Source organism: Orcinus orca, chromosome 10 (genome assembly GCF_937001465.1).
Source record: "Orcinus orca chromosome 10, mOrcOrc1.1, whole genome shotgun sequence".
In the NCBI taxonomy this organism is placed as follows: Eukaryota; Metazoa; Chordata; class Mammalia; order Artiodactyla; family Delphinidae; genus Orcinus; species Orcinus orca.
The window spans coordinates 65,729,857-65,831,254 of NC_064568.1; the positions used below are offsets into that span (position 1 = coordinate 65,729,857).

General features: G+C 50.3%; 5 protein-coding genes and 1 pseudogene across 33 annotated transcripts; 5 read left to right on the forward strand and 1 right to left on the reverse strand.

Annotated features, from left to right (window-relative positions):
* The first annotated feature begins 1,496 nt into the window (after window positions 1–1,496).
* Window positions 1,497–16,260, forward strand: KIFC1 (kinesin family member C1). 2 transcript variants are annotated; one of them, XM_033424251.2, is made up of 11 exons: window positions 1,497–1,674; window positions 7,842–7,982; window positions 8,199–8,292; window positions 8,819–8,872; window positions 8,985–9,035; window positions 9,244–9,644; window positions 10,326–11,105; window positions 11,907–12,197; window positions 12,299–12,372; window positions 12,500–12,575; window positions 16,020–16,260. In XM_033424251.2, exons 1-11 carry the CDS (start codon window positions 1,663–1,665, stop codon window positions 16,062–16,064), a joined length of 2,019 nt encoding a protein of 672 aa, XP_033280142.1. In that variant the 5' UTR covers window positions 1,497–1,662; the 3' UTR covers window positions 16,065–16,260. The 2 variants fall into 2 exon arrangements, with proteins under 2 accessions (XP_033280142.1, XP_004267780.1); XM_004267732.3 differs by having other exon boundaries at window positions 7,845–7,982.
* A 765-nt stretch (window positions 16,261–17,025) lies between these two features.
* PHF1 (PHD finger protein 1) lies at window positions 17,026–22,565 on the forward strand. 8 transcript variants are annotated; one of them, XM_012532221.3, is made up of 15 exons: window positions 17,469–17,603; window positions 18,332–18,510; window positions 18,602–18,683; window positions 18,784–18,879; window positions 19,318–19,418; window positions 19,514–19,662; window positions 19,846–19,941; window positions 20,142–20,210; window positions 20,355–20,478; window positions 20,589–20,656; window positions 20,824–20,928; window positions 21,036–21,225; window positions 21,310–21,404; window positions 21,677–21,757; window positions 21,926–22,565. In XM_012532221.3, the coding sequence occupies exons 2-15, from the start codon at window positions 18,352–18,354 to the stop codon at window positions 22,212–22,214; spliced, it is 1,704 nt and encodes a 567-aa protein (XP_012387675.1). In that variant the 5' UTR covers window positions 17,469–17,603; window positions 18,332–18,351; the 3' UTR covers window positions 22,215–22,565. The 8 variants fall into 8 exon arrangements, 6 of the variants coding, with proteins under 6 accessions (XP_033280144.1, XP_049572370.1, XP_012387675.1 ...); XM_033424253.2 differs by lacking the exons at window positions 17,469–17,603; window positions 19,514–19,662 and adding an exon at window positions 17,026–17,233 and having other exon boundaries at window positions 18,428–18,510; XM_049716413.1 differs by lacking the exon at window positions 19,514–19,662 and having other exon boundaries at window positions 17,463–17,603.
* Window positions 22,566–22,661: 96 nt separating this feature from the next.
* On the reverse strand, window positions 22,662–24,285 carry CUTA (cutA divalent cation tolerance homolog). 4 transcript variants are annotated; one of them, XM_033424255.2, is made up of 7 exons: window positions 24,158–24,255; window positions 23,938–24,074; window positions 23,548–23,756; window positions 23,329–23,388; window positions 23,174–23,219; window positions 23,001–23,050; window positions 22,662–22,883 (listed from the first exon to the last, which is right to left on the reverse strand). In XM_033424255.2, exons 3-7 carry the CDS (start codon window positions 23,727–23,729, stop codon window positions 22,757–22,759), a joined length of 465 nt encoding a protein of 154 aa, XP_033280146.1. In that variant the 5' UTR covers window positions 23,730–23,756; window positions 23,938–24,074; window positions 24,158–24,255; the 3' UTR covers window positions 22,662–22,756. The 4 variants fall into 4 exon arrangements, with proteins under 4 accessions (XP_033280146.1, XP_033280145.1, XP_012387721.1 ...); XM_033424254.2 differs by having other exon boundaries at window positions 24,023–24,074; window positions 24,158–24,185; XM_012532267.3 differs by lacking the exon at window positions 23,938–24,074 and having other exon boundaries at window positions 24,158–24,285.
* A 60-nt stretch (window positions 24,286–24,345) lies between these two features.
* SYNGAP1 (synaptic Ras GTPase activating protein 1) lies at window positions 24,346–57,978 on the forward strand. 18 transcript variants are annotated; one of them, XR_007479934.1, is made up of 20 exons: window positions 26,382–26,485; window positions 29,785–29,906; window positions 32,018–32,123; window positions 38,395–38,486; window positions 38,947–39,068; window positions 41,391–41,544; window positions 41,770–41,868; window positions 43,256–43,882; window positions 44,010–44,154; window positions 44,372–44,516; window positions 46,057–46,293; window positions 46,424–46,625; window positions 46,841–47,019; window positions 47,672–47,713; window positions 48,113–49,187; window positions 49,621–49,794; window positions 50,920–51,131; window positions 52,252–52,355; window positions 53,219–53,298; window positions 56,049–56,145. XR_007479934.1 is itself a non-coding variant. In XM_004267727.3 (19 exons), the coding sequence occupies exons 1-19, from the start codon at window positions 26,419–26,421 to the stop codon at window positions 56,193–56,195; spliced, it is 4,038 nt and encodes a 1,345-aa protein (XP_004267775.1). In that variant the 5' UTR covers window positions 26,155–26,418; the 3' UTR covers window positions 56,196–57,978. The 18 variants fall into 18 exon arrangements, 13 of the variants coding, with proteins under 13 accessions (XP_033280129.1, XP_033280133.1, XP_004267775.1 ...); XR_004482245.2 differs by having other exon boundaries at window positions 52,265–52,355; XR_007479933.1 differs by lacking the exon at window positions 56,049–56,145 and adding an exon at window positions 54,188–55,534 and having other exon boundaries at window positions 52,265–52,355.
* Window positions 57,174–59,207, forward strand: LOC101286354 (GTP-binding nuclear protein Ran-like; annotated as a pseudogene).
* Window positions 59,208–59,773: 566 nt separating this feature from the next.
* On the forward strand, window positions 59,774–62,777 carry ZBTB9 (zinc finger and BTB domain containing 9). Its single transcript, XM_004267726.4, has 2 exons — window positions 59,774–60,049; window positions 60,288–62,777. Exon 2 carries the CDS (start codon window positions 60,294–60,296, stop codon window positions 61,701–61,703), a length of 1,410 nt encoding a protein of 469 aa, XP_004267774.1. The 5' UTR covers window positions 59,774–60,049; window positions 60,288–60,293; the 3' UTR covers window positions 61,704–62,777.
* Window positions 62,778–101,398: the final 38,621 nt, after the last annotated feature.

Consider the following 101,398-nt stretch of genomic DNA (forward strand, 5'->3'; position numbering starts at 1 on the left):
CCATCACTACTCACTCTTCAAGCTCCTGCTCCGTGTACTTTCCTAGGATTTCAAAGGTTGGGGGATGATGGCAGGGTTTTTAGACGCTGTGCCTCCCCACAGTCTGCTCCCCACCACAAGCACGTTTGAATTCAAGTCAAAGCACTGGATTAGAAGATATGTGGCTTGAGTTCCAATCTCGGTCAATCTCCAATTATGCACCAAGACAAATCCCTTAAGTCTCCTGCCTTTCAGTCTCATAAATAAAATCCCTGCCCTGCCTACCTCCAGGATGTTTGGTAACTAAGAGTAGCAGAACAACTCTGCAAATTATTCACAGGTAAGAGGTTGTTGTTTTTGTTACTAAGGTTATTAGAAGTAGTGTGAGATAACCGATATAGCTTGGTGTGGTCTTTTGTTTTGTTTTGTTTTGTTTGGCCACGCCTTGCAGCATGTAGGATCTTTGTTCCCCAACTAGGAATCGAACCCGTTCCCCCTACGGTGGAAGCGCAGAGTCCTAACCACTGGGCCGCCAGGGAAGGCCCATAGCTTGTATTTCGAAACTAGTGGAATCTAGATCCACTCCCAATCAGCAGTGTGACTTTGTACTTGTTAACTTCACCTTTCTGAACCTGGCTCCTTCACCTAGCTTGCAAATAAGAAATGCAAAGCACTTGACACATAGTAAGAGCCCAGTGAATCGAGGGATCATTAAAAGGGATAACGCACGGGTACAGTTAGTCTGAAAAGCATAAAAAATATTCCATAAACGTAAGCAGTAAGGCCTCCATGGGCTCTAGGCTCGGAAAGACTCAAGCCAGTTCTCTAGCACCAGTAGCAGCGCCCAGGTACGTAGGAGGTAAGGCGAGGAGGCTGACTGGAGAGAAAAATCCTCCTCTCCTGGGCCTCGAATTCCCACCGTCGGGCTTCCATGGAGCGCCAAGCTGTACTCAAGGTCATTAAGTTTGGTGATAAATGCCAAAGAGACCGGGGAATGGGCAGCCTCAGCCACTCTGACATCCGCATAAGGGATCGAGCATCAACTTCCGGGATCAGTTCTAAGCATCTGGGAGACGTCGCGCACCATCCGCAAACACATCGATCCAGTCGGGGCTAACGAGTGCGCTTCCTACTGCCGCCGCTAGGGAGCACTGGTCGCGCCCCGCAAGGGTTCTGTTTGCGCACGCGTGATTCCTTTCCTCCAGCGTCCCCGCCCCTACACGAGTTACGTTAGGGCGACGTGTTCCCTGCAATTTCTGACGCAGCGAGCGGCGGCCGGGAGCCGAGCGGAAGTCCAGCGCGACTCCCGCTGGAGGAGGGGTGGGGTGAGAAAAGAAATAGTGAGGCCGGAAGTGTGACTAACCCGCCAGCCTCCCAGGGCATGGGAAGCAGGAACGGGAAGGCGGTGGCCTAGTGGGGTGTGGCCTCGGGAGGTGGACGACGCTGCGATTGGCCCTCGGCTGTGGCGGCGGCGACGATTGGCCCCTGAGTGCGGAGCGAGGTGAGCAGGGTGGCGGCCGTTGAAATTCAAAAGTGGCGGGTGTGGCGCCGGGCTGGCAGCGCCGGAGTCCGGGACGTGCGTGTTCTGTGTCGCGAGCGCGCGAGAGAACGCGGGTTCCGGGAGCCCCGGCGCCCTGTCCTCTTCCATTGCGCTTCCCTGCCGTGTGTGGCACGGAGCTGGACATGGAGCCGCAGGTGAGTAGGGGTCGGCGCGGGGACGACAGCTGGTCGCCCCACCCCGCTGTGCTGACGTGCCGGCGGCCTCAGTTCTGCCTGCCTGCAGGGCCAAGGTCGTGCGCCCCCGCGCAGTGGAAGGGGATGAGGGGTGGAGAGTGGAGAAGGCAGGGAGCAGCCCCAGGAGTGGGGGTGGGGGGAGTCTGCCTGCCTTCCCGCAGCTTCAGGGAGTCCCCCACGCCCTTGCTCACTTTCATGTTTCCAGGATTTCCCATTTCGAATTCTCAGGCTTGTCTGAACACGTTCCCACCTGTCCATTCCTACTCACTATTGCAGTGTGTGTTCTGAGATGACCACTAGCTCTAGGGAAGTGGTGTCTGAGGCCAAATCCCTGCTGATGTCCTTTCGTGTCCTCTCTCCTCTTTGCGGCCTCTTCGGGGTGTAGGAAGGGGAGAAGGGGAATGGAGTACTGTGAACTGAAGGACTCCTCATTATCTCTCCTTCCCCAGGTTTTGCAGAGATCTCTGCTCAGTGGGACTGGTTAACTTAATTTCTTCTCTCATCAGTGCCCTGCTGCACCTCACAACCACCTGCAACCTCCCCTCTCCAGTGGAGAGAGGTGTGTTTGTGACAGTGAGAGTGGGTTGACTTCTGGTGCCAGAAAAGGCCTCCTGCCTGAATCCTCTGTTTACTAGTATTTCACATTCAGATTTACCCAAAGTCAGGTTTCAACTTGAAGAGATACTCTTTGTATCCTGCCAGCCAGAGAGCAGAGCAGTGTGATGTGACAGTGAAAAAAAATAGAAGGCTTCTCATATTTATTCATCACATATTTACTGAGCACCTATTATGTGCTTGGGATGCGGCAGTGAGCAAGCAGAGATCCCTGTCATCATGGAGCTGCCATTCCATGGGAGACAGGCAATATGTGATAAGTAAATTATATAATGCTGTTAAGAAGGTGATAAGGGCTATGGAGAAAAGGAAAATTTTGAGCAGATTTAGAGAGGGAGGGGAGGCCAGCTGACAAGATAGACTGTTAAATTGGGTTGTCTTAGTAAGCTCCGTTAAGAAGGTGAGAGTTGAATAAAGACTTGAAAGAGGTGAGGGAAACAGGCAAGTAGTTATTAAGATCATTCCAGGCAGAGGGAATCCGCTAGAGCAAAGCCACTAGAGTTGTGTAGCAAACCCGAAATGGAATGAGCAACGGGGAAGTTTGTGGGAAGGGATGTCAGGTAGCAGAGGGGGCTGTTGAATGCATTGCTCCTCGCAGGGGCCGTTTTGAAGACTTTGATTTTTTTTCTCTGAGTGAGATGGGGAATCACTGGATGGTTTTAAGCAAAGAGAGACAAGATCTGTCCTACAATTTAAGAGGACCACTCTAGGGGCTTCCCTGGTGGCGCAGTCGTTGAGAGTCCACCTGCCGATGCAGGGGACACAGGTTCGTGCCCCGGTCCGGGAAGATCCCACATGCCGCGGCTGGGCCTGTGAGCCATGGCCGCTGAGCCTGCGCGTCCGGAGCCTGTGCTCCGCAATGGGAGAGGCCACACAGTGAGAGGCGCGCGTACCGCAAAAAAAAAAAAAAAGATGACCACTCTAGCAGCTGCATTGAGATTAGACTGTAAGGAAGAAAGGATAGAAACAAGGAGAGCTTTTAGGAATGGGGCAGGTTTTCTCAGCTTTCACATATTGACTTCTTATGGGGGGCGGGGGGGATTGTCCTATAAGTTGTCTGTTGTTTAGCAGCATTCCTGGCTTCTACCCACTAGATGACAGTAGCAACCTCCACCTAATCATGACAAAGTGTCTCCAGACATTGTCAAACGTCCCCTGGGGAGTAAAGTCATCCCTAGTTGAGAACCATCCCTAGTTGAGAACCAGTAGAGTGTGATAATCCAGGTGACAGATGATGGTAACTTGGATCATGGTAGTAGCAGGGGAGGTGGTTACAAGTGGTCCGATTCTGGATCTATTTGGAAGATAGAGTTGGCCACGTTTGCTGATGTTAGACTTTGTGGTACGTAAGAGAATGAGAGGACTTTGGGTGTATTTGCTTGAGCAGCTGAAAGATGGATTTATATCAACTGAAATGGAGGAAGCTGCAAGAGAGCAAGGTTGAAGGAGGGTTAGACGTCAGGAGGTTAAGATTTCAAAGTCTGGGCTGGAGACAATAGTTTGGGAGTTGTCAGCATATGAATGGTGTTTAAAGCCATAGGAGTGGCCTAGAGTGTAGATAGAGAATAGAAAGACCACTGTTAAAGTTTGGGTATATGAAGAGGATCTACCAGCGAGGTAGGAAAACCAGGAGAGGATGGTCTCCCAGGAGCTAAATGAAGCGAGTGTATTAAGGAAGAGAGAGTGATCAGTTGTATTACACGCAGCTGATGGGTCAAGAAACAAAAAGATGAAGAATTGGTTTAGCAACACAAGCAGACTTGTGACCTTGAGGGCAGTTTTGGTGGAATGGTGGGAGTGAAAGCCTGACTGGGACAGGGTTAGGAGAGAAAAACTCTTTTTGGTTGGAAGTAATAATAACATGTATTATATACTGATTGGAATGATCCAGGAGAGAGTGAAAATGATGGTGCAGAGGAGAGAAGGAAGGCTTGCTGGAGCACTATTCCTGTGTGGGTGAGGGTGGGAGCAGATGCTCACGTGCAGGAGATTCCTTAGCAGCAGGGCATCCATCTCTGATCCTGGGAAGTGGGTATAGGAGGGGTTCCATGAAAATCTGTTTTTATAGAAGGTTAAGTGCATATGCTTATTGTGGAAAGTTGGGAGTCATCTTGTCTAGCTTTATAGATGGGAGAAAAATAAATACTGTACTCTTAGGAGTTGTCCTGTATAAACAAACCTTTGAACACATTTTCTGAACCCACACAAATTCCTGGGAGGTAGGCCTTTAGTTGATCCACTATCATAGTGTAGGGAGAACGAAGGCACAGGTAATTAAAAAAATTCAGTGTTTGACCTTGAAATACTTAAAAGAAAAATTTAGTTTTCATACTACATTTGATTAAAGTGAATTAAAATCAGCATTCTTTGTGCACATTTTCTGCAGGTGGCAGGAAAAGAGAACACCACCTCCTTTTTTTTCCCTTTTTATTTGTATAGGAGCCAATGGTTTGGATGCATTGCAGTTTATTTGAGCATTTCCCTGCTGGTGGACATCTAATTTCATTCCTTGAAAAATGTATTGAGGGAATTCCCTGGCAGTCCGATGGTTAGGACTCCGTGCTTTCATTGCCAAGGGTGCAGGTTTGATCCCTGGTCGGGGAACTAAGATCCCACAGACTGTTCGACGCTGCCAAAAATTAAAAAAAAAAACTATTGAGTCCTACCATGTAGCAGACATTGTACTGGGCACTCTGGTTCTATAGTTGTGAACAAAACAGGCATGTTTTTGTGATGCTCACAGTCTAATGTTAGGAAAGACAATAAACCAATAATTTAAAAACCAGGATATCAAATTGTTTCAGAGTTTTCTCTTTAGTGATGTTCTATGAACATCCTTAACCTCACTTTCCCAAAGTTGAACTTAGCATCTCTTAAAAATTAGCCCTTCAGGCACTCTCAGATCTCTCCATGTTATTTCTTACAACTGCCTGTGAATCTACAGTGGTTTTAAAATGAGAAGTTTAATTAAAAAACAAACAAACCCAGATTTTCCTTCTGTGATCTTGGGAACCAGGGCAGGCTTCTTGGAGTCAGCCTGGACTCCATCTCCTTCACTGCCTGACCTCTAGCTACTCCCCCCCACCCCCACGCCAGCTCTGCTTAGCCATCAAACTCTTAGAACATCCCCTCTCAACTGAGTTCCATGAGAATTAAGATCTAATGCCCTAAGGCATCCTTTGTGTCTAATGCATTAACTTCTCTCTGAGGCACCTAGAATGGTAAGAGCTGTTTTTTATATTCTTGGGAGAATTGAGAAAACACATCATTTTCTGTAGAGCTTAATTCTCTTGTACCCCAGTTTGGAAAGGCTGCCCTAGAAAGTAAGCTCTGGGCAGGCAGGGACTTTACATTCATTACTCTCACACCAGAGCCTAGAAGAGCAGTCATTCAACAAATCTAGTGCAACAAATCCTTGTTGAATGGATGAATGAAGGAATGACGCCATCCCTCTGCTGTGATAACCCTCATCTTCTATTTCCGTTCATTCTTTGCATTGCGCACAGTTCACTTTTGCAGTAAAGATCGAGTCATACTATTCTCATGTTTAAAAATCATCAGTGTCCCTCTTGTCTTCAGTAGACCCCGGATTCCTTATCACGGCATACCACGGTCTTTCCCTTCTACCTCTCTTTTCCTCTCCCCACTTTCTATGTACATCCCTGTGTTCACTTGAATAGAATGATTTGTCATTCCTTAACAAGTCCCTCTCCTTGCTTTCTGCTTGGAATGCTCCTCCTTGGCCCAAGCCCATCAAGCCAACTCTTCCTCATCTTCAAGGCTTGGCCTGAAAATACTTTGTAGAATTGTGTCTGACACTCTCCCCATCTAAACTGGATGCCCACCCCCTCCTTTGGGATCCTTTTATGATAGCACTTGGTAAAGATTTAATCATCTCTTTAAATGCTTCGCTTGCCTACTGTCCTGTCACAATCTTGAGGGCAGGGACCACGTCTGTTACTCCAGAATCCAGATCATTTCCTGGCATGTAATAGGCACTTTGTAAATATTGAATGAATGAAGTAAACTGAAGGGCAGAGAGAGATTGGCCTTGGAATTAATAGTTACCTATAGTGAAAATCAGAAGTTGATCTATACATGGTACTTTCCTGATGGTGGGATAGGAGTAGGGTGACCACTTGTCCTGGTTTGCATAGGAATTACCTGGTTTTAGCACTGAAATGCTGTGTCCCAAGAAACCTCTCAGTTCTTGGCAAACCAGAATAGTTGGTCATCCTACGTAGGAGTAACCATAGGGTGGGCATGATCCCCAGGTACTGAACTGGGCTGCTTAGAGGAGAGGATCTTTCTCTCCCACGCCCCTACCTCATACCTGTACTTCGGTGGTCTCCAGACTGGTCATGCCCCTGCTTCCTCGTCTTCCTCATGCAAGTCAGCCTACTTACACCTCATTATTATTTATTTGTTTGTTTGTTTGTTTGTTTATTTATTTTTGGCTGCATTGGGTCTTCTTTGCAGCACATGGGCTTTCTCTAGTTGTAGTGACCGGGGGCTACTCTTTGTTGCTGTGCGCGGGCTTCTCATTGCGGTGGTTTCTCTTGTTGCAGAGCACAGTCTCTAGGTGCGCAGGCTTCAGTAGTTGTGACTCGTGGGCTCTAGAGCACAGGCTCAGTAGTTGTGGCTCATGGACTTAGTTGTTCCGCTGCATGTGGGGTCTTCCTGGACCAGGGCTCGAACCCGTGTCCCCTGCATTGGCAGATGGATTCTTAACCGGTGTGCCACCAGGGAAGTCCCTATTATTATTTATAATAGGCTCTTTTGTATGTTTTTCACATGCCTGATCAGAAACTGTATCTGGCTCTCCATATATGCAGGGCTAAAGCCTAAATTCCTTAGCTTAGCATCAATGCCCTATGAGACAGTGTGATCAAGTGGTTACAAACATGGCCTCCAGAACCAGACTGTCTAGATTCTAACCCTGGCTTTGCTTTTTATTCACTGATGACTTTAGACCAGCTAGTTTACCTCTCAGCCTTCCTTCCCTCATCTGCAAAATGAGGCTAATAATAGCTCCTCCTCAGTGGGCTGGGAGGTTTAAGTCAGTTGATACAGATAAAGCATTTGAAACAGTTCCCAATAAATGTTACCTGCTCCTCCTACCCAGTCTTCAAACTTATTCTCCCAACTCTCTCCCTTGTTTATAATGGCAGCTTTCCCTAAAAGGGTGTAGTGGTTTCCCAGCTGTACCATGTGCAAGCTTAAGGTTTTGCCTTCCGAAAGGAGTGTTCCTTTTCCCTGCTTTTTTAAGTACTGCCCTTAAACTTAGCTGAAATTCAGCATCTGTCCAGCTATTCCCTTAGGGTTTGTGTTACGTCCCACCTCTCTCCATGGTTTTTAGACGGCACATCATCTGTGAGCTGCAGTTTGTGGCACAAGGGGTACTCATATAATGCTTGTTGGTGGTGATGAGAATTAGGCTGGGGGGCCATAAACGGGAGTTCTTGGGACATTTGGGCCACAGGGTATTGTCTGAAGGGTCTCTCTCTTCCCAGCAGAGGTCCCCCTTGTTGGAAGTGAAGGGGAACATAGAGCTGAAGAGAGCCCTGGCCAAGGCCCCTTCCCGGCTCCCCCTCCCGGGAAGCAGGCTGAAGAGGGGTCCCGACCAGATGGAGGAGGACTTGGAGCCTGAGAAGGTGAGCTGGGTTTGGAAATCCATGTACGTGTGTGTGTGTGTGTGTGTGTGTGTGTGTGTGTGTGTGTGTGTGTGTGTGTGTGAGCTGGGTTTGGAAATCCATGTACGTGTGTGTGTGTGTGTGTGTGTGTGTGTGTGTGTGTGTGTGTGTGTGTGTGTGTGTAAAACCATCAGAGGGTAATCATGGACTCCACCCCCCATCCTTGTCTTTCCCCAGAAAAGGAAACGAGGCCTGGGCACCAAAGTGGCCACGTCCCGCCCCAGAGCAACGGCCCTCACCACTGTGCCACAGACACAAGGCCAGACCGCAGGTGGGCTCCAGGGCACAAAGTCCAGTTCTCTTCAACTCACTTCTTTCTTTTTCTTTTTCTTTTCTTTCAATCTTAGCTTATTTTGAATAGGTAATATGTTTTACTTGTTTCAAAATTCCGAAGGCACGAAAGTTGTTATACAGTGAAAAATCTCCCTCCTGCCCATGTTCCCCAGGCACCCAGTCCCCCAACCAGGGGCAACTGTGAGTCCTTCCAGGGATGTTCTGTGGGTTTGCAAGCAAATATGGGCATGTTCCCCAACATGTTTTACACACATGCTAGCGTACTTTACATACACCTGGTTCTGCCCCCTTGCTCTTTTTGCTTGTCTTGGTCCAACTTGTTTCTTGGCTTGTTGGTCCTAGGAAGGATATCTCTAGGAGTTGGTCAGATTTAAGGGAAGAAGGAAGTTATCTTATTTCTTCTAATCCTCTGAAAAAGCAGCTCCTCTGCCTTCGGCCCAGTCAGAGTACATGCCACCCTGAGAATCATGACTCTGCTTTTCTTCTGTCCAATTTCCCGACAGTGCCGAAAGTTCCCAGGAAGACAGGACCCCCATGTTCCACAGCTATCGCCACAGGTAACAGTGCTTAAGACCTGGGGCTGAGAAGGGATTGGGGGTAAAGGGAGAAGGATGGAGGTGGAGGGACCCTGATGCTGTAATTCCTTATGTCACCTCCCCAATTCTCTAGTGCTGAAGAATCAGAAGCCAGGCCCTGCTGTTCCTGCCCAGAAGCCTGGCAGTAGGTGACCAAATATAATCCTTGGGTGAGAGGCTGGGATAGGGAAGAGGAGGTGGTGAGTACCTAGAAAAATCCTTTTGGTCTCTTCCCTGTCTGAAGAAGAAGGAGTTGGAGGGTCAGGTGTGGAGGCGCTAAAGGCTAGGAGGGAGGAGAGAGCGAGACAGAGCCAAGAGTTCCCTGACCTTTGTCTTTTCTGTGCCCATCTTAGCAACAGCTGCTCCTCCTGTGGTGGGAAGGAAGAAACCCAGCAAACGTCCAGCCTGGGACTTAAAGGGTCAGTTATGTGACCTAAACGCAGAGCTGAAATGCTGCCGTGAGAGGACCCAGATGTTGGACCAGGAGAACCAACAGCTGCGGAACCAGCTCAGGGAGGCCCAGCAACAGGCCACGGCCCTGGGGACAGAGCGCAGGACACTGGAAGAGGAGTTGGCCAGGGTGCGGGCCCAGGCTGAGCAGGGCCAACAGGAGCTGGGGAACCTGAGCACTCTGGTCCTAGAGCTGGAAGAGCGGCTGGGCACGCAGGAGGGCTTAGTGCAAGAGCTCCAGAAAGAACAGCTGGAACTGCAGGAGGAGCGGAGGGGGCTGGCTGCCCAGCTGGAGGAGCAGGAGGTAAGGGCCAGCTTCTCGCCAAATGCTGACCCTTCTTTCTAGGTTGCCCGGAAGTCACTTTGGGCTTTGAATCCCTGACCACCTCTCTCTGGCAGTACACCTCCGTCCCCTACCCTGCTCCCCCGTCGCCCCCACCCCCGCCCACTCCTGACTCTGTCTTGCTTTCTGCCCCACTTCACCCTATCCTGACTCTGTTTCCGTATCTTCCTCGGGTCTGTATCGCCTCTACTTCTCTGCCCCCTTTCTTCTTTCTCTGTTTTCCTGATAAAAATTCCCACGCATTCTCTCTCCTTCTCATCCATTTGACTCCTTGGCGAGCACCAACTAGATTGCATTACTTGTAGTCTCTCAAATGACTCGATTCTCAATTCAGGGCATTTTGCATATACACGTCCCTCTTTGTGGAATATTCTTTCTGCACTCCATCCTTCCCTTGGTCCACTCCCATACTTTTTGGGTGTCAGCCTAGATATCATTCCCCTTGTGCCCCTTCTGGATGCTCCCATAGCACTCCCCATTCTAGTACTATGATTCCTATTTCCTTATCTCTTTCTTTACCAGTCTGTGAAGTCCTTGGGGGCAGGGCCCAGCCCACCTCCCACCCCCACATCCCATCATGACTTGTTCTTGTTCTTGTTCTTGGTTGCATCTCACCCTCTGTGTCTGCTCTGTTCTGGACAGAGGAGGCTACAGGCATCAGAAACTGCTCTGTCGGGCAGCCAAGCAGAGGTGGCATCCCTGCGCCAGGAGGCTGCAGCCCAGGCGGACTTACTGGCTAACCGGGAAGAACGTCTCCATGGGCTTGAGATGGAACGCCGGCGGCTACACAACCAGCTGCAGGAACTCAAAGGCAATGTCCGTGTCTTCTGCCGGGTCCGCCCCGTCCTTCCAGGGGAGTCCACCCCACCCCCTGGCTTTCTGCTATTTCCCTCCGGCCCCAGCGGGCCCTCCGACCCTCCAACCCGACTCAGCCTCTCCCGGTCTGACGAGCGGCGTGGGACCCTGAGTGGGGCGCCAGCTGCCCCCACCCGCCATGACTTCTCCTTTGACCGGGTATTCCCACCAGGGAGTGGACAGGACGAAGTGTTTGAAGAGATTTCCATGCTTGTCCAGTCAGCCCTGGATGGCTACCCAGTATGCATCTTTGCCTACGGCCAGACAGGCAGTGGCAAGACCTTCACCATGGAGGGTGGGCCTGGGGGAGACCCCCAGGTGGAGGGGCTGATCCCTCGGGCCCTGCGGCACCTCTTTTCTGTGGCCCAGGAGCTACGTGGCCAGGGCTGGACCTACAGCTTTGTGGCAAGTTACGTAGAGATCTACAACGAGACTGTCCGAGACCTGCTGGCCACTGGGACCCGGAAGGGCCATGGGGGTGAGTGTGAGATTCGCCGGGCAGGGCCGGGGAGCGAGGAGCTTACTGTCACCAACGCCCGATATGTTCCTGTCTCCTGTGAGAGAGAGGTAAGTGCTGAGGGCCACTAGCCTGGACACTGGGGAGGCATGGGCAGGGTGACAAGGATGGAGGTGGATGAGCAGGGGGAGGAGAACGCTGAGGATGAGGAAGGGTGAGTGGTGAGGGGTAGGTTGCATATTCAGTTTTGGCTGGTGGGCTATGAGGTGCATCCGCCTTTGTGGAACCAAGGAGTGGAGAGAAGTGATGGGCCTGCTGAAGCGGGTGCCACTGGGCCCTGCCCGTCAATCTCAGGTCTCACCTCTGCCCACTCTTCTTGCTCAGTTCATGACATCCATGCTGGCCTCCCACCTGTTCCTCAGCCTGCTCGTCACACCCTCAGATCAGGGCCTTTGCACGTGCTGTCTCCTTTGCCTGAACATTCCTGCTCCTCTCCTGGAAGAGCTTGCTCCCTCGCTTAAGATTTTAAGGCATTGAGGCCATCCCTGACCATTCTTTTTTTTTTTTTTCCCTAACTTGGCCGCACTGCACAGCTTGTGAGATCTTAGTTCCCCAACCAGGGATTGAACCCGGACCCCGGCAGTGAAAGCACAGAGTCCTAAGCACTAGACCACCAGGGAATTCCCGCTGGCCATCCTTTCTAAAATTGCAACCCTCACCCTCACACACTACTTTTCTGTTTTATTTTACTCCTTAGTACTCTCAGACGCACTGTGTATTTTACTTATTCTTTTGCTGGCTAGAAAGAAAGCATCAGGAGGGCAGGTGCTGAGTCTTACTCATCGCCTTACCTGACCTAGCTATGTACTGACTTCTACCTGCCTTTGCCTCTTGCTGCTGTCCATCCCCAGGTGGAGGCCCTGCTCCATCTGGCCCGCCAGAACCGGGCTGTGGCCCGCACAGCCCAGAATGAGCGATCGTCACGAAGTCACAGTGTGTTCCAGCTGCAGATCTCTGGGGAGCATGCTGGCCGAGGCCTGCAGTGTGCGGCCCCCCTCAGCCTTGTGGACCTGGCTGGGAGTGAGCGGCTAGACCCCGGCTTGGCCCTCGGTCCTGGAGAGCGGGAACGCCTTCGGGAAACGCAGGCCATTAACAGCAGCCTGTCCACGCTGGGGCTGGTCATCATGGCCTTGAGCAACAAGGTAGTAATGGGGGTGGGGGCAGGCGGACCCCAGGGAGAGGTTGGGGCTGACCATGCTGAACCCAGCCCTGTCCTAACCACCTGTCCCCCCCAACCCTCTAGGAGTCCCACGTGCCTTACCGGAACAGCAAGCTGACCTACCTGCTGCAGAACTCTCTGGGCGGCAGCGCTAAGATGTGAGGGGAAGGGGTGGGCTGGGAACCACAACATTGGGGTCAGGGTTGGGGAGGCAACACCGTGAAGACCTGGTCCAGGCTCTGCCCAGCCACTGATGCTGGGGCTTGGCCCCCTCTCTCTCCACAGGCTCATGTTTGTGAACATTTCTCCCCTAGAAGAGAATGTCTCCGAGTCCCTCAACTCCCTACGTTTTGCCTCCAAGGTGCGGTCACTACCAGTCCCATCCCTGTCAGACCTCCTGGGGATTATAGCCTTCTCCACCCCTACCCTACTGTCCTTCAGGCCAGGGGGCATGGTTCATCCAGAATGGATGTACATTTGCCAGGCATCTGGGGCACTACCTACCTGGATCCTTTTTTTTTTTTTTTAACTATTGACGTTTGGGGGTTTTTAATTAAGTTTTTAAAAATAGGTAGTTGAAAGGTCAAAACTATATCAATAGAAAGCTATATACAACAAGTGAGATTTAACCACTGCCCCTGTCCCCATTCTCTCCACTTGCCCTAGTAATCATTTTCATCATTTATCATTTTACTTATCCTTCCAATGTTTCTTTTTGCAAATACAAGCAACATGCATGGGATTTCCCTCCTTATATAAGACGTCTCTTCTCCCTCTCTCATATATTATGTTGTCCCGTGCTTTTTTTTTTTTTTTTTTTTTGCGGTACGCGGGCCTCTCACTGCTGTGGCCTTTCCTGCTGTGGAGCACAGGCTCTGGACGCGCAGGCCCAGCAGCCATGGCTCACGGGCCCAGCCGCTCCACGGCACGTGGGATCCTCCCGGTCCGGGTCACGAACCTGCGCCCCCTGCAATGGCAGGCGGACTCTCAACCACTGCGCCACCAGGGGAGCCCCGGGGAGCGCCCCCATTATTTTTACATCTGCCTAGGACTCCACTGTGTAGATGCACCAAAGTTTATCCACCAGTTCCCTCTACTGGACACTTGGATTATTTCCACCCTTTTACTATTACATACAAAGCCATGTTGGCTAACCTTGTACATTATCATTTTATATTTGTTTAGTTACATCTAACTATCTAGGGAGAGATTCCTTGAAATGGAATTACTGGATCAAAGACGTACAGGTTTTTCAGACTGTTCCAAATAGTGTGAATTCAGGCTCCAATCCCCACGAAGATCAGCTGTGTCCATGGCCATGAATTCTGTAGGAGACTTAAGCTCCCTCTACTAGAGTTAAATCAGGATGTTTCTTTACTGTCTGCCTCCAGAGGGCAATTTTTCCCTCTGGTTACTTGTTTTCCTGAGGGTATAGTCCTACGATGTGTTCTGGCTTTATTCAGGGTCTCTGATCTTGTGTGCCCTTCTGTACTCTTGCTGCCATGGTAGTAGTCAGCCACCTTAGCACCCTGCCCTGGTCTACTTTAATCAGGATTTCCCTTGCAATCTTGCAAGTTCAGGTAAAGTTCTTTTTTTTTTTTTTTTTAGTTTATTTATTTTTGGCTGCTTTGGGTCTTCATTGCTGCACGTGGGCTTTTTCTGGTTGCGGCGAGCGGGGGCTGCTCAGGTTTCTTATTGCGGCGGCTTCTCGTTGTGGGAGCATGGGCTCTAGGCGCACGGGCTTCAGTAGTTGTGGCTCGCAGGCTCTAGGCACACAGGCTTCAGTAGTTGTGGTGCAGGGGCTTAGTTGCTTTGCGGCAAGTGGGATCTGCCTGGACCAGGCCTCAAACCCGTGTCCCCTGCGTTGGCAGGCAGATTCTTAATCTCTGCGCCACCAGGGAAGTCCCCAAGTAAAGTTCTAGCAACATCATTAACACCCAACAACATGAACTCTTTAATATCCTCTAATACCCAGTAGATGTTGAATTTCCCTATTGTCTCAGAAATGCTTTTTATACATTAGGTTTGCTCTGTTCAGGATCAAAGCAAGGGCCGCCCATTTCATATGGTTGAAATTGTCTCGAGTTTCTTTTTAAATTTTTATTTATTTATTTATGGCTGCATTGGGTCTTCATTGCTGTGTGCAGGCTTTCTCTAGCTGTGGCGAGCCGGGGCTACTCTTCATTCTGGTGTGTGGGCTTCTCACTGTGGTGGCTTCTCTTGTTGCGGAGCATGGGATCTAGGTGTGCGGACTTCAGTAGTTGTGGCACATGGGCTTAGTTGCTCCACAGCACGTGGGATCTTCCCGGGGAGTAGGGCTTGAACCCGTGTGCCCTGCGTTGGTAGGCGGATTCTTAACCACTGCACCACCAAGGAAGTCCGAGTTTCTTTTAATCTATAATAATCTCATCCCCTTTTATAGCATTTATTTGTTGAAGAAGTAGGGTCACTTGTCCTATAGAATATACCACATTCTAGATTTTGGCTGGTTGCTTCCTCTTTCCTTCACAATTTTTGTAGATTTAGAGGCTTGATTTGAATCAGGTTTAAATTTCTTGGGGAAAAAAACTTCGATGGTGTGATACACTTTCTATTGCATCATATCAGGAGGCACCTAGTATCTAGTTGTTCCACTTTTTTTCCCCCTCCCCCTAATTGTTCCACTTTTAATGATATAAAAATTGATCATTGGGGGCTTCCCTGGTGGCACAGTGGTTGAGAGTCCGCCTGCCGATGCAGGGGACGCGGGTTCGTGCCCCGGTCCGGGAGGATCCAACATGCCGCGGAGCGGCTGGGCCCGTGAGCCATGGCCGCTGAGCCTGCGCCTCCGGAGCCTGTGCTCTGCAGCGGGAGAGGCCACAACAGTGAGCGGCCCGTGTAACGCAAAAAAAAAAAAAAAAAAAATTGATCATTGGATTAGGGTATTGTCAGCCTGATCTATCCATTTAAAAACTCCCTATCAGCTTTTTCCCCTAGTGATTTTATCAGTAATGCTATCTAGATCTATTATTAGGGAGTTTTTAAATGGTGATTTTTTTTAAATGGTGATTTTCTAATTTTCTCAGTTCTACATTTATTAATCACAATTCTTCTATAAATAACTCCCCTTTGCCATCTATTTGGTTATTCTGAAATTCAGTCCATATAGGTAAGATGGGATAAATGCTAGATTCTTTATCAATTTTCAGTATTATAAGTTGGTATCCTGGCAACTTTCAAAGGTGAACACTGAGTTTTTATCCAGGAGGTAACATCTTACAGATACTTACTTGTACTTTTGGTATATATCCTTTGCGGTCATTATTCATTCTGATGCTCAAATCGCCCATCTTTGGCCAGTAGAAGCTCCAGCTTGGCTCCTGTGTCCTTTAGATAGGTCCCCAGTAGTCTTTACTCCAGATCCATCTTGTACATTTCCTCCCCTAGGCTTGGAATCATTAATTTTCCAAATAACCTTGGTTCCTAAATTTGTGTCGTTCTTGTTTTATCTAGCTTATTAAGCATTAGTGTTGGGAGGGTTTTGGGGGTGTCTAGTCCGAGGTACTGCTAGAAACAGAAGCTCCTCTCCCTGCTCCTTTGTGGGGCTTTTGTTCCTTCTCAGGCCTTTCCTTCTCTTCCAGACCTAGAATACCTAGTGGGCATGGGAGAACTGAGACCAGCCTGAACTTCCTTTCAGAGCCCTTATTTTAGGATTCTCTGAGGGCAGCCCTAATATTGGGGGTTGGGAGGTGATTTGGAGAAAACTGTTCTTTTGGTTACTCTGAAAACGTTTTTTATTTTGTTTGTCTAAACCCCCTGCCCGCAGGTGAACCAGTGTGTTATTGGTACTGCCCAGGCCAATAGGAAATGAAGACGGATCTAGATTGTGTGTGTGTGTGTGTGTGTGTGTGTGTGTGTGTGTGTGTGTGTGTGTGAGACCGACGGGGAAGGGGGGGCGGTGGGGGGTGCTTTATTGGGGGGGGCACTGTGATACCTGGGCCTATCAAATAAAGAAGAGGGTTTTTGTGTTTTTTTTTTAAATAAAGGTTTTATTAGCTGTTGCCCAATAAGGGAGATATTTTTCATGCCTGTAAAGATGGGAACTGTGGATCTTCCATTCTGCCAAGCATTTGTGTGTGTTTCACGGGGTTAGGGGCTTCAGCTTTTCTCCCTAACAGACCATCCCCGGAGTCGGGTGGCCTCTAGCTCCCATACCCTGCCCCCGTCGTCCGCGTCTAGGAGTTGCCCACTAGGTGGGCACTAGGTGTCCACAGTCACTAGTTCTGTTTCCCCTTTGCCACAGGCCACCCCAGCCCGGGGCAGGAACTCCTCTGGCGAGTGTGGGAAGGTAGGAACCCGAGCCCAGGGGCGCGGCTGGCGCTCCCTCCCACAAACTGCTGGCTCTTTCCTCCCGCTCTTTCCCTGCCTTCCCGTTCGAACCGCTGGGGCTGGCCCCGCCCGCTGCCCATTGGCTGGCTCTCGGCGGCGTCACCGCCTCGGTACTAGCCCTCCCGGTCCGTGGACCCGCCTTAGAAGTGCGGGGCGGGACGCAAGCCCCGACTCCCTCGCGCCAACTGCCGAGGGCCACCGCCCCGTAAAGGAGGGGCTGGGTCCTCCCAGGTGCCGCGCGCGCGGGAGGGGTCACGCGTGCGCAGAAGCACGGCGACGGTGGGCGGGGGGGCAGCTAGGCACAGCGAGGGCGGGGCCGGGGCAAAGGCGGGGGAGGGCGGGGCACTCGAGGGAGGAGGGCGTGGCGGGGGCAGTGAGAGGGTGGGTGGAGGGCGGGGTCGTGAACTGGGGCTGGGGGGTGGGACTTGGAATGACACTGAAGGTTGGGGGGGCAGTTAACGGATGTGGCATGGGGCGAGGGCCCGGCCGCAGGCCGGCGGCCGGGAGGGGGTATTTCCTCCTGCCCCGAGGGCAGGTCTCCCTTTGGAGGATGGGGCTGCGGGGATTCCCTCTCTCGCCGGGTCCGACAGTCCGCACGCCCCATCCGCGGAGAAGGCGCCGCTTGCTCTGCACCCTCCAGGCCTGTTGGAGGTGAGGGAGGTGGGGTGAGGTGGGGCCCGCCCCCCTACCCCCGGCTCCTCCTTCCCCCCAGTCCTCCCCTCCCACCATCCTCCCCCCGAGCCGGTTTGTCCCTCCCCTCCCCTTCCCTTCCCTTTCCTCCCCTCTCCTCCCCTCCCCTCCCCTCCTTCCCCCCGCCGCCTCCTCCTCCTGCCGCTGCCGCTGCTTTGGCTGCTGCGTCATACGCCCCAGAGCCGCCGGGACGGAGGGGCTGGGCCTGGGGACCCCCCGGTCTCTGCCTGCACGCCCCCCGACGCCCAGACGTGCCCTCCCCGCGCGGGGGGTTCGCCTCGGTCTCCCACGTCTGCCTCTGCCCGGCTCCCGGCGGCCCCAGCTGTCACTGGTAAGGAGGCGGCGGGAGGCGCCCGTGGGGGGGCAGGGAGCCGGGGGTCGGCGCGCAGGGCGCGGGCGGGAGAGCCGCGTCGCCCGGGCATCGGGTCGGGTCGGGCCGACTCAAGTCCCCTCTCGGACTCGCCGTCATGGGGAGTAGAGACCGAGACTGGGACACGCCCCCCTCCCGGGGCACTCAGGGAAGTTATCTAACCCGGGGGCGGGAGCCCCGAATTTAAGGGTAACCTGACATAACCTGGCATCAAGATGATTGTTCTGAATGAGACACGCGGGCCCGGGAGGCAACCGTTTCCACTCTGGAAAACGTCTCCAGAAAAAGCTCCTAAAACACATCTCTGGGAAACAGTACCCCAATTATGATCCCTCTAAACAGCAATAGAAGGTGGTAGTAGAAACTGAGTGGTAACCTTTGCCTCTGCAACCATCGTTTCTGCTAAAATCTCAAGGCCAGCATATAACATCCCAGGGGAGCTCTGGAAGCTGGGAAACTAGAGAACTAGGTTGGTAGGGGGGGTAGGGAGAAGAGAGCCAGTGGTGACTGTGTTGGGAGAGTTGGAGTCAAGAAGCTCGGGAGGGGGGCCCAGTGGTTTCCCATCCAGGTGTCTCAGGGAAATGGAGACTGGGGGCACACCTGCTTGAGTTCTTGACAGAAAAATAGGCAAAGAAAATGGGGACCAGTTCCTCAATATTCATAACTTTCTCCTCCCATCCCACTTCTAGCTAGGCCCCCCCAGGATGCAATGGCACAGCCCCCCCGGCTGAGCCGCTCTGGTGCCCCCCCACTTTGGGACCCAGCTTCCCCTGCTCCCACCTCAGGCTCCAGGCCTCGACTTTGGGAGGGTCAAGATGTGCTGGCCAGATGGACAGATGGGCTGCTATACTTGGGGACCATCAAAAAGGTAAGACCTTTGATCTCTGACTTGTCACCTTTTCTCATTTCCCTTATCTAGTTCTGACTTCCATTTGATCTTCTGTGCCCACCCATTCCAGGTGGACAGTGCTCGGGAGGTGTGTCTGGTCCAGTTTGAGGATGATTCCCAGTTTCTGGTTCTATGGAAAGACATCAGCCCTGGTGAGAGGCCTGAGGGTGTGCATCCCGTGGAAAACAGAAACCTGGTGTGGGGGGCAGAAGGGGCTTAAGGACAGGCCTTCTGACACTGTATTCTTCACAGCTGCCCTCCCTGGGGAGGAACTCCTCTGCTGTGTATGTCGCTCTGAGACTGTGGTCCCTGGGAACCGGCTGGTCAGCTGTGAGAAGTGTCGCCACGGTGAGAGAGCGGGACACCTGAATGGTCCAGCTTGCCCTGGGCCTTCCAGGCTGCCTCTCACCCTTCCCTCTAGCACTGGTCTTTATACCACCTGTCCTGGCCTGAGTCCCCAAGTCACTGCTCTGGCCCATCTCCTCAACCCTGTAACCTCACTCCCTTCCAGCACAGGGAGCGGCAAACATGGGATGGGACATGTGAGCTCTGCAGGCAGAAAGTAGTTCAAATACACCCTTTTCTACCCATGTGACCTTGGGCAAGTCCCTAAACTTTTAAGAGCCACAGCTGCCTCACCTGCTATTAAAATAAAGGTAACACGCCCACCCCAGCAGGACCATGGTCAAGAATGAAGTGAGATGGGTAAGACTCCTCCTGTTCCAACACCTAGTGCAGACAGGTATGCAACGCAATGAGTGGTCTATCAATATTATCGTTATTCAGCTTATCATCAGGACTGCCACGTTCCAAGGGCCCCAGCCCCCGGAGAGGGAGAGGGCACATCCTGGGTCTGCCGCCAGTGTGTCTTTGCCATCGCTACCAAGGTAAAGGCACCTTCCTGTGGGAGCCTCCCACCCCCAGCCTCTCCCGAGTCCTTTCTTCCCCCACCCCTGAGGCCACTTGCCTGTTCCACCTGCAGAGGGGAGGTGCGCTGAAGAAGGGCCCCTATGCCCGGGCCATGCTGGGCATGAAGCTGTCCCTGCCGTACGGACTAAAGGGGTTGGACTGGGACGCCGGGCATCTGAGCAACCGGCAGCAGAGCTACTGTTACTGTGGTGGCCCTGGGGAGTGAGTAGTGAGGGGCGGGGGTTAGGGAATAAGTTGTGGGGGGCGGTGGTGGATGCAAGGAACGAGGGAGAAAGAACAGGGTGGCTGGCTGGAGTGTTGAAGGTGTGGGAGAAGGTGGTGAGCTGGGTTTGGGGCAGTTAAGGAGGGGTATTTGGGGGTCACTGGTCCTGTGTTTCCCCTCAGGTGGAACCTGAAGATGCTGCAGTGCAGGAGCTGCCTACAGTGGTTCCATGAGGCCTGCACCCAGTGTCTGAGCAAGCCCCTCCTCTACGGGGACAGGTGAGCCTGGCTGGGCTCTCCAAGAGCTCTGCTCCATCACCTCCATCCCCCACCCTCCCATCCCAGACCTGGTCTCTTCCCAACCTCTGCAGCTTTGCTTACCTGTTGGCCCGGTCCTTGCTTGGGAGTCCCCCCCCCCCGCCACAGCATGGTGTAGTTTTCCTGTAAAAAGTATTTTTCTCCCTCTTGCCCATGTCCAGGTTCTATGAGTTTGAATGCTGTGTGTGTCGGGGGGGCCCTGAGAAGGTCCGGAGGCTACAGCTTCGCTGGTGAGCTGGATGGGGCACGACCTCAGTGTAACTCCTCCCTCAACACCCCCAGTTTTTCACCTTACAGGCCCCAGCCCCCCGCCTTGTGACACCCCCTGGGTTTTGTAACCCTTCTACCACCTTGACAAGTTAATGTTTCTCCAGGGTGGACGTGGCTCATCTTGTCCTCTACCACCTCAGCGTTTGCTGTAAGAAAAAATACTTTGATTTTGACCGTGAGATCCTCCCCTTCACCTCTGAGAATTGGGACAGTTTGCTCCTTGGGGAGGTAAGGGGTAGTACAGCTCTGGGGGTCAGGGTGGACCAAGGAGATGTGGAGAAAAGGGGGAGGGAGGGAATCACTGCTCCCCTGACCCCATTTTCCTTCCCCTCCCCCAGCTCTCAGACACCCCCAAGGGAGAACGTTCTTCCAGGCTCCTCTCTGCTCTTAATAGCCACAAGGACCGGTGAGTTGGAGGGAGGCTCAGAAAGGGATGGAGATATGGTATGGCAGCCTGGGAGGGGAGGGGCTGCAGCCCACCTGGAAGATCACCTCTCTAAAGGACTGAGTAATGGCATAGGAGGGTCCCTTTTCTGCGGCACTGACCTTATATTATTTCTCCCCTTACCCCAGTTTCATTTCAGGGAGGGAGATTAAGAAGAGAAAATGCTTGTTTGGTCTCCATGCTCGGATCCCTCCCCCTGTGGAGGCCCCTACTGGAGATGGAGCCCCCACCAGGTCACTGGTCCAGGGGGGATGGGGAAGTTCTCAGGGTGTATGTATGGAGTCGGGGAGGTCTTGGGGTGTCCGGGAGGGGGCTGGGGGGATAAGGAGGCCTCTTACAGCTTCCCTTCAGGGCAGGGCCCTGGGGGAGGGGTCTCACGTCCCCTGGGGAAGCGCCGGAGGCCGGAGCCAGAGCCCCTGAGGAGGAGGCAGAAGGGGAAAATGGAGGAGCTGGGGCCACCCTCAGCAGTGCGCAACCAGCCCGAGCCCCAGGAGCAGAGGGAGCGGGCTCGTCTGCAGAGGGCACTGCAGGTACAAGGGCAGGGGCACCCTGTGGGGCAAATGGTGGTGTGGGAAGAAATCAAGGATTATCTCTCAGTCCTTTGCTCCTTCTAGGCCTCAGTGTCTCCACCACCCTCCAGCCCTAACCAGAGTTACCAGGGCAGCAGCGGCTACAACTTCCGGCCCACAGATGCCCGCTGCCTGCCCAGGTCAGTGCACCTCCTGCCTCCAGCCAGGTGTACTCCCTTGGAACCTCTCTTCCAGTTGTCTACATCTTCTGGACTTTCTCACCCAGAATTCTTTCCCCTCTCTCCCTTGGCTGCCCACTTCTTTTCCTAGAGACACTTAGAGCCAATGTCTGCTTCCCAGTATTCTGGGGACAGGGGTTCCTTGAGGGTAGTGTTTGAGCTCTGCCCTTCTCAGGGGAGAGGGTCCTGTTCCCCTGCTTCGGGTCCTGACTTTCCCCCTCCCCCAACCCCAGCAGTCCCATCCGGATGTTCGCTTCCTTCCACCCCTCTGCCAGCACCGCAGGGACCTCTGGGGATGGTGAACCCCCAGACAGGTGAGATTCTACTCCTTTACCTGTGATACCTCTGTCCTCTTCACCTCTGTGCTCTTAAGTTCCTTGGTCTCTAACCGTTTTTTTTTGTTTCTCTAATCCACACATGGCGTCCATTTCTGGTCAGTCCTTAATCTCCATCTGGACTGACAATTGCCCTTCTCTCCCTAGGTCACCCCTGGAACTTCACATTGGTTTCCCCACAGACCTCCCTAAAAGTGCCCCCCACTCGATGACTGCCTCATCTTCCTCAGTCCCAGCCCCCTCCCCAGGTCTTCCTAGACGCTCAGCACCCCCTTCTCCCCTGTGCCGTAGTTTGTCTCCTGGAACTGGGGGAGGAGTCCGAGGTGGGGTCGGCTACCTGTCCCGAGGGGACCCCGTCCGGGTCCTTGCTCGGAGAGTACGGCCTGATGGCTCTGTGCAGTACCTGGTTGAGTGGGGAGGAGGGGGCATCTTCTGAACAGCCTGCCTCTGCCCACTTACTTCCCCATTCACATACACCGGCACTTTCATACCCTGACCTCTGACCTCACCTACAGCTGGGATGTACCTGCGGCGGTAGGGGGTACTTCGCCCTACTGCCCAGGCTGGAATCCAGGTGGGGGGTTGGGGAAGAGGCTCTCTCTTCTCTACTCCCTTCATGATTCCTGACCCTTCCCCCATTCCTCTTCCCATTTCCTTTGATGTTATTTTGTTACAGCTTTTTAAATATTTTTAAAAATTATTTAACCCCTGGGGACGGAGACTGAGGAGGGGAGGATGATAAAGGATCCTGGGCTCTGTATCGTTGAAATAAAGATAAATAAACTTAGCAGCTCTGAGTCATTCTGAAAGATGAGAACAAAGGGACTAGAAGCACTTCTGATCTTCCCAACCAAATTCACTTTTTGACAAGGAAAAAGGAAAATGACAGAACTAAAGCTTTATTAAGAGTCCAGTCATCACCTGGAAGGCAGGGGGCATTGAAGTATATGAAGGGAACGTGGCAAAAACAAAGGCTCATCACGGTGGGGCTGTGCCGGACTCAGGAACTGACCCTGTAACCTGGCGCACCCAATGCAGGTACGGGGAGTTCCCCTGTTCCACAGGCAATGCAATCACCTCGGCCACTTCGTAAGGGTGCACAGACCTGGGAAAAAGATGGGGGATCACTCAGAGATTTACCCGAAGGAGCCCACCCCCTTAGACTGCCCAGCAAGTCTCACCCCACAGGACACACCCTCACCTCTACCCATAAAGTTCTCACCGAACAAAATCTGTCAAAGCTGGAACCAAGGAACTTTGGGTTTTAATCATCTAAGGGGGGGAAGACAGTTGAATCAAAAGGTGAAATTGATTTCAGGATCTCAGACGAGGGACAGGGATCAAAGTAAGTGGTCAGGGAATTAAGTTTTTGTTGGGTGAGGGAACATTTCTCACCATCAGCACTTCACTGTCCTCCTCAATCTTTCCTTTCCACTCATAGCTGAAAAGGTCAGAAAGAGAGCGTTGTGGCAGCAAAGATTTCCCCCAAGGAAAAAAGACTGCCAGTCAGACCCGAGAGGTAGGTTAACCCCCCAACTTCTATGACTCACATGGATGTAATCTGAGGAATGAGGTTGACGCAGGCTGCCAGGTGCTTCTCCACCACAGCCCTGAAGGTGACAAGACAGCCCCATTTAGAGACCCCGTGACCCGGATTTTTGCACTGGCAGCCCGGAGACAGGCAGGAAGCAGCGGGAGGGCACTCTTCTCCCCCGCCTCCAACTCTCCCTTCCTAAGCATCCTTCCTCGCTCCACAATGAGGTCCCCACCTGGCGATCTCCTTGGCGACCTTCTCGTTGGGGCAGGTGACAAAGGCTGCAGAGACCGAGCCGGCAGCGTAGGCGGAGCCCGAGGCCGGCGAGGGCTGGGACGGGGGGCTTCCTGAAGCCATGGACAGCAGGGCTCGGGGTAGCAACAGAAGGCGAGAGACTACAGGCAGCAGGGCCGGCATCCAAAGAAGCGACAGGAACAGAGCGGCCTGAGAGCAGGAAGTGAATTCTGTGTCTCCCCATAAATACCCCAGGAAATTGCACCCCGGGAACCCTTTGCTTGGATAGACACTCAGGCTCTGCCTTCCCTCTTCTGCACCCCAAAGGAAGAGGTCCCTGAAGCTGAGAGAGAAACTTGGAAAATTAAGACAAAGACTCGGTTTTCACTACCTCCTCCCGGGCCAACCTCTGGGATTTGGGATGCGGGTGGTGGTCGAAGCTTCGAGGACCGGAAGAGGCGGGGCCGGTCACTCACCCCTCCGCCGAGCAGGAATGCGGGAGCCCGCCCCCCCCTCATGCAGCCTCTGCTGGTAGAGGAGAGTTGAACATCAAAGGCCACACGTTACGCCGAGGAAGGGCCCCAAAGCTAGGAAGAGCGGCCTCTTCTTACCTGGGCAGCAGCCACGTGATAAGAAAACAGCGCTGACCACGTGACAGTAGAAGCCGGACCACCCTAACCCCCAGAGCCAGCCAATCCTTGCCCTCACGTGGCCCAGTTTGTCCCGCCTCCCAGTGAGGGAGGGGCGAAGAGGGATCCAACCAATCAACAGCCGGGTCTGCAGCCGTGCACGGAAATGGGACACCCGTTTCCGTGTAAACCGGAAACGGCCTATTGCAGGCTGAGGAGAGCCGCAGCGGCGTTCCACTGTCACGTGAGGGGGCCGGTCCCCTCAGGCGGCGGTACCTCAATGAGCTACGCGAAGAGACCAATCGCGGGACAGCCTCGCAGGCCACGTGATGAGAGACCTGGCGCAAGGAAAGGGGGTTTGGAGACCCCGCAGAGTCGATGCGTCAGGTTGTGGAGTGGGGAGTCATCCTTAAACCCCAGAATGTGCTTAGTAACAGCCCCTACACTGTTCCCGAGGCCTCAAGGAGTGGGAGGGTCTTAGGAGATTGAACCTCAGGGGGTGGAGAGAACGCCCCCTGCCATTTTGGTTAGGAGTGACAGATGCCTGAATTGGGGATGCACAAGTATAACCTGAGGAACCAGCTGTCCCTGGGTAGGGGGGAGTGATTAGGCAGACACGGCATGGCAAGACCATGCCTAGGTGAGGAAAGATGCATTTTAAAAAGAGGACAGAGTGAGACCCTGTAAATGGGATAGAAGATGATTAAAATGGGGCTGAGGGCGCTCAGCACTCTTAACTGAAACCCCAAAGCTGGAGACAGACTGATGAATCGGTATGGGGTGTGGGGGAAGGGCTGCAGGTTGGGGATATGGAGAGGACACCAGGAAGTAGTGATGGTCCTTTTGTCCCTTATCCCCTTGCTGTTTCACTCTCCGGGACAGGTCTACCTCTCACTCTTGGGTCTCCTTCCCTTAACCCATCCCCCTAGGAGCCAGGACCTGTCCTACATAAACTCTCTGGGGCCCAAGCACATCCTGTGACCCAAAAATGGAGACAGGGGCCAATGAGAGGAGAAATAGGTGGGAGGAGGCAGGGAGAAAAACGCTCTTGCGTCACCCCCTACCCAGTATTCCCCCTTCCTCCTAGGTCTGGGGTCTCTGGTCTGCTCTGTGGGTATGACTGGGCATTTCCCAGGCTGAGTTCTTTCATACCTGCCTCTCTGGGGCTGGGGTCTCCCTGAGATCTCTGTCTTTGGGTTTGGAGTTTATCTCTGAGATCTCTGTGGGGTCTTTCAGTATTTGCATTGGCATCTTTCTCAGGACTGAGTTTCATTGTTTTTTGTTTAGGGGGTTTCTGGGTCCGCGATCACCCTCTCTCAGAGATCTTAGAAACTCTTCTTTATGAGTCTGGGGTCTCTTGAGTTCTGCATCTCCGGGCTAGCTGAGTGTCTCCTGGCCCCGCCCCCACTGCCCCCAGGGTCTGGAGTATCTGTCTCTCGAGTTGTCAGTCTCCGAGTCTGCAGTTTCTTTTCTCTGAGATCTAAGTCTGGGGTCTCATATCTCTCTCTGGGTCTGAGTTCTCAAAGACCTAATTCTAGGTCTGGGTTCTTTCTGAATCTGGGTCTCATCTATTTCTTTGAGTCTAGTTCTTAGGTCTCAGTCCCTGAGATCACGTCTGAGTCTTGAGTCTAAGATATCTGTGGCTATGGAGAACCTTTTTGAGACAGGATGCTCAGGTTTTGACCTTTGACCCATCTCTCAGAGTGGGGGGCGGGGGGGTCTGGGGTCTTTTTTTCTGAGACTTGGGTCTCTTTTCCTCTAGACTTTGGGTTTGTGCCTCAGATTATCCCCCGCCCTCCCACCACCCCGGGTGGCAAGGTATCTTTCTCTGTGGGTCTGGGGTCTCCCCATCACAGGGTCTGGGGTCTGCATCTTTAGAACTGCTCCGTCTCTGGTGTGTTTTTGAGTCAGGGGTCTCTCCCTCTCTGGTTCTCACTGAGTAGGGGTGGGGGCTGCAGAGACTCTCTCCTCCTCCTCCTCCTCCTGCTCTTTCCTCTCGCGCTCGCTCCCCCGCCCCCCTCTCTCTCTCTCTCTCTCTCTCTCCCTCTCCCTGCTGCCGCTGCTGCCGTTGGCTCCTATTCTCCTCCTCCTCCTCCTCTCTCCTCCTCTCTGCTCCTCTCTGCTCCTCTCCGCTCCTCTCTCCTCCTCCTCCTCCACCTCCTCCTCCTTCTCCCCCTCTCTCTCCCCCTCTTTCTCTCCTCTCTTTCTCCCCCGGCCCCCCCGCCCCCTCCCCCCCAGGCCTGATGAGCAGGTCTCGCGCCTCCATCCATCGGGGGAGCATCCCCGCGATGTCCTATGCCCCCTTCAGAGGTACGGTGGTGAGGGGAGGGGGAGGGCCAGTTGGGGGGGGAGAAGGGGGGAGGGGCGGGGGGGCTGGGCAGAGCTGGGGCCAGGGAGGGGAGCAGCTGAAATAGAAGGGGAGAGGAGGACCGGGAAGGCGGGGATGGGAGCAATGGGGAAGGAGGGATTGGAGGTCAGAGAATAGGGGTAGATAGGGGCCGGAGGAGCCAAGAAACAGGCCTTGAAGGGGGGGCTGAGGGGAAAATGATGAAGGGGAAAGAGATCGCCAGAAAGGGTGGGAAGATAGAAGGACAGGGTTGGGGGAAGAGCTGCAGAAATAATTTGGAGGTGGGAGCTGAGAGATGAGGAAAATATCAAGGAAATAGAAGGACAGAGTTTTAGGAGAGGGGCTAGGAGGGGAAAATGAAGAAAATGAAAACATAGGGGTGAAAAGAGAAGCCAAGAAGATGGGGGGAAGAATATGGTGGGGGGCTCAGAGTATGGTAGGGGGTAGAAAAAGACAGGAGATGGAGGGAGAGAAGAAGGGGCCAGATGGAGAGAGAGGGAGGCAGTGGGGGGAGGGGGGAAGAGGAATGGAGGGTCCAGATGGAGGGAAGAGAGGAGAAAGAGAATGGGGAATGGGTTGGGGGAGGAGAGACCAGGGCAGGGGGAGGGCCAAATTCAGTGTGTGTTTGTTGGGGCGGTGGAGGGGGCAATACAAGTAAGACTGAGTGATGGGAGTAGGGGGCGGGTTAGGACCCTGCCCCACACTCTGACCCTCATCAAGGCCCTTGACCATTGAAATGTAATCCCTGGGGTCTTATCCACTTCCTTCACTTCACCACTTTTATCCCCCTCCCCCACCTCCAATCCTTATTTCCATTCCCCCTCCCTCCTCTGGTGTCCATCACCTATATCTTTCCCCCCATATGGTGTCCGTTCCTTATATGAGTCCCCCTTTTGTCCTTCCCCTATATCAGTCCCTTCTCTGGTGTCCATTCTCTTCCTCACTTCCATCTGGTAGCTCCCTTATATCTCTACCACCTCTTTGCCCCCTCCTTCTTGACCCCCTTGTCCTAGTACCTATGAGGTCCACCTCATTTTCTCTGCCCCATGTCCATTTGAGCCCTTCTGGTATATTCCCTTGTCCCTAAAGATTTACCATCATTCCTGTCTCCTTTTCTCTTAGATCCATCCTTGTTATTTCTTCTCCACCCCATCCTCTCTTCCCCACCCCATTCCCCATCTTATCACCACTAGTCTGTGCCTACTCACTTTCCCCAGCTCTTATCACCCATTCCTCTTTTCTTGGCCCCTCTACTTCCTGGGGTGTTGGAGATTTGGGGAGCAAAGACACAGGTTTTGGTGGTTGGAACAGGACCTACAAGAGATCCCCATCTGAGCCCTGTGGAATTGCTCATCCTAGTAAATCTTTCCCCTTTCTCAACTGTGTTTCTCTGTCTCTTGCATCTGCTTCCCAGAATCATCCTTACTTAAGTCCAGACAATATTTGTGTGTGTATATTTCCAGAGTTGCTCCTAAGCTAAGTTCCCCATGTCCTTCCCCGCTCCCGGAAGGTGTCCCCTGAAGTCTTACCTGCCTCCCTGTGGCTGCAGCCTGAACCAGTCCCTCCCATGATGATGATATGTATCAACAGATGTCTCCTCTGGGGGTCCTCAGGGTCTGATTGCAGTGGACATGTTTCCTGCAGTGTCTGCAGTCCCAGAGCCTGGGTTTTAGTAATCTCTGTATCTAGAGGGTATTGGTTAGAATCTCTGAGGTGGCATTGAGATAGTGAGAGTTTCAAAGTATTGGGGTTTCTAGATACCTGTATTCTGGGGGTTCATCTCTGACTCTGACCTGCAGATTGGGTAAATTTGAAACATGTTTATAGACAGAAAGGGGTTAGATTTTTCAAAACTCCTATTCAGAGCTTTCAGTTGGAATGAAGTTCAAAGAACAGTTCTTTTCCTGCAATATACCCATGATTAATTATCCTGTAAAGGTAACAGGATTTTTCTTCCTCTAAACTCTGACTCTGATTCCTTAAGCCTATTTTCTATCACTTTGATGTCACCAATTTGATTTCTGTCTTCTATAGGGCCTGTCTCCTACGTCCCTGTGATGGTGTGTGGCATTGGGGTTTAAAGGGGAAGCAGTTTGCAAGGATAGGGGCATGGGAAGAAGAACAGCAAAGTTGGGGAAGAAGGACCCTGGGTGGGGGTGGGTCTCTGAGCAGGGGTGACCCTTAGTCTACTGTTCTTCTTTTTTAGAAGTTTTGTCCCCAACCCCAGCTTTAGTCTTGGGAGACCCGCTTTATGTCACATGCCTGGATCTTCCATTCTTCCCTCCCCTCTTTCTTCCTCAAGCTCCTCACCGAGCCTTGGGGAGGTTCCTGACTTGTAGAGTTGGCTCCCATCCTGTCTGTGTAGACGCGATAGGACGGGGAGGGGGTGGTGTAGGGGGCAGTATTGAATCTTCGACCTCCGACCTCCGGGCATGGAGTAGGGGAAGACATCAATTCAGTATTCATTCAAACAGCATATTTCCTACCTCCTCACTCCCCATCCCCTCCACAGCCAGATGCCTACAAAGACCCATTCTCCCCGCCACCACTAGCAGAACCAGATCTTTCCCCAAAGGATGAGCAGGGTTGGGCTAGGGGAGGAGGGAGTGGAGGAAAGAGGAGCGGCAGGAGGGGAGGCCCTCTCATGACTCTGACTCTGGGAACAGGTAAGTTCCCTCACTCCCTCTCTTTTCCAGGTGTTTAGCTCTTAGAGTCTCATGACCCAAATGTCCCTGCATCCCCATCCTTCTTTCCCACAGCTCTGTAGTCTTCCTCTTACTCTCTTGCAGATGGGTGGTGCCACGTCCAAATCCTTGTCTTCTGCAGCTATCTGGATGACCTCCCTCTTCCCAGACACTTGCCACCAACCTCCCTGTGTTTTTCTTCTGCCAGTTTTGCTGCACCCTCCACCTTTTTATTTTTCTGAAGTGGTTGGAGAGCTCCTTCACCTTTCTCTGCCTCAACTTGTACCTTCTCTGTCATGATATAATTCCCCTCTCTGAACCACTCCTCTGTATTTCTTCTGCCAAGTCTCCAGAGTCCCCTGTGATGTGATTCCCCTCACCTCTTTTTCCCCAGATAGAGCAGCTTATCTTCTGTTCCTGTAAAGTTACTGGGGGCCTCACCCCCATCTGTGATCTCCTCAAGGCGGGTGGGTTCCCCTTCTGCCCCTTTATGGACTCTCTTCTTGCCATTTTAGACACCTCTGTCTCCCAGATACATAGAGCCTCCCTTACCGTTTCTGTGTGTCTCTGCCCCCTAGATGTACGGGGACCCCCTATGCACCGAACCCAATACGTTCATTCCCCATATGATCGTCCTGGTTGGAACCCTCGGTTCTGCATCATCTCGGGGAACCAGCTTCTCATGCTGGATGAGGACGAGGTGAGCAGGGTGGGAAGGCTGGGAAAAGACCTCTGGGTAGTGTGGGAAAATGTGGAGAGAAGGCTGGGGAGAATCCTCATTAGCGAAGGGACGCGAGACACAAAGAAGGCAAAGAGAGAAACACTGGCAAGTGGTGGGAGGAGGGTGGCCACTGAGATTGGGGTTGGGATGTCAGAAGGGGCAGGTGTTCTCTCCCCTTGGCCAGGGGGTCTTTGAGGGCCATGTACAGTGATGGGGAGGAGATATGGTTCTAAAGATTTGTGGGTGCCTCCTGTTTTCGCCCTGCTCATATTGTGGGATAGGTTAGGCTAGGGAAGGGAAACTAAGGGGCTTGGAGGAGGGGTAAAGACATGGGGATCACTTTGGAGGGATTGTCTCCAAAGCAATCGTCAGGACCCTCTCCTCTCCCCCCACTCAGTAAGCCCCACCACTGACCACTCCCTGTCCTTTCCCTGGCGTGGGGCAGAGTACAGGACTCAGAGAGTGGGGTCTCTGAGTGGGGAAACTGGGAAGGGGCTGCAGGGTACCAGGAGAGATGACAGAGGTCAGTAGGTCTGGGTGTGGTTGGCAGTGAAGATGGAGAAGGCTGAGATCAGGGTTTAGAGAGACACTGGGAGGGCTTTCGCCAGGGACATGGGGAAGGAATATAAGGGAAGAGATGCCTGGGGGTGAGGGGAACTGGGAGTATGGGAAGTTGTCTAAAGGAGTAAGAGTGGGATAGGGGCAGGGACTAGCCAGAGTGAAAGACGTGAAATGGACAGAGCATCCTTGTGGGAGGTGGCGGCGATGCAGGGTGATTAGAGTGTGGGTTCTGACTTTGGAGCTGGGTCAGCAGTGGAGGATCCATCAGAGGAAACAAGATGTGAATATGAAGGGTGGACGCCCAGAGGCGTGATTGGGAGTGGGGGTGATTTGGGGATCAGCTTTAGAGAGTGATAGGGCAGCCTGCAAGACCAGAGGGGTGGTGAGAGATGCGCCTCGAAAGCTGTCAGGGAGGGTGTAGCGAGGCAGGGTTAGAACTGGAGTTGAGGTTAACCAGGGTTTCAAGGGATCTGGGGGGCAAGTGAGTGTGGAGAGATGGCTGGGTAGAGAGCTTCCAAGGCACAGAGTCAAGTCCAAGTGTCCAGGGGAGGACACGGTGACTCAAGGGAGAGGTGGTTTGGGGAGTCAAGTTTTAGGCACTGGGGGGCATTTGAGTGATTCATTAGTGGTCACCGGTCTTGACCAAGGGTTTGAGGTCTGTAGGATGAATTGGGGAAACTGGAGACTGTGTGAGGATGAAGAGGGAGGACAGTGGGTGGGGGGATGAAGGAATGACAGAGCTGGGGACAGACAGGTCCAGGGGACCAGTGGCCAGAGACTGAAATAGGAAGGGTGCGGAGGGAGGGAGTGGGAAATGACAGAGTGTAGGACCACAGGGAGCTGGAATTGGCTGAGTTGTGGAGCCCAGGCTGGGGACTAGTGGGGTGGGTGGTTCTTGGAGGGGTGGAGGTTAGGAAGGAGGTGGCAAGGGCGAGTTGGGGATGAGGCTTAGGGAGAGGTGATGGCTAAAGGGAAGTGAGAGGGGCGATGGAAGGAGATGAAGGGTGGGGGGAGGTGACCAAGCCCTCTGGGGGGTGGGGAGGTTGGGTCCCATTCTGGCCGCAAGCCTGGCCGTGGGAGGGAGACAAGCTGTGGATCCTGATTATAAATGCAGCTTCTGCTACCCCCGTGACAGCCACGGAGGGAGGGAAGGGGGTGAGGGAGGTGGGAGGTTGGGAGGAAAACAGGGAGAATGGAGGAACTGAAGGTCAAGGGGAAAGTGGATTCAGGGAGCAGCGAAGGCCAGAGGGGTTGTGGGAATTCCCTGGAGGGTGTTTCAAAAGAAATGGTGGAAGAAAAGAGGAGGGTGGGACGGAAGGGAATGAGGGAGACAGACTCGGAGGGAGAAGGGAACAAGAAATCGAGAAATCCACTCACCCCGAGACACTTAAAAGAGTATAGAGGGGCGGGGGCAGAAGGTGGTCAGGCCTGGTGGAAAGGCAGGCTCATCCTTCCTTGGTGGGGGAGGGAAAGAGGAGGGACGGCCTGGGCCAGCGAGGTCTGACACCCCCCCCCCCCGCATCCCCTAGATACACCCCCTTCTGATCCGGGACCGGAGGAGCGAGTCCAGTCGCAACAAACTGCTGAGACGCACAGTCTCCGTGCCGGTGGAGGGGCGGCCCCACGGCGAGCATGGTACGGCGGCCGAGCAGGCTCGAGCAGGCTCTCGTGCCCCGGACAGTCGCGGGGAGAGGGCTGAAGGTGGACAGGGTTGCATGGGAGGGGGAGTCCGGGAACCGAGGAGCTGTCAGGGGCCGGGAGGAGGCGGAGACAAAGTCTCGAATTCTGCGAGTGGGAACCTGGGCGGAGCAGGCGCCCTCCTCTGGGATCTGAGCGGGACGGAGGCTGTGGGTGAGAGGCCCCAGCGGTCCTTGCTGTTTCGCTCCCTTTTTCCTCTCCAGCAGCGAAGTTTGACTCTTTCCCCGGTGCTTGCAAAAATAGTCTCCTTAGATCTTTAGCTTCCTGTCCGAGTGTAGTTGCCCGTGCCCCTCCCAGCCCCAGGTCTGGGATCTTGGAAAGAATGACCTAGTTCCTGCCCTGCCCCCAGACCTCAGCCCCACCCCCACGCTCCTGATTCTTCTTCCAGACCTTATGGCCTGTGGACCCTCCCTATTTTCTTTACCCTTTTCCCCTCTTCTTATCAGCTGTTTCTGTTTTCTGCAATTCTATCACCTTCTTTCTCTTTCCTCCCCGATTTCTTTATTTTCTCTATCCCTCTTGATTCCTCTGCCTCTCCCCTCTGCTCCCGGTGGATCTCCATCAGACCCCCATCTCATCTCCTTTCTGCCTGTCTGTGGAGCTATGTGCTCAGTCTGTCTCTCCAACTCTCCCTCTCTCCATCTGTCTCTTCCCCTCCCTCCCTCTTTCTGCCCCCCCTCCACCCCCCTCTTTAGTCATTTAAAAAAAGATTTTTGTCTTCCTGAGAAGTTCGCTTAAAAGGTTTCCATGGGAACAGTGAGGGGAGATGAAGGCAGAGAACAGAGATCTGCAGCCAAGGTGCAGAGAGACGCCCTCAGCCCCCCGGAAACCCCCTTGTTACTGCCCCCTACCACTCTGTTCCCCTTCCAGGACCAAGGGTCCAGGTCCTTCATCCCCTCAACCCCTTGTGACCCCTTTCTTCCACCAGCTACCCCTCCCCTCAGGGATCCAGGCTTCCAGTTTCTCTTCCTTGGAGAGAGCCAGTGGCCTGTCTCCATCCCTTGGCTCCCTTCAGCCCTCTTCTCATAGGCCCAGGCCTTACTGCCCTTGGGGGCCAGCTCTGGGACCCTGGGTGGATGGGTGGCCAGGGGTGTGTGTCATTGTCATGGAAACTTCTGACCATGGGGGTGTGTGGGTAGCACATCTCTGTGAGGCAAAGCCAGGTGGTGGTGGTGGAGTGTGTACAGAGAATGTGTGTGATGTCTGTCACATCTGTGTGTGTGAGAGAGACAGAGAGAGAGGGAGTCAGTCATGTCCATGTCTGGGAAAGGTTTGTGTACATGTGTGCATACCTGTGTGTCGAGGCCAGAATGGTCACATGCTTGTGGAGCATGTTTATCATATATCCGGTGGTTGGCGTCTCAGCCCACATATTCGCCTTCTTTCTCCTTACCCTCAGTCCTCAGGGTCTGGGGTCTCTGGTGTGGGTCTCCTGTGTGTTTAGGGGGAGGGCACCAATGTGTGTTTGGAGTTGGAGGACGGTATGTGGAGGTGTTTGTGTTGGAGGTTCAATAGGGGTCGGGAGGGGGTCCAGGGGTATATATATTTAGGGGGAGGGTTTAGCGAAAGAGTTGATAGCTGGTGAACGTTTGGGGTTCTCAGGTGGACGTGGAATGTGTAAAGGGCATGGAGGATGTGCTGCAGGGAACATAGGAGTCTTTGGGGCCCTGGGGACCTGGGTCTGAGAAGGTCTGTGCAAAGGCTGTGGACTCTCGAGCCCAGGAGAGGTCGCCGGACCTTTGAGGGGCATTGGCATCCAGGGCTCCTCCTCTGCTGGGTGGAGCCGCAGCCCCTCGTTCCCTCCGAGGTTTTGATGGGGGGTCCTGCTCAGGAGGATGGTGGGAGGCCCGGTTGGTTTTGGGGGTCCCCTCGTCCCCCTCCCGTGTCTCTATTGCGCTGTCTCCGGGCGACGGGGCTCGTGACAGAGGCGGCCACGGCAGCAGCGGTCGCCTAGCAACGGCGGCGGGGCCCGGGCAACGGCGGCAGCGGCGGGAGCGGCGGCGGAGGGAGCCGTTCCCGCGGCCGTCACCGCTCGGCTGTCCCGGCCGTCCCGGGCCCCGCCGCCGCCCCCACCGCGCCGGGCGGCGCGAGCCGGGCCGCGCCGCCCCCTCTACCGCTGCACCCCGCCCCTCCCCCGCGCAGGGGCGGGGCCCCTCCCCCACCGGGGACATCCCCCCCGACCCCTCCTGGGGGCGGTGCGAGGTAAGGGCGGGGCCGGGCGGACGAGGAGCGCGCGCGTGGGGGGGCGCCGCGCTCTTGGGGGCGGGGGCGCGTGTGTGCGTGGGCGCCGGGAGGGGGGTGGGGAGGCCGCGGCGGCGGCGGCGGCGGCAGCTGCTCCCTCCGCATGTTCTCGCTGCATCTTCCGAGTGGGGGGAGTTATGGTAACTGGAGGGGGACAGCGGAGGTCGGGGGGTCGGGGACAGGCCTCGTGGGGGCAGGGTCTCGAGCGCGCGGGGGCGGCCGGTGTGGGGTGGTCTTGGAGACCCTTGGAGGTGGCAGCCCGGGTGTCCGCGTGTGTGTCGCTGTCCAAGCTCGTGTCCCCTGTGTGTCGGTGCCATGTGCACACGGGGGCCCAGTTCCTCGTGCACACATGTGCAGCCAGCGGTTTTCAAGTCTGTCCTGTCGTATCTTGCCTCTGCCGGCTTCCTGCCTAGGGGGCTGCTGGGCTGACCACTGGCTTGTGGGGCAGCTTTTGGCCTTACTGGTACCTGTCACCTCTGACCCTGAGAATGCATGTTCCTTGCTGGGGCTCACCTCCTATCAGCCTCCTGTGTGTGGGGATGTGTGGCTGCATGAGAAGGATTTTCTGTGTCCCTGGTGGCAAGTGTGTGTCTTTGCATGTGTGTTCCATCATTGGCCTGGGTATCTGTGTCAATCCCAGCATGGGTGTCCAGGGCGTGTCTGGATGTGGGTGGTGTGCAAGTGGGGGGAGAGAGTAAGTGTGTGAGCGTGTTCCTTGGAATCCTACCATGTATGAAACACCTTTGGGCTAGCAGGTGTGAGCCCCTGCTCGGTTAGGGAGTGGGGACAGAAAAGCTGAAAAGGGAAAGAGTGGGGTAAAGAGGAAAAGTGGGGAGTTGGGGGAGAGGAGGAATGAGAGAGGCTTGCAGAGGAGAGAGAGCTCAGGAGAAAGAATAGCTGGAGAATAGCTGGGAAGGTGGGAGATAGTGGAGCCAGATTTAGAAGAGAGAGAAGAGGTTTTAAGATGGGGAACTGGTTGGAGACAGCGGAGAAGGGGCCTGGAAGCTGGGGAGGCAGCTTGTGGGGCAGAGAGAGTCAGGCCTTCGGTAAAGTGATCTCAGAGGAGAAAGGGCAAGATGGGGTTGGGATTTGTGTAGGCCGTGTAGGATCAGGCTTGGTTGGATCAGGGGAGGCCATCATAGAGGCTGGCTCACAGTGAGGCCTGGCATGGCAGGAACTGCTGTTAGAGGTTCCTGTTTCCAGCACAGAGTTTGCTCCTCATTTCTCTGCTCTCTGTCCAACTCTGTTCCTCCACCTGCTTTGGCAGCCTCCCTTTGTGGCTCCCCTTGAGAGCTGCCAGCTGGGTGTGACAGGGAAGAAAGGCCAAAGGGAAGGTTAGGGATTTGGGGGATTGGAGGGCAAGGGGAGATTCTGTGGGTGATGGCAAGATTAGAGAGATTGGAGAGGCGGGAGTCTAAGCCCTCGCTGTGTGTGTGTGTGTGTGTGTGTGTGTGTGTGTGAGTCCAATTGTGTGTGTATACAGGGTGTGTACATGTGTGGGTGTGTGCACAATGCCTGTGTTACGGGTCTGTGTAGGTGGCTGTTATGCGTGTGCATGCGTGTATACATCGTGCAGGGATGGGACATGGAGACCCAGGATCGTGGTGTATGCTTATCAGGTTTGCTCTGTGTGTGGACATGGGCGTGTGCCTGTTTTCTGCACATGTCACTGCATGCAGCACTAATAACAGGATGTCCTGTGATTCTGTCACTCCGCCCCTTTTCCCTCTGTGTTTCTGCTCTGTTTTTCACTGTGGCAGTGAGGGTCTTTGTAAGTGTATGTGTATGTGGCCTCCGTGTACCTCTGACTTATATGGGAGTTCTTGGATCTTAGTGCTTGGTTGTACGTATAACGTTATATTACTTCAAGAACCAAGCAAACCAATTAGCAAATCCGTTCTCCTTCTGTTAATTCTTTAGTTCCAAAATGTAATTTTAGTGGATTTGAAGTTAGACTTTCTGCCTTTATTACAGGAGCTTGCCAATGGAAATAGTGGCTGAGCTACATTCCATGGCATGAGACAGGCAGCTAGACCTGAGAAAGGCAAAGACTAGGAAGGAGATATTCTGAACCCTTAGATGCATTGTTGAGTGTGTTACAGAAGGGTAATTAACACGTTTGCTCCTTGGTCTGTCTGTATTCTGGTAGCAACCACGGATTCATGTGTTGGAGTCAGGGAAAGGCTGGGGGAGAAGAAGGGGTTGTCCTGAGACAGTGGTTGTGGTTGTACTTCTCATGTGAATGAAGGATGTTTGTGCTTTGGGGATACAGGGATACCTTGATGTGGTCAGGATCATGGTATACTCAAACATGTGTTTTAGAGGTTAAAGTGGCTCCCCCTGTGTGGGGGCCCTGTGTGTGTCTCTGGGTTAAATGTCCCCTTCTGTAACGTGCTGCCCACATGACTGCCCGAGGGACTCGGGCCCCACATCCACACTAGCAGCTCTCATGTGAGTGTCTGGGTCCAAGTATGTACTCCCCTGTTGCAGTGCTCACATATGTCTAAGCATGTATACTGTGGGGTATCTGGGCCCCAGGGTCTCAGAATGTGGACCCGTGGCACCCCCCCCCCCCATTCTCACAGTTGCCTGTATGTCTCATAAGCACCTAGATCCCTTTTTTATTTTTTGTATCATGGGTCTTATGTGCACGTACCCCCTACAGCTCGGTGTATGTTTTTGTGCTTTACACATGTGTTCCTGAGGGACTAACAAGGGTTCCTGTGTCATGGGAGCCACATTTTTGTGTGCACATCTCCTAACACCCAGGTTTTAAAGGCCTAGGGAAGCTGGAGACTGATTCTAGGGCAATTTGCAGGCGATTTGCAATTCAGGAAGCCGACAGTGAACGTGTAGCTGTGGCCCTCCCTTGTTTTGGAAACTAGAGGGTTAACAGGCAGCTCTTCCGGTCCACCCCCCCCAGCATGTAGCTTCTTGTTGCCATGGAGATGGTAGCCCCGCCCCTGATGCAGCACCTGCCCCCCCATTGGCTGCAGTGGTGACTGTGGGGCTGAGGGGGGAGCCCAGGCCTGGGCAGCCATTCTGGAGCTGGAGCCCGAGCTTGGCATCCCCCCACTTTCATTCTCCTCTAGCCACTTGGCCCCTCTAAATTCCCTGGCAGCAGAGCCTCAGCTTCCCTCCTCCCAGCTGCCACCCTTCTTGACTCTGAGCAGTCTGAGCTTCATCGGCATTCATCTCCCCTCCTCCTCCTCTCCCTGCCCTCACTTGGGAGTACCCCGAGTCCCCATTGCCCATCTTCCCCACTCCCTGCCCGTTCCCCTGCATTCTTCTCTTTTCCCCTTTCCCCCTTCACTTCTGAGTCCCTGCCACTGCAGTGCACGTGGAACCAGCCCCTTCTCCCCTCCCCCCCACCCCTTCCTTGAATTTTCTGTCCCCAGGCTTTTTCCGCTTCCACTCCTCACAGGTCCCTTCCAAGACTTACCCCTCCAGTCCAGGGAGGGGGTCATGGGAGGTAGCTCTGGCCCTCCAGACAGAGAGGGGTTTCAGGAGTAGCGGCCAGGTGGAAGTTGTACCCAGCTGAGGGAGGAGGAAGGCCTGCCTCTGGTCAATGACCTTTAACCCGACTTTCCCCACCAGCTCGCCCCTTCCTGGGGGGGTGGGCACCAAGGACCTAGGTTCTGTGGATCTTCGGTGTCCTTTATTCCTGGAGTTTTACTGACCCTCTCAGCCATGCCCCTTTGCTGACTGCCAGGCCCAGCCCCAGTCATGGGCCTAAGGCCTCCCACCCCGTCCCCCTCCGGGGGCTCCGGCTCGGGTTCCTTGCCCCCTCCTTCCCGCCGCCAGCTTCTCAGCCGCCGCTGCTCTTCCTGCTGCTTTCCGGGGGGTAGGTGAGGCTGGAGCTAAGGGGCAGAGGGAGGTGGGCGAGTGTGCTGGGGCCAGGGGTGGAAACCTGGGCTAACGGCAACCCCCTCCCCAACTTCTGTTCCGGCCCTCTTCTCCCCTCCAGAATACCACTTGGGTCGCTCGAGGAGGAAGAGCGTCCCAGGGGGGAAGCAGTACAGCATGGAGGCCGCCCCCGCTGCACCCTTTCGGCCCTCGGTGAGTGAAGGCGCCTGCCAGATGTGGCTCAGCTGGGTCCCCTCCCCTCCAGCCCCAGCGGGAGCCTGAGGATTATGAGAAAGGAGGAAGGAGGGGAGAGAGAGAGTATGTGTGTGTGTGCCCCCACCTCTTTGGTTTCCCCCTTCTTGGCTCTGCCCCCCTGCTTCTCAGACCAGCCCTCCCACCTTCTCCAGGCTGGGGTGTGTGTGTGTGTGTGTGTGTGTGTGTGTGTGTGTGTGTGTGTGTGTGTGTGTGTGTGTGTGTGTGTGTACACTCGCATCCATGAGAGCACAGGAAGACAAACTGGTAGCAGGGCTCCTATCCCCCTTTCCTAGCCTCTAGAGATTTCCCTTTTCCCCCCATCCCACCTTCATCCAGGGACTCTTTACCAGCTGAGCGGTGAGGAGGTAGAACTGACCCTACCCCAAAACACACCTATCCCCATTTCCCCCCCACCCAGCAAGGCTTTCTGAGCCGGAGGCTGAAAAGCTCCATCAAACGTACGAAGTCACAACCCAAACTTGACCGGACCAGCAGCTTTCGCCAGATCCTGCCTCGCTTCCGAAGTGCTGACCATGACCGGTACAGGGCTTGGAGCGGTGGGCTAGAGCGTGGTGGGATGAGTTGGATGCAGTGTAGGGGCCTCCAGAGTGAGGCTGGAGGGGTGGGGGTTCTCAGAGTGTAGAGCTTGACGGCCTCAGATTGATTGAGAGGTGTGGTGGGACAGGGGTCAGAACAGAGGAGCAGCAGGAGAGGGGCTTGGTGCAGGGTGCCCAGAGAGGGTGAGCAGCGGGGCAGGAAAGGGGGTGAAGGTGAAGCCAAGGAGGGATGGACTCTTCTGACCGTCAGAAGGATGGGCTCCAGCCCAGGATGGAAGGAGCTGTACAGAAGGACGGAGAAGGAGTGACGGAGCCTGGGAGGAACATTTAAGGAATCCAGGGAAGGGGCGGTGGGCTGGTTGGTAGGAGGGGAGAGTGTGATCCAGGTAGAGGGTATGAGGAAAGGGTGGTAGGGTGGGGTGGGGCTGGCAGGTATTATGGAGGAGAGAAGGTGCAGCGTAGAGCGTGACAGAGAAGGGGAGGTGGCACGGGTATGCAGGTCAACAGACTGGGGAGGGGAGGTTGGAGGGTTAATCCATGGACTGAAGCCTGAGGAAGAAGCCCGCAGAGAAGTCCAGAGGGCACTGTCTCCGAGGCTGGGCTTGAAGGAAATCTTGTTTGCTCCTGTGGTCTGCTCTTTGGGGTCCCTCTTTGGGTTTCCCCCTCACCCAGTCCACCCCCCCCCGCCCCAGGGAGAACTCTGTCCTTCCTTTCCCCCCGTGTCTGGCCGCCCCCGGGATGGGGCAGGTAGGGGAGGTTGGGATAGGTGAGTCACACCTTCCCCTCCCCCTTCCCATGTCACCGGAGCTGGATTTGGGGAGGGGGGGTGTGAGGGCCTGGTATTCCTGGCCGCGGGGGCGGGGGGCCGGGGGAGCGTTGTGCTGACGGCAACAGAGCCCAAGATGACGGGGCTGCTATAAATAGCTCCATGGAGGCTCCCACACCCGAGCTCCCCCTCCCGCTTCCCTACTGCTCTCTACTCTTCATCCCCTAGCCGGCTCCGAGCAAACTGTCCTGTGGTCCCGGCCTCCACTCCCCTCAGTTCCTTTCACCTTCTGCCTTCCCTGTGGTCCTGGCCTCCACTCCCCTCAGTGCCTTTCACCTTCTGCCTTCCCTGTGGTCCCGGCCTCCACTCCCCTCAGTGCCTTTCACCTCTGCCCTCCTGCACTGATTTTCCCAAGTTCGTCCCCCCCCACCCCGTCCCCCACCTCTGTTCCCACATCCAGCTCTCCAGTGGCCTCTCCTCATCTTCTCCCATCCTGTCTTTCTGCGCACACCTTTCCCTCCTCCTTTTCTCCTTCTCGCCCTATCTGTTCTTCCCCAGTCCCCATTTTCAGTCCCTTATCTCCGTTGTCACTCTTCTGCCCAAAATCCTTCTTCTATTTTTTATGATCTTCCCTCACTCTTTCCCATGATTCTGCTAAAACTTGTCTTCTTAGCTCGTTCATTTTTGGATTTATTAAGTGCTTTTTAGGCACTACCTGTGTGCCAAGGCCCAGACCAGCATCTTTGAACTTCTGCTTCTTTCTTTTTAAAATTATTTATTTTATTTATTTATTTTTGGCTGCATTGGATCCCCGTTGCAGTGCGCGGGCTTTCTCTAGTTGCGGAGAGTGGGGGCTGCTCTTCATTGCGGTGTGCCAGCTTCTCATTGCGGTGGCTTCTCTTGTTGCGGAGCACAGGCTCTAGAGCGCAGGCTCAGTAGTTGTGGCACATGGACTCAGTAGTTGTGGCTCACGGGCTCTAGAGTGCAGGCTCAGTAGTTGTGGCACACAGGCTTAGTTGCTCCGCAGCATGTGGGATCTTCCCGGACCAGGGCTTGAACCCGTGTCCCCTGCATTGGCAGGCGGATTCTTAACCACTGCACCACCAGGGAAGCCCCTGTACTTCTGGTTCTTTACTCCCACCTTTTTCCCCTTATACTGAAGCTGTGGTTTTGGCGGGGGAGGTGTCACATAGAAGTCCCACCTAGAAGTGTCCAAGGCCCACCTGTTCTTTTTTTTTTTCTCCCAGGGTCCCTTTCTGGGTTGAGATATTTCTAGGTGTCCCCAGTCCTCACAACCCCTTAGGTGGTGGGCTGAGGGGAGGGGATTTCTTAAAGTGTTCTCATTTCTCTCACATCCTTCATGTCCTTCCCCGGGGATAGGCTGGGTTTCTTTCTGTCTGTGTCTGTGTCCATGTGGGAAGTGGGTTTAGGAGCCCCTTTCCCCAGGTCTCCATCCTAGAGTCAGGTTGGCGATGCAAGCCTGTGAGTGTGTAAGCAGAGTGGGGCCCTGATTCTCCCTCCTGGACCCCCGCCTGCTAGGGCCCGGCTGATGCAGAGCTTTAAGGAGTCGCACTCTCACGAGTCCTTGCTGAGTCCTAGCAGTGCGGCCGAGGCCTTGGAGCTCAACCTGGATGAAGATTCCATTATCAAGCCAGTGCACAGCTCCATCCTGGGCCAGGAGTTCTGTTTTGAGGTACTGGGTGTAGGGGGCTGGGGAGGGCCAAAGGGCAGGGGTCACGGAGGGGGAGGGCAGAGAGTCCTGGAGAAAGCGGCAGAGGTGGGGACATCAAGGAAACAGAAGCCTCTGGGGCTGAGAGAAAGGAGGATAGGCCGGGGAGGAAGAGATGGTGATGGACTCTCAGTCCTTGGGAGTCATCACCCCTCTAGAGCTCCAACTGACCTCCACACCCCTCTCTAGGTAACAACATCATCAGGAACAAAATGTTTTGCCTGTCGTTCTGCGGCCGAAAGGGACAAATGGATCGAGAATCTACAGCGGGCAGTAAAACCCAACAAGGTATTGGGAGTACAGGGTACACAGACAGCATGGGCAAGGCAAAGGTCAAGCTGCAGGGGAAACTGGGGGCCTAGGGGAGAAGGGGACCAAGGAGGAGGGGACCCCCATTTTCCTCTGAGTCCCCCATTTCTTTTTCCTTTCTTTCTACCTTATGATGTTTCCCTACCATAGAAATCATAGACTTATGGAACTGATGGGGCTCTGGAAGTCCTCTGGTGCATCTTCCCTGCAAGCAGGGATGTCCCACTAACACCCTGACAGGTGGGCGCCCGGGCCCAGCTTGCAGTGTTTCTGCAGGACACATAGATTTGTCAGGTAGATGAGTCTTTAGACCTTGGTTTCCTCTCTGTATGACTGGTAGGAATGGGGTTGAACTACATAATCTATAAGGTCCCTTTGGCTCAAAAATTCTGAGTTCGTGTTCTTCCCAGGAGGAATGCTCCCAGTTCCGTGAGCTGTTCTCTTTTTCCCAGTTTCCAGTGAGCTCACAGTCCTCGTGGCCTCCTCTGTGGGAACCCTTGTTTGTCAATGTCCTTCTTAAAAACTAGACCCAAGATGCTGGATGTGATCTGCCCCATGCAGAGTATAAACACCAGGCTCTTTTCACACTGCAGCATCACCTGAGCCTCACTGGTCATTGTCATCCTCCAGGCCCTTTTCACACTAACTGTATAGTCTCACCTGCTGCATTTATGCATATTTTGCAATTATCTTCCGATTGTCTTTAAAGGACTCCTCAGTTATCCTGTTCAAATTCCACCTTAATATTTTGGGTTTATTATTCTAGCTTTCAAAATCTCTTCTCAGTACGAATTCTGTCGTCTGATGTATGAGCTCCCTCTGTATCAGTTTCCTGTGGCTGCTGTAACAAATTACCACTCTCTGGACTGCTTAACACAACAGAAATTTATTCTCTGACAGTTCAGGAGATTGGAAGTCAAAAATCAAGGTGTCAGCAGGGCCTTGCTCCCTCAGAAGCTCTAGGAAGAATCCTCCCTTGTCCCTTCATATCTTCTGGTGGTTGCCGGCAGTCTCAGGCATCCCTTGACTTCTTGCTGCATCTGTGCACTTTCTGCCTTCATCTTCATATGGTCATCTCCCCTCCTGTGTCTCTGGTCTCCAAATCTCCCTCTCCGTATAGACCCCAGTCATTGGATTTAGGGTCCACCCTCATCCAGTACGACCATGTCTTAAGTGACTATAGTCACTTAATGTGACTATGAAATATGAATTCTGGGGTGACACGGTTTAATCCCGCACATGCCTTCTCAGCCCTGTGATTGCTGGTGTCGGAGACTATCTGGCTTTTTCACCGTCTCTCCTCTTTTGGTGTCTCTGTCTCTCCGTCCCTTCCCCTTCATCTGCCGCACCCGCCCTACCCTGGCAGGACAACAGCCGCCGGGTGGACAACGTGTTGAAGCTGTGGATCATAGAGGCACGGGAACTGCCCCCCAAGAAGCGGTACTATTGCGAGCTCTGCCTGGATGATATGCTGTATGCACGCACCACCTCCAAGCCCCGCTCGGCCTCGGGGGACACCGTCTTCTGGGGCGAGCACTTCGAGTTCAACAACCTGCCAGCCGTCCGGGCCCTGCGGCTGCACCTGTACCGTGACTCAGACAAAAAGCGCAAGAAGGACAAGGCGGGCTATGTCGGCCTGGTGACTGTGCCTGTGGCCACCCTGGCTGGGCGCCACTTCACAGAGCAGTGGTACCCCGTGACCCTGCCGACAGGCAGTGGGGGCTCCGGGGGTATGGGGGGCTCGGGAGGGGGAGGGGGCTCAGGGGGTGGCTCAGGGGGCAAGGGCAAAGGAGGTTGCCCGGCTGTGCGGCTGAAAGCGCGTTACCAGACAATGAGCATCCTGCCCATGGAGCTGTATAAGGAGTTTGCAGAGTACGTCACCAACCATTATCGGATGCTGTGTGCGGTGTTGGAACCCGCCCTGAATGTCAAGGGCAAGGAGGAGGTCGCCAGCGCGCTGGTTCACATCCTGCAGAGTACGGGCAAGGCCAAGGTGAGTACTGGGCCCTCAGGACAAGGTGACCTGGGAGTGCACACTCGGGATAGTAAGGGTAGGGCACATCTGTCTTCATCAGCTTGGGTTGGACAGAGGCTGACCCTTGGCTTTTCCTGGCCCCCAGGACTTCCTTTCAGACATGGCCATGTCCGAGGTGGACCGGTTCATGGAACGGGAGCACCTCATATTCCGTGAGAACACGCTCGCCACTAAAGCCATAGAAGAGTACATGAGACTGATTGGTCAGAAATACCTCAAGGATGCCATCGGTATGGCCTACCCACAGGTGTTCTTCCTAAACCTGCCAGATGCCCACCCCAGCCCTAAGTGTAGCTACTCCAGACCCCAAGTCCACCCTGCCTCAGCTTGATGCTTCTGGGCCCAGAGTCCCCTCCAACCTGATTCCGAGATTCCCCAAACCTTGGCAGCCCCTGTCCCTGCCCTTCGAAAGTGTGACCGCCCTCCGCTGTGCCCCCATCTCCACAGGGGAATTCATCCGTGCTCTGTATGAATCTGAGGAGAACTGTGAGGTGGACCCCATCAAGTGCACGGCGTCCAGTCTGGCAGAGCACCAGGCCAACCTGCGGATGTGCTGTGAGTTGGCCCTGTGCAAGGTGGTCAACTCCCATTGGTGAGACTGGGAACCCTGGGTTGGGGGGACAGGGTTGGGGGAGTCGTGTGTTCATCTGTTCATCCATCTGTCCATCTTCAAAGAGGACTGAGCACCAGTTATGGGCAAAGCATTGTACTTGGTGCTGTAGAGCAGACAGAGAGCCATGAGGCTTGGCCCCTGCCCTCAGAGGACCTGCACCAGAATGAGTAGGGACAGATTAGATACACAGAAAGCCACAGAACGGTACAGTATGTGTTAAGTTCCAAGTGAGGGTACCCCCTCCCCACACCTCCGCAATGCAACACAAGGTCAGAGAAGGCAGATCTTTGACTGAGATAAGCAGGGAAGGCTTCGTGGAGGAGGTGCCCCCACGGCTGTGCTTGGAAGACTAGGTCAGGTTCTGATGTATAGATATGGTGGGCTGAGAAGACGTTTCGGGAGAAGGCTGTGGAACAGGCCCACGCGTGAAGGTGAGAGGTCCTGGGACAGCAGGCAGAGGTAGTTTAGTGGAGTGTGTGGCTCACAGTGGAGAGTGATGGGAGACGTGTCTGGACAGGGCGAGGAGAGTTAGAATCTGAAGGCCTCCACTGCCAGGTAAAGGAGTTGGAGCTCATTGGTAGGTCGTGGGATGCCAAGCAGTATCATGATTGAGAAGGTTAATTCTTAAATGGAGGTGGGTGTGGCAGGTGGCTGGAGTAGGGACAATGAAGTCCAGGCTAGTTGGGGATTGTTGTTAATGGTTCAGGCATGGAAATCATAGCCTGAGTCAGGATGGTAGCAGGAAACGTAGAAAGGGGCTACTGTAAGGACCCTCTGCGGAAAGGATCACCAGGAGTCATTGGGTAATTGGAAAGGAGGGGGCATGTCTGTGGGGAGCAAGGACAACTCCCAAGGCCATGAGGCTGGTGGTTGGGAGACGACGGTGGCCTCACTGACAGAACTGGGGAGCCAGGAGAGGGAGCCCAGTGGAGGTTGGAGATGTGGGGAGCGATGCTGAGCTCACTTTACACCAGTTAGAGTTTAAGGTGTCAATGGGACATTGAAGAGGAGGACCAGGGAGGTGGGAAGAGTGAGCTCTGAGCCATTCCAGGGACTGGGGATCATGCCTGGGACACCTCCATCCCCATTTCCCTGGAATCCAGAAGAGTTGGGGGGTCCGAGCTCCCTGTACCTCGAGTGACCCTCCATCTCTCTCCCATCTCTGTTTCTCCCTGGTGTCTTTCTTCTCCTCCTCTCCTTGTCTCTCTCACACTTGCCCCTGTCTCTCTCCCGCGTGTCCCTCTCCCCTCACCTCCTCTCCCCTGCATTCTCTCTCCCTACCCTGTCTGTCCCCTCTGTCCCCTCTGCCATAGCCCTCTTCCTCCAGCAGCCTCCTGTCCTCCTCCTGCGCTCCCGCCCTCCCTCCCTCCCTGTCGCTCTCACCTCTGTGAGGGTTCCACACCCTCACCTCCTTCCACCCCCCTCAGCATGTTCCGTGGAAGCTGAGGGTCTCTGGGGCTCAGTCCCGGTCTCTCTCTTTCTCTCTCTCTCTCTCTGTCTCCCCACCCCGTCCCCTCAGCGTGTTCCCGAGGGAGCTGAAGGAGGTGTTTGCGTCTTGGCGGCTGCGCTGCGCAGAGAGGGGCCGGGAGGACATCGCAGACCGGCTGATCAGCGCCTCGCTCTTCCTGCGCTTCCTCTGCCCGGCCATCATGTCACCCAGTCTCTTTGGGCTCATGCAGGAGTACCCAGATGAGCAGACCTCGCGAACCCTCACCCTCATCGCCAAGGTCATCCAGAACCTGGCCAACTTTTCCAAGTGAGGGAAGCCTCAGGCTGGGTGTCAGACGGGGCTGGAGTGGGCAGGAAGGGTCTCCCGAGTCCCTAGAGACAGGCATGGGTTGGAGGCTTTCTGGGTGTGACCTGTACCTTCTGGATGCTTTGGCCAGGTTTACCTCAAAGGAGGACTTTCTGGGCTTCATGAACGAGTTTCTGGAGCTGGAGTGGGGTTCCATGCAGCAGTTCCTGTACGAGATCTCCAACCTGGACACACTGACCAATAGCAGTAGCTTTGAGGGTTACATCGACCTGGGCCGAGAGCTCTCCACGCTGCACGCCCTGCTCTGGGAGGTGCTGCCCCAGCTCAGCAAGGTGAGCATAGGCCCCTTGGCCCGTCCTTAGGTCGCCAGAGGCTCCTGTGGCCCGGAGACCACCCCCTGCGCAGATTCTTCCCCCCCTCCTGTTCCCAGACATGTCACTGCCACTTCCAATGCCACTTCCCCAGCTCAGACTCCTTCTACCTGAACTCTCTGAGGCTCCCTTAAAGCTGGGCTGTTAGCCCCCAGGTAATAGCCTCCCCATTCCAGGAAGCCCTCCTGAAGCTGGGCCCACTGCCCCGGCTCCTCAACGACATCAGCACAGCTCTGAGGAACCCCAACATCCAACGGCAGCCAAGCCGTCAGAGCGAGCGGCCCCGGCCTCAGCCTGTGGTGCTGCGGGGCCCTTCGGCCGAGATGCAGGGCTACGTGATGCGGGACCTCAACAGGTGAGCACCCAGGACCCCAGGCCTGTGCCCTAGGCGCCCTTATGCTTCTGTCCTGGATACACTCCACTGGGCCCCATGTGCCTTTCTCGAGGGCTTGAAAGAAAGGAAAGAGAAGCGTTTTCTCAGAGAAAACGGTAAGGAGACAGGTCCAGTCAGTAGTTAGCTGCAAGCCAGAGGGAGCAAGGAATGTAGAGCCCCCCAAAACATGCTGAGATTCCGCCAGCTCCAGCCTGGCATAAGCTTAGGAGGTCCCTCTCCCTGCTCAGAGCTGGTGTTCAGCCTGTACAGTTGGACCAGCCACCTGGTGTCAGAACATTCAGGTAGCTCTGTATTAGTTGGTAAAGCAGCACCATCCCCAGCCCCGCCACCAGCACCCCTCAGACCTTGCCCCGATTCAGCACTACAGCAGTAGCCCCTGGACCCCACCCCGCAGAGCCTCCCCACCACAGCCTCCAGGCTGGGAGGCGCACAGATCCGCAGCTGCCGCTCGTTGTTTTGATGACCATCCTGCTCATTCCTCTGCCCGCATCTCTCCCTCCATGATACCATACCCATCCCACCATCCCCGCCTCTCCTTCCACACATCCCCAACTTCCACCTGCCTCTCTCCTTCTCTCTGTCTGTGCTCGTCCCTCTTCCCATCTCTCTCCAGCTCCATCGACCTTCAGTCCTTCATGGCTCGAGGCCTCAACAGGTGAGGGGCTCTCCCCTCCCCCGCCCTCTCCTCTCCTGTCTGCTCCCCCGCCAACCCCGACTCCAGTGGCCATCACCTCCCTCCGCTCCTCTTCTCCTCCATGCGCCCTCATCTCCTCCACATCTGCCCAGACCTGCCCCTCATGCCTCCTCCTGCTGCCCCATCTCCCCTTCTCCAGGCCTCCCTCCCTTCCCGGAGGGGCCCTGTCCCATCCTATTTCCTTCGCATCCCCTCCCATCCCCCCAGCCTGCCTGCCCTCTCCCGAGCTGCAAACGTCAGCTCTCAGCCCTTCCCTGCGGGTCCCACTCTTCACCCCAGGCCTATGCTGGACCACAGAGGCTCTACTGCTAGTAGCCTGGGTCTTACCTCCCACTCGTGTGCCCGCTTCCCTTCCTGCAGCTCTATGGACATGGCTCGCCTCCCCTCCCCAACCAAGGAAAAGCCCCCCCCACCGCCGCCTGGTGGGGGGAAAGACCTGTTCTATGTCAGCCGCCCACCCCTGGCCCGGTCCTCACCTGCGTACTGCACGAGCAGCTCGGACATCACAGAACCGGAGCAGAAGATGCTGAGTGTCAACAAGAGCGTCTCCATGCTGGACCTGCAGGGTGACGGGCCCGGTGGCCGCCTCAACAGCAGCAGTGTGTCCAACCTGGCAGCCGTAGGGGACCTGCTGCACTCGAGCCAGGCCTCCCTGACTGCGGCGTTGGGGCTGCGGCCCGCACCTGCTGGCCGCCTCTCCCAGGGGAGCGGCTCATCCATCACGGCGGCCGGCATGCGTCTCAGCCAGATGGGCGTCACCACGGACGGTGTCCCTGCCCAGCAACTGCGCATACCCCTCTCCTTCCAGAATCCTCTCTTCCACATGGCTGCTGATGGGCCAGGCCCCCCAGGGGGCCACGGAGGGGGCGGAGGCCACGGTCCACCCTCCTCCCATCACCACCATCACCACCATCACCACCACCGAGGTGGAGAGCCCCCAGGGGACACCTTCGCCCCATTCCATGGCTATAGCAAGAGCGAAGACCTCTCCTCAGGGGTCCCCAAGCCCCCCGCTGCTTCCATCCTCCACAGCCACAGCTACAGTGATGAGTTTGGACCCTCTGGCACTGACTTCACCCGTCGGCAGCTCTCACTCCAGGACAACCTGCAGCACATGCTGTCTCCTCCCCAGATCACCATTGGTCCCCAGAGGCCCGTTCCCCCAGGGCCTGGAGGTGGGAGCGGCGGTGGGGGCAGCGGCGGGGGTGGCGGGGGCCAGCCGCCTCCATTGCAGAGGGGCAAGTCTCAGCAGTTGACAGTCAGCGCTGCCCAGAAACCCCGGCCGTCCAGCGGGAACCTGTTGCAGTCGCCGGAGCCAAGTTATGGCCCTGCCCGTCCGCGGCAGCAGAGCCTCAGCAAAGAGGGCAGCATTGGGGGCAGCGGGGGCAGCGGCGGCGGAGGGGGTGGGGGGCTCAAGCCCTCCATCACCAAGCAGGTAGGTGGGGGTGGGAGGAAGGCCGGAGGGGTGAAGAGCAGGGAGGGAAGAAGGAAACGGGTTGGGGGGGTGGTAGAACAGAGACTGTGGTTTGAAGTTACAATTTTCTCACTTCCTTGCATTCATTAAACAAATGTTCATAGAGGGCTTGCTTTGGCGCCACGTGCTGTTCTAGGCACTGTGCACTTGGCATTGAACGACAGACAAAACTCCCTGCCCTCATGGGGCTCCTGAGGGGAGATATGATGAATAACTAATATAGCTTTCACGAGGTGATGGGTGCTAGTGCAGGGGACAGGCTGGGGACTCTCATCTAGTGTGGGGGACAGGAAGGGGACTCTCGTCTCTTTGGGCAGTGCTCCCTCCCTCTAAAAGCACTCTGCCTCCTCCCACCTTCCCTCTCTCCTTCTGCCCCCACCTCGCCCCGTCCCAGCATTCTCAGACGCCATCCACACTGAACCCCACGATGCCAGCCTCCGAGCGAACGGTGGCCTGGGTCTCCAACATGCCTCATCTGTCAGCTGACATCGAGAGCGCCCACATCGAACGGGAAGAGTACAAGCTCAAGGAATACTCGAAGTCCATGGACGAGAGCCGGCTGGATAGGGTACGCAGGGCTCTCCCTGCCCCAAACCCCATCTTACCCTTTACCCACAGGGCAGGCTTCTAGTCCCTTCCAAGGGCAACATCTGTGGTCAGGTAGTTACGATGAAAAAGAAAGGACAAAGACCCGATGTCTTCTCCTGAGAAGCCCTCTGTCAGGGGAGGCCAGATACAGTCCATTGAAAAACCCATTTCAACTGTGTTATTTTGGGTTACACACATCATAGACCGTCTGGGGAAAAGCATGCTCTATATTAGGCTGTCTCTGTGTTCTTCCCCGGGGAGAACATGTTGAAGCCCTGGCTCCTGTGACTTCTCAGGAAGAAGTCAGGGGAAGGTACTTCACTAGCAGTGGGAGCTGTACATTGGGCGAGGGGCAGAGTGGTCGTACCAGGACCCATGCATGGCTTACCCAGTCACTGTTCCGTGGGCATCAGTGACAGAGGGTTGGTGGTTAGGGGGAGGGTGGTGTGTTTTGGCCCACGTGTGGAAAGACTGTCCAGACTCTCAGCTGGTGGTGGTCCCGAGCAAAAGTCAGCAGGAGCTCTGGCCTTCACACACTTAGCAGAAAGTTCCTTGGGAGCCGTTGCTGCGAGGACCCTGAAGAAGAGGGTAGCTACAGGGTTAGATTATATATACAGAATACATGACTGCAACTTGGGGAAGCAGAGAGGCTTTTGGGGAGAAGTGGTCTCTGAGCAAAGGAAAATGTTGGGATTGATGTAGATGGACTTGAGCTAAGACAATCTTCAGGCCTTATAATAAATTATTTCCAGCACCATTTAACAAGCTGAGGCCAAAATGCATTCCACGTGTGTCCATGAGTCTGTCCAGGCTCCTGTGTGGGTCCTCCTGTGTCCAGATGCACATGTGAGGGCATGTGTGTACCTCTAGGGTGGGGGAGTCCACCATTTTGCTCCATCTTGAGGGAGCCTCAGCCCCACGGAAGGGCCTTCTTAAAGGCCAGTTGTGTGTGTGTGTATGACCAACAGGCAGAGAAGGGCTGGAGGAGGCTGGTGGGGTGTCCCTCACCACATGGTGGCTGTGCTTGGCAGGCAGGGGTACAGGCTGGGTGGTGGGGTCAGGCACAGCCCCCCTCACAGTGCGGGGTCGTGTGCCCGGCGGGCAGGTGAAGGAGTATGAGGAGGAGATCCACTCACTGAAGGAGCGGCTGCACATGTCCAACCGGAAGCTGGAAGAGTATGAGCGGAGGCTGCTGTCCCAGGAAGAACAGACCAGCAAAATCCTGATGCAGTATCAGGCCCGGCTGGAACAGAGCGAGAAGAGGCTAAGGCAGCAGCAGGCAGAGAAGGACTCACAGATCAAGAGCATCATTGGCAGGTGAGGGGCGGCCCGGGGAGGAGTGGCAAGGGAGAGCCTGAGGCTGAAGAGGGCCAGTGAGCTCCCCCCAGCCCCCAACCACCATCCCCCATCCCCCAACGCAGGACACCAGGAGGAAAGCCCACCACCCTCCTCCCAGGGTTGTCACCCACTCCGTCATCACCAGATGGAGAGAAACCTCCCGCTTAGTGCATTAAATATCCCTTTACTAAACCCTGATCTCTCTCCTAGTAGAGTAACTTCTGAAGCCCTTGGAAAATGTACCTCTTACTGTCCAACCATCTCTCTCTGTCTGGACCTGGCCTAGCCTGGGACTCCCCCACTGGTTATTCTCAACTCAGCCTGTAATGTTCACCCCAAATCTAAGCAGGGGTCCCTTGGCCATAGTAGCCCCTGACCGTCCCATCCTGGGCCCACCCTCCTCTGCAGCCGTGGAAAGGTATTCCATCAGAAAGTAAATGATGCTTGTTATAGCCTGTGCTCTGTCAAGCCCTGGGCTCCAAGGAGGTGCCTCAACAAGGGGATCAGTTAGCTTGAGAACTGGGTAGGACCCCCACTCCAACCAGAGCCAGCTCCATTTCCACGCATTCTAAATGTATTTTTGAGTAAGATTAATTAGAAGAAAAAGGTTTGACTGGAAACCTTTTTGAAAACCACTGCTTTGATATCCTTTATGAGAAGTTACCTTGAGAATCGTCACAGAAGGCAGGGAGAGTCCGGGAATTATGATTGTAGAGACCCCTCTTGGGCGAGGGGTGTCTAGGGGCTGCCCTGGAGATGGCCTAGTTTCGGTGAGGTGGGGTGGGGGATGGAGAAGCCAGGTCTTCAGCCACAGGGTCTGAGGGACGGCACGGTCCTGAGTGGGAGCGCAGAGGGCCGGGGTGCCTGGTGGTAGGTAGGGGGTCTCTGAGGCACAGAAACCCATACTTAGCAGGGAGATGTGAGCGTCCCTGAAAGGAAGGTGAATGACAGGGCGTCTTTTGGAGTCAGAACAATGGAGGGATTCTGAGCGCGGGGGAGAAGGATGCCCAAGGCTTTTCCAGAGAGCTGTGGGGTTCCCCGGGATCATGAGCTCCCCAGGCAGGCTCCGCGCCCGTGCCCGCCACTAACCCCACTGAAGCCCGTCCCTTCAGGCTGATGCTGGTGGAGGAGGAGCTGCGCCGGGAGCACCCCGCCATGGCTGAGCCGCTGCCCGAACCCAAGAAGAGGCTGCTCGACGCTCAGGTGGAAATTACAATGTCATTTATCTTCTCCGTGTCCCATCCCCATCCATCCCACTGTCCTTCGTGCAGTCACTGCACCAGCCACCCCAGCCCCATCGCCATCCGTCTCTCCCATTGTTCTCCGTTTGTCCACTGGCTGCTCCCGGCAGCCCCCAAGCGACCCCATTTTCATCCCATTGTCTGTGCCTTTGTCACTCCCAGCAGTGTCAGCCCCCCTCCCCTGCCGTGCCTCCCCACCCTGCCTTTCCCACTTCTGTTTGCGTTTCAGGACCTTCTACCAGAACCTCAGACCCCACCAAGTTCCTGGACCCCTGCCCCTGCTGGGCCCACCCCTGTGTGAGTCAGGGAGTTTGGCCTCCTCTGAGCTCCTCTTGGGACAGGAGGGCCAGAAGCTGCAGTTTGCTAGAACAGAACCCAGGGCAGTAGGAGCGCTAGTGTCCTCAGGCTCCGGCTGGTGCCCTGGGGACTTGGGGTACTCGTCACCGCTGTTCTCTGGGCCCCCCAATCCCCATCACTCCTTGACAGCCGCCACTGGGCCTCCTCTTCCCGACTCCTCAGATCCTGAAAGCCCCCTGTCCTGTAAGCTCTCCCTTCCTTCCCTCGGTGTTGAAGGCTTAGCCGCCTTCTTTGGCCTGCCTCTCCCTGTGGTCCTCACTCCTGACTGGCCTCTCCAGCTCCTGGCTGCTCGCCCTCTCTCTCACCAGCCAACCTTTAGGACCTCCCTCCTGCCCCCTTAACCCCTCGTTCTCCCCCAATTCTGCTCACTTCCCACCCATGCTCCTCTTTCCTCTGCTCTGACTTCCAGGCTTCCCCCCAGCACCACCAAGGCTCCTGACCCCATGACCCCACTCTCTCCCCCTGCAGCTCCTCATCAGGTAATTCTCCTGGTTCCGCTTTGACCACGGGCGGAGGACACAGGGGGAGGTGACTCCGGACCACTGCAGGTTGGTCGTGAAGCCCACTCCCCTCTGACTCTCCGGAGCCTCTCCCCTGCTCACTGCTGCCCCCCACACCCGAGGACCTCTACAGGCCCGACCCTCCGGACACCTCCTGCACAGACCTGTCTCCCCAGGCATTGTCCCAAGAGCACTTCCTGCCGCCTCCCAGAACTCCTGACCAGTACCAAGCACCTTACCCTAGATGGCCCGCACATCCCCCAGATCACACTCCCCTTCCTACACACCGCCCCGTGGCCTCCTCCTGACTCTCAGTCCTCCTCCTCTACCTCTCCAGTGTATGTCTGTCACCCCCCATTTCACCAAAGCGTCCTTGGGGGTTGGGATGTTGGGGTCAGGGTTTGTTAAAGGGGTGGTGGTGATGCTGGGTTGGGGGCCCCTGGCTAAAGGGGCTGTGCTGGCTGCAGCAGGTAGGCTGGGGTTTCCTCTTCCGTCTCCCACACCTTGGTTCTGTAGAGAGCCCTCCTTCCTCCCACCCCTCACCTGTTTCTCTCTCTTTCTCCTTCCTTACATCTGTGAGGTAGAAGGCATCTGGGGTTCCTATTCAGCCCCATTGGGTGGGAATTAAGAGTGGGTAATTAATTAAGGGAGACTTTGGGGTGCTGGGAAAGGATGCTGTTCAGATGTCGGGACAGTAAGGGTGAGTGGAGCAAGGAGGAGCGAGAAAGGAACCTTGACAGATGTTAGGATGTGGACTGGTGCATGTGGCATTGGGAGTTGGAAGTGGGGGGAGGTGTCCTCCTAAATAAGATCGTGGGCTCTGTAGCCATGTTGATTCCAGGCAGAGATGCCAGAACCAGCAGATTAAATAACCTCTCGTCAGTGCTTACAGCCCTGGGCTGCTAATGCCACTCACTCCCCCTCTCCCGCCACCCAGTGGCCTTGCTGGACACAGAATCCTACCTGAAAAGCCAGTAAATGGGAAGCAGTCAGCCACTGACATCACTTCTGAGATGCTTTATTTTCTGCGGGATTGATCTGCAGTGGGCAGTGTCTCCTCACACTGTAATTTTAACTCTCTGCCTGCCCGGCCTCTCTGTCAAAGTAGTTGGTGAGTTAAAAACAGATGCTGCAAGGCACCAGGGGACCTCACCATTTAAAGGACTCCTGTGGTGAATTCTTTTGTAAAGTGAATAATGGCACCCTAATTTATCTCCTTTCTAAATTTGGGTCCATGGGGGTGTTGGGGGCATGCCTGTGTGCTGTTGCCAGCAGACAAGCAGAGGGAAGGGAATCTGAGGTTTCCTTCCCCTGCTCTCCTGCCACACTCCGGATACCCTACCAGACAGGATTTCCTCTCTTGCTGGCTGTGGAAAGTGTGGGAGAGGCAAGCTAAGAGGGTGGCTTTGCTTAAATCTTGGGTTTGGGTGACCTTCTGAGAGATGAGGAGAGGTGACCTGGGAGCCTCTGCTTGGAGTGTTTTTATATCTTTTAGAGATTCTGTCAGACACAGCTAGGTTGCCAGGATTCAGTGCCCTATGGTCCAGGAAATAATTTGGACACATTCTCTAAACCCCTTTCAGGTATTGGTCCCTCTGCAACTCAGCCATTAACATAAAAATTAATTATGTGCCTGTATTTTTAAAAGCCTAAGCAAGCAACCCAAAGTGTAGAACACATGGCTTTCTTCTCCTCTCCCAGCAGAGGAACAGAAGCCAGAGCTGAGGCGAGGAGCCAGGAGTTGGTCCAGGAGGGGTAGGAAGGGGTAGAATAGGACCAGGGGTGGGAGTAGGGTTTGGTACCCCTCACCCTCTAACTGGGAGCCCAGGGTGAGGGAATGAAAGGAGCGTGGGGGTGGAAAGGAATGAAGCCCTTCTGTTTCCTGGGGATGCAGAGCTCGGGGCATGCTGCGTCTCTGCAGAAGCTCCTAGTCCTTTCCTTCCTGCCGTTATTGTGAGCGAGAGGCGGCCCCTCCCACAGTGTTTTCTCCTTCCCACATCACTTCCCTGAATCCCCTTCCTTTCCCCCCAGTACAGTTAAACCTCTCTAATTTGGAATGTTATATTTGAGAAGCTGGCCACTGTGAATAAGTGACAAAACTGAATGACAGTGTCTATTTAATGAAATGCATGTCTTCATACTATATACAGTAAGTAGAACTCAATGAACGAGGCTTTCCCACTTGAGGCCCTCAGGGAGCATGTGTTAATGAGTAGATAGGATTGAAAAGTCTGTTTTCTGGTATAGGTTAAATATTCCCTCCCACATACACGTTTCCACTATTTTTGCTTAGCACACCCTTTCTTCACAGATAAAGGAAAACTCAAGCCCAGTTTTTGTTCAAATTATGAAAAAAAATCCCAAATCCATGGGGGTTTGGATTAATGAGGTTTTGCTGTACTGCTTCCCCTTGTTCCCTCTACACAAAGTTCCCACCTCTGATTGGGGGTGGCCTGGGAGGGGGGGCACTGGGCAGGGGAAGATGCAAGGGTTAGGCTGGGGGTGAGATAGGAAACTTACTTCTTGTGAACTGGGTTCCTGATGTGACTCCCTGGGTTGAAGGCCCCTGTTAGGAGTCAGGGGTGAGATTCTCTTCTCCCTGATCCCAGAAGATGTAACTTCTCCTACAGGTGAGAAACAAAGGAGGAGGATGCGGGTGGGGGTGTCCTGGGGGAAGGGGGTGGGATGTGGTTTGTGGAGTGGGCCAGCTCTGGGGGAGGCCACTGCTAGGGAGCTGGCACCCAGGCCCCCGCGAAGCGTCTCAATAAGTCCGCGCTCTCCTCTTTGGTGTCTTGCAGGAGAGGCAGCTTCCCCCCTTGGGTCCAACAAACCCGCGTGTGACACTGGCCCCACCTTGGAACGGCCTGGCCCCCCCAGCCCCACCTCCCCCACCCCGGCTGCAGATCACTGAGAACGGCGAGTTCCGAAACACCGCAGACCACTAGCCCACCTTGCATCACAGACTTCCTTCTCCCTCCCTGTGCACCCCACCTTGGAACGGCACCAACCACCAGGACTGGACGTCGCCGAGGGACAGCGGGATTGCCTCCCTGAATGCCTCGCTGGGGGGCACCAGTCCCCCACCCCCACTGCACCATTTCCAGGAGGGAGAGCAGGGACCCTCAGCTGCTCCCTTTTCCTTCCTGTTGGGGTGCTTCCCCCTGTGACCCCCAGGAACCCTTGCCCCAGGACACCACCTACCCCACACAGACCCCTTCACTCCGGGGTGCTATCCCCATCCTCTGCCTCATCGTTCCCCTGAGCACTGGGGGACAGACCCTCACCCCACCGTGGGGGTGCGGCACCTCCAAACTTTCAACTTCAGGGTGATTTTTTAGCAGTAACCAGAGCTGACAATCTAACTCCCCTCCACCGCCCCATTTTGGCCTCCCCTGTCCCCCTTGTTACGGGGAGGGGACCCCAGGTGAGGGGGCCCTATTACCCCTTGATTTCTCAGGAGCGTCTGGGGGGGCTCAGCACGCACAAACTTCTTCTCCTCCTACCACTCTTAAATTTACTCCCTCCCCACCCAGAACCCAGATGGGGTGGAGGGGCCACCGGGGCAGGGAGGGGGTGGCAAGGGGGGAATGGGAGTTGTCTCCCCTTCTTCCCATACATGATCTGCTCTTGGCTGGTCCCAGAGCGGGGTGAGGGGGCTTGTGCCCCCCCCTCCCCCAGTGTGTTGGGTGGGGCGGAATTGAGGTTTGGGGGAGGGGTTAGGGTTTAGGAGCGGGTGTATGTTGGGGAGGACAGACTAGTTGATCTGCCCTACCCTGACACACACAGCCCCGCTGCCCCTCCCCTCTCTTTTCTTGGTCTCTACTCCCAGGGGGAGGGGGGAACTTACTCTAGGAAAAGCCATGCCTCTCTCCCCCAGGGTGGGGGGACCTGTGTTGGAGGAGGGGTGTTGGGGGCCCCCTTCCATGACTCTGTCCCCCGGGGGAGGTAGGACAGGGCTGGGCTTCCCTCTCATCCTCCCCCCCCTCCCCAATCTCCCTCCACCTTCCTCCCTCCCGCCAGGTCCACAATTTTTCGGTGTTTCTCTGTACATAGCTCTCTGGCGGGATAGGGGAGGTAGGATGGATGGGGTTTGGTGTGGGTAGGTCACAGGAGGGGAGAAGCCCCTCCTTGGCACCCCCTCTTCCCTGACTGCTGTCCCCTACCCAGCCTTGCCCCCTCATCCCTTCTTGCGTTTGGTATTGAGACTCTTCCCAGACTCGACCCTTCTTTCTTTTGTATGGACAGTTCCCCTTCAGTCCCATCCCACTACACACATACACCCAGCCGGGGCCAAATTTATACTTATATAAAAGTTGTAAATATGTGAAATTTTATCCCTGTGCCCTTTCCTTGCTTTCCCAACCTCAGACCCTACCCCTGGACTCCCTTTCTTCTTCTCTTCTTTGGCTGTTGTAATTATCTGGGGTTTGTACTGTACATATCCAGGGTGTGTGTGTGGGGGCTGGGGGCAACCCCTCTGTACAGAGCTTCCTGGCCCCCTCCCCCTCATGCTTCCCTCCCCCGGCCACCACCTTAAGGGTAGGGAGATGTTCTTCCTACCTGTTTTATTTTGTTTTCACGTTCTCCCTCCCCACCCTACCCCACTCCCAGCCTACTCTATCCCCAGCCACTGTACCTTTTTCTCCACTCCCAGCCCCATTTCCTTTTTTTCTGGAGTGTGTGGTGAAACAGAAAAATCATGTTTAATAAACGGAGATTGTTCTTTTATCGCTGTGCTTACTTTCCTAGGCTGGGACCTCCAGGAGGACCAGCAGGGTGACGAGCTGCTTTTTGAGAGGAAGCTGACAGCCTAGGAGAAACTGTATATCCTTGTGTGGTGCCGTAGTCTTCACCCTAGAATATCGCTGTCCCGACCAGCGAGGAGATTTATTGTTTTAGTTAGAGTAGGGGTTTTGCACTGGCCAAACTTACTCCGTCTATCTCTCCCCTCACCACTGCACCACTTAACCCGAAGGAGTAAAGAGGTCAAGGAACAGCAGCATTAAATAAATAAATAAAACATTTTTTAAAAAAAAGGAACAGCAGCATTCTCTGATAAAAGATTCCAAGTATACATCTACGTGTACCTTAAAAATAATTACCTAATTGGTAAAACTACATTTGTGAAACATCATCTGACTGGTGAATTTGAGAAGTATGTAGCTACCTTGGGTGTTGAGGTCCATCCCCTTGTATTCCATACCAACAGAGGACCTATTAAGTTCAATGTATGGGATACAGCTGGTCAGGAGAAACTTGGTGGACTGAGAAATGGCTATTATATCCAAGCTCTGTGCCATTATAATGTTTGATGTAATATCGAGAGTTACAAGAACGTGCGTAACTGGCATACAGATCTGGTACGAGTGTGTGAGAACATCCCCATCGTGTTGTGTGGCAACAAAGTGGATATTAAGGACAGAAAGGTTAAGGCAAAGTCAACTGTCTTCAGCCGAAAGAAGAATCTTCAGTACTATGACATTTCTGCCAAAAGTAACTACAACTTTGAAAAGCCCTTCTCTGGCTTGCTAGAAAACTGATCGGAGACCCTAACTTGGAGTTCGTCGCCATGCCTGCTCTCGCCCCACCAGAGGTGGTCATGGATCCAGCGTTGGCAGCGCAGTACGAGCACGATCTAGAGGTTGCTCAGACAACTGCCCTCCCGGATGAACATGATGACCCGTGAGAAAGTGAAGCTGGAGCCCAGAGTCAGAAGTCTAGTTTTATAGGCAACTGTCCTGTGATGTCGGTGGTGCAGGGTGTTTGCCACTTTATTATATAGCTAAGCAGAACATGTGCTTAATCTTTGGGATGCTGAAGGAGATGAATGGGCTTCGGAGTGAATGTGGCAGTTAAATAAAAAACAAAAACATTTTTTTTGGGACCTGCATATTTGTGTTTTGGAACACAGTTGTTTCCTCCTTGAGTTTCAAATATAAGAGTGCTACAGTCACATCACAATATTCAGTGGTGGAATCTTGTTTGTCACCGTCATTCCCATTCCTTTTCGTTTAGAATCAGAATAAAGTTGTATTTTAAATATCTAAAAAAAAATTACCTAGAAATGAAGTTTATTTAATTGCTAGAGGAAAAATAAAAATTAGTTTAAATGCTCCCGTGCGGAATGGAGGAAAGAACATGGTGCCTCAGCGATGTGCGGTCCAGCCCCAGGGCCACCACTTGCCATCCTCGGTTTCCCCCGAGGAAACGGGATGGAAACACCTACCTCGCTGGTGGCGGAGCCCGAGGGATACAAGGTGATGCGGTCAATACGTAGCCCATACAGTAAGTGCCCGCTTAATCTCGCCTTCTCAGCACCTACTAGAGGCGGGGGCTAAGTTTAATCACGGGAGCGCACGCCCACCCTTTCTGCGGCCCGGCTGGGGCCAGCGGCTTCTCGCCAGCACCGCCTTCTCACCCGCGCAACCAATCAACATGAGGCTTGTAGGCCGGCGTCCCCCGATTGGCTGCCTCTCTGGCACCGCCCAGCGCCCCGGCATCCGCGTCCGGCGGGGAGGCGGTGGCTTCCGGCCGGGGCGGTACGGTTGCTGCAGAGGCGCTTTGGACGCCGGGCCGCGTGTGTACTCTCGGGGGCGTGGCGGCGGGAAGGGCCGGGCGGCAGGCGCTGGCGGTCTCCGGGTGGCCGCGCCTCCCCTGGAGCCGGACTCTGCGGGCACGTGAGTGAGAGCGGAGCGGCGGGGAGAAGCCGACCCGGCCGGCGAGGTCCGGCTCGCGGCTGAAGGACCTCCTAGTCTCCACAGGCCCTGGAAGTTCAAGCCTCGGTTGGTGTTTTGTTGTGGTATGTTTTCGTTTTCTCGGCGGGGGAGTGCGTGGGACTGATCTGCCCGAACAGCTGCCGACTGAAAAGTTTTCACACGTTGGGGGGCAGGGGAGGCGGGCGTTTGAGGAGACACGGTTCCCCTTATCCAGAGCTTCTGTGACCCCGTCCCTTTCCTTCACAGCCCTCTTCCCGCGCGGGCTCTACCTCACCCCTCACCTCCTGTACTCGACCCCTCTGGGGTTTCTCTCTTCCCCAGGAGGCCATGGATACCTCGACGCCTTTGCCTCCCGTAGCCCCCTCCCCGGCCTGCAACCCAGCTCCACGGACGATCCAGATCGAGTTCCCTCAGCATAGCTCGTTACTCCTGGAGGCCCTGAACCGCCACAGGCTGGAGGGAAAGTTCTGTGACGTGTCCCTCCTGGTGCAGGGCCGCGAACTTAGGGCCCACAAAGCGGTGTTGGCTGCCGCCTCTCCTTACTTCCACGACAAACTACTTCTGGGGGATGCACCACGTCTCACCTTGCCCAGCGTCATCGAAGCCGACGCCTTCGAGGGGCTGCTCCAGCTCATTTATTCCGGGCACCTCCGTCTGCCACTGGATGCTCTCCCTGCCCACCTCCTTGTGGCCAGTGGTCTCCAGATGTGGCAAGTGGTAGATCAGTGCTCAGAGATCCTTAGAGAACTAGAAAACTCAGGTGGTGGGATTTCAACTCGGGGAGCGACCCCTTTCCACACACTTCTTTCCACCACATCCTCTCCAGGAGACTGGTGCATCCGCTCTTCCCCTTTCCAGACTGTGGCGCAGTCTTCCGCTTCTACTCAGAGCCGCGTTGGAGGGGAGGGGAGTGAACTGGGAGATATGTTACAGCTTCAAGTTGAAGAAGAGGAGGAGGAGGAGGAGGAAGAAGAAGATGAGGAGGATCAGGGGTCAACAGTACCCTCTCAGACTCCTCAGCCTCAGAGAGGGTCAGGGGGTTTTCCCCGCTCTCCTGCATCCCACGCCCTACCCACATCCACTACTCCTTGCAGGCTTCCAGAGAGCGAGAGTGCTCCACCTGAGCCTCCTGCCCCTCATACTGTACTGCCTCCCAAAATCTTCTACATTAAGCAGGAACCCTTTGAGCCCAAGGAGGAGATATCAGGAGGCGGAACTCAGTCTGGAGGAACAAAGGAGGAGACCAAAGTGTTTCCAGGAGGGAACACTGAAGAGAATGGAGAGCTAGGGTTCTTGCTGCCCTCAGGAGCAGGGCAAACATCTGGAGGAGGTGGTCCATCCTGGAAACCAGTGGATCTTCATGGGAATGAAATCCTGTCAGGGGGTGGGGGACCTGGGGGAGCAGGGCAAGCTGTGCATGGACCTGTGAAGCTAGGCGGGGCACCCCCTGCAGATGGAAAACGCTTTGGTTGTTTGTGTGGGAAGCGGTTTGCAGTGAAGCCAAAGCGTGACCGGCACATCATGCTGACCTTCAGCCTTCGGCCCTTTGGCTGTGGCATCTGTAACAAGCGCTTCAAGCTGAAGCACCATCTAACAGAGCATATGAAGACCCACGCTGGAGCCCTGCATGCCTGTCCTCACTGTGGCCGCCGGTTCCGAGTCCATGCCTGTTTCCTTCGCCACCGGGACCTGTGCAAGGGCCAGGGCTGGGCCACTGCTCACTGGACTTACAAGTGACTACTGAGGCCATACACGAATTTCCAGGACAAGGGAGCCACTGCTGCTGTTGGGTACTTACCCCTCACTACCATGGCACTGCAATCCTGTATCTTGTTAATTATGCCAAGAGGATAGCTATATTATGGACCTCTTGTTTTTGGGTGTGGGCTTCAACCTGACCGATTTGGAAACTGATTTCTCATCTCACTCCAGGTTTTGGCTAACTACCCTACAGGAAAGTGGTTTACAGGCCATACGTAAATCGATCAGTTGCCCATAATAGATATTCTTTTCATACAGGAAACTGGAATTCAGATTAGAAGTTTATATGATGAGAGACGAGTTAGCAAGAAAAATTATGATAAATATTTCATTCAGTCTCTGTGAGTAGTTAAGGGAGCTGGTCTCCATCTAGAGATATGTTTGATTCAGAGTTCTGGTAATCCGGAGACTAAGCTCTAAGCTTTACTCTCCCTCATCATTGCTGAAATTATGTGAGTAGAGGTCTTCTTATATACTTTTGTTAAAATTTTCCAGAAACCCTTCAGATTATAAATTGCTTTCTCACTAGTAGGTAATTTTACAACACCTTTTTTGTTGTATGTTGTAGTTGAGCACTTTAACAGATTGCGCATTCCATGTGTCACTTAGATCCCTCTTTAATAGAGGATCTTAGTTCCCGGACCAGGGGTCTAACCTACGCCTCCTGCAGTGGAAGCACAGAGTCTTAACCACTGGACTGCCCAGGAAGTCCCTCTTGTCTACCTTTGACCACCACTGATCATCCATATTGATCACACTGACTGGAATGTGACCAGTGAACTCAGGAGATGGCCACTGACCTAAAATACTCTCAGGGTAGAATCACCGCTCTGAAGAAGTGGCTATGGTCAGAGGGACTCAGGGCTGAGACGGCACATGCTGAAAACTAGAGAAATAACTGCACAGTGGGACCACACCCCCTCCCTTTCCATCCCTACCCACACTTGACAGCCCCTTGGTCGACACATAGAAGGATAGATGTTGGAATGGGGAGATTGTCATAAGTTTCTTAATTTCTTCAAATAAACTTTGCTGTGAAAGCTAAGCTGACAGTGGACTGAATTGAGTCATTTATATGGGAGAGACGATGTGAGAACAGAGTTGCAAAGACTTGGACATATTCCTTATGCGGCTGGGTTATGTTGATGGGGGAAGAATCGGATAGTCTCACACTGCTGCAGAGAACACTGTCCTGGATGTCAGTGGGCCAGATTCTCAGCCCTGACCTGCCCCTGAATAACTTCTGGTAAGTTGCCTTATTTTTCAGAGTCTGAACTGTTTTGTTTATTTTTTTATTAATTTTTTTTTGGTGGTGTGGTATGTACCTCCTAACTCGTTCTCTGTCTTCTTTTTTTTAAGGGGTTGTTCACATTTTTACCTATAATATTCCCTGACTTCATGTATTATGTTTATTGTTTGGTTTGTTCTACATTTGTTGCAAAGCACTGTACTAGACCCTGACTTATACTCTACCCTCAGAGAGTTCACAGCTACTACCGAAGCTAGACATAATGACAATGTGGTATGGTAAGTCCATGATGGGAGACAGTACAAGCTACTGTAGTGGCACAAAGGAAGCTGAGTAAAGACCTATGATGGTTCACCAGAGGTTTCACAAAGAACTCCATTGCCAGAGTGTGGTAGTGGGTGTGGGCGGCTGAATTGATGTGGAAATGGTGAACATGAGTTGAAGTCACAACTATAGAGCCAGGAGTGACAGCCTTTGCCAAAGCACGTTCCTCTAAAGTTAATAGGTATGGAACCTAAAGGGGCTAAAAAATATGACTTTATGGCTGAGAAGGTGAGTTGTAGCTGGGATCTGTCAGCCTTTCTAAAGAGCCTTGCCATGATACCATCCCCACTGTAACGACTGTGACCACATTGGATAAGGGGTCAGGGATGGAGGCTGCCAACCTTGGATCTACTACCATCCCATCCACCTGTCATTCTTTTGGCACATGTTCTGTAGCTGACTATATCTGTTGGCCAGGATCCTTGGGTTTCAAGCGGTGGAAACTGGCTCTGACTAACCTTATCAACACAGGAATCTGAAGGATGTGGGGTGGCTCCTGGAATGGAAGGAAGGGCTAAAAGACCAGCCTTTGGAAGGACAAGACCTGGGTCAGCTCCAGGGGTTGAGGGAACAGGAACTGGGGAATTTTTCCAGTCATACGTTTTGGGATGATGACCCAGTTAATCTTATTTCTTCTGTCACTCATCTCAAGATAAAATTTCCAGGAGAGAACTCTGGGCCTCAGGGCCATCCTCTGACCAGAGCACCTTGATCATATGTTCCATTGAGGTGACAAATCCTGGAATCCTCAAGGGAAATTGAAGTTCTGGGACAGAAGAGTGGGGAATGGGTGCTGGCCAGCCCACAAGAACAGAGGCCCACCCATACAATCTTCATATGTTGCCCATCTTGGGATCCGTAAAGCCTCAGGTATACCTGACACTTAATAGGTGTCCAAACTTAGGGCAGAATTGCTTCCTCCCTCTCCTTAATCCCCATAGCACTTTACTACTTCTGTAAAGCAAATTAAGACACCATGTTAGAAGTTTGGGTTTTCTTTCCAAGTTATTAGGATTATAGGGAACTTGAGTTCCACGATGAAAGATTTTGGTTTAAACAAACGTGCACCTCTCTGCTTTTGTCCTTTCCTCCTTATAGTGGAAGAGATGTCCCTTCTCCTGTCCAAGGCTAGCCCCCTTCACAGAGCCTTTGCTCTTTTAATTATCCTTTCTGTCCTATATCTTCACTCTCTGTCTCTGTAGTTTCTCATGAGCATTTATTATGTTCATAGGGTTGTGAGAATTAATACATGTAAAATGCTTAGAACAGTGCCTTGCACTCAGTAAACTCAATAAATGTCAACTGTTATTATGAGTGAGAACAGTAATTCCCCACACCTTTACAGGGATCGGTTCTCTCAGGGAAGGGTCACATACATAAAGGGAAAATATTTTCAACTAAAAGGGAAATGAAGCATACAGCACTCAGTAAGGATTAGATGTTATTGTTTTAATTATTACCTTTCTCATAAATGCTAGAGTTTTTCAGAGCCCTTTCCCCCATCTTCTAACTTGATACACTCTTGGGTGATTTTTATCCACTCTCCTGAGTTAAAGCATTTATTTATTTATTTATTTACTTATTTACTTATGGCTGTATTGGGTCTTCGTTGCTGTGCACAGGCTTTCTCTAGTTGCAGCGAGCAGTGGCTTCTCTTTGTTGCGGAGCACAGGCTCCAGGCATGCGGGCTGCAGTAGTTGTGGCATGCAGGCTCAGTAGTTGTGGCTCGTGGGCTCTAGAGCGCAGGCTCAGTAGTTGTGGCACACAGGCTTAGTTGCTCCGCGACATGTGGGATCTTCCCGGACCAGGACTTAAACCCGTGTCCCCTGCATTGGCAGGTGGATTCTTAACCACTGCACCACCAGGGAAGTCCCCTGAGTTAAAGTATTTAAATACTGATGACCCTTAGTTTTTTATCTCCAGTTTTCCTCACCCCCAGACCCACTTAGATTTCTTCCCTCTTTCCTGCCTGCCTTCAGCAATAAGTGTCTTCTGTGTACCAGGCACTGATGAAAAAAGCAGAAGGTATCACAGGGATTGGGCCCTGGATTGTCACTTTAAGAGACAGATGTTTAAACCAGTTATGTAGGTATTTCATAGATATATCAAAAGGGAAAGGAAATAAAACAGGCAATAAGGTGGAGAGTAACAGAAAAGGAAGGCATACTGTACACATTTATCTAGTATTCCAAAGGAAAAGAAAGACAGACATGCAAAACAGGGCAAGGAAAGTGGTTCTAGTAAAGTGTTCAGCAGATGTAAAGGCCAAGGAAGAGAAAGGGAGGTATATTTGATGAGACCAGTGGACCTGGAGAGGAATGAGATGTTGTCTTAGTCCATTCTGGCATCTGTAACAGAATACCACAAACCGGGTGGCTTATAAACAATGGAAGTTTATTTCTCACAGTTCTGGAGGCTGGGAAATCCAAGATCAAGCACCAGAAGATTCAGTGTCATGAAGACCTGCTGCCTGGCTCATAGACAGTCATCTTGCTGTATCCTCACATAGTGCAAAGAGAAAGGGAGCTCTCTGGAGTCTCTTTTATAAGGGCACTAATCCCATTCATGAGGTCTTCACCTTCCTGACCTAATCACCCCAAAGCCCCACCTCCTAGTAACATCACATTGGGGATTAGGATTTTAACATAATTTTTTTTTTTTTTTTTTTTTTGTTGCGGTAAGCGGGCCTCTCGCTGTTGTGGCCTCTCCCGTTGCGGAGCACAGGCTCCGGACGCACAGGCTCAGCGGCCATGGCTCACGGGCCCAGCTGCTCCGCGGCATGTGGGATCTTCCCGGACCGGGGCACGAACCCATGTCCCCTGCATTGGCAGGCAGACTCTCAACCACTGCGCCACCAGGGAAGCCCTTAACATAATTTTGAGGGACATAAACATTCAGTTCATTGCAGATGTGATTGAAGAGGTGGGCTGGGCTATATAGAGCCTTGCACATCGTGATGAGGAATGCGGATTTTATTCTAACTGCAATGAGAAGACAATAAAGAGTTTAAAGTAGGGGAGTAACGATCTTTTCACATTTTAAAGAGATTCCTATAGCTATAGAGCGAATATTGGATCATTAAAGGGCAAGATTCTTGGAAGAAAAAAAAGGGGGGGTTGCCAAGAGTGGGAGCAGGGAAACAAATTAGACTGTTTCATTAGTGCAGACAAGAGGTGAGTAAATGCAGCAGATATGCAGAGAAGGAGATGGATTAAAACTGTTATTATATTTTGAGGTAGGACTGACAGAACGTTTTAACAGATTAATGTAGAGATTGTGGGAAAATAAAAAATCAGGGATGACTTCTAGAGTTTTGGCTTGAGCAGTTGAATTGGAGGCCCGTTAATGAGTGGGAGACAGGAATAGAACTTGGGAGTGGATCAAGGGCAGACACATGTACTGACCAGGGTTCTTCTAGACCAGGGGTTGGCAAACTTATTCTATAAAGGATAAGATAGTAAATATTAGGCTTTGCATGTTAAGAAGCAAAATCAAGGATATTATGTAGGTACATAGAAATTAAGGAAAACAAATTTCCATGATTCCTTTGAATTTATTGACAAAATTCAAATTATAATAATTAAGCACAAATTTTTGTAGTACAGGTCTGTTGCTTAAATGGGGTTCAGACTTAGTGTTTCCTATCATTAAAATCAATTGCAAATGTTCATCTGTTAGTGCTGATCTATAATAAAATGTTATGTATTTCATCTTTGAAAATGTCTTCACACAGATAGTACTGCCAAATACTGGTATCAATCCCAAGAGCATATGATTTTAACTGAGCACATTCATCACTTGAAAGGCATTTATAGAATTCTGTAATTTATATTCTCTTCATACTTGCCTCTTACCACATCATTACATTGTAGATCAAGCACATCCAATTGAAGGTTAGGTGGAAGTGCCACAATTGCACAGTTAGATGAAATATAGAAATTTCCTTTGCACTTGCACTGAGGTCTGAAAAACATTGCTGGAACTGTAGTTTGAGCTCAGAATATGTATCTGTTGCAAATTTGTGTGGGAATGGAGATCTTGCTTCTTGTTCTTGACTCTACATGCAATTAAAACAACTTTAATGATTTTGCTGCGATGTATGTTTCCATATAAGCTCTGTTTTGCTTTGTAATTTTTGGGCTTGTAAGAAACGGTACCATGTTTGTAGCATGTCCACTGGCCAATGTATGGACGAACAAAATGTGGTATTTATATACAATGGAGTGTTACTCAACCTTAAAAAGGAAGGAAATTCTGACACATGCTCCAACATAGGTGAACCTTGAAGACATGCTAAGTGAAATAATCCAGGTACAAAAGGAAAAATACTGTATGATTCCGCTTATATGAGGGACTTAGAGCAGTCAAGTTCATAGAGACAGAAAGTATAATGGTGGTTGCCTAGGGGCTGGGGAGAGCAGGAAATGGGGAGTTATTGTTTAATAGGTACAGAGTTTCAGTGTGGAAAGATGAAAAAAGTTCTGCAGATGGATGGTGGTGATGGTTGCACAACAACATGAATTACTTAGTGCCACTGAACTGTACACTTAAAAATGGTTTAAAACATGCTTTAAATTATAAATTTTGTTATGTATATTTAACCACAATAAAAAAATAAATGAACCGCTAATGAGCTAATGGATCTAGGCGTTGAGCATCAGTGGCTGCTAATAGCACAAAAAAGAAACAAACAGACTTTATGTGCTTCTTATGGAAAACACCACCACCACCTATTAATTAGTCTGGCCAAAAATACTGAACTTGAATGTGATCAAGCCTCAAGATATAACTACCGGGCTTCCCTGGTGGCGCAGTGGTTGAGAGTCCGCCTGCCGATGCAGGGGACACGGGTTCGTGCCCCAGTCCAGGAGGATCCCACATGCCGCGGAGCGGCTGGGCCCGTGAGCCATGGCCGCTGAGCCTGCGCGTCTGGAGCCTGTGCTCCGCAACGGGAGAGGCCACAGCAGTGAGAGGCCAGCGTACCACAAAAAAATTTAAAAAAAATATTAAAAAAAAAAAATATATATATATATAACTACCAATTCACAGAAGATGCAGAAGGCAGGGAAACATGTTAAAACATACCACAGTGATGCAATCAGCAAAACTGAGACTGTAAGAAATTCTGGGGAATAAATAACCAGTTTTCTTCAAAAAAAAAACTGCAAGGGGAAAAAAGCAATGGAAGGTAATCTGTAGTTTAAAAGATTTTAAAGGACATTAACCAATCATAATGCGTGGACCTTACTTGGATAAAGTTTTTTAAAAAGATTTTTTTTTAATTTTATGACCTTTATGAGACAACTGACTGGACATCTGATGATATCAGGAGTTACTGTTATATTGTTAAAAATTTTAGTTGTCATAATGGTATTGTGAGTTAAGTTTAAAAAGAGGGGGAGCCCTTGTGTTTTCATGGCATTGGTTATTTATGGATAGATATATTTATGCATAGTTGTGGACTGAATAAAAATGCCAAATACACATATGAGCTCTAGAGAATTGTATTAATTATAATTTGAGTATTTATATATAGTCACTTTTTTAAAAGATTGAGAAATAAATTTGGAAATAGTTATATACAGTAAGAACATCTAATCAGAAATTTTATATTAAACATTCTGGTTTGTGTTCTGGTCCAGGTTAATAAAACTTTCTACTTGAATCTTGAAAACAAAATAATCAGTTGCTCTCTGTATTGATTTAGAAAGCTCTCCAGCATATATATTTTTAAAATTTATTTATTTTTGGCTGCCTTGGGTCTTCGTTGCTGCATTCAGGCTTTCTCTAGTTGCGGCGAGCGGAGGCTACTCTTCGTTGCGGTGTGCGGGCTTCTCATTGCAGTGGCTTCTCGTTGCGGAGCAAGGGCTCTAGGTGCGCGAGCTTCAGTAGTGTGGCTCGCGGCCTCTAGATCACAGGCTTAGTAGTTGTGACTCACGGGCTTAGTTGCTCCGCGGCATGTGGGATCTTCCAGGACCAGGGATCAAACCTGTGTCCCTTGCATTGGCAGGCAGATTCTTAACCGCTGTACCACCAGGGAAGTCCTCCAGCATATATTGTTGAGTGAAAAAAGCAAAAGTGCAGAACGATATATATAACATGCTTTGTTTTGTATGAGAGACAGTAAGAGTAGGGAGGAAATAAGAAAAGTATGTTTGCAAAAAGAAGCACTACTGGGATAAACAAGAAACCAATAAAAATGGGAAAAGAAGTTGAGCTAAGGACACAAACAAGACTATGTGTGCTTTAAGACTCCTTTATGTATGTAGTGGAATTATGTAATTCCACTAACTAAGCATGGCTTCTTGGAGAAATTGCTGATTCCATGTCTAGAAGCAGACATTTTTCAAAGTGCACCTGGGATACCTTTTCATGTTAAGAAGCAAGAAAGCTTTAGAAGATAATGTCATGTCAAAAGGACACAGGAGCCCATATGAAAGTGTCCCCACTGAACAAAGTTGTTACAACCTTAGCAACTAAAAGAATAATGATTGAGTTTAACACTGATTCAGTGAAATTCATTATTCTATGATGATACTCAAAATGAGAGTAAATCAAGAAAGTCTCAATGGTTACTTTTGTTACCAAAAGTTACCATTTGGGGTAACTTTTAAAACATTTACTTTGAAAATTGGTAATTAAAGGGAAAATATTAAGCGTTATTTTGCTCTTCCGGTAAAAATTTATTTTAGGATAACCAAATAGTCCTAGTTAATGAAGAAGCCTTCACAGAATTCTTGTAAACAATGTGAAAGAAACAAAATAATTAGAAAAACATAGTTTCACAAACTCCAATGAAATTATTGATTCAGGCAAGGATTATCAACTGGTGTTAAAACCAATAGTTGAGGGACTTCCCTGGTGGCGCAGTGGATAAGAATCCGCCTGCCAATGCAGGGAACATGGGTTCGATCCCTGGTCCGGGAAGATCCCACATGCCATGGAGCAACTAAGCCCGCGAGCCACAACTACTGAAGCTGGCGGCCTAGAACCGGTGCTCCACAAGAGAAGCCACCGCAAGGAGAAGCCCACACATCACAATAAAGGCTAGCCCCTGCTCTCTACAACTAGAGAAAGCCCACGTGCAGCAACGAAGACCCAACACAGCCAAAAATAAATAAAATTTAAAAAAAAAACCAATAGGTGATTGATTGTTGTAAACATTCATATAGAGCCAAAGTAACACCACACAGATTACTTTCCAATCTGAAGAGGGAAAGTGTTAACTGTAAGTTGAGTCATCAATTTTAGCATCACTAGTGGTTGATTATATGTGTCCTCTAATGAAATGTAATATTCACAACAATATAATAATGATATGACTTTATTCTTTCTAGTACCTCATATTCTAATTCAGGCGTCCCTCAGAGGATTTAATCCATTCTTAAAAACATGTTGGACAGTGAATTTTTAGGTAGTGGGAGTCTGTGCATCATTATTTTAAGTAGAAAAAAATATATATTCCCAGCACGTCTAAAAACCCCAAGCAATTTCTTTCAGTACTTGAAACACTCTAAAATATATATACACACACATATATATAAAACAATCAATGAGGTTTTTCTGCTTAAGATAAAGCCTTTAAAACACCCACTATCTAATTGTTTAACACTTAATTAACTCACTAATGACTTTATTTGTGCAGTAACCCTATAGGGTACAAATCGTGTTTTCCTTTTAACTGTAACAAACGTGTACTGTAATGTAAATGAACAGTGAAATAATATGTTAAAGACACATAATGAAGGCAGGTAACACTTAGCAATAATAAAATAAACAAGGCAAGTTTTTAAACATGATTACTGAAGATTGCAGTGCTTCCTGAGTGAGGTTTGGAGATGAGAAGGGAGATATGGAGGCTGTAGTCACTGTTGGTGTCTAGGGGTGGAGGAAGGTGACAAAGAACGAGCTTCGGAAGAAATGAGTGAAACAGTAAATGTCTGAGGTTCATCCATGTCAGATCCAAGAAGCTGGTGGATAGTCTGCTTTCCTTGGCAATGGAGTCATCAGAAGTGGATGATTGTGAATCAGCTTCTGAAAGTATTGACAAAGCATGACCAGAAACTCAAAGTGTACAGGTGTTAACATTCCCTTTGCTTGTGTTATGCAGCTTCTGATAACCCTAGACTGTGCTGGAGATTGCATTTTTGAATGTGATTTTTCTACACTTGTCATGATCATGATCTCTTGTAATCAATAGCAGCCATTCTGTCTACATGATATAAACTTTCCTTTAAAGATTTATTGTCAAGTATTAGTGGCTCTTTGTATTAGTCTTCTAGGACTGCCATGACAAAATACCACAGGCTGTTGGCTTAAACAAGAGATATTTATTTTCTCACAGTTCTGGAGACTAAGTTCAAGATTTAGATGCCAGCAGGGGCCTTCCCTGGTGGCACAGTGGTTAAGAATCCGCCTGCCAACGCAGGGGACACGAGTTCGAGCTCTGGTCCAGGAAGATCCCACATGCTGCAGAGCAACTAAGCCCGTGCGCCACAACTACTGAGCCTGTGCTCTAGAGCCCGCGAGCCACAACTACTGAGCCCCCGTGCCTCAACTACTGAAGCCTGCGCGCCTAGAGCCCATGCTCTGCAACAAGAGAAGCCACCACAGTGAGAAGCCCGCGCACCACAACGAAGAGTAGCCCCCGCTCGCCGCAACTAGAGAAAGCCCGCACAGCAACGAAGACCCAATGCAGCCAAAAAAAATAAATAAACAAAATAAATACATTTATTTAAAAAGAAAAAAAAGATGCCCGCAGGTTTGGTTTCTCCTGAGGCCTCTCTCCTTAGCTTGCAGACTGCTGCCTTCTCACTGGGTCCTCACATGACCTTTCTCTGTGCACATGCACTCCTGGTGTCTCTATTCTTGCAAAGACACCCCTCATACTAAATTGGGGCTCCACCCTTAGGACCTAATTTAACCTTAACTGCTTCTTTAAAGGCTTTATCTCCAAATACAGTCACATTGAGCATTAGAGTTTCAACATATGAATAGAGGAGGGCACAATTCATTCCATAACACTCTTCTTCCTCCAACTTAGTTCCTTCCAGCATTATTCCTTCCAATTGAATGTGTTTCTTGGAAGGAACATGGTAAAGTTTTCCAAATCAACATTTTTAATAATTTGTCTTTATTTTCTCACACACAGGAAATAGGATATTCATAGTAAATGGAAAGGTATGAATGGCCATATATCCTTTTATGCTTTCACCTCTTAATATACTTTATCACTCCCAATATACATGCTTCTAAGGGTTTTATAGTTTTAGCTTTCACTTTTAGGTCTTTGATCCATTTTGAGTTAATTTTTGTGTATTATGTGGGGTAAGGCTCCACAATCATCATTTTGCATGTAGATTGTCTAATGTCCTTTCATTTCAGCCTGAAGGGCTCCCTTAGCACTTCTTATAGAGCAGGTCTCCTAGCAATTAACTCCGTCAGCTTTTGTTTATCTGGTAATGTCTTAATTTCTTCTATATTCTTTTTTTTTTTTTTTTTAATTTATTTATTTTTTGCTGTACGTGGGCCTCTCACTGTTGTGGCCTCTCCCGTTGCGGAGCACAGGCTCCGGACGCGCAGGCTCAGCGGCCATGGCTCACGGGCCCAGCCGCTCCGCGGCATGTGGGATCTTCCCGGACCGGGGCACGAACCCGTGTCCCCTGCATCGGCAGGAGGACTCTCAACCACTGCGCCACCAGGGAAGCCCTCTTCTATATTCTTGAAGGATAGTTTTGCTGGATATAGAATTCTTGGTTGACAGGTTTCCTCCACCCCCACCCCAGCACTTTATTTATTTATTTGGCCACACCGCTCCCCCACCAGGGATTGAACCCAGGCCCACAGCACTGAAACACTGAATCCTAACCACTGGACCACCAGGGAACCCCCATTTTTTTTCACCCCAGCACTTTATGTCATCCCACTGCCTTTTGGCCTCCATGGTTTCTGATTAAAAATAGGTTAATACTTACTGGTAATCTCTTGCACATTATGATTCACTTCTCGCTGCTTTCAAGATTCTCTTTATTTTTGGCTTTCAGCAGTTTGATTATATGTCTCAATGTGGATCCCTTTGAGTTTTTCCTACTGGAAGTTCATTGAGCTTCTTGGATGTATATATTCATGTCTTTTATCAAATCGGTTTGGGGGTAGGGGTTAGCCATTAATTCTTCAAATATTTTTCCTGCCCCTTCCTCTCTCTCCTCTCCTTCTTGGGACTCACATTATGCATATGTTGGTATGTCTGATGGTGTCTCACAGATCTCTTAGGCTCTGTTCATTTTTCTTCATCCTTTTTTTTTTTTTTCCTGCTCTTCAGACTGGATACTTTCAGTTGGCCTATTTTCAAGTTCACTCATCTTTCCTCTGCTCAAATCACCTATTGAAACCTTCTGGTGAATTTTTCATTTCAGTTATTGTACTTTTCAACTCCAGAATTTCTGTTTGGTTTGTTGTATCATTTATATCTCTTTATTGATATTCTTTTTTCCTCCATGAATGGGCCATACTTTCTTGTTTCTTTGCATGCTTCATAATTTTTTGTTGAAAACTGGATATCTTGAATATTATGGGGGGAAAAACAAAAGAAAGAAAAGGAAAGGAAAATTACTCTCTAGGTCTTTCCAGATCGGCTCTGGGTTGGGAAAACTCCTTCAGTGCTTAACCAGGCCATTTACAACTCTTTTTTAGCCTGCACTTCCTACATCTGCGGCAGATGCCTTGTAAGTGATACCTGCCCTCTTCAAGATTTGCCCCCAAATTCCTCCGTGACTTCTAGGCTAATAATTTGGATCTTTTATTTTGGCTCAACTGGGGAAATACTGACTCTACTTTGGGAGAAAATAAATTATTCACCAAAAGAGTTGCAGAATCCAGTTAATATGCACCAGTAGTAACTGGGAGAATGTACCAGGGGATGGGGATCTTGAGGGTGCTGGAACAAGGGGACTGGAATATAAGACCAGATAAGGAAGACATAATAATATAAGGACACTCCTTTGTGATATAGGATTTAATATCCTAGCAAAGACACCTGGAACTGATCCTAGTACATCACTGAGAAAGCTCCTTAAAGCTTGGGAAAACAATACCCCATAGTGAGAGAGGTGGAGGTGCTGGAACTGCCTTGGAAAAGTTAAAATGTAGACATGCTAGGGACTTCCCTGGTTAAGACTCTACACTTCCAATGCAGGGGGCCTGGGTTCAATCCCTGGTTAGGGAACTAGATCCCACATGCGGCAACTAAGAGCCTGCATGCTGCAACTAAAAGATCCCACATGCCACAATGAAGGTACCTCATGCCGCAACTAAAGATCCTGCATGCTGCAATGAAGATTCCGTGTGCCACAACTAAGGCCCAATGCAGCCAAATAAATAAATTAATTAATTAAAAAAAAAGGAATAGAAGGAATTGTCTTTAAAAAAAAATGTAGACATGCTAGAATAAATTTACCTTTAAATCAAAAACTCGTCAGTTGACTGTGTTCCCTGGGAGGCCAGAGGACACTCCCCTCAATAAAACAATAAGAAATCCGCTAGATATGAGCACTGACATTGTTGGGAATATCAGTAGTAGCTGTTCTATGAAAGCTAGGATTCATCATAGAGGAGGCTGATATGGAACTGGAGTCCATAGTGTCAATGGAGATGATAGGATTTTGAAAGAGTAGAGGCCCTGACTTACTTGTCAGGGGCAAGGCAGACATGATTACCATAATAGGCAGCAAAGCAAGAATGGCAACTAGAGGGAGGAGACGGAGATCTGTGGCAATGGCTAGTAGGCCAAGGTATTCCCAGTGCAAGGTAGATAGAAAGCCAGGTAGGATATCAACTCAACCTATATAATCAAAAAAGAAAAAAAGATCAAGAGTGAATGAGCCAGGGCTTCCCTGGTGGCGCAGTGGTTGAGTCCGCCTGCCGATGCAGGGGACACAGGTTCGTGCCCCGGTCCAGGAAGATCCCACATGCCGCAGAGCAGCTGGGCCCGTGAGCCATGGCCGCTGAGCCTGCGCGTCCGGAGCCTGTGCTCCGCAACGGGAGAGGCCACAACAGTGAGAAGCACGCGCACCGCAAAAAAAAAAAAAAAAAGAGTGAATGAGCCAAAGGCTGATGTTTGCTACTGAAAAGAAGAATCATATCCCTCACTCAATTGCTAGACCAGAGCCAGTTCTCAGACCCAGAGAAGACTGAATTATCTTGACGAAGGACTCTGTGACAGCACGGTAGAAGTTCCTCTAATCCTAAAGGGACCCCTGTTGTACTTTACTAAGGGAACTGTACACAGGAAAAAAGAGGAACCACAAGATCTTTTGTGAGATGTGGGTTTTAGAATCCGGAATGATACTGGTATCAGGATACAAAAAGCGACATCATGGCCCTCCTATTAAATGGTATAGGGAAGGTGGGTGATAAATGGAGTTCTGACCCAAGTTTTTTTCACAGTAGGTCGTATGGGTCTGTGGAACAATCCTCTGGTAATATCCCTAATTCCCAAAAGCATAGTAAGAATGGATCTATTTAGACTCTGATAGAACCCTCCTAGTAGTTCCCTGATCTATGGAGTAAGAGCCATAATGGTAGGAAAAAAAAAGTAAAAACCCCCAAAACAGTCTCTCCTACCTCCACCAAGCCAAGATCAATCAGAAGGAGTTTTGCATCCTACATGGAATGGCAGATATTAATATCATCCTCAAATACTTAATGCAGTTGTTATATTTCCTTTTTTTTCACTACTGTGGCTCCTGTAAAAACCAGATTGTTTATGGTGGATGGTGGTGGACTATTTGATAATCCAACGTAGCCTCTGGTTCTTGGTATATGGCTTTTGATCTGGTACTTGTATTCTTTTCTATCTCTATCAGGAAGGAAGTTCAGAAACAGTTCACATTCACACGGAATAGACACCAGTGTACAGTCATGGTCTTTCCCAGGGCTACTCCCTTGCACCCCCTCTTGCTCTCTGTCACAATATAGGCTAACATGACCTTGATTACCTGGATAGTCTCCAGAGTATTATACCGATCCACAATATTGAAAACATCTTAGACCAGGGAGCAGGAAGTAGCAAGTACCCTGGATGCTCCCATAAGACACAGGTATAACCACAAGGTAAGAGTTAAACTATACACAGATTCAGGGGTATCGCATATTGGTGCAGAATTAGAAGTCCAATGATTTCGGACATGATGCACCTTATTGCTGATGTGGATAAAGTTTCTGTGGTCTCAGTAGATCAAACCAGGTATAACATTCCCTTAAACCAAAGCCTAATCCACAGCAAGGCCCTAACTCTCTTCAATTCTGTGAAGGCTGAGGGAGATGAGGAAGCTGCAGAAGAAAGTTTGAAGCTAGCAGAAGTTGGTTCATGCAGTTTAAGAAAAGAAGCCATCTCCGTGACACAAAAGTGCAAGGTGAAGCAGGAAGTGCTGATGTAGAAGCTGCAGGAAGTTAGCCACAAGATCTAGCTAATTCATAAAAGTGGCTATGCCAAACAACACATTTTCAATGCAGATGAAAAAGCCTTACATTGGAAGAAGATGCCATCTAGGACTTTCATAGCTAGAGAGCAGTAGTCAATGTCTGGCTTCAAAGGACAGGCTGACTCTCTTGTTAGGGGCTGACGCAGCTGGTGACTAAGTTGAAGCCAGTGCTCATTTGCCCTTCCAAAAGCCCTAGGGCCCTTAAGAATTATGCTAAATCTACTCTGCCTGTGCTCTGTAAATGGAATTACAAAGCCTGGATGACAGCACTTTTGTTTACAGCATGGTAAAGACAAATACTGTATGATATCACTTAAATGTGGAATCTGAGAAATAAACTAGTGATTATAACAAAAAAAGAAACAGACTCACAAATACAGAGAAAAAACTAGTGGTTACCAGTGGGGAGAGGGAAGGGGGTAGGGTCAAGATAGGGGTAGGGGATTAAGAGGTACAAAGTACTATTTATAAAATAAATAAGCTACAAAGACACATAGTACAACACAAGGAATATAGCCAATATTTTATAATAACTGTAAACGGAATATAACCTTTAAAAATTGGGAATCAGGGACTTCCCTGGTGGTCCAGCGGTTAAGACTCCATGCTCCCAATGCAGGGGGCCCGGGTTCCATCCCTGGTCAGGGAACTAGATCCCGCATTCCACAACTAAAAACAAAAAGATCCTGGATCCCGCAACAAAGATCCCACCTGCCACAACTAAGACCCGGCAGCAGCCAAATAAGTAAATAAATAAATAAAATATTTTTAAAAGAAATTGTGAATCACTATGTTGTATGCCCAAGACATGTAATAGTGAACATCAACTATATAGTTAAAAAAAAAAGACTATATAGTATAGTGTAAACATAACTTTTTTTTCCTTTTTTTTTGGCCACACCCTGCGGCAGCCCCTTAGTTCCCCAACCAGGGATCAAACCCGTGCCCTCGAAGATGGTTATTTCGAGACTGTAGTCTGCCATCTTCTTGGTCTGCTGGCTTTCTGAATAAAGTCGTATTCCTTGCCTCAAAAACAACAACAACAACAAAAAAAAATCCATGCCCCCTGCACTGGGAGTGTGAAGTCAAACTGGACGACCAGGGAAGTCCCTGTAAACGTAACTTTTATATGCACTGGAAAAACGAAAAGTTTGTGTAACTTGCTTTATTGCAGTAGCCGCTTTTTTGAGGTGGTCTGGAACCAAACCTGCGATATTTCCGAGGTATGCCTGTATTAGTGGGGGGATCACCTACACCCTTGAAAAGTTCTGTGGTTGCTGTCCATTGTAGGCCAGTTATGCATGTAGGAGATGCCTGATTTCAATGAAGATGATGATATTCCATTGTAGCAGAGGCCAAGTGTAAGCACTAAACCATCACCCGTAAAGGGCATCACAGGTATTTCAGTAATCAGAACATTCTGGTCTGCAAAGATCTTTAGTGATACCTAATTGATCATGGTGTCCCTAGGAACAAAATAGATAATCAGCCTACTAGAATATTGCTTGATCTATATAACAGGAAAAACTCTAGGTCTGGTAGCCCAAAAACTTAACTTGAGTCACCATAGTGGAGAATGATGCCCTCTAGCCCAGTCCGAGGCTTAAGTCAGTTCACAGACCCAGAGCCTTTTGAAAAGGCCAGGTTCCCTTGAGGAAGGACCTTGCACTGCTGCCACAAATAAACACCTTAATCTTCCTCCAAGCATTTCCCGAAGGGACCTATAGCCATTTACTAGATGACTGTACACTGGGGAAAAAGAAATATCCAGACCTGTGGTTATTTCCCTGGTTACTGGAAGTATAATTGGATTAGATATATTTGGCAGCTGGATGAATCCCCACATTGCCTCTGCCCTATGGGATCATTATGGGGTCAACTGTGGTAGGGAGGGCTAAGTGGAAGTCTCTGGAACTTCCACCCCTTACCAAGATAGTGAACCAGAAGCAATACTGCATCCCTGGGGGAAATGCAGGGGTCGTGATTCTTAACCCTCCCCACTTAATTCACAGTTTGGCCTCTACAAAAGTCAGGTGGATCTTAGAAAAATCATTGTGGACGATCATAAACTTAATCTGGTGGTTATTCTGACTGCAGCTACTGTCCATATATAATCTCTTTACTGTAGTATCTTTTACTGGACCTGTGACTCATCTAGAAATTGTGTGTCTGTATTTCAAATTTATAAAAATATGGAGCTTTAAAAATATCTTTAAAAAAATAGGTTTCTAGCTTAGTTGCTTTGTGGTCTAAGCATATGGTCTTATATGATAATAACCTTGCAATTTGTTAAGACTTATTTTGTGTCCTAATACATAGTGAATTTTTGCCGTTTTTGTAAATGTCCCATGTGTACTTGATAGGAATGTAAATTCTATAATTGTATGCAAGTTTGCTAATCTATGGTGTGCTAATATATTTCTTACTTTGCTTGATCTAGAAATTTCTGAGAGATACGTTAAAAATCTCCCATTGTCGTTAGAAATTATAAACGTCTCCTTATAATTCTGTCAGTTTTTGCTTTTTATATCTATAGACTATGATTTTGTGCATACAAATTAAGAATTATTAATTCCTCCTTATGAATTTTATCATCTGTGATTATGTAGAGATTCCCCTTCATTTCTTTTTTTTTTAAATCATTTATTTATTTATTTATTGGCTGCGCTGGGTCTTCGCCGCTGCACGCAGGCTCCCTCCAGCTGCAGCGAGCGGGGGCCACCCCTCGTTGCAATGTGCACGGGCCTCTCATCGCGGTGGCGCCTCGCGCTGCAGAGCACGGGCTCTAGGCGCGTGGGCCTCAGTAGTTGTGGCACGTGGGCTCAGTAGCTGTGGCGCACGGGCTCAGGCGCTCAGCAGCATGTGGGATCCTCCCGGACCAGGGATCGAACCCGCGTCCCCCGCATTGGCAGGCGGACTCCCAACCACTGCGCCACCAGGGAAGCCCCTCCCCTTCATTTCTAATAATGCTTTTTCTTTTGGTTAATTTTTGTCAATTTATTTTCAACGTTTCTGTGTGTGTGTGTGTCTCTCTCTTTTTTTAATGTTTATTTATTTATTTATTTGGCTGTGCCAGGTCTTAGTTGCGGCATGCGGGGTGTTCGTTGCCACGTGCGGGATCTTTGTTGAATAGATCTTTGTTGCATAGATCTTTGTTGCATACGGGATCTTTAGTTGCAGCATGTGGGGTCTTTAGTTTTGGCATGTGAACTGTTAGTTGCAGCATGTGGGATGTAGTTCCCTGACCAGGGATTGAACCCAGGCCCCCTGCATTGGGGCATGGAGTCTTAGCCACTGGACCACCAGGGAAGTCCCACTGTGTCTCTTTATTATTTGTTTGTTTATTTATTTTTAATAAATTTATTTATTTTTAGTAAATTTGTTTATTTTTGGCTGCGTTGGGTCTTCGTTGCTGCGTGCGAGCTTTCTCTAGTTGCGGTGAGCGGGGGATACTCTTTGTTGTGGTGCGCGGGCTTCTCATTGCGGTGGCTTCTCTTCGTTGCTGAACATGGACTCTAGGCACATGGGCTTCAGTAGTTGTGGCACGTGGGCTCAGTAGTTGTGGCTCGCAGGCTCTAGAGTGCAGGCTCAGTAGTTGGGGCGCACGGGCTTAGTTGCTCCACGGCATGTGGGATCTTCCCGGACCAGCGGTCAAACCCGCGTCCCCTGCATTGGCACGCGGATTCTTAACCACTGTGCCACCAGGGAAGTCCCTGCATTAGTTTCTTTATTGTGTCCCTTAAGCCCCTTCTAATTTTGAACAGTCGTTTTTTTCATGACACCGATTAGCTGAATAGACAAGGCTGGTTTTCCTGTGAAATAGCCCACCTTCTGTTCTGGTCTGATTGCTTCCATGTAGTGGTGTTTAGCATGTTTCTCTTTCCTCTAGATTTCCTTTAAACTGCAAGTTAGATCCAAAGGCTTGATTAGATTTAAATCAAACTTTATTGGCTAGATCACATCACAGGTGATGCAATATTCATATCAGAAGACAGTAATATCTTACTGATCCACTTGTTATATAAGTATTCTTGTACAAAGTTATATGCTAAAATTGTGTCCTTTGTTAATAGTTTGCTTCAGATTTTTTCTAGACAGAACTTCTATTGATAGATTCCAGTGAGGATACAATGAAAAAGAGAGTGGGAAGAGTGTTGGAAAAACGCATGCTGAAGATGGTGGACATATACATTTAACTTCTAACTAGGGACTTCCCTGGTGGTCCAGTGGGTAAGACTCGGCACTCCCAATGCAGGGGGCCTGGGTTCTATCCCTGGTCGGGGAACTAGATCCCACATGCATACCAAACTAAGAAGTCCGCATGCTGCAACTAAGAATCCGCATGCTGCAACTGAAAAAACATGCCACAATGAAGATCCCAAGTGCTGCAACTAAGACCCAGCAGAGCCTAAATAAATAAATAAATAAAAACCCTTCTAACTAGAATGAGTTGGGACCACATAGAATATGCCTCTGCACGGGTAGGAGAATTTTTCTAGGATATAAATCTAAAGAGTAGTACTGCTGGGTAGGAGGCAATTTCATCTTCAGCTTTTCCAAATTACTTGATACCAAATTACTCTCCAGTTTGCCCATTTACACCTCCACCAGCAGCAGCTAGATATTTCTTTTTCCCAATGCTTGGTATTTTCAGATTTTTTTTTTTTTTACTTTTGCCAATATCATTATGTGAAATAATATCTCATTGTGGTTTTTTAAAAGTTATTACACACATCATGACATTTTGCCCCTAAATTCTTGAGTATTCATTCATCTTATGAAAATAAGGACATTTCTTACTTAACCACAATATCACTATCACTAATAACACAATAATTCCTTACACCATCTAATACTAAGTCTATATTCATATTTCTCCAACTGTCTAAAAAATCAATAAGAATTTAGGTAAACCTGAACAGGAGTAGACTGTATACTGGGGGTTTGTTCATTCTCGAATGATGGTTTAGCTTAGTCTAATGGTCTAAGTTGCCAGATATTTCCTCCAAGACCTATGAAGATAGTAGTGCACTGTCTTTTGGTTTCTGTAGTTGCTGTTGAGAAATTTGCTATTTGTCTGGGCTTCACTGCTTTGTGGAAAACATATGTTTTCTTTCTGCTTTCTTTTCAAATATTCCCCCAGTCTTTGAGTTCTTCAGTTTCTTTCTGATGTATCTGGGTGAGGATTTAGTGTCTCTTGGGACTCATTTCCTGACACTGAGAATTCTTGTCCAAAATCAGTTCTGGATGATGATCAACCATGATCTGTTCTCATCATGTCATTATCTGTTTTAAGAGCCTAAAATAGTGCCTGACATACATTAGGTGCTTATAAATAGTTGTTGAATGAATCTGTAAATAAATGAGCCTTTTTCTCCACTCCCCCTCATTCTCTCTATTCTTTCCTGCTCAAAATTTTTTCAGGCATTTGTTAGAACATTTCATTCTATCCACCATGCCTCTTCCTCTCTTTTACACATTTTTCATCTCATTATCTTTCTGGTCTACATTTTAGATACTTTTGTCAGATTTATCTTTCAATGCCCAATTCTAACTTCAGCTACTTCTAATCTTCTGTTTAACCAATCCATTGAGTTTATATTCGTCATTTGTAATCATTGATACCTGGCTAATCTTTTTTATAGCATTCTGTTTATTTCATGCTTTTGATTCTTTGTTTCTGTTTTTTTTAAATTTATTTTAAATTTATTTTATTTTTGGCTGCACTGGGTCTTCATTGCTGCATGCGGGCTTTCTCTAGTTGTGGTGAGCAGGGGCTACTCTTTGTTGCGGTGCGTGGGCTTCTCATTGTGGTGGCTTGTTGCGGAGCACAGGCTCTAGGTGCATGGGCTTCAGTACCTGTGGTGTGTGGGCTCAGTAGCTGTAGCTCGCAGGCTTAGTTGCTCCACGGCATGTGGGATCTTCCCGGACCAGGGCTCGAACCCGTGTCCCCTGCATTGGCAGGTGGATTCTTAACCACTGTGCCACCAGGGAAGCATGATTCTGTGTTTTATGACTAATCATTTTTAATCATACTTATAGCTTGAATCTTGTAATTCCATTGTCTGAAGTGCTTGAGGGTCTAATTCTGCTGTTTGTTATGTAGGCAAACTCTCATTCATTGTGGATTATTTCCTTGTAGGTTTTCTGATTTTGGATTGTGAGCTCATGTTGATGACCTTGAGACAGACCTTCATAGGCTATTGTGAAGATCAGATAAATTAACTCATATGATGGTGTGTCTCAAGACGAGGTGAGAATAAAATCACATTGAAAAGAATACATAAAAGGGCCAGAATGATCCACCAGGTCATGCCGTGTAAAAATAAACAAACAAAACAAAAAACCCACCAGAGTGACATGCTTAAGCCATCAAACCCTGGCAAGAATCACACAAGGGAATAATATCAAAAACTTCTTCCATGTGCCAAGCACTTTACTCATATTATCTTTAACCTTCATAACAACTGCAAGGAAGGTGATAGTCCTATTTTATGGAGCAGAAACTGCAACAAGGTCATTAATTTATAGCTAATTGGGGAACCCTAGTTAAAACCCAGGTCTGGATGATTGTAAAGTTCATGCTCTTTCAAATTCACTCCATTATCCCTCAAAACTATTATTAGAAAAAAAGAATTATCATTTGGACTTCATATGTATTTTTTCCCAGTTTCAATTTTAATTCAGGCCAGTTACCCCCATGGATCATAAAAATGTGTTAAATAATTAATGAAAAGGGAAAAAGAATGCATAAAACTATGAAAGAATTGCATTTTAAGCAGAGAAATTTTAGTTTTCATTTTTCCAATTTGGGATTTTGTTTATGTACAAAAAAGGCAATTAGCTTACTTATGAGAAACCCCTAGAGCTCCCAGAATCGAATAAAAATGTATCTGAGCTGAGCATTCCAAATCCAACAAAGCAAACAAGCGTAAATTTAATTCCTTAATAAGGAATTTGCAGATGTAGCCTCAACATAGACAATTTTACATCAATAAACCGGGAAGCATTAAAGCCAATTGGTAGCAATAAGTTTCAGTGTTTGCTACCCAGGCCCAGACAGGCTGATGGGATGGGCCCACTAGGAACATTAGGTTCTGGGCCCACCCCTCCTGCCTGTCAAGCTCTTCTGAGGGTCATCTTCCAGGGAAGAGCCAGGGATGTTCAGGAATTACCAACTGTTTTAAATATTGTCAACATAAATTGCACCCAGCATTTGGGGTTAGGGAATCTGATTTTGATAAGGTAGACTCAATTCACTATTTAAAATATATGGTATGAGTTTATTTAAGGTACAGGTCTGGGTCTCTTGATTTAATCAACAGTCCACCAAAAGTTGGTACTTGTCATTTGATATAAATTTAATATATAATCTTCATATCCCAGATTTGGCTGTAGGTTACATTTTATTATACAGACTTTAAAAAGTATAATGCTGTTAAATAATTAACTAAATGAAGTTAATCAACTTTGCAAATGTATCCACAGAAAATGGAAAGATGATTTTGTTAATGTACTTAGCAAAAATAGATGATGCAAATAACTGAAGTCACTGGGAGATTAACTCTCTCCAACTAATGGTCAGATTTGCATTTTGGCTGTTTATTTTTACCAGACTCTGTGAGAAGACCAACCACCATTACAAAAAAATACTGACATTATAAAACTATTTTATTTTTCTAAAACAGCCATGCCATATAATCTGGATTATTTCTTCTATGACAAATGTGTACTGACTTTAACAAAACAAATTAGATGATTTTAATACTATGACAGCAATACAAATAAAATATTTTAAAACTGAATTTTGTAATCGTCTCAACTAAAAAAATCACCTTGGCTTCCTATTGAGTTAGAGCCTCTTAAAGATAAACCTTCTTCCTTTTTCAATTTCCACAGGCTACAGAGTGAATTATCCCAAATGAAAACCTTCTTTCCACATCTGCCTTAATAAAGCCACTGCCAGCTGCATGAGGGCCATCATCCCAGCTGCTTGCAGCCCGTGCGAGGCTGGGATGGCGGCCCTCATAATTGTCTCTGCACGGGCCTGTGCAAGGGTTTCTCTGAGCTCTGACCCTAAGGTCAGGACTGTTAGGTGACAGGGGGTACACACGCCACTGCACAAAAGCACTATAGGTGCCTCTCTAGAAGGTAGTACTCTATACCTACCCACAAGCATTGCCCAAGATTCCCAGCTCCCTGAATCCTGCCCAATGTTGAGTACTTCCCTCCTTCTAACTTTTCTCTCTCTGATTGGTAGAGTGGTTATCTCACTGACATGAGTTTCTCATCACTTACTGCATTTATCATTTCTAGAAGTTCAATTTGGTTCTTTTTCAAACCTGCCATATTACTTTTTCTAGTTTCCTGTTTCCTGCAGATATATTCAACCTATTTCTTTAAGATCATATACCTCGTTATTTTATAGTCTGTATCAGATAGTTTCAATATCTAAAGTCTTTACATGGGGCTGCCCCTAGGCCATAGGACACCTTTAAGCAAATTAGAAAAAGTGGCCCTCTTCAAGCATATTTTTGGAAAAATTAGAAGATTATCAGAAAACCTGACCAGCTCTGTCAGGGAAAGAACTTTCCAGCACTCTGGAGGCATACACATGCACCCACACTGTCACCCCCTCACACAGTCCCTGGGTGCTGGACACACAGCTGCTGATGGCCACGTACTCTGTGCCACCCTTGCCACCAGGTGTCAGATTTGGAGTCTAGCAGCCACAGAAATTGGGCTTCTAGGGCAGTGGGCTGGAGCCTAATTTCCTTGTGCCCCAAGGTTATCTTTGACTATATGCTGGTCATTCTATTTGAAAAATCATTTGTAGGGATAATTTGAGGGCGAGGATGAAGGTAATTTCCTCCATAGAGAATTTGTTTTGCTTCTTCCAGGAGCCTGGGTACATTGTTGGTACTGAGCTACCCAGAGTCAAGTCTTGGGATACCCTGGGTAACCCAGGCAAACAGAACCAGGCTGTCATTCTGGCAGGTTGGTCCACTTCTAGTTTACCCTCATCCTGGCTTATTGGGGGGAAGGCGTCTCCTGTTTGACTTCCCACCAGGGCAGGTCCTGGGCTGTGATGGAGACCCATTCATCTCTAGATGCCATCAAAAGGAAAGTTCAACCCTCCCCTAGTGGGCAAAGGTCCTTCCATCAAAAGGAAAGTTCAACCCTCCCCTAGTGGGCAAAGGTCCTTCCTTAGCGGGAGAGCAGCCTCTGGGCTCCTCCCTCTTTGGTTCTGGTGACCTACAGAGTGATGCTGTCCCATCTTGTCAGTTCTTTACAGAGGATGTTTTCAACATTTTATCCAGCTTACTTAGTTGTTTTCAGCAGGAGGGTGGCTGGAGAGAGCTACCCTGCTATTACCTGAAAGAGAAGTCCTGTTGTTTTCATCTGCATTTCTTTGATTAGTTGTGAATCCCAGTATCTCTTCTGACACTGGAAGCAGTTCAAGTTTCCTTTTCTGTGAAATGCCCTCTTTTCTCACGGCCTCCTGCCTTTCTCTTGTTGATTTGCACGTGTTCCTTAAACACTGTAGGTATTAATTCCTTGCTCGTTTAATGTAATATCTTTTCCTAGTCTGCTCTCTATCCTGTCAGTACCTTGATGGTGTCCTTTATTAACAGAAATCCTGGATTTTGGTGTGGGCAAATTTACTGTACTCTCCTCCTCTAGAAGGCTTGCAATGTGTCATTATCATCCTTCATGACTGTTGTTCAGACAGAGCCAGTTCTCCCAGCCTCCTTTGACCTGCACCAAGTAGAGGGGCGCTGCCTCAAGCTTGCATTTTCACAGGCTAAGTCTGCAGCGTCGGCGACCTCACCACATTGCTGCTTCATTTGTTAGCTTCCCATAAAAACCCCAATCCCTCACATGTGTTCCTGTTAAACCAGATACCCCCTCATCCTGCGCTTATGAAGTTAAGTTTTAGACCTTCAGGCAGAATACAGATCTCTATTATTTTTCATCCTGATTCAGCCCACCATTCCAGGCTGCTAGGTTATTTTTGGAGCCTGATTCTGTCATCCGGTGCTTTGGCTGTCCCAGTTTTGTGCCACCTGAAACTTTGATAAATATGTCATCCATTCCCATGTCCAAGTAACTGGTAAGAATGTGGAACATGAGGGGACTTAGGCCAGAGCCCTGGACCATGTCCCTGGAGGTCTCTTTCAGGCAGATATTGACCAATTAATGATCACATTCCACCAAGAGTGACTGAGGAGCATTTAAATGCCTGAGCCTGGGCTAAGCGCTGGGAGTACAGAAGTGGCAAATGAAGTAAGTTCTCCACCCTCAGAGGGTTCACATTCTAGTGGAGGAGACAGATGCAATTAAATATTATATAGGGACTTCCCTGGTGGCCCAGTGGTTAAGACTCTGCGTTTCCAATGCAGAGGGTGCGGTTCGATCCGTGGTTAGGGAACAAAGATCTCACATGCCATGCGGCCAAAAATAAAATAAAATAAAACCATTAAAAAAATGATATAAATTCTAAAACACTTGTTCACTGCTTTTGTTTTTAGAAAGAACTCCCTCATGGACTATCTCCTTTGAGCCCTGTTTGGGATAGGCAGCCAACTGGGAGTAAATTTATTTAACCAAAAACCATCCTACATTTCCCAAGTTCTCCATGATGCTGTTAGGAAATTAGTCCAACGCTTTGCTGAAGTTCAGGTGTATACAGTACTAGTAGAAGTATTCCCACCAGGACAGAGACCTGTTCCTTGTGAATGCATGCAGTGCCCCTTTATAACTGATTATTATTTGTTCCTAATCCACTGCCAGTTTCCTCCGTGGCACTTCCTCAAAGGTCTCCAAGGCAAGTTCCCTCATTCTGCTGGAATGTAATTCATCAGGGCCAGGAGATTCAAGACGACCTTACAGTCCTCACATCCTCACTGTTTATCTGAGGAGGGTATTTACCCTTCAGGCCAGCAATTCAAGGGAGCCTGGCAAAGCCCTCTTCAGGGTCCACTCCAGCCCCTCTGCTGCTGGGAGGTAGTAACACAGTGTTTCTCCAGCTGGGGGGTGGGGGTGGGGGGCTGTCCCTTTAGTGAATTATGAAATGCATTAAGCGGGTCGGGACCAGCATTTCCTTTTAAATAAAACGGAATGCATAGAAAAGAAAGAAGGGTACACATTTTATGAACTTTTCCTTTCAGTTATATGTTATATGTATGTGCTCTGGATCTAAAATACATCCCTTACTGTGGATCCAAAAAGTTTGAAAGTTACTGGCATAGTTATTAAACTGGTCCTGTTGAGTCAGCGATGTGACTTTGGGCAAGTTAACCTAAGAGAATTTTCTCATTGATTAAACAAGATTGTAACCCCTATCTCCTTGGGTTGTTGTGAGGATTAAATGACATAAGAAGTGCAAATTGCTTAGGTCAGCACCCGGAATGTAATGTGTCCAGAAGATGCTTTAAAGATACACGTGCATGGCCTCGTTCCTCTCTCATCCCCAGCGCTATTAATTTCACTTCCAACTTTTTATTTTCGGCAGTTTGGAGAAGAAAGTCTGTGGCTTTCTAGCAATCCTGGATTTTATAGATATTATCTCTCTCATCTCAGAGGGTTTCAGGGCTCATAAACCTGCTTCTCCTGCGGCTCGAGGCCGGCGCCGTGTGCAGTTTGTGCGCGGATCTGCTGGCCCCATACCACCCTCTGCCGTCGAAGATCGGCCTCCCGGGCCCATCTGGTTACGTGGGTGGGGGTGGGGATGAGGGTTTTGTTTTCAAAAGCAGGCTCTCTCCTTCCTTTCCCTCTGAGGGAAGGAAACCTTTTCCCTGCCTGTCCTCCCAGCCTTGTAAGCTTTCTCACATCCCGGGTTCGAGGTGATTCTCCTCTTCCTTGCACCCCGGCTCCTTGGCCGGGGGTCGAGGCGCGCTCACCCATCGCCCCGCCTCATTCTGGCGTCGCCCCCGCCGTTCTCGGGCCGAGGGTGCTGGGGCCATCTGCCCGCCTGAGTCTGGGGGGCCGCCCAGCTGGTAACCCCGTCTCTGGGCCCGGGTCCAAGGGGCGGGACGGGTAGACTGCGGAGCCCACCTCCTCCCAGGAGCAGGCACCTGGTTGGCTGCTTTATGGCCACGTGAAAGCACGGCAGGCCTGGCTCAATTCAATCCTCATTCCGTCAGGCCTTCACGTCAAGTGCTGAGGATACGGAAATGATCAAGTATTGGTCCCTGCTTTCAAAAAGCTCCGTCTAGTCCTATGCCTTTAATGCCACCCCTCAAAAAATTCTGTATCAAGCAGCAGGTGTGGTGGGGAGAAACTCTAAGAAGGTTCTAACAGGGTAAATTAACCTATCTTAATAATAAAATTTAAAATCAAATATGTAATGAGTTTATAAAGTAAGGAACAGAATAGGATCAAGGAAATTTGAGGGATGAAGCAAAGTTTGATTTTAAAAAAGACTTCCCATTTCAAGGGTTTTCCTCTTAAATTGTCTATAAAACAGGAACCATCCTCGTTTTTATTTTCAGATTACATATTTGGTGCCATGTGTCGAGAGGGTAGCAGGATACTGGGACATCACTTTGAGGCCGTGCTGAATGCAGCATCGCACCAGCAAAACCCTGGGTTATAAAGAAGTCCACTCCACTTGTGGAGACAGGTCCCTAAGTGACTGTGGGACGTTCCCCTCTCTCCACAACTAGCAAAGAAACATCACTTAGAAAAAACTTCACAACTGGTACATAAGTAGGCAATGAAATGGATACTTCTCAAATGTTCCAAGGTTATACACCCTTTTCAGCAATCCTATTAGAACTAGCCTATAATCTTTTTTTTTTTAAATTAATTAATTTTTGGCTGTGTTGGGTCTTTGTTACTGTGCGCGAGCTTTCTCTACTTGCAGCAAGCAGGGGCTACTCCTCGTTGCAGTGCGGGCTTCTCATTGCGGTGGCTTCTCTTGTTGCAGAGCATGGGCTCTAGGCGTGCGGGCTTCAGTAGTTGTGGCAGGTGGGCTCAGTAGTTGTGGCTTGTGGGCTCTAGCGCACAGTCTCAGTAGTTGTGGCGCACGGGCTTAGTTGCTCCGCAGCATGCGGGATCTTCCTGGACCAGGGATTGAACCTGTGTCCCCTGCATTGGCAGGCGGATTCTTAACCACTGTGCCACCAGGGAAGTCCCTTTAATTTTTAAAAATGACTATTTGATTATATAGAAACTATTTTTCTACAACCCTCCTTTAGCCAAAAATAGGTTATAAATTTTTTTAAACCTGTGCTTTACAAACCATGTGGACTTTGTGTGTCAAATTCAATTCCAAAAGAAATTGATGTTAAAAAAAAAAAAAAGAAATTGATGTTATGGGAAGATCAGTTGAGCAGAGCCCTAACCCTGAAAACATTACAGTTGCGTGTCCGGCCCATCTTATCCACAGTGACAAGTGTATGTAAAACAAGCAGAAATGTTTGCTTCCATCGTATGGTTTGAAGTACATCTGACAATGGGAGGATGGCAGGAGATACGGGGCTCCTGCTGGTGTTGGGGGTGACACTGCCAGCCCCCGCAGCGTTTCTTCAGCTAGGGTTGGCTGAAAGAGGCAGAAAGGAAAACGGGGTTGGGGGGGGTGACTCAACACTTCGAAACACTTCGATTTGGCATTCCTCAGTCTGGGGATGAGGACAGAGAAGGGGAAGAGCTGGGAGGTGATGAGCAATTGCTGGGGTGACGATAGAGGCCAGCGAGGCAAACCTATGGAGGGAGGGTTGCATGCAGTCCAGCCTCAGTGAGTCCAGGAAAGGGCCAGGCACCCTCCCTCTGCACCCCTCCCCCACCCAGTGCTGTGCAGGGGGCAGAGCTCAGGGAACAGCTCCTGCAGGTAGCAAGCAGCAGTGGTCCTCCTAGACATCACCTAGCAACTGCTCAGAACGAAGATGCAGGAGACAGCTGATTATTTCTCCCTCCCCTTCTCCTCCAGTTCATTCCATCAGCTGCATTAGACAGGATGCTAGCTAGTCCCTGCCATTGTGGAGCTAACTTTGTAAGCTGATGACCCTGAACAAGTGAGTTGAAAGAATAGGGCACCCAACTTCTTTAGGGTGCCTTGGAAAACCTTTTTGAAAAAGTTATGTTTCAACTAACCTGAAATACATCCTGCCCCCCAAGCCATCTTCCTCCAGGTGCTATCCCTTTCCAGTGAGTCATTTCATCCTGGCATCACCATCTTTTGTCTGCACATCAAAATCTGGCCTACTCTGGCCAATGCCCCTTCTCTTTTGTTCAAGGCTGAGATTGCCTCACCCTACCATTCCCCAGAGCACACCACTATTTGTGTCCCTGTCTAAGCAATCCTATGGGAAAGAGCTGGGGCGGACTTTTGCCATTCATTGGAGATCTGGGCACTGGCCTTAATGCCAAGCGTAATGTAGGTGTCCTGCATGTAGACCGCTTCTTTCTCCTGGAAGCTGGGGGATTGGATTTGGTCTGTGAGGACAAGTCTCTCATGGCTGCAGGAGGACATGCAATTTATTTTATGGATGGCTGCCTCAGTACCAAAGGTAGCCCGGTCTCTGAAAGCCTTCAGCGTAACCTTCAGGGCTTCCAGAGGTGCCCACAGGAGCTCGGGCCATTATAAATGTGTTCTCTTCTAGCTCCTGCCCACCTGCTTTGGCAATGCTGTCCCCTCAACCCCCAGTTGCTTGTGTTGCTTCCAGGCATCTAGAGACCTGACGCCCACCGCAGTGGCTGATTCCAGAAAGGCCATGGCTGTGTAACAGGAATGCTGTGATACAACTCCTTCCCCACCTCCTCCATCTCCTCCTCCTGAGAACGTGTGTGTGGGGGCGCTGCATCCGACACGGAGAGTTGGGTATAACAGGATCCTTGCTTTCATCAGGCAAGTGTGACTCAGTCTTACCCTCTAGCTCTACACATACTTGCCGTCTGCACTCCCTCTGCCCCCGTTCTCTCCAGAACGGGCTCACATGCTTCCTTACCGTCCCTCCACCGACTAAACCTGTAGTGAGTGGGTTGATTGGTGCCCCGCAAAAGATATGTCCACATCCCAACCCCAGGAACCTACGAAAGTTAACTGATTTAGAAAAAAAGGTGTTTGCAGATGTAATTAAGAATCTTGAGATCGTCCTGGATTATTGGGCGATCCCTAAATCCAATGGTGAGTGTCCTGAGAGACACATAAGGAGAGATACAGACAGAATAGAGGGCCTTGTGAAGAAGGAGGCAGAGAATGGAGTGCTCCAGCCACAAACCAAGGAACATCTGGAGCCTCCAGGTGCTGGAGGAGGCAAAGAGTGATCCCCTAGAGCCCTTGGAAGGAGCCCAGCCCTGCTGGTACTATGGTTTTAGACATCTGGCCTCCAGAATTGTGAGGATAAATTCCTGTTGTTTCAAGCCACCAGCTGGTTGTCATTTGTCATGGTGGCCCCGGGGACTAATACACCACCCTTGGACAAACCCAGTGTCCCATTCCGAGTTCCGCTCTTGAAACGGAACAGGACCCTATGGTCTATGCCCCCCATGTCCTCAGCTTGCCTTTTGTTCGTGGAAAAACTTTTGCCAAAGAATAAGTTTAATCAGAGAAGTGAGACAATGCAGAAACAAAGGAAAACTGTCAAAGGAGACCAAATAATAATAGTTTAGTCATTAAGCATAGTCAAGGACTTTTAGTGCCTTCTTAAGGGCTACAGATAATATTCTGAGCCATATCCTGTGAGCTGTCTTACAGATACTGAAACCCCCACCAGGTTGAAGAAGTTTGGCTGCGTTGGGTCTTCGTTGCTGCGCATGGGCTTTCTCTAGTTGTGGCTCGCGGGGGCTACTCTTCATTGTGGTGCTCAGGCTTCTCATTGCAATGGCTTCTCTTGTTGCGGAGCACGGGCTCTAGGGTGCATGGCCTTCAGTAGTTGCGGTGCATGGGCTCAGTAGTTGTGGCACACGGGCTTAGTTGCTCTGCGGCATGTGGGATCTTCCCAGACCAGGGATTGAACCTGTGTCCCCTGCATTGGCAGGAGGATTCTTAACCACTGCACCACCAGGGAAGTCCATGGGTGGACTCCTTGACGGACCCTGAGAGTCCACTTTTGGCTGAAGGCTTTTCCACACCGTTCTTAAGCCTTCTTCACAGAATAAATACGCTGATGGACCGTGACATGGGGCCGATGCCTGAAGGCTTTTCTGCACTCGCCACACGTGCAAGGCTTTCCCCAGAGTGACTACTCAGAAGAACCAAGTGTTGGGAGCTTTTGTACCCATGGGGCTTCTCTCCGGTGTGAACTCTGCAGTGAACAGAGGTTAGTGTGATATACACGACAGCTCTTCCACACTTGTGGTGTGTACATGGCCCACCTGGGATGTGAACTCTGGTGTGTAATGAGGTGTGACCCGTCTCTGAAATCTCTCCTGTATTCTTTACGTTCTATACAGCTTCTCTCTAGTGTGGACTGTTTGACCAACAATAACAGTGGCCTCCTGGGGACTTCCCTGGCGGTCCAGTGGTTAAGACTTCGCCTTCCAATGCAGGCGGTGCAGGTTTGATCCCTGGTCGGGGAGCTAAGATTCCACATGCCTCACTGCCAAAAAAAACAACATAAAACAGAAGCAATATTGTAACACATTCGATAAAGACTTTAAAAATGGTCCACTCAAAAAAATCTTTAAAAAAACAAACAGACAGTAACAGTGGCCTCCTGAGAAAAGGCCTCTCTGCACTCCTTACAGATGTATTCCTTCCCATTCTGTATGCTCATTGATGGGAAGAAAGGGCCTCACATCTCAGAAAGTTCTTCCATGCTTGTGACGCCCATGGAGCTTTCTCTATCATGAAGCACTGATGAGCTTGAGCGGTGATTCTGATCCTTTCTTCACACCCTCGGCACTCAGACTTCTCCCCGCGTGGTGTAAGCTGGGGACTAGGGCTATGATTCTGCCACGTTGCTCACGCTGTTGGGCCTTCTCTCCACAGGGGACGGTCACAGCACTAGACTCGAAGAATTCCCCATACTCGCTGCGAGTGTGGGGTTTCCCTCTGGCGTGAGCGCCCTTATGTATGAGAACATGTGTCTGTTTCTCAGCGCTTTCTCACACACTTTACATCTACGAGATTCTTTGCCAGTGGAAGTCCTCCGGGCTGCAGGAACAGGTGAGAGCAAACCTTTCTCCAGTGAGGATTCTCTGCCAGGCAGCAAGTTGTGACTTCCTGGTGGATCCCTACTGCACGCACTATACCTGCAGGATCCTTTCTTCTAAGACCTTTTGTGGTTTCTTGGGATCCACGAGATTCTACAAAATTAGATCTCTGGAGCCTAGCCTTTGGGAGTCCTCACAGTGCCTTCCCTCCATACTTCATGTCCTCAGAAAGGCCCTGCCTTATAGAGTTGATTCCTGGTTCTGCTCTCACCATCTGACAAATAACACATGACTTGATCTGCATCCTGAGCAAAAATTAACCTGAGGGGGGGGAAAAAAATTAACCTGAGAAGAACAGAATAATCAAGTGCAACAAAGAGAGAATGACAGCATCCAGCACTTATCTCCACAACCCTGAACAGTAAGGACCGGGAAGGGGACCAAAACAGAAACTTCCAAGAGCCAGCAGACAAAGAGTGTACTGGTGCTACGTGGAGAATAAAAGGGAGGGAACAGAAGACAGGACAAAACACTGGGGAAGAAACAGGGATGTAGGGCCCCAGCCGGAAAGGGGTGAGAAAACAAAGCAGCAGGTAAAGGGGAACGGCTGAGGGCCGAAGGTCTTTGGCGTCTTCACCACACACAGACTGACCAGGCGTTGGGCCACTGTCCCCTCTGTGCAGGCGGCTCACCCAGATGAGGGGAATGCACGGCGAGGTGTTAATGTGGGGGTGTCCATCAGATTCTCACGTAGTGGCTTAGGGACCAAGCGAAGACGAGGACTCATCTGAATCAGCACTCCACCTCGGATTCTTCAACATTATAAATGGCACAAGGGAAGGAGCTGTGTAACAAGGCGGGGGTGGGGGGGGGCGCTAGTGGACTTCCCCCCATCACCTGTGAGTGAGTCTTCTGTCCTCATCTGCCTGCAGTTGTGGTACCCAGGATGCTTCCCTTGTTCCAGGAGGATGATCAGATTAGGTTGGAAAAGTGAAATTCTGTTCATAGCACCAAAAACAGGAAAGGGGAGAGAATAGACCAAAACCAGCCTTAGCCCTTCTGTCAGTGGGAACCAGATATGGCTGGAGACACAACTGGAGAGCTTGCTGGGAAGCACAGACAGGCAGGACGACCATCTCAGGACAGAAGTAAAACTCCCATAGGCAGGGCCTTCAATACACAGGCAGATGACCCAGGTGCCAGGGAGGTGAGGGTAGACTCAGAGCACAGGAAAGCTGCCCATTTCCAATGAGGAAAACATGAGAACTGAATATTAAGGAGAAGCAGAAATAGCCAATTTTTCATCAAAAGGGACCATACAGTTTGCAAGGAGTCAGAAACTAAAACTAACTAAATGGAAACCTTCAGACCACATCACTAACACATGGGTGGCAGCAATGACTTGGTTAGCAAGGAATGAACTGAGTCAGATCACATTCCCCAAATTCCCCATCACATCCTAATGGACATTCCTCTCGGAGGGGTCAGCGCCTGTCCCCATGGGTGAAGGGTATGGTCACAGCCTCACTCATCCTCAAAGGTGATCCTGAAGCACGTGATTTCTACCTCATCAGGAGAATAATCCCTGAGGGGCACGGACAGATTCAGCAGGGTAAGGGGGAGGCTTTGAGTCTTGTGTTTATGTCTGACGAGCAAGAAGAGCTCTCCAACAAGAGGCCGGGGGTCAAGTCTAGGGAAACTCTGCAGCTGGGAAGGGCGTGGTCATGTCTGTGTGGTCAGCAAATGTCTGAGCAAAGGAAGTGCAAGAGGAAAATTCTACTTTCCTCCTCTACTCTCAATACTTCTAGTCACCAAGTGCATGTGGGGGAGGGGGCGTGGGGGGGAGGATTGGGTGGACTAGGGTGTTCCTACACCAAGCAGTTCTCACCCCACAATTTACTTCATTTCAGACACTCTCTACCTGGAGCGTCGGACCCCACAGGTCAAGGGCTCGGTCCCAGAAGACCGCCCCCACTTCTGACAACAATCTCAAGTCCAGGTTGTCTGTCATCTGGTTGTCTGACTGACCAGCTTTAAACCAGAGGTTCCCACGACCCCCTCTCAGGTTGGGTTAATTTGCTAGAGTGGTTCTCTCAGAACTCAGGAAAGTGTACTCACTCCGGCCAGTTTATGACAAAGGATATTAAAGGATACGAGTAAACAGCCAGATGAAGAGCGCTTCTGCCCTGTGTGGACCTAGGCTGTGCCACCCTCCTGGCACGTGGGCACATTCTTTTTTTTTTTTTTTTTTTTTATTTATTTATTTATTTTTGGCTGCCTTGGGTCTTTGTTCCTCGGGCTTTCTCTAGTTGCGGCGAGCGGGGGCTACTCTTCGACGGGTTTCTCATTGCAGTGGCTTCTCTTGTTGCAGAACATGGGCTCTAGGCGCGTGGGCTTCAGTAGTTGTGGCACGCAGGCTCAGTAGTTGTGGCTCGCAGGCTCTAGAGTGCAGGCTCAGTAGTTGTGGCACACGGGCTTAGTTGCTCCGCGGCACGTGGGGGTCTTCCCAGACCAGGGTGTGAACCTGTGTCCCCTGCATTGGCAGGCGGATTCTTAACCACTGTGCCACCAGGGAAGCCCTGGGTGCATTCTTGTTCACCAGCCCCAAAGAGCTCATCAAATCTCATTGTCCAAGAGTTTTTTAATAGAGGCTAAAATCCAGCACCACCCCCTTCCCAGAGGTCGGAAGGTGGGACTGAAAGTTCCAGTCCTCCAATCACTTGGTCTTTCTGGTGTCCAGCCCCATCCTGAGGCCATCTAGGGCCCCACCCTAAGCCACCTCATTAGCATAAACTCCAGTGTGCTCAAAAGGGGCTCCTTACGGCTAACAAAAGACACTGCTATCATTCAGGGAATTCCAGGGGTTTTGGGAACTCTGTGCCAGGAAATGGGGACAAATACCAAATATATTTATTATACCACAGGAAGGAATGCAAACCTTGTTTGAGTGGCAAGGCAAGGTCTTGGGAAAGAAGCAAACGGAAGCAGGCTTACCAGACCCAAGTGCTAGGGCTGGAGTGGCCATGACCAGAGGGTGGATACTTTGGGGTCACAACTGGCAGAAGCTAGAGCAAAAGTTTGAATTTGGACCAGAAAAAAAAAAAAAAAAGGCAGTTCCCCTGCTTTGTGCCCTGACCAACTCCCATGACCAGGGAGGGACCACACACACAAGGCAGGAATATTTACAAAGGGAGGAGTGTGCACAGCCCTGCAGTTCTGAACCTGCATCCAAATCCACTTCAGAAACCAGACTCTAAGGGTAATAATGCATCCCACCTCTCTCAAGTGGGAAAGTAAGCCATCTAGGCTTCACTTTAAGAATTTTAAAATCTACCCATACGTACCCTAACCTTTTTTTTTTTTTTTGGCTGCACTGGGTCTTAGTTGCGGCACACGGGATCTTTAGTTGAGACATGTGGGAATCTAGTTGCCTGACCAGGGATTGCCTCCCTGCATTGAGAGCGTGGCATCTTAACCACTGGACCACCAGGGTAGTCCACCCTAACCATCTTAACTTGGGCTGCTAAACAAGTAAACAAAAGTATCATAAATGATAAATCTCCATTGGCCAAAAAGATACGGCATATCTATTGTACATAGTGAAATACCACACACTGTAAAGTAGATCTATATAGAAAGACTTGGAGATGTCTTCATGATGCAGGAAGTTGCTGTAAGTGGAACAAAGTTCAGCTTGATCCTTTTTAAAACATATATTCATACATAAAATCTGGACAAATCTATTCTAAACTCTTGAAGGAAAGAATTGAGAGACGTATTCGCTTTCCACATTTTTTTAACATAAAGAACCTGTATTACTTTCATAATCAAAAAAAGTTTTCTTTCAAAAATTTTTATTATGGTAAAATATAAACATAAAGTGTATTCATTTTTTAAACAATAGCAGAGATTGATTTGTCACTCATGTTACATGAGGGCTGTAATTGGCTATGGCTTTGCTCCAACGCATCCAGGCCAAAAGAACAATCCCAAACAAGACTTTCTCATGGCTGAACCCAACCAGCAATCACTCTTTTTAAAAAGGTTGTGGCAAAATGTGTGTAACATAAAATATATCACTTTAATAATTTTTAAGTGTACAGTTCCATGGCGTTAGGTACATGCAGTCTGCTAGGGAACCATCACCACCATCTATCTCTTGTAGAACTTGCTTCATCTTCCCAAACTGAAACTCCATACTCATTAAACTTAACTCCTCATCCCTCTTTCCTCCTAGGCCCTGGCAACCACCGTTCTACTTTCTGTCTCTAAGAACTTGATTCCTCTAGGTACCTCCTATAAGTGGAATCAAACAGGATTTGTCCTTTTGTGATTGTCTTATTTCATGAGCATAATGTCCTCAGAGTTCATCCATGTTGTAGCATGTGGCAGACTTTCCTTCATTTTAAGCCCAAGTAACATTCCATTGTGTGTGTATATATATATAGAGTATATATATATATATATATATACTCACAGTGTATATATATATATACACACACCCACAATGTGATATCTATATATCTATATCTATATATCACAATATACATATATCGATATATACCACACTGTTTATACAGTCATCCACTGAATATCTGGGTTGCTTCCACCTTTTGGCCATTGTGAATAATGCTGCTATGAATATGGGTGTGTAAATATCTACTGAAGTTTTCAGTTCTTTTGGGTATATACCAAGAAGTGGAATTGCTGGATCATATGGTAGTTCTATCTTTAATTTTTTAGAGGAACTGCCATAACATTTTTCATAGCAGCTGCACCAGCAATGCACAAGGTTCCAATTTCTCCATAGCCTCACCAACACTTGTTATTTTCTGTTTTTTTCATAACTAGCCATCCTAATGGATGTTAAGCGGTATCTCATTGTGGTTTTGATTTGCATTCCCCTAATGATTAGTGATGTTGAGCTTCTTTTCATGTGCTTATTAGTTATTTGCGTAACTTCTTTTAGAGAAATGTCTATTCAAGTCCTTTGCCCATTTTTTAATGGAGTTTTTTACTGTTGTTGAATTGTAGGAGTACTTTATATGTTCTGGATATCTTTCAATTTTTAAAAACTTTCTTAGAAGGCTTCCCTGGTGGCACAGTGGTTGAGAGTCCGCCTGCCAATGCAGGGGACACGAGTTCGTGCCCCGGTCCGGGAAGATCTCACATGCCGCGGAGCGGCTGGTCCTGTGAGCCATGGCCGCTGAGCCTGCGCGTCCGGAGCCTGTGCTCCGCAGCGGGAGAGGCCACAACAGTGAGAGGCCCGCGTACCGCAAAAAAAAAAAAAAAAAAAAAAACAACTTTCTTAGAAAGTTTTTTGCCTGGAAAAATTTTAAGATTCACGAAAGTAGAAAGAGTAAACTGCAGCCATAAACATTCTGCCATTCTTGTTTCACCTGCTAGATCTTGATGACCCAGAATATCTCAAAAATATTTCATACAGTTGGATCAGGGTCTTGGAATTTTTTTTTTTTTTTTTTTTTTTTTGCGGTACGCAGGCCTCTCACTGTTGTGGCCTCTTCCGTTGTGGAGCACAGGCTCCGGACGCGCAGGCTCAGGGGCCATGGCTCACGGGCCCAGCCGCTCCGCGGCACGTGGGATCTTCCTGGACCGGGTCACGAACCCATGTCCCCTGCATCGGCAGGCGGACTCTGAACCACTGCACCACCAGGGAAGCCCACATCTGAAGATTTTTTAGCTCTTTATTTTGACATAGTGATAGATCTACAGGATATTAGATCTTTGTATCTGGAGTTAAAACAGCACACAGGCTGAATGCAAAAGGTGAGTACTTTATAAGCAAAGGCATGCAGGAGAGCTGGTGTCTCTGAGCTCATCCCAGCCCTTCCCAAAAACCACTTATTTCACAAACCAGAATGGGAAACTATAGGAGAGAGAATTTGTAGCCAGGAAGAATGACAAGGTCCATCACTTCATAATATTACAGTTATTCTGGTTTCACAGAAAACATCCTTGGGAAAATATTTCTATACAGGGTAGGCTGTGGAAATCACACTTCTACCAAAAATGAACTGTAACTATTAATGGGACAGATTTTTTAAAAAGTTTCCAATGTGATCAGAGTCACCTACTAACACCATTCTCTTCTTTCCTACTAACAGAGACACATTGTATTCAGGGTGACAAAGTGCTCAGCTAAAAAGACCATGTCTCCCAGCCTTTTCTGCACCAGAGCTGGTTCCAGGATACAGTTCTGGCCAATGAAATGGAAACAGGAGTCACTGGACAGAGCTTGCAGAAAGCTCTGTAAAGCCTTTGAAGTGTGATACTTTGTTAGAAATGCAGAATCCTAGGGTAAATGCCAGCTCTTCACCTGAAAACGATCTACTTATGTGGCAGGAAGAAAAACCCATGTACTGGTCAGTATAGGTGTGGATAAGGAGACCCTGACATGTGTGGTCTTTGATGTAACTTGGAAGACTGCAGTGCAGACATTCTTATCCAAACAGGTTTTAACAGGCTACCACCTAGCTTGCGGACCCCACTTATTAAGATCAAAGCCCCTTTTTTGAATTCTGTGATATAGTTTGATTTTCCACATACTTTCTTAGAGGGAAAAGATGTGTGACCAACTTGCAGAAATAGTCTTGTTGGCTTGCCAGATATATTTCTTGTTGTAAATCTGCATGCTGGTTAACTATAACAGCTTGGAAGTTACATAAATGTCCAACAATAGGGAATCAGTTAAGAACAAAATTCATTATAGAACATATGTAGAAGACGATGCAGGCATTAAAAAACATGACGTAAAAGAGCAGATACTGCCATGGGAAAATGTTCACAATTGAGGACATTTTAAAAATCAGGTTATAAAACAGATGTACTAAATGATTCCAGCTATGTTTAAAAATATATATACTCAGGGAAAAAAAAACTGGCAGAACCTTACTAAACATGGGATTATGTCTCAGGGTGCAATTGGAGATGATTTGTGTTATTTTGTAATTTTGTAAATTTACGTCTCTATTTTTCTGTATTTTCCACATTTTCTGTCATGAACAATAATTGCTACTATAATTGGAAAATGAGAAGCAATGAGTTTTTAAAAAATTATCACTCAGATTACCTTAGGCAAGTTAATCAACCTCTCTGTACCAGTTTCTTCACCTATAAAATAGGGATAAAAGCACCTCCCCCTTAAGGTTACCAAGACAGGTAAACCCTCAGAACAGGCCCAGGCAGGTGGGAGTTGCTCAGTGAAGGTCAGCTATTAGCATGGAAATGAAAATAGCATAGTTTTGCAAACACGGGTGTGAGCCTAAGGGGCCAGGTTTATCTCACCTGTGGTGACCCCACTTGCCAAGCCAGGCTGAGAGGCCAGCACGCTTTTCCCTCCTGTTCCAATGTGAACAACAGGTAACAAAGACAGAAAAGGAAACTTAGAGCTGAGTTCACAAACTCACAAGTCTTGTGAGTTTTGAACTGGCAAAACTGGCACCAGGTAGGAAAGGTAAACATGAGAGAAGCAGCTGGAATCGGACAAAAGGGTTAGG

Coding starts and splice junctions, on each gene's coding strand:
- KIFC1 (XM_033424251.2), top strand. Junction 11,106..11,906: donor CTGTCTCCTGTGAGAGAGAG/GTAAGTGCTGAG, acceptor GTCCATCCCCAG/GTGGAGGCCCTGCTCCATCT. Junction 12,198..12,298: donor TCATGGCCTTGAGCAACAAG/GTAGTAATGGGG, acceptor CCAACCCTCTAG/GAGTCCCACGTGCCTTACCG.
- PHF1 (XM_012532221.3), top strand. CDS start 18,352: ATGGCACAGCCCCCCCGGCTGAGCCGCTCTGGTGCCCCCCCACTTTGG. Junction 18,511..18,601: donor ACTTGGGGACCATCAAAAAG/GTAAGACCTTTG, acceptor CACCCATTCCAG/GTGGACAGTGCTCGGGAGGT. Junction 21,758..21,925: donor GATGGTGAACCCCCAGACAG/GTGAGATTCTAC, acceptor TTCTCTCCCTAG/GTCACCCCTGGAACTTCACA.
- CUTA (XM_033424254.2), bottom strand. CDS start 24,064: ATGAGGGGGGGGCGGGCTCCCGCATTCCTGCTCGGCGGAGGG. Junction 23,389..23,547: donor GTCGCCAAGGAGATCGCCAG/GTGGGGACCTCA, acceptor TGTCACCTTCAG/GGCTGTGGTGGAGAAGCACC. Junction 23,220..23,328: donor ATTCCTCAGATTACATCCAT/GTGAGTCATAGA, acceptor TGACCTTTTCAG/CTATGAGTGGAAAGGAAAGA.
- ZBTB9 (XM_004267726.4), top strand. CDS start 60,294: ATGGATACCTCGACGCCTTTGCCTCCCGTAGCCCCCTCCCCGGCCTGC.
- SYNGAP1 (XM_033424242.2), top strand. CDS start 26,419: ATGAGCAGGTCTCGCGCCTCCATCCATCGGGGGAGCATCCCCGCGATG. Junction 38,487..38,946: donor CTGCACCCTTTCGGCCCTCG/GTGAGTGAAGGC, acceptor CCCCCCACCCAG/CAAGGCTTTCTGAGCCGGAG. Junction 44,517..46,056: donor AAGGTGGTCAACTCCCATTG/GTGAGACTGGGA, acceptor CCGTCCCCTCAG/CGTGTTCCCGAGGGAGCTGA.